The following is a 136,580-nucleotide window of genomic DNA, read 5'->3' on the forward strand; positions in this document are numbered from 1 at the left end:
AAGGCAGTTTCTATTGGTGTTACATGGCGCCCCATATTGACAAGCACCTTGAGTTTAACTTATCTGAGTCATTTTATAAGAACAAAAAAAGCTGCACATTACATAGTTTTTTCCCAATTATGAGCAAAATCAGGGTCTAAGCATCACAGACTGGCCTCATGCCTACGATTTTGTAAACGATAAATAGATAAATGCAGTTTGTATTCATATTTTTAATATTTATTCACATTGTACATAATTTATGTATTTTATGTATTCATATTGTTGCATAATTTATATTTGAAAATACTTTTACATTGTATTTTTACATGATTTATCATTTGCATGATTTGTTTGAAATTAATTGCTTATGATTTGTACATAACAAATACACATACATCATAAACATACATCATTTATTTATCTTATTATATAATTTATATGACAATTATAATGTAAGTTACATTGTATTTTCAAATTTGTGATCTGCATTTATGAAATTAATTTTGTATGATTTGTACATAACAGCTGCATACATAATACAAAAAACATACGTAATTTATTTTATATAATATTATATTATTTCATTTATTTATATGTACTTTTACATTGTAATTTTCAAATGTATTATTATACAATTTATACTATAGTATACACATACTGTTTTCAATGTAATTCACAATTTATATTGTTTTTAAAATGTATCATTTGTATGAAATGTATTTTTTGCATGATTTGTATGAAATGTATTAATAATGATAGCATAAAAAGAATCTAAGTAAACACGTTATTTTCCCAGTATTTCTGTTTTTATGTTTTCGTAGGCTTGCTGGGGCCTAACAGTAACACACTTATTAAGGCACACAAAATTGCTGCCTAGAAAGAGAAAGCATCATGTAAATAGAAAAAGAAAAACAAGTCACGTAAACAATCCCTTATGAGGTTTTACTTAGCATGCAACCTTAGAAAGGACCGTACTAGGCTATGTTGCCCAAAAGCATCGTAAACGTAAGTTGATCGTATCTCCATTGGTGACAATGGTTCTATGATCAACTTTGGTTTACAATGCTTTTTGGAAACACAGCCCTAGGCAGTAGACGCTGATGCAAAGCTTATATTTACATTTGTTTAGGTCTCTAAACATCTAAGCACATCACTAAAGTCAGAAGATCTGTCAATGTTCCTCTAGGAGACAGAAAGTCGTTGTTACCCACAATGATCTGTATCTCTTTTTGTGTGCTGTAATAGCATTTAATTGGGAATTTAATGAGGATGAGAGCTTGAATACTGATCCTATCAAAGAGCAAGCATCTCTCTATGGCCTTCTTTTAGAAATACGCAGACAAACTGGTCATTCATATTAATCTTGACAGCGGAAATATCCCATGACAAGGTTTGTGGCACTGCACAAATATAAGCCTAGTGTTCAAAAACAAAAGTGTTTTGGAGTTACTCATTTTATAGGCATAATTATGAGAATATTTATCATCCTGTTGTGCTCATGAGAGCCCCTGGGATACAAGTGATGATAGTTTACTTCCAAAGCATAAAATCAATCTGATTTATGTCTGATCAGATGAGTTGCGTATGATTACTGGAACTCAACATGGCCTTGAGTTACTGGACTGCTGGCATGAGATCTAATTCTGCATTCAGCTTTCTACCTCTATGCAAAACATTAAAATGTATCAATGAGTCCTTAATTATGTCATCACATCAGGTACCATTCAAGAGTTTGGTAAGATTTTTTTTATTTTGTAATATGTACCCTTTATATACTAATATGTACCATGTAGGGGGTAAATAAGGTTGAATGAATACCGTCCCAGTAACAGCTTTTGTACCTTTTTTCATGAGTCAAGTCAAGTCACGTTTATTTATATTGCGCTTTTAACAATGTAAATTGTGTCAAAGCAACTGCACAATATCAAAAAAGGAAAATAGTGTATCAATAATGTAAAATGAAAAGATTAAAAAAAAGATTTTCAGTTAAAGGCATTTCATTATTGAATTCAGTGATGTCATCATCCAGCTCAGTTCGGTTTAAATAGTGTCTTTGCAATCAGGTCGACGATATCGCTGGAAATGAAGTGTCCCCAACTAAGCAAGACAGAGGCGACAGCGGCAAGGAACTAAAACTCCATCGGTGACAGAATGGAGAAAAAACCTTGGGAGAAACCAGGCTCAGTCGGGGGGGCCAGTTCTCTTCTGGCCAAACGAACCAGCAGTTCGATTCCAACTGCAGCAAAGTCAGATTGTAAGGGCTCAACTGGTTCCAGTGGTCTTTCCCGATGGCTGTCTAAGTGGCGGGGTCCTCGCTGGGGATCTGTCTCTTGCGCTCATCTCGGTGTCCTGGTCTCCGCTGACGTTCAGGGCTGTAGAGGTCGTCTCTGGGTGCTGATCCACCATCTGATCTGGATACGGACTGGATCTGGTGACTGCAGTGACCATCTGGGCTGGATACGGACCGGATCGGGTGGCTACGGTGACTGGGTTATGTCCCCGGGGCTCATCCAGGTGTCCGGCCTCCGCCGACGATCAGGGCCACATACATCATGTGTTATGGGGAGTGTTCCCGATGCCGGTTGATCTAATTAATGCAGCCTAACAATCCTTTAACAGATTTGAATAATAGAAGTGTATTAGTGTGTTATGTGTAAACCAGCTTAAAGAAATGTGTCTTTAATAGATTTAAACTGACAGAGTGTGTCTGCCTCCCGAACAGTATTAGGTAGATTGTTCCAGAGTTTGGGTGGTAAATAGGAAAAGGATCTGCCACCCGCAGTCGATTTTGATATTCTAGGTATTATCAAATGGCCAGAGTTTTGAGAACGCAGCAGACGTGGAGGACTATAATGTGATAAGAGCTCGCTCAAGTACTGAGGAGCTAAGCCATTCAGGGCTTATTAACAAGATTTTAAAATCTAGATGATGTTTGATAGGGAGCCAATGCAGTGTTGACAGAACCGGGCTAATATGGTCGTACTTCCTGGTTCTAGTAAGGACTCTAGCTGCTGCATTTTGCACCAAATGTAGTATGTTGATAAAGCGTGCAAAACAACCACCCAATAAAGCATTACAGTAGTCTAACCTTGAGGTCATAAACGCATGAATTAGTATTTCTGCATTTGACGTTGAGATGGAAAAATGCAGTTTTACAGATGCTAGAAACATGGCTTTCAAATGAAAGATTGCTATCAAACAGCACACCTAGGTTCCTAACTGATGAAGAAGAATTGACAGAGCAGCCGTCAAGTGTTAGATAGTGTTCTAGGTTATTACATGTGGGGTTTTTAGGTCTGATAATTAACACCTCTGTTTTTTCAGAATTTATCAGTAAGAAGTTACTCGTCATCCAGTTTTTTATATCGACTATGCATTCCGTTGGTTTCTCAATTTGGTGTGTTTCACTGGGCCACGAAGAAATATAGAGCTGAGTATCATCAGCATAACAGTGAGGGAGCAGTTTAACACACAACTCTGTCCTCGTGAAAGAACTGTACTGTACTGTCTATTTTCTCATTTATATATTCTGTCACTGTTGATTTCTATTGCAGTAGCTGTTTCAGGCATTACTTTCATAATCATACACAAACGGGATCATCAAAAGTGGGTTTGACACTTTATAATCAGCCCACCTAACAATAATCTGTGTGTCCATGTTTGGACCCTCCTTCGGTGGGTAACTGAGCTGGCATGCTGCAGTCAGAGCTTTGTTTGCTTTGGCCTGTCCAAGTTCTTGCTCATGGGTAGAGGAAATGAAAGATATAGTAATTAGGGAAACGGCATGATTTTATTGGCTGTGTTTTCTATAGCAGTTACAACCCAGATGTCAGGCAGCTGAACACACCGGGGTTGGTCTGAGCCGTGATTCAAAATAGAAGATGCATCCATTAATCAAACAACACAATAGTTTATGTAGTTTGCAAATGGTATCCAGCTGAATGACCTCTTGCTATTAAGAAAACCTGTACTGCCAGGAGCTCACTATTCTCTCAATGCTGTCAATATACACAGCAGGCCACACACACAATCTTTTTGAATACAGTAAGTGAAATAGCAGGCATTATTGTACTGTGCAGTGCCATCCAGTTATTTGGCCTTATTTTATATCACTTTTGGGCAAATATGTCATCTGGCAGCCTGACCAAATCAAGGAAATCTATAATGCCTGGAGAAAACTATCTGATGATGCTGGTCCTTCCTAGATGTTCATGACTTGAAATATTCCACAACTTTTTGACATGCTGCACAAGCCATGTGACTAATGAGTCTGAAGGTTAGCTTGTTAGCTAGTTAACATGGCTCAGTTAGCCTCTGCTGGTAAATGGTGGAACTACACCACATGACTGCAAAGAGAATCTTTCTCCATTGGCTGCCTGCAATTATTTATCGATTAATACACACTAATATGATGCAATAAAAATGCACAATTAAGAGTGGTTACATATCTACTATAATATAATAAAAAGTTATCACTATAAATATGTTCATATATATATATATATATATAGAGAGAGAGAGAGAGAGAGAGTTTATGTATGCAGCATTTCATTTTTATTTATTGCTATATATTTGAATATTGTTAACTATATATATATATAGCTTTAGTTCTTAATTCTAATCAACTTTAGTCTATTTTTAATATTCATATAGATTTCCAGAAAATATTTACTATATAAGTTCTTATTAGCATAAATGAAATTATGGCAAATATAAAATATCATAAAGAGCTCTCTCTAGCTGTTAGGTCTTGTGTGTTTGAGGGTGGTTTGGTATTTGTTCCATCTGGATTGCAGAACAAGCACATCAGTTCATTAGTGTGGCTTCTGATCTAGAGGCTGCTTTAATCTGAAACTGTAAACTCTGGTTAATTACATCCTCTTAAAGGGAACTTAATTATACATAATCAGACCAGAGGAGCAGCGGAGTTCATGTTAAAGACACATAGCATAATGAACCACTGCAACTTCATTCACCATCTTAGCCTTGAATTAATATATTAATATATATATATATTTCTTTTTTTTTTTTTTTTACTTTTATTGTTATTATTTTAAAAAACTAGTTGTTACGAATGAGCACAAGTAGGCAACCGGCAATGGGTCCAAATGCAGTTTAAGATCCTTTAATGACATCCAAAATACATGACGGAACCAAGAAAGGGTCACAAGAAACACAAGAGGTAACATTTATCAACAACTCACACAGACAATAGCAAACCGGCGCTGCTTCCCAATGTGCCTACTTATACTACACCCTTAAAGTATGTACTCTTTTGGTGTGTAGTAGAAGAGTTTCTTTTTTTTTTTTTATTGAATGCATGAAAAAACAAAACAAAAAGACCCCAATAACAATAGTCATCGTCAAATCACAACAACAGTCCAGGGTCATTCAGTTTTTCAGTCCAGAGGAAGTGTGAAGTCCTTCAACAAAGCCACTGCTCTTATTGCTTTCAAGTTCGTAGAGAATTCAATAGATTTAAAATACATTTTCAATTCAAGTTTGAATCTTACAAAAAGAGGTGTGCATTTAGAAAATTGACATTTATGAATATGATATTTAGCTAACATGAAAATAAGGTTTATGAAATAAGTATCACCTTTTTTTCACATTCATGAAAGCCAAAAATGACATTGCTATAAGTAACTCAAAAATTAGGATTCACATAACATTTGATAAAGTCAAGAGTGTCACACCAATATGATGTTGTGTAAGAGCAATTCCAGAATAAATATAAAGAAGTTTCATTGTTTTCTAAACAGAAAGAACAGTATTACAGTTTTTCTCGATTGCTAAAACACTATAACCAGGCTTTTGAACTAAAATTTCAAAACCATAATGCCGTTTTTCAAAAAGCATACCCATTTTGCTGAACTATAAACGCTATTCCCCTGCTTTGACACATGAGTCAGATTTGGTGAACTACTGCAAAACTCTACACACAAATCCCTACATTTCTCAGTGCTTACACCATGTGGTCATTTAGAAAGCACTAGCATTCAATATTGTTCACTCAACTCAGCACAGTTTGAGCTCAAATAGCACACAATTACCCAAGTGGAAACACTAGGAGTCTATTTCTATCACACACCAATCAGAACCTTCGATGGATAAAGGGCCAACGTCAGCTTACAGTGTTTCTCGAATCAGAAATTAAATTCTCAAAATGCTCAGTACTGATTACTGTATGTACTGTTATATTGACAACATGACTAAGCATTTTGCCTATGTTGTTTGTGAATTATGACACAAGGACATCAGGCATGCGAGAGGATTTTACCCCTTCTGCCTGACCAGCGCCAGCCTGTGATGTTGAAGAGGTTGTTTGGCCTGTCGGGATACTGGGGCAGAATAGTTATTTTTGTTGTTTGCTGTATTGTACTGTACTCTACACTACATTAAATTGAGGAATAAAACACATGGAGAGTACTACAAGCAACGCTTATTACTGTTTTTTGTAGTATTGTTTTGAATTGATCTCATCAGTGTGTACAACTGTGTTGTAGTGTGTGTGTGTTTTTGACTGTTTGTGTGTCATGTCTGAGAGCAAAGTTTGGTTTTTCAGCAAGATTGAGTTGTTTTGAGTGGATAGCTTCATTTTGACCTAAATATAGGACGTTAAGTTATGGATTCATGTTTACTGTTTTGAGAATACGAGGCATAGTTTCAAGAAATGTGTTTAAGCAATCGAGAAAAACTGTAATATCATTCTTAAGTCTTTCAAGAGAGCACTTATCCGGGTAAATTCTATGAATCAACTTAAATGCAATTTCTCTCATTTTGCTAGTAATTAAATATTTGTGTAGTAGAAGAGTAGGCAAGCTGTCGCACCTGTTACACGCACACTGTCACTGTGAACTGGCCTGTCAATCATCTGGTCACAGTTAACATCCTCCACGTTTAATTTAACTTCCTACCATACTGGAGAGAAAAAAAAGTAGCTGGTTGAGCTGCCAGTCTCGGGTCTGAAAACTGCTCATATCTTCTGCATAGTGATGCTTTTAAAACTTAACGACCAAATTGATGTTTATAAAAGATTAAATATAACACGGATAACAATAAATAAATATTTTTTACCCGGTTAAATTTGGATGATTAGTAACTCAAACAAACCCCTTTTTGTAAACCTCACCGTCGATCGCGCGCATCCGCCATGTTTGTAGTTTTTCTAACGCGTTTTATACGTGTTTGTAGTTCTGGACCGAATCGGCGGATTGGATTGGTGGCAATTTTAGCCATTAGAGTGTGCATGGATCCACACTTCAAAAATCGACCTGAAATAGTAGACCATCCGGGGACTTTTGGGACACGCTTATTGTAATCTCACATACTATTTAGGATGGATAGTATGAACATTGGGACACAGGGCGGGGCTTAATATACACAAACACAGGACCAAACAGAAAATGGAACACAGCTGAACCAGGTAGACACTAATGAAAACACAGCATGATGGGAAATGGAGTCCATGACCAGAACAACAGGCAAGAACACAAAACACAAGAATGCCCTCTAATGCCTCACAGTGGTGCAAGCAACCGGGCGAGACACTAGTGCTAATCCAAAATAAAATTAAAATAAAATAAAAGTTTTTGTGTACATAATATATATGTGTGTGTGTTGTGTATATTCATTATGTATATGTAAATACACGCACGTGCATGTATATATTTATGAAAAATGTTATGTCTGTATGTTATATATATATATATATATATATATATATATATATATTACATTCCAGAAATGTTGGGACATTTTTTAAATGTGAATAAAATGAAAACTAAAAGATGTTCAAATCACATGAGCCAATATTTTATTCACAATAGGACATGGCGAACATAACAAATGTTTAAACAGAGAAATGTTACAATTTTATGCACAAAATGAGCTCATTTCAAATTTGATGCCTGCTACAGGTCTCAAAATAGTTGGGACGGGGACATGTTTACCATGGTGTAGCATCTAGTTTGAAGATGTCTGGGCATCTAGGTCATGAGTTTCTGGAGTTTTGGTGTTGGGATTTTGTCCCATTCTTGTCAGATATAGGTTTCCAGCTGCTGAAGCGTTTGTGGTCGTCTTTGACATATTTTTAATTTAATGGTGCACCAAATGTTCTCTATAGGTGAAATATCTGGACTGCAGGCAGGCCAATTCAGCACCCGGACTCTACTACTACAAAGCCATGCTGTTGTAATAGCTGCAGTATGTGGTTTTGCATTGTCCTGCAGAAATACACAAGGCATTCCCTGAAATACACATCGTCTGGAGGGGAGCATATCTTGCTCTAAAACCTTTATATACCTTTCAGCATTCATAGTGCCTTCCAAAACATGCAAGCTGCCCATACCGTATGCACTTATGCACCCCATACCATCAGAGATGCTGGCTTTTGAACTGAATGCTGATAACACGCTGGAAGATCTCCCTCCTCTTTAGCCCGGAGGACACGGCGTCCGTGATTTCCAACAAGAATGTCAAATTTGGACTCGTTTGATCATAGAACACTTTTCCATTTTAAATGAGCCTTGGCCCACAGGACACAACGGCGCTTCTGGACCATGTTCACATATAGCTTCCTTTTTTCATGACAGAGCTTTATTTGGCATCTGCCGATGGCACGGCAGATTGTGTTTACCGACAGTGGTTTCTGGAAGTATTCCTGGGCCCATTTAGTAATGTCAATGACAGAATCATGCCGATGAGTGATGCAGTGTCGTCTGAGGGCCCGAAGACCACAGGCATCCAACAAATGTCTTCGGCTTTGTCCCTTACGCACAGAGATTTCTCCAGTTTCTCTGAATCTTTTGATGATGTTATGCACTGTAGATGATGAGATTTGCAAAGCCTTTGCAATTTGATGTTGAGGAACGTTGTTTTTAAAGTATTCCACATCTTTTTACACACTCTTTCACGGATTGGAGAGCCTCTGCCCAGGGGCGAACTGGCCATCTGGACGTTCTGGAGAAGTCCCTTCGACAGTTGTCAGCCCGGCTGGTTCATCAACAAAGAAAAAGTGTCAACTTAAGTGACATTGAAGGCCGACAAAAGGGGCGCTAATGCAATCTATTTTTGTTTATAAGAAACCGAAACTAACTCGAAATGGCCTCGTGATGACAAGCAAAATACGTGAGGATAAAGGCGGTTGGAAGAAGCTAAAAGAAAAAAAAAAGCGAACAATTAGGTTACCTTTGCCCTCCTCTCTCATGTAACATGTAGCCTATGAGCACTATAGTAAAATCCTAGGACACCCCTAGTCCGAACGTTCATTGTTATTTATCACTCTACATTGTCTGGCAATTCATTCATAAAGAGACAGCAGCGATTCAAGATTCAAGAGTTTTTATTTGTCACATACACAATTATAGAGAGTATAACCAGCAGTGAAATGTAGGTCAGGTCCGCTCCAAGGACAGTGCAATTATAAAGTATACAAATATTAAGAAGAAGAAAAGTAGAAAAAATAAAATAAAAGAATAAAATAAAATAAAAGATAAGATAAAAAATATAAATATAAATGTGCAGGTCAGTATGTTGTTGACTTAAATAGTAATAAGAGGAATGTTCAAAAATAATGTGCAAAAAAGTTGTACAGGGTATTTAAATAGCAGCAATATGAGGTAGAGAAAAATTATGAATAGCTTATTGATATATGATATTTACATGGAGAAAAATTATGAATTGCTTATTGATATGGTGATATTTACATGGAGTCAAGTGAGTTATGACACAGAGTTAGAGTTTAGGAGCCTGATGGCCTGGGGGAAGAAGCTCCTCCTAAGTCTCTCAGTTTTTGCCATCAGGCTACGGAAGCGCTTACCAGATGGAAGCAAAGTGAAAAGCTGGTTACCAGGGTGATTTGAGTCCTTGATAATTTTAACAGCTCTATTTTTGCAGCGTTTGAGGTAGATGTCCTGCAGAGAGGGGAGAGCAGACCCTGAGATGCGCTCAGCTAAGCGCACAACTCTCTGTAGTGCTTTGCAGTCCTGATTGGAGCTGTTTCCATACCACACTGAGATGCACTGAGTCAATACACTTTCTATGGTCCCTGAATAGAAAGTTTTCTAGGTTTATGTTTAACATTGTCATATTATACATTTTGTGTTATGCTTTTTTTTTTTATGTAGATTTCAATTTTTTTAGTTCATACGATAGACTAATACATTTATTTCAATCCCCTGCTGAAAAAAAAAATATAAAAATAGAACCCATGGTGTAATGGTGCCTGTTGTTCTCTGCTGGTAATTGGTCGCCTTCTATTGGTGGCTTTAAAAACACAACAACAAAAATCCAGGGCCGTTTTTTACTCCCAGTCCGTCCCTGACTCTGCCCATCTTTACTTCTGAGAGACTCTACTTCTCTAAGACATCCCTTTTATGTTTCAGACCTGATGTCATCTAACTTAATTAGTTGCTAGATGTTCCCCCAGCTGAATCTTTTCAAAATGTATTGCTTTTTCAGCTCTTTGTTGCCCCCTTGCCAACTTTTTTGAGACCAGTAGCAGGCATCAAATTTGAAATGAGCTCATTTAGTGGATAAAAGTGTAAAATTTCTCAGTTTAAACATTTGTTATGTTCTCTATGTTCTATTGTGAATAAAATATTGGCTCATGTGATTTTAAAGTCTTTTAGTTTTCATTTTATTCAAATTTAAAAAACGTCCCAACATTTCCATAATTCGGGTTGTATATGAATAAAAATATATGTATGCTAATGCATGTAAATATTTTCAAATTATATACTGTACATATGTGTCTTTATATATACATAATAAATATACACGGTACACACACCTATATTATATAAACAAAAACTATTATTTTGGATGCGATTAATCATTGCCCAGCACTAAAAAAACAAACAAAAACAACAGAAAAAGGAAATTATACTACAATATACAAACATTTTCAGTATCTACAGAACATTTCACGTTACAAATAAGCGAAATAAACTAATAAATACAATTATGCATGTAATTTTATTAATATATATATATATATATATATATATCAATTGTGTGTGTGTGTGTGTGTGTGTGTGTGTGTATAATTAAAAAAAAGTTTATAATAAAATTAAACAGAAATATTGATTAGCTGATGGAAGCAAACTAAAACTCATCAACGGAGTAAAAAATACCGTTTCAAAAATCTATCATATTTTTATTATAGCTATTTATTATTATTTACTGTCTTACTAATATGGTTTTGAAACTTATAAGAAAGCGGAAATACATATTAGGTCATTAGATCTCAGTCGAGCGGAAATGCGTGACGTACTTCCTCTTTGAAAGAAGCAATGGCGTCTAGCGCAGAGGTAAACAAAACAAAACTGTTCAAAATTCTTTAAGAGTTAACCTCACATGTGTTTTTATTGTTTATATATTATTTTTGATTAGCAAACATTAACTTACTCGTGAAATTATCGTTTTAGCGTGTCGGTTTTCATGACGCTGTTCTTATAGTCATAGCTAAACATGCTAACATCAGTCTCTGTGTGATTTAATGTTGTTGGTTTCGGTTGTTAAACGTGGTTTTTGAGATTTCAGTGTACTGATTGTGTTTTAGCTATCATTATTAAGCCTTGTATGCGGTACATTGACTGCAGGTTGTTGCTCCCAGCAATGAAGAGGAAAGCACAGACACTCCAGGAGCATACAAGAGAGAAGAGAGACTCAGAAAGTTCAGAGAGCTTCATTTCAAGAGGGTAACTACTACACAGTTTACCTCACATCAGTGGAATCCATAAGCAAAGACTATTTATTGAAACTAATAGCCAGTTTATTAATGCCCTGGTATTAACATCTATCCTGAGTGACGTGATATGTCCAATATGGACATGCTCTCTACAGTCCTTATACATTATATGCATGTGTATTTGCATTGCTTTCACTCTACTCTCTAGATCACACTCTCTCACAATCACCACGATTGGTTGGTTATATACAATAAAGCATGCTATCGGTCAGATTGCTCTTTCCTTCAGCAAGAATGAAAACAATAAAGCAAAAAACCCAGACATTTCAGGGGATTTAGAAAGCCTGGCCAGGAAAAAAAGAGGATGCGTCACAAATGAGATCAGATTTTCCACCAGGTAGTAACTTTCTTCTCCTGTGGCCACTTTTACTGTCTTGTCTTATAATCCAAACGCAAGCAAACCATTGTTTTTTTATTTTAATTTATTAAAGGATCCTTGAGATGATCCATCTAATTTTCGAGGGGTCCCTCAAAGACATTGAGACATTTATTTTTTTTTATTATTCATACGCTGCTCAAATTTGTGATTTTGGGATATGTTGCTTTACCCTATTCTCCTGTGGTATCTTGCCTTAAGAAGAAGACATAACACTAGTGGTGAGCCGTGTTGAATCCTTGATATACGTCATGTGAAAGGAGCTTTAGTGTAGTCGGTATAGACTTAAAGCAAACTCTGTGCTGAGCCGTTGACACACAGCGCAATAGAATCTGCTCTATTAACATGCATGTGTATGAAATGTGATTGCATTCTGTTGATAGAATGAGGCTCGTAAGATGAATCATCAGGAGGTGGTGGAGGAGGACAAGAGGCTGAAGCTGCCGTCAAACTGGGAGGCCAAGAAAGCCCGTCTGGAGTATGAACTCATAGTGGACCAAAAGAAGAAGGTACAGTATTAGATTTTAAGCCGGTCGTTTCTACTTCAACAAACAGAGTTGCAAAAATAATGATAACACAAACACTACATGCTGTCTGTGAATGGTCACACATAGTGAGCAAACTCACAAAGCTGGTTAAGCCAAAGCTGACACACTGTTTTAAAAGTCATGTTTTGGATTAGATTTACATGTTTTCTGATGTTTTAAGATGAACAAGTTGATAAATGATGTGCTCTATCTGAGCAAAAAATTAATAAATTTGCAACAAACATGCAAACCAGTTAAAAAAAGTTTTTTAATTTTGATTCTGAATAAGTGAATTTTAAATACATTTTGTGTAAAATTAGTGTTATTATGTTTACATTAGTTTTTTTTATGTACATACACAACTGTTCAAATGTTCAGAAGAAGTAGCTAGAATAACTGTTTTATATTTGAATTTATTTTACAATGTAATTTATTCCTGTGATGCAAAGCTGAGTTTTCAGCATCATTACTCCAGTCTTTGTTGTTAAAAAAAAGTTGTGCTGCTTCATATTTTTAGAAACTATTTTTTCAGCATTCTTTGATGAATAGAAATCTCAAAAGAACAGCATTTAATTGAAATGGTTATTATTTGTAACATTATAAATGTCTGTCACTTTTGATCAATTTAATGCATCTTTGCTGAATAAAAGTATTAAAGGAACACTCCACTTTTTTGAAAATAGGCTCATTTTCCAAGTCCCCAAGAGTTAAACATTTGAGTTTTACCGTTTTTGAATCCATTCAGCCGATCTCGGGGTCTGGCGGTAGTACTTTTAGCTTAGCATAGATCATTGAATCGGAGTAGACCATTAGCATCGACAGAAAATGAAAAGTTGCGATTTTGTAGGCCGATATACGGCAGCAAATTTCCTTGATTATTATGCCGGAATGAGAGTATAGTTCTTGGCCATATCGGCCTACAAAATCGCAACTTTTCATTTTCCGTCGATCTTAGTACACGATGTAACTACAGAAGAGTCAAGCTTTGAATAGGAAAAATATCAAAACTCTTTGGTCATTTTTGGTGCGAGATTCTAACGGTCTAATCCGATTCAATGATCTATGCTAAGCTACGCTAAAAGTACTACCGCCAGACCCGGAGATCGGCTGAATGGATTCAAAAATGGTAAAACTCAACTGTTTAACAGTTGTAAAACTTTTTATGAGCCTATTTCCAAAAAAAAGTGGAGTGTTCCTTTCATTTTAAAGCTCAACCCTTTAAACTGTAGTGTATTTGCTGTCATTTGATTTGGCCTCTGTGCTCTCTATGTGCCAGTATCGACCATTAAAAGCCCCATATCAGTCAAGCGCTAATTCTGATTATGCGGCATGTGAGGAGGAGTGTGTAAAGCTGTGAATTGTGTTTGTTTGTCAGGAGTGTGCGGAGCAAGGTGAGGACTACAACCGTGTAAAGCTCCTGGATATCAGCGCTGAAGATGCAGAGAGATGGGAGAGGAAGAAGAAGAAGAAAAACCCAGACCCAGGATTCTCAGGTATGAAACGCTCGTCAGGTTAATGAGGGGCCTCACTGATTGGCTGAGAGTGAGAGGGAATGTGTCTGCCATGTGTGATGCTAAACATGTGAAAATGAAAACATGCAGAGCTTGTGTTTCACGCCTGGTTATCATTGGTTCTGGTAATTATCATTTTCCTTCTGCTTCTCCCTGTAAGAGCCCCTTTCCCCTCTCAGACCCCCCACAGCTGCATGTGTGTTTGTATTCATCTCTGTGTGTGTGTAGGCTACGCTGAGGCCCAGCTGAGACAGTACCAGAGACTGACGAAGCAGATCAAGCCAGATATGGAGAACTATGAGAGACAGAGAGAGGAATGGTGAGACTTTATTTATTTAGCCACTATCAATAGTTCCTGTATGTGAGCAATGCTGCTTGAGCAATGACGTTTTATTTTGTCTCACGAAGATTTTCTGTCTAATAGTATAAAGAGCGATTATAACATTCCTAGTGAAGATCTTAAATGTATTAAAATCTTACTGACCTCAAATTTTTGAACAATAGTGTACCTAAAATAAACACAAAATGTAACAATTTATTCATCTATCTGTAAGGCATATAAAGCTTCACACTCCCAAAAAAACTAAACAAAAATGTTTTTCAAAACTCTTGAACAAGTTCTTGTCAAGTCAACATTGTTTCACATAAACTTCATGCTTTAAAGGTTTAAAATGACAGTCGAAGTTCCTTCAAAATTCACATTAGAACTGGAAATCTGCATCCTGTTTGCTGTCTTAATTCAAATTCATTCAGAAACATTTCTTATCAATTTGCAAAATATTTGTGGAAACCTTTTTAGGATTCTTTGGTAAATAGAAAGTTCAAAAGAACAGCGTTCATTTGAAATAGTAACAAATATTAACAACAAATGAGCTTTTAAGATATTTTCTGTGATTGTGTGAAATTGCTGTTGTAAATAACTAGAAAAATAACACAGTGCTGTAAGCAGGAAAAACTATTTGCTTCAAAAATCAGTTTTTATGATTATCATAAGAAATAAAGCCTAAATGAAGCGCAAAAGTCGAACCTGATTGCTGTTCTACGTGTGTAATGATAAATAAATGAAACGCTGTATATAAAAAAGCTGATGATTTGCACGCGTCTCTCTTGCTCCTAGTGGAGAAGATTTCCACCCCACCTCCAACAGTCTGATTCACGGCACTCACGTCCCGTCTAAAGAGAGCATCGACCGCATGGTGGACGACGTGGAGAAACAGTAAGAATCTGTGTTTGTGTTCATGGCACGCAGGGATTCTGTTCGATTTCTGATCTTACACACTGCAGAATCACCTGGTGAGCAGATCTAATCGCACACCTCAGAGTTAGTGCAGATAGCGGCTCTTCTGAATGTGATGTTGCTGCCAATTTTAGAGAGCGCTCTGAGAGCACGGCCTGCTGTGTTTGTTCCTCGCTCCAGATGTGTTTGTGCCGTTGCGTGCCTGTCGCACATGGATGTGTGCGCCGGCGAGGGTTTGTTTATGCGCGAGACGGCATTCTTCTATTTTGGAGGAGCTGCTTTTAGCTTCTGAGAGACATTAGACAGGGCTACGGCTGCCAGATCGTGACGCACAAACGCGCTTTGAAGATTTTTGAAGAACCGTCTGTGTGTATGTGGGGGGCATGTGAGTCTCTTTGATGGACTGTGAAAACTGAGATTGTCTGTTGAAGCATCAAACTGGGAAATGAATGGCGGAGGAGTACAGCTGGGTAATATAGCTGGTGTGTGGTGCTTGCCTTATGATTTTGCTGGCAATATTCTGAGGGATGTGATGATTTTAATGTGCTGTTTTTTGACCATTATGTTTCCTAAAGTCAGTGCCATTTTAGTATCATTTATCACATTTATGAATTATTTAAAAAAAAAAAAAATTTTTTTTTTTTTTTTTTTAGTTTGTCATTTTATTATTATTTGAAAAATTAAATAAATTATATAAATAATAAATATAGCCTTAATCTACTTTCGGTTGATACATTATTTTTTTTTTTTCTTGTTCATTTAGTGAAAAACTGTTTCCAGGATTATCTTTAACTAGGTTTTACTACGTTTCATTTCTTGTATCTCCATAAATGTCTCCTTGTGTGTTTAGGATTGAAAAGCGCTCCAAATACAGTCGCCGCAGGGCCTACAACGACGACGCTGACATCGATTATATCAACGAGAGAAATGCTAAATTCAACAAGAAGGCTGAACGTTTCTACGGCAAATACACCGCAGAGATCAAACAGAACCTGGAGAGAGGAACAGCCGTGTAACTATGGAGACTGTTACTATGGATTCCACCCCTCCATCTGCCAAGCAACCAGATATCATGTACAAAATATTTTTAAGAATGCTCCTTTAAGATTCTTGTTCCCTGTAGTGGTCTTGTGAATTATTATAATTTTTTTCTTTACAAATTTAATCTTTTTATTTCAGGCAGTGTCAATGTTTTTCCGTGTAAATTCATTCATTTCCTCAGCAGTTGACATCTACTTCAATAAAAAAAAAAATTGATATGAAAAACAGTTGACTTCACGGTGCCTTATGATGTAGTCCAAGTGAGTTTATGCCACAGCATTGGTGAATTGTTGATTCTGGTTGGTTAACAGATGTGACTGGAAAGTGTTTTGTTGTTTTAACGCAAAATCGAATTTAAAATGATAAACATTTTTAGTTCCAAGATGGTATCTGGACAGCACTCTCATGCAAAGTGATGGTCATGTGAAAACATACTGTTTGGAAAGGAAAGGACATGACATGGTGACCCATACTTGTAATTTGTGCTCTGCATTTAACTCATCCAAGTGAACACACACACAGCCCAGGGAGCAGTTGGGGGTTCGGTGCCTTGCTCAAGGGTCTGACCTCATTCATGGTATTGAGGGTGGAGAGAGTGCTGGAAATTCACGTTCTATGGTGGCTAATTCTACTGTGCATTTTAGAGGTGAAAAGTTGTGTTAAAAATGAGCACATTCATGTGTCAGCTATGTATGAATTGAAAGTAATTAACTCCGAACAGTTATTTATCATTACTGGAATATAATTGAACGCCTGAGGTGTAATGGCCACATTTACCGCATTTATTATAGCATATATTGAGAAGAAAGATCAGTGAGTGTGAGAACTCAACGTGATTGTTTATCTTTTGCATGAAGACTCCTGCGACATCAAAGTGTCAAAAGACTCAATTATTGCGTTATCTCCATCATCTGCTGTCAGGCCTTGTTGCCCTCAAGCATCGGGAGATAAGAGAAGAGGCTTGTGACCTGAACCGACTTCAAAGTGAATCAGAAATCTTCCCAGATGCCACAATTCGTCTTTTCCTGTAAAAATTTGCAGCACTTTCTAGTATGATTTATTCTGCTGTTTGAACATTCCTGTGGCTACGCCCACATCATGGATTCGATTTCCAGGGAAATGTATAACTTGAGTGTAAGTTGCTTTGGTTAAAAGCGTCTGCCAAATGCATACATGCAAATAATTTAAACAAAATGGTTCATCAGATGTGCAAAATGTTTCATATTCATCAAGACCGAATGGGTTGGAATTTTGGAATTTTTTCTCTGAATTCTGTTGCCACCACAAAATTAAAAAAGCAACTGCCATGTTTTCTCACAATTCTTTCTTTATATTTTTTAGTTTATATCTCACAGTTCTGCATTTGTTTATTGGAATTCTGAGTATATCTCTCACACTTCTGACTTTTTTCTCAGAATTGCAAGAATCTAAATTGTGTGATAAGTTGCAAGTTATCTTTTCAATTTTTTTTTTATCTCAATTCCAGAAATAAGCTTCTATAGAGGCCTGTATAGGACTGAACGTGTATCAGAGATCTCTGGCATCTGCATAAATGAATATGTTATGAATTATCCTGGTGGGGGGAGCAGGGGTAATTGGCTTTGGGCGGCTGCTTTCAAAGCTCGGTGTGCTGAGAATTAGAGCCATGCCGTGTTTATGATTTCCTGCTTTTGTTCTCGGTGGCAGTATTGGCTGCAGGTGATTAGACAGAGGGGGCCACACAAATCAAACCCTTTGATATCTGAGCTGCTCATTGGGAAACTTTGACTTCATATTGAGGCCTTTTTGTCAAGTATGGAGAAATAAGGCTTCCATTGAGAGCTGAAGAATGCCATTCAACAGTTCCTCCTCAAATCCACGTGCCACCATCCACTAGAGCCACAGTCGTGAATGAAACACTGCTGGAGGTGTTTTTACTGGTTACCTCAGACTCAGAATGACAAACATCTGTCATGTCTGACTGGTGCCTGCTATATCCCATTGGCCATTTAAATCACTGGAAGGACGTCTTGATCTGTTTACTTGCAGATGAGGATTCATGGAGAATTGTGTTGCTTAACTTTAGGCGTTGCTGTCCCTCTGTTTTTGCTTATCTTGGATATGAAGCCAAATATAATTTCTTGGTTCAAGAAACGCATGTATATTTATAGCATACTACTTATACATTATTTGTGATATGCAATATGTATGAAGATGCAATACTGTTTAAATTATGGAATCGGTAAAATTTTTTATGTTTTTGAAAGAAGTGTCTTCTGCTCACCAAGGCTGCACTTGTTCGATCAAAAACAGTAATATTGTGAAATATGATTACAATTAAAATAACTGTTTTAATTTTGCTAAAAACTGTTTTTAAAATATAATCCTGATTATCTTTCAGAAATCATTCTAATATTCTGATTTGCTGCTCAATATACATTTATTATTCTTATCAGTGTTGAAAACATTTTCGTTCGCTTGCAAAAGTATTGTGTTCTCATTAGAAACTTTGCTTCCTCTTGCGAAAGTATTGCGTGCCCCCAAGTAGCCTATTGTTCTTCTAAGAAACGCTGCATACTCTCATGAAAGTATTGTTTTCCAGAGAAACTTTGCGTTCTCTTGCAAAAGTACTGTATTCTCGCCAAGAAACATTGCATTCTCTAGCAAAAGTATTGCATTCTCCTGAGAAACTTTGCATTCTCTCGCAAAATTATTGCATTCTCCTGAGGAACTTTGCATTCTCTCGCAAAAGTATTGCATTCTCCTGAGAAACTTTGCATTCTCTCGCAAAAGTATTGCATTCTCCTGAGAAACTTTGCATTCTCTGGCAAAAGTATTGCATTCTCCTGGGAAACTTTGCATTCTCTAGCAAAAGTATTGCATTCTCCTGAGAAACTTTGCATTCTCTTGCAAAAGTATTGCATTCTCCTGAGAAACTTTGCATTCTCTAGCAAAAGTATTGCATTCTCCTGGGAAACTTTGCATTCTCTAGCAAAAGTATTGCATTCTCCTGGGAAACTTTGCATTCTCTAGCAAAAGTATTGCATTCTCCTGGGAAACTTTGCATTCTCTAGCAAAAGTATTGCATTCTCCTGGGAAACTTTGCATTCTCTAGCAAAAGTATTGCATTCTCCTGGGAAACTTTGCATTCTCTAGCAAAAGTATTGCATTCTCCTGAGAAACTTTGCATTCTCTAGCAAAAGTATTGCATTCTCCTGAGAAACTTTGCATTCTCTTGCAAAAGTATTGCATTCTCCTGAGAAACTTTGCATTCTCTGGAAAAAGTATTGCATTCTCCTGAGAAACTTTGCATTCTCTCGCAAAATTATTGCATTCTCCTGAGAAACTTTGCATTCTCTGGAAAAAGTATTGCATTCTCCTGAGAAACTTTGCATTTTCTGGCAAAAGTATTGCATTTTCCTGAGAAACTTTGATCTTGTGCAAAAGTATTTTGTTATACCTAAGAAATATTGTGTTCTCTCAGGAAAGTTTTTGTTCTCTCGCAAAAGTATTGCGAGCTCCTGGGAAACTTTGCATTCATTTGCAAAAGTATTGCATTCTCCCGAAAAACTTTGCATTCTCTCACAAAAGTATTGCATTCTCCCGAAAAACTTTGCATTCTCTTACAAAAGTATTGCAATCTCCCAGGAAACTTTACACTGTCTGGCAAAAGTATTGCATTCTCTTGCAAAACTTTGCATTCTTTTGCAAAAGTATTGCATTCTCCTGAGAAACTTTGCATTCTCTCACAAAAATATTGTGATCTCCTGGGAAACTTTGCATTCTCTTGTGAAAGCATTGCTTTCTCCTGAAAAGCTTTGTGTTCTCTCGCAAAAGTGTTACGATCTCCTGAGAAATTTTGCATTGTCTGGCAAAAGTATTGCGATCTCCTGAGAAACTTTCCATTCTCTTGCAAAAGTATTGCATTCTCCCAAGAAACTTTGCATTGTCTGGTATTATAAGTATTATAAGTATTGCGGGGTCTGTAGGTTTGAGACTGTGTGCTGATTAGTCCTATTGCCTTCACAGCTCACATGATTGGTTAAAAAAAATTGCACTCTGTAATTCTCCAGTTATTATATACTGCATAGTCCTTCTTGGTTGCACTTCTTTATAGTGCCATTCCAGTTTCATAAAAGCATAAATCAAATGATTTAAGTGAAACGCAGATGAGATGCAATTTTTTTCAGGATTTTTCAGACCTGTCTGTGTGCTGAAGATCGATGGATATTGAATGAGTTTCATTTGCAGACTTCTGTGATAGTGATAGATGTTTTGAGAGAGAATCCAGGCATATGCGCCGCGAGATTACACTCATGTGATGAGCGCAAATAACCGCCTGGCATCCGTGGCATCACAGAAAGCGAATTAAACATCAAATACAGTTTGCTTGCGAGGGCTTACATGTAACATTTTCTCAAACTCAAATGAAAAGGCGTCTTGTGTGTGGCAAACAATGGCTTTCTTTATCTGCATCTTTATACACTTTTTTTCCCCCAACTGTATTTCTCTGTGTTCGTCAGGATTCCTCTGTGGCTTTGCCAGGGCTTTCCAGATTCGAGGCCTGTGGTGTTTCCCTTTGGCAAACTGCAAGTGCACAGCAGTATGGAGTGAGGAATAGCAGAACATGTGTGAATAGAAAAGAGTTACAGACCTTGATCTGAACGTGTGTGTGTGTGTGTGTGTGTGTGTGCGCGTACCATTGATATTAGTGCATCTCTTATCAAGTGATCCATATCCAAAATGAGCGTGTTCAATCCCTGAGGCCGGGACATCTGATCTGTGATCAGGAACAGCTGAGAGTACTGAGGTGAATAAATCTTATGCTAGATTACATCATCTGGCAAATGCCAATTCTGCTTTGAAAATCTGATTAAGTTTGATGTTAAAGTGTGTAATTGTTTTGATGTTAAAATATTTTCTTCTATAACAGTTTAATATACAGTGACAGCTATAAATAAGCCATTTGTAGATTGTAGAAGTGATTTCCACAAAACACTGTGGTGCTATCAACACACTGATCAGTCTGTTTGATCATAAGGTACTACAGACCTCATTGACAGAGATGCTTTGCACAAGCCAATCAGTTCCTGATTCCATCAGTTCTCACACTCTGTACCTTATCACTCAGAAATACATCATACTGGGGATTGTAACACATAGAAGAAATACATCACACTATAAAATGCCTTAAAGGTCTTTCTATAATGTCTTCAAATGTTTAATAAGTTAGCACTAACTAAAAAGTTGACAACCTAGCAATACCGATATCCAGCAACACTTAATTTAAAGTTATGGCTAATAACCAATAAATGGCTGATATTGAAATTGTATTATGTTACAATAAATTAAAAATTAAATTAATCATTATAGACAAAAACATTATGGATATGGCAATATCACTTTAAGAGTGTTTTTAAATTCACTATTAGCCTATACATGGATTTATGACACACTATCGTTCAGATGTTCGGGGACTGTTTTCAGTCACAGACATTTATAATGTTAAAAAAGATTTAGATTTTAAATTAATGTTTTTTTTTTTTTATTTCTGTTCATCAAAGAATCCTAAAAATGTTTCCACAGAAATATTTTAGCAACTGTTTTCAATATCAATAATAATATCCAATGCTTATTGAGCAGCTGATCAGCACATTAGATTTTATGGGATCATATGATTCTGAACACTGGAGTAATGATGCTGAAAATTCAGCTTTGCGTCACATAAATAAATGACATTTTAAAATAAATTAAAATAGAAAATAGTTATTTTAAATTGTAATACTATTTCATAATATTACTGTTGTTACTGTATTATTGAACAAATAAATACAGCCCTTGGTGAGCATATCTGATCTAAAAATAATAATAAAATCTTACCGACCCCAAACTGTGTTAGATGATGGCAAAGATAATCTAATCTAAATGTTAAAATAATGCATGTTCAGTTATATATCCAGTGTAAACCAGTACAATGAATTCAAAACAATTTCTAATATTGGCCAAAGAAAAAAAGATATATTATGTGCATCTCTAAATATTAGGCCTATTTTAGTTTAAAACTGTAATGTATTCAGTCTGAAATGAGTTCACAAACCACTTTACATCTGTGTTACATTGTGTTTTCCAGCGAAAGAGGGCATTTGAAGAAAAAAATATATAATTTGGGACTTGATTATATCCATCAGGCATTGATAGGATTGAGAAAAGTGGCCATTATATCAGAATGAATTCAGGTGGTTGGATGAAAGGGACTGAAATTAAGAGGCATTTCTGCAAGTAACATTTGGATAAAAATAAATGAAGACAAACATTTTTTTAGCTGAGAATACTGTGCACTGATGAATTTTGCACAATAAAATGCACTTTTATGTTGACTCTAAATGGCTCCCACATGGCCCTAAATCTTCTTGCAAAGATTCAACTATTCCCAAGCAGTCTGTTTTCTGGCATTTGCATATATATTGGCTAGACACCTGTGGAACGCCGTGTAATAGTGAATGTCTGAGAGATGCTTCATTCCGATCTTATCAACAAGCAGCAAAAACAAAAGACACAGATCCTTCAGAACGATAATGTCTCTTCCTGTGCTCCAAAACAAGCTTCATCAGATTCTGCGGTGAGTTGCACAACACTGATTTCGCTTTATTCGTGCAAAAACAAATGTCACATAATCACCGCCAGTGAGGTTATGAAATGTTTTAGATTCTCTTCATTAAGGGTGGAGAGTAAACAGTCGTGCTCATATAAACTGGTCACAGCTAGATTCCAGAAGAGACTTGAAGGTGGGCTAATGTGTAAACTCTATCAACACATTGTTGATGCATCTGTTAGGCACTAGATAAGGAGTGTGATATTTCCAATTCGCCATTTTTCTTCCAAGCTAGGACAATTGCACAAAAATCATCAGGTCTTCTGTGCCAGGTGGAGTCAAGAGCAAACATGTTGAAAAGAGCAGCACAACATAGGTGTTTTGGCACAAGCTCTTAGAATACATGCTTAAAACACACATAGACAGACGGCGGGGGAAAAACAAAGACTTTGACTTGCGCCTGTGCCAAACCAGCATTCATGCTGAATACAACTAGTGGATCATGTACAGAAGTCTTATAACCCAATAACTTATCAGACTAAAATCATTCATTAAAACCACCAATCACCTGAGGGAATCGTGCGGATGGGAATGAGAGAGAAAACATTCCAGCTCATTAACTGTGTTGAGAAGGATATTGCTCAGTCTCAAGACAACATGTCGGCGCACATCAAATGCTGCTCCATTCGTGCCAGTGAATGACAGTTTGATTGAATGACTTGATTTGTCAGTTTAAGAATAAAAACAACAGGCCACTGTTTTCTGTGCTACTAGTGTCACCAAGCGGTGACTGTTGTGTTCATTTTGTCAAAAGTTACTGTTGTGTTGGGATGTACAACTCTATAGGACTGTTCACTCCAGGTTATCATCATTATAAACTCTGCTTTAACCCCGGGTAAAGGAGCATTTTCACACTTGTAATTTAAATGCAGTATTAGCACCATCGTTACGGTGTTGACCCTGCGGTGCCAAAAGTGCACAGTGTGAAATGATGCTTTGTAATAGAACTTTATCAGGTTAGACGCCATATTGAATTTAACACTGATGAAAATGAGGCTGTGAGGAATTAGCACTGTGGCACTATATAAAGGTGCTATATTGTGTATTTCAACTCACGACTTTCAAAACTGTTTATGAAGTTTTTGTCTAATTAAGGTTTTTTTTCTTCAGAAAAATGTTTAGTCAACAGAACTGTAGCCTACAACCCATCAAACAGTTGTTTCGGCGTTTGAAATGTAAAATGTTGTCTTGAATTCTAGAAGAGAATATATATATATATATATACACTGATTCTGCAATTAAGCCAATAAGAACCCAGGGTTTTGGAATGTAAGAAGTGAATCATCAGTTTATAAATACACAAGATTAACGGTTAACCCAGGGTAAATTATGAGCAGTGTGAAACGTAAAACAAGCTAACCCATGATTCCATTTACCCGGGTTTAGAATGACCCAGGGTTAACTATTTTGAGTGAGAAAAGTCCTTTTGTTATGTAGCCATCATTGGCAACTGATTAGCTTGTCTGATATCTACAGCGATTATAAAAGGTTAATCTGGTTTGTAATAACTACTGTAAAATAGTTTCTTTGGAAAGCTTACGATGTTTCGATGTGTGCCAGACTCATCAATAACTACTGTGCAGTGCAACAGCGCCACCTAGAGTCCTAAACATGACGATCAGGGTGTTCTCGTGATTTCTCGTCCAGCAAAAAAACTGCCAACATGATGTTTTGATTTAAAATAAATATTTTCTTTTAATTCGGAGAAATAGCTGAATATCTTTAGATTTAACCGCACTAAAAATGTACACAGGTCACATTTCATCCCAGAATCAAATTTCTATACATCCTCCAAGTCTTTATAAATTGCGTGTATGTATATACGGCTCCGACATGTTCTTGGCAGCTTTTATTACCGTAAAAAAAAACCTTTTAACTCAAATAACATCGTGCAAAAGACAAAAAGCAATTCTGCAAATTCTGTAGCAGGTGATATTAATCTAGTGGTTTCTCTCATAGTGAAATGGAATATTAATGTCAGATCATCTCCATCACTGTACACCTCAGGAGCGTTCTGTTGTTTTTGAAGTTTCAACCAAATTGGAAATATTCATCACCTTAAGAATTTAAAATGTTACAATTTCTGAAAAAAGAAAAAAAGAAAAAGAAAAAAAAAGTACACAAGGATTTTTTTTGCATTTTTATTTATAAATATCTACTATACAACACAAAAACACCAATGTACACTATTTCCCACCTGTCTGACATCCTCTTGCCTTCTTCCACAAAACCCACTTTAAATCTGAAAGAAAACATTTATGATGAATTCAGGTGTTCCCTAACAACCCACCCCACCCCAAGTGACCACTACACAAACTATTTACACTATATACAGTCTTTTTACATCACTGTTGAATCTCAGCATTTATTTTTTAGAAGAGGATCTGCTGATGGGGACCCACTGTCCATATGGCTTCCTGTCTGCTACGCTGTCAGCTCTTGATGTTACCTTAATGTCATGGACTGTTGGGCTGTTTGATGGCCTGGCGATGGTATTCTGTCAATATAAAAAAGGTAAGATTAACTTATATTTCAAAATAGTCTTAGTCATTATATGTGAATAAGCTGTAATGAACTTACATTGATACTGAAGTTAATTGGCTTTCTGTTGGGAGATGTCTGAGAAGCCTCTGCCTCGCCATCATCATTGGCAACGTTTACCTAAAGACAGAGAAAAGGGGAATAGGATAATGAAATCACTGCGTGTTTGATGTAAACCAAGAAACTTCAGTACCACAGGATTTTCATTTCTAAGTGAGGACGCCCTCAGTTTGGTGTTTAAGTCATGCAAAGAAGGGAATCTGACCTGTGTAATGCCAGTGCTGCTCTTTGAATCAGTCTGACATCAAAAACACCATTTGGGTTATACACTTACTATTGATAGTACAAAAAAAAGCAGTTCTTTTACAAGTAAAATTGAAAATTTATATAGAAAGGCTTTGTTCACACTGTACCCATTTCCAATTTGTTTTTCAAATGTCGTCATATTAAACATAACAGGAACTCCTGAAGTGTCACGATTTACAAATTCATGCATACAGCGTCTGAACAGGTTCACACTTTATACGAATGAATCCAAATAAGGCAAGAAAAAAAAAAAAAAAAAGCTATATCTAAATCATTTTAATTATATTTCAAATGAATGTGATTTTTGCTAGATATAAATTTTGCATGTTTGTATCTTGTAATTGAGAGGAAAGTCTGAATTATCAGGTATAAACAATTGTGAAAGTCAAAACTGTGAAATAAAAATTGTCAAAGTTACCTTTATTTATTTACTTTTAATTCTGTGTTAGAAACAGGCTACCATACTAAACGGCTCTGAAATGGCCCAAAATAATAATAATAAAAAAAAATAAAAAAGCTGCTTGTATGAACAAAGCCCAATAAAGCAAACAAAAAAAATTAATTGATGAGACTATATTTTTCCAAACCCCATCCGTCACCGTAGAGCTCTCTCTCTCTGGTCTTCACACACGATGAATAGAGGAAGACTCTGGTAAAATGACAACGCAACCCAGTTCAACCATCAGCAAACACAAGTCATTTCCTGTAGTTCTAATAACTGTAAAGAGACACTACCGCTTAAACGTTTGGGGTCACTATGATTTTTTTTTTTTTATAGTTTTTTGGAAAATAAAATTTGCTGCAAGAAACATTTCTTACCACTTAATATTTGTGTGTAAACCATGATGCATTTTTTTCAGGATTATTTAAATACAGTTCAAAAGAACAGCATTTATTTTCAACATTATAAGTGTCTTAACTGTCACTTCTGATCAATTCAATGCAAAACCTGAAATTCTACTGACCCCAAACTTTTCCGCATATATGCTGTTGTGTGGTGGCTTAAAGTGTTGAGTGTGAGATGAAATCACACAAATGCATGTGGTCTGTTTTTGTTCGACAAGGCTACCGCTGACATCGTACACAATTACTTAACCTTTGCTGTTGTGCACATAAGACTTAAAGCTGGTGTCATTCAAGTCATGTGACCTCCCCCTCTCTCCCTCTTTGTCCAAAGGGTGGAGGAGTTTCAGCTCTACAGGAACAGAAATGATACAAAAAAAAAAAACAAAGCAATTGAAGCTAAATGCCACTCCTCAATACAATGAGGGGAATAATAGCCATGTGCTCACACACACTAACTACACAGTAGTACATACTCTTTAACGTGTACCATTACCTAATCCGGACAAGTGCTGTTCATCATTCCATTAAATCCACCAGGTAAAATCACTCACGTCTGAGGAGACAGATTACATGGTGACCCAGGTTGGGTAAACACAGCGCGCAATCACATTTTAAATAGACGTGTTTTAACGGGTTAGTCAACGTCCCAAGATCACAGATATAATTTGAAGTACAAATCAGTATACTGTCAAACACTCAGGACGTTCATGCTACATTACAGAAGTCAAACAAACATTGGGTGTGTGTTAATGACACATCTGTGTACATGTGTGAGGCTCACCTGTGCTGGTGTCTTCTGTGGCACCCTGTCAGCGCTCACCCTTTCCTCTTTATCTGATGAAGATCTCCTCTTCTCCTCCTCCTCCAGCTCCTTCAGGCTAGCTGGCAGCTCCAAGTTCTGCACTCCAAGAATCCTGGTGGCATTTGCTTTGGCCACATTTAACAGATGCTTCTTCTCTGTGGAAGATTTCAAGGTATAGATTAAAATGTTATCATTTACCTCCATAGTCAGCCTTATAAACTAGTCACCCAACAACTCACTACACTGCAAAATAAATTGTGCATTTTTTCAGAATATTTACTTGCTTACATTTACTTTAGAAGCAGAATTTATATACACTAACTTAATTACATAAAAAAAAATTAAAAAATTCTCATTTTTTGGAATTTTACATTTTGTAATTATAAGCATAAAACCTAGAGGGGATGAAAAATGTATTGCTGTTATTTTATGCATGGATCACAAAAAATGCAAAGATGACAAATAAAGCATCATCCATACTACTCATGCAGTGTCTTCTAAAGCTAAATGATACCTTGAAATGTGAGCAACAGACTGAAATTTAGGTTATTAACAGCTGTGGTCACCATGAACTGCTTTGTATGAAAAAGATAACTTTTTTAATCTCCTTTCATGTAGCATATACTTTTTTTTTTTTTTAAGTGAAACTGCTCTTACCCTCAAGGCTGAGGCGGACCGAAGAGCGTTCACGGCTGCGAGAGCGGCTTCTGTAGTCTCTGGAGCTCCTGGGTGAGCGGGAGAAACGGCACCGGTACCTCCCCACGAACCTGCTTCCCCTCCAGTAGACCGGGGAGCGACTGCGAGAGCGGGATCGGGACGGAGAACGCCTGTAACGTCTGGAGTAGCCGTAGGGGGATGGAGAGCGACTGCGGCGATAGTAGCGTCTGCGGTGGGAGGAACGCTCAGGAGAAGGGCTGAAAGAGCGGGAGCGAGCCCGGTAACGGCGAGGAGGAGAATGGTGTCTGTGACGGCAGCGTGAACGGCCTGAGCAGCGTGGATGGGAGCGGGAACGTGAGCGAGAGCGTGAGGGTGAGGAAGAGCCACTGTCAGAGGATGAGCTCCGTGATGAGCTCCGTGACCTGCGGGAGGAGCGGCTCCCCCTGCTGCTGGAGTACGAGCTGCCACTGCTGCTGCTGCTGGAGCGAGAGGAGCTGCGACCGGATGGAGCCTTCTGATCAAAGATGAGCTTCACACCCTCACCGAGACGTCCAGTGCTGGCCTCCTTATTCATGATCAAACCTACAAACACAATGCATCAGACGTTACTCAACACGTTAATCAAGAAATTTGATCATTTAAGGGTTTTATGCATGCATGCCATTTTTATTCCTAAAAGCACAGTGATTTTTTTTCTCTCGGATGTTGACAATTCTTAAAATAAAAACAATTCTAAACATGTTAGATTTCTGATACTGGCTTTAGCCAAAGTTCAGATATCCGTTTAGGTAATTTTTTCAACTTTGTACATTTTCATATCAATATTTGTGCATTTAATCAACATTTCAGAGAACTTGTATTAGAAAATTCTTAATGTACTGTGATGATTAATACACAGAGTACGTCGATACACATGTTAAATGTAACGAATATTTGTGAACGTTGGTTTATTTTTAAAAAAATAGGGGCATTCATTTATTGGTTAAAGATTTTTTGTTTTTAAAATAATAATATGAGCCATATTTGCTAATGAAACATTACAACAACAAGATGGCGATGATAATGGAGAACATGCTGGAACTAAAAGTAGGTCATGTGACGTTGTGTAACAGTCGCCGCCCCTCCTGTCAATCAAATTACACAACAGCCTCGGCTCTAGAACATTCCGCAGGAAACACTATAATGATTAACCAACGTTATCATAAATCTATAACAAAATCCAAATGTCACCATCCATATAGTAATAAATCTATTCTGATATGTTCTTCGCCCTCCTGTATTTATTGCTAGTATCGCTAATTAACGTTAGTATTATTTTTTATGTTATGTTGCTAATTCAGCGAGTATATAACAACGTTTAAGTGCTTATTTAAACAACATTCAATATATAAACAACATTTAACTGTAACTTACCGTCAAAATAGACCTGATCCAACGGTAATATAACCGACTCGATACTCCTCGAGCGAGTTCAAAACAGAAACTATTTGAAATTCAACAACTGTCAAATAAATGTATGTTTATTCCAAAATAACGTCCAAAAATTGAGGACAAATTCTTGACATAAAACGTGTTTATGAGTAATCAGCGCCTATCTGTAGCAAACCGTAGCCGTCGTCTTCTCGCGAGCGCTTGGTTGATTCAGCGTGAAGTGGCTCGTGCGCAGCGCGCTTCTCTACTTAACCGACACACAATGACGTCATCGAGGGGGAGGGGGGGAATCTAGAAAATTCGTCAACGCAACAGTTTGTTTTTTTACATAATAGTGTTTGATAGACATTTTTTTCTTTTTCTGTTTTTAATTTAAACCATTATATTTTATAACCGAATTATTTTATGTAAACTGAGTTGTTTTGAATAAAAAACAAAAAAAACAATAATAAAAATCGATAGTATTTTACATGCTGAAAACTTGAGTAGGTTAATAACTGAAAATACTGTCATATATTTACTTCATGTTTGCATATTGTTTACGTTATTTATATATGTATAGTTATTTCATCGGGTTGTCTAACACCGTAAGTACCGATCTCGAGAGATCTCGTGATATCGCGAGGTTTGATCTGTGTTTGGGGAGTTTGGGAACTCGCCTTTTACACAAATAACGCCCCGTGCTTGAGTTGCATGATTGTGCGTTTCTTTCCTTCAAATAAAAGAACAGCTCGTGCTTGAGACAGAAAACAGGTCCTGAACTTTTCGTCTGAAAAAATGGCGATCGAAAGCCTGCTTCCAGCCAACTTTGGCTATGCAATTTTTACGTATTTGTACAGTTTTGTCATGTTGATGTATCTCGGGGTCCAAGTTGGGAGTGCACGGAAGAAGTATGGAGTAAAGGTACGATAAGGCTTCATATGCAATGCATGTTGCATTGCCTGAATTATACTGATGCATATTTAACTTTGATTTCTGATTTGGAACCAATGCAGATGCTTTGATTTGATGTATTTTTTCTGTAGTATCCCACCATGTACAGTGATAAGGAGCTAGTGTTCAACTGTATCCAGAGAGCCCATCAGAACACACTGGAGGTGTATCCACAGTGGCTGGTGTTCCAGACTATTGCTGCATTAGAGTATCCTGTGAGTATCACAGTTGTGTGCAATTCAGAAATGAACGACAGTTCAGAGAAACTCATGTAACTTTGTCAAGACCAGGGTTGCGTTTCCAAAAAGCATCGTAAACTTAAGTTGATCGTAGCTCCACTGGTTTCAATGGGTCTACGATGTACTTAAGCTTACGATGCTTTTGGGAAACGCAGCCCTGGTTAGTTAACTAGTTACCTAACTGAGGACTACTTTCAGGCACTGCGTAATATCACTGCGCCTGCTGCACCCACAGTACAGTAGTGAATTTCCTTGATTATTACGCCGGAATGAGAATATAGTTCCTAGCCATATCAGCCTAGAAAATCGCAGCTTTTCATTTTCAGTCGATCTTAGTACACGATGTAACTACAGGAGAGTCAAGCTTTAAATAGGGAAATTATCGAAACTCTTTGGTCATTTTTGATGACCAAATGCTAATGGTCCAATCCGATTCAGTGATCTATGCTAAGCTAAGATAAAAGTGCTTCCGCCAGACCCAGAGATCTGCTGTAAAATGTTGTAAAATGAGCCTATTTCCAAAAAAAGTGGAGTGTTCCTTTAAATGAAATCATTATGCCTTTGATCAAAATGGTTGACCTTGATCATTTAACAGTGGGACATTTCCTTGTAATGTGTGTTCTGTAAATCTCTGTTAATTCAATCTCTTTTCGTGTGCTCTCCTCCTCTCATATGTACACCCTTTCACCCAGTTCACCTTTGTTTATCTTGCATTTTTATCTCCCATATCAGATTGCTGCCTCTGTGTTAGGAGTCATCTGGGTAACGAGCAGGTTCTCTTATGCCTGGGGTTACTACACCGGTGGTATGTCTTAAAAATGCACATAGAGCAACCTGTAGCAATTTTTAGATTGTTCTCTGATGCAAAAGCACTTTCACATCTGTTTCTGAATCAGAGTGCAAATGCAAAAAGGATTGCATTTATTTTGCATTTAATTATAGATTTAAATGACGCATGCATGTTTGTGGTTTATATTGTGTCCTTTCAAAACAAAGTATATTTATGCATTTTTTTTAAATTGCCATACACATTTTCAAGGTACTGTTAACACAAAATAAAACTAACTGCTAGAGCATAAATAAATATAATTTTTTTTTGTGTGAAACTGTTACACAAAACCAACAATTCTGTGATTGCAGTGTGTTTCAATGTGTTCAAGTTCTTTTAAACATTCATCTGAGTTTTAGCCTCCTCACCAGAGTTGTTTGTCTGTTTTAGATCCTGCTAAGAGGATGCGTGGTGCATACGGATACATTGGGCTGTTTGGAGTCATTCTGCTTTCCATCTCGGTTGCTCTCAAACTGCTTGGAGTGCTTTAAGGGAAACACCACTGAGAAAATAGCACATGAAACCAATACTTGGCACTTAATGTAGTCGTCAGTGATTCTTTTTTTACTCTCTTTTTAATTACATTGCTCCATCCTGTAGCTTTTACATAGTATGAAAAATATTTAATCAAATTCAATAAATTTGTTAGGCTCTTATACACGTTCTTTACGCAGCTGTGAATTAGGGTGACCAGATAATCATTGCATGGTAGTGTTTATGTTTAGAGGACCATCTTCTGTACAGAGCATTTCAGGTGCAAACAACATTTCAGATACTGCACTGATTTGATTAGAATGTATATTAGTCACCCTATGTTATTTCATTAAATTCAGACAACTGGAAAATAAAATGTCTGTGTAAGATTTAAACAAACCATGTGTGAGTGCTGGGTGCTTCAAACTGCAAGAATATATGGTAGTCATGCATACTTAGTTTATACTCATTTTAGTCATTTCTGAAAACACTGTCATGCCTTCAAAGGAGATTAAAGGTCTTGTGTTTGTGAAAGTTACATTGATTACATGATTCTGATCTCTCAGATAATATTTAAAATGGCATATGGCAGTGCTTTAGGACAACTGGAGCGTTAAATTATTTATAAACAGACCTTAGGGCGTTACTGTGATGCTATGGTGTTGTGGGTGGTTACACTGAAATTTTTATCTCCCCATATGGCTCTTTCATTAATGAGATAGTTTACCCAAAAATTATTCCAAACCTGTATCGATTTCTTTCTGTTGTTGAACACAAAATAAGTTTTTTTTGAACAATGTAAGTAACCAAACATTTGCTGGTAGACACTGACCTCCATAGAATGGAAAAATATACAAGGGAAGTCAATGCCTACCAGCAACTGTGAGTAAATAATCACTATTTTTTTTTTTTTTTTTTTTTGGGGTTAAAATCCCAATTTTCGAAGCTGTTTTGTTTTAGATAAACATTTGAGAAGGTCTGGTTGAATAGAAAAGCATTAGGATTTCATACATCAAGCTATATGGCCAAGTTAAGTATGTAGGGGTTTTATCAATACACCAAGTATAGTAATGCAAACACCACTAATAAACTGAAACTATTATAAAGCATTTAATTTAGTTTGAAATGCCAATGAGTCTTTATAGTCTTGGCAGTTTTAGGAGTTCAGGTTTGAACATGGTTTCTTTATAGCTATTACAAAATACTGAAGCTGTTATATTGTTGCATACAAGAGATTGCATGATATTTGTGCCTATGTGCTAGTAGACATCCTTACTAAAAATGACCATGGTTTTATTATGTATTATAATAACATATTTATTATTATTATTATAGTAAAAGTGTAATGACCATGTTTTTTGGTGTTTTTATTACCATTTGTATACTTAAACTATATGTGAAACTATGGCTGGTGTAGCAAAACTGTTTAATTTGTAGTTGCCATGTTTTAACTATAGTTTGGTTTCATTTGTAGTAAAAGCATGGTTAATATTCACCAGGGGTATCGAGGTCTACTGTTATATATTTTTGGCTTGCTTGCTTTTTTTAGATATACTTTTATGTATATGCTGTGTAAACCACCTTAATAAGAGTAATTACTGTCGTAAATAGTAATTTTACCATACAGCTGATGATGTGCTCTGCGCATGCGCGGCTCAGAGCCACTGTTTGAGACGGAAGACTGCGGAGTATAGCTCCACGTACTGCGAAGCACAAGACAAACTCAAGAAAAGTGCAGGTAAGAATTCACTGTGCTGTAAAGATCGACTCCTAGTGATCATTCATTAGATATTCTCCCTTACTGTGCTTTTATTTATCCGTAATGCTTTATAGAAACAGTGATGTAGCAAATTTGGGTTAGAAATCAGCCGGACATGAGAGATCAAACATGTTTACAGCATTAACACTCGACGTTTTGCGCGGAAACGTAATTTTGAACTGTCATGTAAAAGATTGCTTATGTTAATATTAAGATATTGGTCGCAAACAAGACCGATGGAAATCCTTTGTGTGTTATTTGTGTTTGGTTCAGGAGGATCATCTGTGCTCTGCGTTTGCGCAGTCAGTGATGATGCGTCGCTCCTGCGCAGGAACAGTTGAATTTATTATTAGTTGATGAGCACTAATTTTCCCCATCACTTTTCAAGATTCTTTAATGACAAAAATGAAAAAGAACAGCATTTTTTTTTTAAATGATAATATTCTGTATCATAAGTGACTGAGACTGATCAATTAAATGCATTCATAGATAGATAAATAGATGCATAGATAGGGGAAGGTGTTTTAAAATGAAATATATGAAATTAAAAATCCATTTGTCACTGTATGACAAATTCACTTCATCACACAATGTGAATACGTCTTTTTATTATGACCCCCAGCAGAACATCTCAAAAGTAACTCAAGGATCAGGTCAGATCAGAAGTATGTCTGGGTTTCTGGACGGGATCAGATGCGGCGATTGTGAGTGTAATGTGGACTGGGGTGAGAAGAGAAACACCATCGCCTCCATCGCAGCCGGAGTCCTGGTATGTCAATAAATCTTGTGTTTTTTCAAATATCCAGTGATTCCCTAACTAACAGTGTTTCTTCTCACACTGTGCACATGTGCAGTTTTTCACAGGCTGGTGGATCATCATCGATGCAGCGATAATGTACCCTAAAGAGGAACAGTTCCACCATGCATATCATACCTGTGGGGTTATAGCGACTATAGCCTTCCTCATGTGAGTTACACCTGGACAGATTCTCACTGGCGCTCCCTCTAATGAAGAGAACGAAGTCTTTGTTCTCATTGTGTCCGGTTAGACCAATGCTGTGACATAATTTGATCTGTCCCAGATCTTACTTCCTGTTGTTAAGCACTGATTTAACTACAAGGTTGCGCCGTGACTACTGTACAATGACTGCATTGATAAACTGCCTGTGGAGTTTCACTATCTTTGGATTAGAATCAAGGTTATTATAGTTAAGTAAAACTAAAGCATAACTTTATATTACAAAATATTTGTAAAAATGATTTCCGCTACATTTATAATTTAGTTTAATTTGACATACAGAAATAAAAATTAATAAAAACGGTATAGACATTTAAAACAAAAAAACTAATAAAAGTTACAAAAACAACAAACAGTGCAAAAGTTTAAATTAGAAATGACAACGGAATCTAAAACAACATCAAACTATCAGTAAAAACAACAAAAAAACAGTTTTAAAAAAACTAATTTACTTAATTTACATCAAAATGTTGAAGTTAGGAAATCAAAGTTTAAGCAAGTAGAATAGGCTAATTTTATTTTGTATGAAATGCTCCTAATTTGAAATATTTGAGTAAGCTAATTTAAAATTATCATGTAATCTCAATTTTTTTCATTGGACACTTAACTAATTCAGACTAACTTGCTAACAGAAACTCTCCTAAATTAGCATAGCAAAACAATACTAATTCTCCCAGTTAACATTAATCTAGCAAAAAACTGTATGTAACACTTAACTTTAGTACTTACTCCACTTTTCGAGTGCCATGGCAAAGCATTCTGGGAAATAGAAATTGCAACCAGGTTCAGTTAAATCTAAGTTCATCTGATTTAAAAGAAACAAGTTCATTAAGCTCAAAACAATTCAGATGAGTCCGTTTCAGAAATCAAAAGAATACTCATAAAAGTTAATTGGATTGAAAAAATGAGTTAATGACTAAAATAAGGCTGATTTGAACGCAGGATCAATGCGGTGTCAAATGGCCAGGTGAGGGGCGACAGCTACAGCGAGGGCTGCTTGGGACAGACAGGTACGTCATGCATGAGACGGCATTAACTTTATGCATTTCTTGTAAATATTGAAATACTACACGACTGAAGTGTGCTTTGTTTGTGTGTAGGTGCCAGAATCTGGCTCTTCATCGGGTTCATGTTGGCGTTCGGGTCTCTCATCGCCTCTATGTGGATTCTGTTTGGTGGTTTTGTTGTGACTGGTGAGAGAATGAGACTTATTTTGCCCTTCTAGAATAAAATGATTCAGGTTTGTCTATTTGTATGCAGTTGCTGATTGTTTTTTCTTTTTTTCTTTATGATTGAACAGAAAAAAAGGATTTGTCAGTGTATCCTGGTATTGCGGTTTTCTTCCAAAATGCATTCATCTTCTTTGGGTAAGTTTGGAAATGCAGTAAAAACAGTGAAATATTGTTACATTTTAAAAGAAGTGTTTTGTACTTTAATAGAAATAAAAATGTGATTTATTCCTGTGATCAAAGATGTATTCTCAGCATCATTACTCCAGGCTTCAGTGTCACGTGATCCTTCAGAAATCATTCTAAGATGCTGATTTGCTGCTCAAGACACATTTCTCATTATCCATGTTGACTTTTTTTTTTTTTAGAACAGAATTGAACTTATCCTTGCTGAACAAATGTTTTTTTTTTTCTTTAAAAGTCTTTGAAATTAACAGTTTGAAGTAATTCAAATTGAAATGTATGGAGAAATGAAAAAGAGACCATTTTTGCTACTGATGCTATTAAGCCACTTCCAGTGACGATACGTTGAATAATCATCCCAATAATGGGAATTAAAATAATTTTGAATGGATCATGAATATATAACTACTGTCCAGTCTGTAATTACCTGCAAACCTGAGTATTCATGTAATTTATAATAAATAACTTGGCAAATTCAGATTTTAGTTTTAGTTTTATCCCAAGTGAAACTATGATATTTGGATTGAGTTCTAATTTTGATTCTCCTTCGCTCTTGCAGTGGTCTGGTGTTCAAGTTTGGCCGAACTGAGGACCTCTGGCAGTAAAGATCCATTTCCTTCAATCAAATCCCACAGTCCATCAACACACAATTCCTCTGTACTTATTGCTGCTTATTTGCACTCTCTTATTTCTTTCTCTCCCCTTTTCAACTACTCGGATGACTCCCGTACTTCAATATGTTTCTCTTGCCTTTCTTTGTTTCATTTCCTGTGTGGCCACAGTGGGCGCCCACAGCGAGAGAAATGAAAATCAAAAATCAAATCCAGTCTCTGCAGTCAAAATGGACACGTTTAGACCTCACCCTGCGTGTATAATGGAAATGACTTGTATACAATGGAATTAAGCGTACCATCAAGCTGATATCTTCAGACAAAAACATTATTGATTCGCAAAATATAGTTATGTGATATTGTGCAGTGGCAGCAGGAAGTTTCTGAGCATAATCTTCAATAACCAAAATGAGTGTGACTGACTTTCAGTCTTTCAGCTTCACTGTGTTTCTGTTTTCAATGTGTCGTCATTTGAATAAAAGTCTTTTCTTTTTTGCATAAGCCACAGAAATTGTATCTTTCGGAAAACTTTCATTTATAATCTTTTGAAATTTTGCGTAATGTGCAGATTCGAGAGCATACTCCTGTCATATTTGCGGCTCAACCTTCAGTCAGCTGATATCACAACAAGCGCTTTTATTCTACGTCTTGCTTTTGGAAGATTTTTTATATTGCATTATATGGGTCATTCAGTTGATTTTTAAAATTTCACACAGATTGCACTGAGCACAAGCAGTTTCTTATAGCTGTGCATAACTAGAAACATGTATATTCACTGTCAATATTTTTCATTTCTGTGCAACTAGCAAAACCAAACATCTTATTTCTCTGAGTTTTTCTTGACTGCGGGAAGCCTGGTTATATATTTTGGAGCTTTAAGTTCACTCTCTGTGTATGTTTGGGCATGTGGGAGCTGTATAAAATGTTAATGTTTTTAAAAAGCACAATTTCTTATTATTTCAGTGGATATGGGAGAATAAGATGAGATGCGAGTCAGAGAATTCGACTCGTCTGTCAACTAACAAATTAGAGATTCTGTGATTTCTACATACTAAAAGAATGTAACATTTTAATGTAATCCATGTCTCTCTTTCTGACAAGTAGCTGAACTTCATTCGACTGTGGGTTTAAATTAATAAAATGATTGTAAATATGTACAGAGCCAGTGTTTTTTCTTTTAGGAAGTGCAGTCTTTTATTACATTCAAAGGCAGATGGGTAACATGGGACTAGATTAAAGTCACCATAAGGTTATTTTTAGATATTGCATTAGGTGGTGGTGTGTATCAGTTTGTCATTGTCAACTCTTCTCTGTTTTCTTGCTTCCACTAAAGTAATTTAATCCAGCCTTAATTTCCAGGGGCATGGGAATATCTTTGGTGATGTTTTGTATGATTTGGCTCTTAGAAAGCACAATGCTTTCCATTCAAGGACATTTTATCTTGTAAATAGTTTACTTAAGCAATGTCTAACCTCTCAAACACACACATTCATGCATAACTGGAGTCCTCTTATTAATGTGTCCACAAGTTCTTCATTTCTGTACCACCAAATTTGGAAACTACAAGACAAAGAAAATACATAATTAGCTATCGTACACGCGTTTAATTTTTAATTAGGTTTAATGCAATTCTACTTTTAAAAGATACTTTTTAAAACTCTAAAAAAAGTCTAATGCGGACTAATTTCCTCCTCTTCCACCCTCTTTGTCACACACACACACATGCATATGTACATAAGTTACACACAGTTACGTAAAATGGTAGATTTGTCTAATTTGAACCTAAAAAGTAAGACTCGTTACCATATGGTTTACTGCTAGTTAGTCAAACTAGTTAAGACACGGTCTTAATATAGTGCTATGTTTATGCAGCTGGCCCCAGTTCAATAAACTTTAACAGAAGTAGGCTATAATTAAGTTTAAGTGTCTTGATTTTGATTCAATTAATATTTTGTAGTTCAAAAGTATTGTAATCAAAACATGGTTGTTAAGCTATCCATTTACTAGCCTATTCTTTGTTTTTACACAGCCAGTTTAACTTATTGAAGACCCTATCTGTGCACAAATAAAATAAAGAAATCATATTTAAGAGTGATTTGAATTACATTTTAATGAATGTTGCAACTGCCCCCATGTGGACTGTTGCAACCATCCCCTGTTATGGGGTCAATTGTAACATTTGACTTTGTCTATTCAAGTATAAATTGGAGGTGTATTATCATATGCTGTACAGTGTGGGTGAGTAGCTGACAGATGTGACTTTATTGTATTAAAATTTTCACTCTCCAATACAAAACTTAAACACATAGACTGAAATGGTATTTTCATGTAAAATGTACTCCAGTGACCTTTTTAATTTACGATCTTGAAAAATATATATATATTTTTTTTTTTACAGTATGAGATGCTGATCTTTTTATGGTTAATTCAAAACAAGAAGCACGAGCAAATGGTCTGTTCTAATGATCTTTAGTGTGAATGCATTGGTGGTACCTGTAGCGGTGCCCATCACCAGACTCATGCACCCCGTTATGAGGAGAACACAGATGTGATGCACAGCGAACGTCACCGCTCTGAGAACACAGATACAACACCGTCAACATAAAAGGAGTGGACCGTATGCTTTTAGTGCCATTTTATGGATACACGTCACACGACTGAATAAAAGTGAAAAATGTTTTACATTGTGCTCTCATTACTGGCCAGCCGTAGAAATAAATGAGCAAACATCCCAGAATTCCTGGTATGGCATGCACACTGAGGACGCCGCAGGTGTCATGACACTCAAAAGCAAACAGCATGTGATTCTGAATGAAAGAAAAAAAACTGAAAATATTTCCTGACAATTTATGTAATATAAAGTATACACATCTCACAAGTGTGAAAACCAATTAAAAATTGATAATTCATATCAACATGTGAAGTGAACATAGCAGATTTACGAAAGATGATGTGATTTGATGCTGTTCATTAATAACCACAACTTTAACAAGGAATGCAAGTTTGCAAAATTCATAACACAGCCTTAAAGTAGATCAGACTTACTAACCTGCATATGAACTGATGAAAAGCTTTCTGTCAGACTCTCTGCCAGTCTGCTGCTCTATTTTCACAAAAAAGACAAACAGTAGGAGAAAGAGGGTTTCCAGCAGGAAGGCCACCAGAGGAAGTCTTGAGTGGAGACTGGGGGCATACCGAGGAGCCATTATTAAATGTCCCTCCAGAGATGAGAAATATGTAAGATCACGTGCATGTAAGAGGCATGGAGGTGTTTGCCAAAAATGCCACCTAAGTGTGCAATTAATCAATATGGCCTTTGTGTAATATCTTGGACGTAGTTTTTTTTTTATATTAGGACCATTATCAAAAGAAAATGATGCAAGACGTATTGTGTTAATTGTGGTTAAGTTTGTGTTATTCCTGTCCTGTCAACTCTCTGCCCCCTCCTTGTTTTAAATTAATTTATGTTCACTTAATAGAAATCAAATAAAGCCAATTAAATGGTTAGACTGTCCCAACTTCCGTTTCATGGCAACTTTAACATTTTATCTGGAATATTACAAATATGTGGGGGGAATTAAAATTTAGCTAATAGTACAATTAGGTGAACACTAATCAAGCTATTTATCATTAAATTAAATTAAATAAATAATGCATTATACGTAGCTTATTTGGTGGGCCTTGCTTATTCCATTGCAGCGTTTGACAATCAGTATTGTGTTTAGCAATGAGCAACGAAAATTACGTTTATGTGGAATATGCCTCTCTCATACATCATACGCAAAAAACGTATAGGGAGTCCCGCCCAAATCAACCCTATTGGTCAGAGACCAGCACCTGATTTGTCCACAAAGACAGCGATTGGTAGGACGAATAAAACCTGTCAGCCGCCCCATTTCACTTTCTTTGGTACCGCGACAAAACAGGCCGCTGCTTATTGGTTGTTTGCCCTGTCATTCAAAATGACAGCTGACCAGCGCGATTCCTATTGGCTTAGCGGCCTGTCAGTCACACCTGTCTAGGCCTGTGTCTGCGCCGAGAGAAGGAGGAGGGTCTTCCACTCAGTCTTTTTATTTATTTCTTTGTTTCCAGGAGAAAAAACAACAACCACAGCGGTATATTCCTTTGCGGGACCGCCAATGTTTCCCGTCCGAATAAGAGAGAACCCTGGACTATACTGCTGTACGTATTAAAAAGCCCGATTTAAGGGGGCGAGGATGAAGCGGCGCAATGCGGACTGCAGCAAGCTCCGACGGCCCTTAAAACGGAACCGAATCACCGAGGGGATCTACGGCAGGTACGATCCAGACCTTCCGAACGAACCGTTATCATTCCCGAGCTTTAGGAAAGACGTTTTTATTATGATCCAAGATCTCATAGAGAGACTGTAAATCATCTAGACGAGCTGAGCTACCGTCAACAAAGCTGGCTGAAGGTAGACAGCCGTCTCCGCAGAAATGAATAAGCTGCCGTAGGCCTCATTACAGCGATGCGCTTTAAAAGAAAGAAACCCGCGAAACCCACCGGTGTGTCTCGAGACCCGACGGTTAGAGTCGGTAGCTGTCAATCATGCGAGTGACGGGACCGTTAGTCTGTCAGAAACCGCACCGAAGAGATCGAGGGGTTCATCTTACAACACCGCAAGGAGAATAACCGTAATTTAATTAGCAAATCGCATATGTAAATGTGTGAAGTTTATTCAAATACGGATTTCTAAGAGACAGCTGCCGGAGACGCCAAAATAACTGAAGTTGGTTGTGTTTTTCCTCAGAAGTTGGGGAGACTGAGGGCAGTTGTGTATATTTTTACGATTTCCTTGTAAGTTTTTATTTATATGTGCCAGAATTGACAGTGTATCTATGGTAGGAGTATTTATTTATTTGTTTGCTGTCAGGAATAATGTTTAGGTTAAAATTATCATTATTTGAAATATTGTTAAAAGCTGTTCTAAACCCATCTGACTTTTTTTGTATGTGAAACACAAAAGATTTTAACAACAGTCACTTTCGATGCTTTTATTTTGCATTACATGGAAGTAAATGACTGAAACTGTCATTCTGAGTGACTAACATCTCCTTTTGTGTTTCACGGAAGAAAGAAGATGATTCTTTTGTAAGGGTAATAAGCTTAATTACACCTACGTACATATTTCATGTGTGGGATCTTTTTTGCACAATTCATTCTTTCATTGAGAGCTGTAACGTTAGTTTGTTAGTCTCAGTGTTTTTGTTTTGTAAGCTAGCTTTGTCATGGAGCATCTAACCCATCAATTAAAAGTGATGTTGTGAAGGGGTTTGATGCAGCAGTATTGCATATTTCATATCTTAGCAGTTGGTATAACCTCTCATATAATAGCATTAATCTCTATACTTGGGATGCCAGTCATATTGCTGACCCCTTGTCTCTAAATGCCAGTGTTTGGGTCTGTACATTGTTTGGTATATAGTATGTTTACTGGTGGTCATATAAGGACTTAATTTCAAGTGTAAGCAAGATGTCAGTGAAGTGCATTCTACCAAATTTACATTGAACAGAAGTGCTTCTGAAATGGCTTTTTGGCATTTACACAACAATGATAACCATATGCTTTGATACACAGGTTAGTCAAGCTTTTATGCTGCATTACGTCTTTACACAGAACTTGAAGCAGGCACATAGTGAGAAATCATAATTTCTACTGAGCAATCATTAAGGCCAAGCTAATTCATAATGCCAGCTGTAAAATACAGTAACAAGCTAGATAGAAATAATCAAAATATGTTTTCCAAACAAGGACCTAATTATAAATAATGCCTTGTGTAAACAAGCACAAATCATTATTATATTTTATATAATGCACTATGTACAGTACACAAAAATGCATTAATAAACAGCAATATTTGCCTACATTTAACATAGCATTTTTATACTTGCAAGACATTGTTGAATTGAGTTTTTCATTAATAGCTTGAACTGATTAGCAAAAATGAATCGAAACTGTATGCGCATCTTCATCTGCAAATTACTGGCCAATAACTGCAGATATATCATAATGAATATTCTATATTTTGCACACCGCTGCTTGCTTTTGTTAGTAATTCTGCTGTAAAAGTGTTATTATCATCGTAGATGGATGACGCAGATAAACACTACGATTTGCTCACGGTGGGTAAATAACTGGCAACTGGTTTCTGCCATTAAAGATGGTTGCCAGACTTCACCCATTATCAGTCATTTGCTATTCTGCTTGATGTTCAGCATGTTTTGACTCTTTAATGTAGTGGCTCTAGAGCTTATATTCAGTCATGTCAGATGTTGACATAATGTTGCATGTGATTTCAAGTCTGCATCTGGGAAATAACTCTGTGTGGTTTCATTTGGAATAATTTTTTACACCAAACTGTAAAACCAGATTTTATTTAGAGGTCTTAAGTAATAGATTTGGTCCTAACTGTGTGATACTAAAATATGAAGTAAATGTTTTTTTGGTGTTTATCATTTGGTGCTATATTTAAAATCAGATTTTTTTCTTTTGGTTTTGTTCCAAAAACATTTCTCAAATCTTTCAGAGTATTTTAACCTCTGTTTTCATGTGTAGTATGTCTTGCATATGGAGTTTTTGTTTTAGATGCATCCGTCCATTTACTGTCAACTTTGATGATATAATCTGTGAAGATGCATCTGTAACACCTGTTATCTGATTTATGTTGCTTTCCTCAGTGAGGTGGAATTGAGCAAGTATGTCATCAGCCCAGACCTACCGGTTCAGTGACTGTTTGTTTTTTTTTTTAACCTTAACACAGCCATTTCTGTCATCGAACACTATTAATAGTGTCTTCAACACCTGAATGAGCAGCGGAGAAATATGTAGAAGATACTATTAGATGAATCATAATCATTAAAGACGAGCAGCAATATTGTACTTTTTTTTTTTCAACAAAATAGGAAGTAGTATGCTTTTACACCTCTCTTCCTAATGACGTTTTCTTTTATGACAAAATTAATGGAAAGTAATTGATCTTACCAACACAACCACTTTTTTTGGCTCTGTTAAAATATCTACATTTCTTTTTCTTGTTTTTATTATTATTATTATCGCCTCTGTTATCTGGTGGACATTTTCTTTTTGCTTTGTTCCGTTTTTAGCCGTTTATGCACGTTTCAACACTTTAAGCTGAGTTTCATGTATGTAAATAATTAAAAAAATTATTTATTGTTAGCTGCCTTAAAGCTCTTATTTTTGTGAAACAAAGAATGATCACAAAATCGGTCTGGTGACACAGTCTTTAGGGCCATTTAATGGTCAAAAAACTCATTAAAATCGTGATATTCAAAATGTTGCTTAATTTCACATAGACAGCATAATATTTGGAAAATATTCTATATCTCACTGAGGCTTAATTATAGTCTAATTAAAGAATATTTCTGTTATCTGGTGGATTTAGTACACCTTATCTGCATTGCTACATCTGGAAATACATCTTACTCATGTGCTCTTGGCCTCTTCTCATCCCTACATAAAACATAATCCACTTCATTCACTACACACTGCATTGGAGAAAGCCAAACGGTGATTAGTCCTCCCCCACCTACCCATGCTTCATTGGGTTGGATTTAATGCTGGAGCTCATGATGGAATTGCTTGTACTTGTCGATAAATGTTCATTGGCTCAAGGCCACATGTGGGGTCTTATTCAAAGAGATGAAATCTTGAATGGATGATTGAATGGTTGGGTGAGAATAACATCTCTTTCTCTTTGTCCCAGTACGTTCCTGTACCTGAAGTTTCTGGTGGTCTGGGCTCTGGTGCTGCTGGCAGACTTTGTGCTGGAGTTCCGCTTTGAGTACCTCTGGCCTTTCTGGCTCTTCATTCGCAGTGTTTACGACTCCTTCAGATACCAGGGCCTGGTGAGTGTGTGTGAGACCAGCTTTTCATCCAGATAATGGACCTAAATAATTAAAGAAATCGATTTCTCACGCTCATGTCATCCCAACACATAATCAAATGTTTATCAGAATGTCTGAGCTTCTGTTTTCCATACAACAAAAGTGCATGGTGATTTATACTGCTTATAAGCTCTAAAGCTGATAAAAAAACACTAGAAATCAGAATCAAAATTTTCTTAAAATCAGCTGCTACAAATATTTAAACGCATTACCTTTTATGTTGTGTGTGTGTGTGCATGTTTATGTGGTTTATGAGGACACAAATTTGTATAATGACATGGGTATGACAGAGGTATTACAATATGAAGGTGGTTTATGAGGACACTGCCTATGTCCCCGTAATTCAAAAGGCTTAAAAAACATACTAAATGGTGTTTTTTTGAAAATCTAAAAATGCACAAAGTCTCCTGTGAGGGCTAAGTTTAGGTGTAGGGTTGGTGTAGGGCAATAGCACACACAGTTTGTTCAGTATAAAAACCATTACGCCTATGGAGAGTCCCCATAAACCACAAAAACCAACATGTGTGTGTGTGTGTGTGTTTGTGTATATATATATATATATATACACACACACATATCTGATGGAAGTGCAGCTTTGCCATCACAGGAAAAAAATTAAATATTTTCAAGTAGAAAACAGTTATTCTGATTTGTAATAATATTTCAGAACATTACAATTTTTACTATATTTTCTATCAAATAAATCCAGCCTTGGCAAGCATAAGAGGCTTCTTGCAAAAGCATTAAATTGTCTTAGCTGTTATATTGTATGATGAATGTATGCATCTGTTTATGGGCTTGATGTTATCAATAATCCTGTGAGGGACATAAACTGCAGTTTATACTCTTATCTAGTCTTATCTGAGATTAAGAGATTTCCTCATGGTCAGTCGTCAGTATTGAAGTATTTTTTGCACTTTATATGAACCCACTACTTTAAAACACTTGTTATTGTTCCTGTTATATCTCTTAACTATAATCATGAATATGGCATGACATTTCAAAAGTGCTGTTTAGGGTTGTTTTATATGATGTTTCACAGCAGGACGCTGAAGTTATATTTCACTGAGGCGTGTGAAATGACAGTCGTGCCATTTGCACATGTGATGATCTGATGTGTCTCTCTGTGTGTTGCAGGCTTTCTCAGTGTTTTTTGTGTGTGTGGCATTCACATCAGATATTATATGTCTGCTGTTCATCCCAGTGCAGTGGCTGTTCTTTGCAGCCAGCACATATGTGTGGGTGCAGTACGTCTGGCACACAGGTAAGAGCCGCATATTGTTCATAGTGTATCACGTGTTCTCCATCATTGATCTAGTTTTCTTTGTTTTACCATTACTGAAGTCTAACCTCAAGCTTACAGCTGATTGGTCAACAGATTGTGACCATTTATGACTTACAGCTTTTGACATTATCTATGACGGTATAGATAACCTCAAACTGACAAGTTTGTCAGTCACAGTGTTAGTCTGGTTTGATGTAGACACACTTGTGACTCCATCTCTGGTTTCTCGAATTCGCTGTATAAAGATGATGGATTAAAAATATATTTTACAAATGTGTGTACAACTGACACCTTGGAACTCCAGCATGAGAGGATCATTCCCATGCTGCTGTGAGCTTTTGTTGTCATATTATTCTCTCTTTATAACATGCACACACACACATTGTGACCTTGCAGCTGTAAGCTTGGTTATTTCTGCCGGTGTGACTGAGCAGCTCTGGATCTTGATGTCAACAATAGGATTTGCTTCAAATGACTCACTCGCTTTGTTTAGCGCTGATGCTTGATTCAGATTCACCCACAGAGTGTGTGCTTGAATTGTTGTGGCTTTGTTTAGGTTGATTTGGGCTGTTACTGATGTCAGATGAAGTATTTTGAGCACTTGTTGAATTGACCATTCTCTTCTCACGTCTCTCCACAGAACGAGGGGTCTGCCTCCCCACTGTGTCGCTATGGATACTTTTTGTTTATATTGAGGCAGCTATCAGATTTAAAGATTTGAAACACTTCCACGTGGACTTGTGTCGTCCGTTTGCAGCGCACTGGTATGTCATTTTTCACAATCCTCGCTTACATCGATGAGTCAAACACTGGCACTGATTTGAGCAAGTTTCAGCTTGATCTGTCTGCTTTCCTCTAAACCATTTCAGAGAGTGTTAGTCATGCTTTTAATACTGTAAGTGATGATATGTGACCTGTTTCAGTACTGCTGTGAGCAGATCGTCTCGGAGCTGAGGTTACATTAGTAATTGTCCATGGACTGTGTGTTTGTTATGATCCACAGTAGTGATGCACTGAAAATGAAAATATTAGGCTAAAATATTAGTTGGTGCTTCTCTCATAGTGTGTTTTTACTGTGTCAGTGTGTATTTCTTGCACACATTGCGGATAAACTACAACAGCTAAACACGTCAACAGTGTGGACACACTTTCTTTGTGACCAAAAATTATTAAAAGCAGCGGTGGCTTATCACCTTTGAACATGACACCACCACAACATGATACAGAGTTCAGTTTTAACCAATTACTCAAATATAATTACCAAAAACTTTCATTTTTGGGCTAAATGAAATGAATATTTTGATTAAATCTAAATTTTGGTGCATCACTAATCAGAAGACTAAATGCCATCAAACCCAAACCTTTCACGTTTACTAGTCAATGTTCAATCATATAGCAGCACACAATAATAATCCACAACATTTGAAGTGGTGCAGAAAACAATGGTTTTAAGTTTTTCCCTTGAAAGTGTAGAACAGGTTCCTTGGACCAAAATATGAAGTTACAGTTCTTACTTGCGTCTTAAGTGTTTTTTGTGATGCTTTTTCCCCCCTACAATGCTAATCATATGATATCCAATTTCTTTTTATGTTCACAGTATCGGGTACCCGGTGGTGACGCTGGGCTTTGGTTTTAAGAGTTATGTAAGTTATAAGATGCGTCTGCGGAAACAGAAGGAAGTACAGAAAGAGAACGAATTTTACATGCAGCTGCTGCAGCAGGCACTACCTCCAGAACAGCAGCTCATACAGAGACAAGAGAGAGAAGCTGAGGAGGGTAAGGACTTTGCACAATGCCTCAGAATAGAATAGTTCACTCAACCATATGCTGGTATTTGGAGACACGTTGCACAGTTTCTACACAGCTCTTTATTGACCACGGCTGTCAAGCTCCAAAAAGGAGTGAAAAACAACCTACATTTAAGTCTGTTCCGGATGACTTGGAACATGGTGCACGAGTTAGATGGACTGCATCAAATGCATTTTTTAAACTCTTTTTGTCCTTTTTGGGGCATGACAGCTTTGAACTGACATTGTATATACAAAGCTGTGTGAAGATGCTTTAAAAATTGTTCATAGCAGTTGTGACACGACGCTGAGTCAATATTTTCTGTTTTGTATAAATTATTTTCTATTCTTTTTAAGTCTCTCTTTTTCTTTCATAAGCAGCAGCAGCATCTAAAGGCATTCATGATGTAGACTCTCCAGTTGTGGCACAGAACGGCTCGGCGGGTGGTAAAAAACCTTCATCCAACACATTACCAGAGCTGGAATACAGAGAGAGAGAACGAGGCAAGAGCGAGTCCAAAAAGCAACACAACCACAACCAGAACCATCACAGCAGCACCAGCAGCAGCATCTTACCGTCAGTGGACAGTAAAGCTCAGGAGATGGAGTACATGGAGAACCACGTGAACAGTAAGAGACTGAGCAGCTCAGACCTGCTGGGCAGCACTGAGAACCTGCTGAAAGAGGAACACTCTTCATCCTCCTCCTCCTCTTCCTCCTCCAACTCCAACAAAAATTACAAAAATGCCAGCGGAGGAGGAGGGGGAGGGAGCTCCTCGCCCCGGGGGCATGGAACGGCCAACGGCAGCGTGCCGTCTTCCTCCGGGCCTTCGTCGTCTGCCTCTTCCTCGGGTAAGGGGGACCGGAAACAGAAGTGTGGAGGAGGGAAGAACTCAGCGTCAAACAGAGACCCTGTGGAAAACTGCATTCCCAACAATCAGCTGAGCAAACCTGAAGCGCTCGTAAGGTTAGAATCGCACGCATCCCCAAAGGGAACTGAGAACTGAGGGAATCTGTTCTTGTTGAATTCACATTGACTTGGAACTTTAAACTAATGGTAATAAGCTGAAATGGTCTGAAATTCCTTTAAAATAGCCAGAATAGGGACTACATTTGTGAAGAACTTAAACCGGTACGTGTGTATGTGCGTAGTATGAATGCAATCTGGACGTACCAGATCTGCATGGTCATAACCTACAATGTCAGTTGAGGCACTTTCCCAGCATTCACAACTCCTCTCCCATGGCCTCATGGGATAGCAAAGTGTCCATCAGATGCGCACCTTGAAATCCTACTGTTTTTTAAAAACTGTGTTTTTGGACATACTATATTGTTGGGAAGTAGGCATATTCATATATAGGGTCAGTCCTTTCTTGGACACCTGTGCACTAAATTATATTATTAAAATACGATGGTTCCAAAAACATTCTTGGTTGCGGACAAGTTCAATAGTAAAACAGAAGTTGCAGACCACCAAATCCACCAACCACCTCAAAACAGTTATATACTTTTATATCATCTACTTTTCAGCTTCAACAGTATTTCTGTGCATCATTGGTGTTTATATTATGCCTTGAGCAAGTTTGAATACCCAGAAAGTCTGTCTAGACAGGTTTTAAAACACAGTTTCTGATTCACGTTTATCATAATGACCTGAAGTGTATGTTTTATGTGTGTTTTAGGCTGGAGCAGGATGTTAAGAAGCTGAAGGCAGACCTGCAGGCTAGCAGACAGACCGAACAGGATCTGCGCAGTCAGCTGGGCTCTCTAGGCAGCTCTGAACGCAGCATACGCTCTGAGCTCGGACAGCTGCGGCAGGAGAACGAACTACTGCAAAACAAGTGAGACATACCACCTTCAGTTTGATCCATAAGAAAGTGCAGAGCAGGCTGTACCTGTGTTAACGCTGTACCTGTATTAATGCAAACTCTTGTTTGTGTGTTCAGACTTCATAACGCCGTGCAGGTGAAGCAGAAGGACAAGCAGACAGTGGGGCAGCTGGAGAAGCGTCTGAAGGCAGAACAGGAGGCTCGTGCTGCGGCAGAGAAACTGTTAGCAGAGGAAAAGAAACGCAAGAAGCTGGAAGAGGCCACAGCAGCCCGTGCAGTCGCTCTCGCTGCAGCAACCAGGTGCTCGTGACACACCTTCCCATCATTCCATTGTATTTCATTTCCTAACATCCATTTCATTATATGTTCTGCATTCCATTCTATTCCTTGCCATTTCATTATGCCATTCATAAAAATGTATACTTTTCAAAGTCAGCATGGACGCATTAAATTGATCTAAAGTGACAGTGTAGACTTTCATTATTACAAAAAATATATATATTTCAAATAAATGCTGTTCTTCAAAAATGTCTATCTAAATGTCTTTTAAAGAATCCTGGTAGAATGGAATGCATAATGTACGCTACCGTTCACAAGTATGAGAGTAGTAAGATTTTTTAAATGTTTTTGAAAAAGTCTTTCATGCTCACCAAGGCTGAATTTATTTGATAAAAAATGCAGTAAAAACAGTAATATTGTGAAATATGATTACAATTTGAAATAATGGTTTTCTTTCGTTTCTTTTTTTATATTTTAAAATGTAATTTATTCCTGTGATGCAAAGCTGAATTTTCAGCAGCCAATACTTTAGTCTTTGATTACAAAGTTCGAAAGAACAGCATTTATTTGAAATGGAAACCTTTTATAACATTATAAATGTCTTTGTTGTCACTTTAAATTAATTTAATGTGTCCTTGCTAAATAAAAGTAATTGCTTGTGGAAAAAAAATCTTACTGACCCCAAATGCATGCATGCCATACTATTTTGTAATATTTTCTGCCACTCCATCCTTTTCTGACTGCTTTTTTGTTAATCGCTTTGCCTTCATCATCCATTCTGTCTGTTTCTCACATGATTCTTTTTTCCCCTTGTCAGTTATATCTTCCCTTTCATGAGATCTGTTTCAGTCTATTTTCTTTCCATACAACTGCAGGATATTTAACACTTTTTGTATGTGAACTAACGCGTGTCATTTGTGTGTGTCAGAGGGGAGTGCACAGAGTCTCTGAGGAGGAGGATTTCTGAGCTGGAGACGGAGTGTAAGAAACTCACGCTTGACATCAAGATGAAAGAAGATCAAATCAGAGAGCTGGAACTCAAAGTTCAAGTGAGGAGATGTTCATATGCCATATAGCTGAGAATCTCTTTCAAAATCTTCTGATTATTCTGTAAATGGAGAAAAAATCTAAAAATAGACTGCTCCTTCTGTCATGTCTTTCTAGGAGCTACATAAATATAAGGAAAATGAGAAGGACACAGAGGTTCTGATGTCAGCGCTGTCAGCGATGCAGGATAAAACCCAGCACCTGGAAAACAGCCTCAGTGCTGAGACCCGAATCAAGCTGGACCTCTTCTCTGCCCTCGGAGATGCTAAAAGACAGCTGGAGATCGCACAAGGTCTTCCATCACACTCTTTTGTCCAGATTACCCACACTTCTTGAGTATCTGAAAAACATAGTTAAAAATAAAAATGCTGTCATTTACTCAGTCATTTAGACTTTTTTTCTGGAATTGCTTGAAAGAATTAACATTTTTAAGGGAACTACATTACAGAAGATCAAACTCAAAAAATTTTTTTTTTTAGTTTTTTACTTAATATTAAAATAAAATTAATACTCTTATTCAGCAGACATATTAAATTTATCAAAAGTGACAATAACAACATTTATTTGAACATTCTACTCATCAAAGAATCCTCAAAATTTTCAGCTTTGCATCACAGGAATAAATTACATTTTAAAATATATTCAAATAGAAAATAGTTATTTTAAATACTAAGAAAATTCTATAATATTAAAGTTTTTAGAGCAGAGGAGACTTTTAAACTGTTAAAAACTCGACCACAAACTTTTAAATATGCTTTTAAAAAACACATTTATGTTTTTATTTTTTTTTAAGGTCAAATTCTGCAGAAAGACCAGGAGATTAAAGACCTGAAGCAGAAGATAGCAGAGGTCATGGCTGTCATGCCCAGCGTGGTGTATTCCGCAGATACGGGCAGCATGACCCCAGTCACGCCCCATTACTCCTCCAAGTTCATGGACACCAGTCCGTCAGGACTGGACCCCAATGCATCTGTTTACCAGCCCCTGAAGAAATGAATGCTTGTTTCCCACCACAACAGACCTACACTCATTCTCGCATACACAGACACACACGCATATACACACACACACACACACACACGGTCTTCTCTGGTTGTTTTTTTTTCCTCCATTGGCCCAGATTCAGATTCATCTTTGGCATGTCTGTGGCTCAGATTGCTTTTTTGTTTTCGTTTTTTCGTCTTCTATTACTACAGCTTCTTGCCTGGTCAGAAGGATGTTGTATTGTGTGACTGTATTTGTTGTAGTAAAAAAACAAAAGACAAAAAAAGAGGACTTTTAAGGGATGTCACACGTCGAGTAGGAAACTGCTGTTTCTTTTCTCTTGTAAATGTCTAGAAACCTCACAGAAGTTGGTGAGTATCTTCCCTCAGTCCATTCAGAGACCGCTCGCATCCATTTTCGTTCCTCTTCTTTGGATTTCGGCCTTGATTTTAATGTTGTTTTTTTTCGGGGGGGATGCAAAGCAGGGCAAGTGTGAGATCCGTTGTCCCAGGTGCTCTACCCCATATCAGAAGAAGATTTTTACTCAAGAATGTCACCATCTAATACGACAAGAATGTAACGCATAAAAAAAAAAAACGTCCCAGAAACAATGTGACAAAATTATCTCCCTTGGATCAGTATGTAAGAATCGGACAACTCCCGATCTTTAAGGACTCGTTTGACGGACCGAAGCTTCATCTGTGGATTGCTGTTCTTCCTCCTGGTACAAAAAAAACCGAACTGTGCGCCACAAACACAGTCCAGCAGCGTAATTCACCAGTTACAGATAATCAGTGCCTTCATATGGGACCTCATTGGTTGAACCGAAAGATCTCTTCCCTCCCTTCGCCACGTCATGCCTCAACCACATCCTTTTTGGTCACATACGGCAAACGGATCACCAGCCCATTGGCGTGATGACTCTGCTCCTGTTTTGGTCCTCGCTTGTGAATTCGGTCATTTGTTTACATTATTATTTATTTATCCGGTGTTGCACTATTGCACTGTTGACGAGCTCGCAAGGGAATATCTTAAGTATGAAAACACAGGATACTTTCCTCTCCTTGTTTTCTTTATTGTATTGACCATCTTTCAGTATCAGACAGAAGCTAGTGTAGTCCAGTGCCAACTAAAACTGTCAAAGTGTTTCAGATCCATCCGGTTACTGGCTGGTCCAATGATCAGAAGCTAGAGGAGAGTATTATTGCTATTATTATATAGTTTGTCTTGTTTTCGGAGAAATACTTGGTTGTGCCACTTGATGGCGCCGTTGTGCTCAGAAAGTGTTGCTACTTTAAACCCGTTAGACTCTTGGAAAGGTTTTCATCTGACCATCATCACACTTGCTGTGTAAATGAATACAGATCCAGACGTCTGCTAAGCATGAAGTATTACCGGGCTAAAGGGAGAACGTCCCGAGCCGACCCACTTTTTGGAAAAACCCTCAGATTTGTGTTAAAGCGAATAGATTTTGCCAACCCGAGGAAGTCAGTTCCTTCAAACGAGTTCCGGTGCGGTTAGTTTTCAGGGGAGATGGTTACTGTGTTAGTATTCCATTGGTGGGAGGGGGGCGGGGTTTAGCCAGAGTCAGTCCTATGTGGTATTGTAGTACTCTGAGATGGTTGTTGTTTTTGGTGTCTGTGTTTTCTAAAACTATGATGTGATGGAGGGAGTGGGGAAGTTTGCAAAGTCCAAGTGGTTTAAATGAAGGGGGGGGGGGGGGGGGGCAGTTGTTTTGTTTTCTTCGCCCGCTGTCACTTCTAGCTTTCCATCTGTTTTTCGGCCAGACCTCGGCTGCACTCTCTGTGAGGTCTCTGTGAGGTTTCAAGTAATAAAACGTTTCTTTTTTCTGGCATTTCAAATTCTTTTGTGGTTTGTCCGTTGATTGTTGTGCTTTCTAAATGTTTGCGTGCAAAATTATTGGTGGGTCACAATACATAAAGTGTTTTGACAGCAAGGAAAAACATGGTCAAACCTTATTATTATGGTTCATTTTGGGCTGAGCGAAGGGGTAATTTATGATGAAGAATAACAATGAAACCAGTACAGTGTTCTGTTAATACATTTCCCCTAAGAGTAGGTAAACAGTATTTGTTTATATGATTTCTCTGGACAGATTTTCATTGACCGAAACGGCAGGAGTGCATACCAACACGTCAGTTATATAGACAAAAAATAAATATGCTTTTAGATCTCATTTTTGCTTTTATATGTAATTTCCAAATGTTAATTTAAGAGGGTTCAAACAGGCATTTTTCATCCAATTGGACTTTATGAATATAACTGGCAATTAAGATAGATTTTGATCATGATCCAATCAGAAACACCTTGACATCACACCAGCTTCTAGAAAATTAACAAAAACCTAGCCTCTTTTTCAAATATATATATATATATATACAGTACTATGCAAAAGTCAAAGGCCTTTAGTATTTAAAAAAAAAAAAAAAAAAAGCCAGTTATTTCTATCTTTCAGTTGGAAATAACAGTTTGCAAACATTCATTTAGCCATTAATTGTTATAATCCAGTGAGATATTTGTATGCAAAAGGAGTCTGATATATATACTCACTCAGTGGCTTTTAAAAAAAATATATATATTTTTAAAAAAAATATTGTTTCATACGTCTTTGCAGATAACCGTTGCTAGTTTGTTAGCTATTGCAGCATCTCGTGCTGACAGATTCTCTGAGCGCTAAGTGTGATGCCTTCATCTCTCATTCATAAGAGGTTATTACGTGCATGAATAAATAACCAGAGCATTCATATTAAACACATCTCTTTTTATAACCATGCAGACAGGCTCACGGTTCCACACTCAATCTTTCTTCAGTGCATCACTGGCATGATGTGCATGTAAAAACTCTTGACACAAGGACACACTTTCTACAATGCACATTATTCTGCAATGCTGAAATAAGATATTTTGTGTGCATGTGCATTACAGAAGAATAACAAACTATGCAGTGAACTGTAAAGCTTTGTGTATGATTATGATAACTTAAAAATTGTGATGGCATTTACCAGTTTGCGATATCACGGGCTGTTTTTGTACAGGTAAAATAACTGGATGCGAATAACACCAGAAGCCTCACACATTCAAGTTAAAATAGCCATGCCCAATCTTACGTTAAAAATAAGGTGGATAGTAAAAGCTCACTCTTACGCCATTCCAGACCTGTGTGTATAGCCTATATCTATCTATTCACCAGTTATAGCTGTTATATTCTCATATGAGCTGCAGACTGTTGCTCTAATCAGCATATGGACGCATTAATAATGTACAGGAGCCGTTTAGTATGTCAACTACGTTTCTCAAGCTTCCAGTATATAGGATTAACTGGGAGAGTGAACGACTCCCATGGGATGCATTGTTTCACATTCAGCCTCCATAAAGAACCTCATCTGACTGCCTGCTTTAACCTTCTTATAACCTTAGTTTCCTGTTCACACTCACTGCATTTGGGGTATATATGACCCCAAAATTTAAAGAATGATTGTGAAAAAAATGTACATTTTTAATAATACATATAATATATTATTTTTTTTGTTTACTTCTCATCTGTACAGTAATGCTGTGTTTTTGGATATACAAAGTACTTTTGTACCTATTTACCACACAATTCCTCAACTATACCATTAGCTTGCATGTAAAATATTATTTTTTTATGAAAAAAATACTTAAACAATGATCTAAATTAAATATAAGTTGTTTCTGGATATTGATCTAGGTGTTAGCTGTACAATTCTGCCATCTGTTGGTCAAAGACAAACCTTTAGGAATTAAAATTTAAGAAAGAAATTGTATTGTCCATAGATACCCAGAAGAGGGCAATAGAGATCCATTCATTTTACTGGATGTAGCCAACTGCTCATATTATAACTTTTGTGATAGATTTTGTGAATTTATACATGTATAAACATTATTAAAGACATTAAAAATAAATATTCTTTCAAATAGTTGAATTTTGGTCGTTTTTGAAGCGATTTGAAATGTCTGTTTTTACAAAATACCACAGAAATTGCCACATAAGAAACACCTAAAGGACAAGACTTAGAATCAGATTGTAGTTGAATATTATTTATTTTAATGAACCAAATGTCTCAAATGGCTCAGAGTCATCGCCCTCAGTGTCTTCCAGGCATGATTCAGTTTCACTTGAATCAAGCAGGCAATCTAAAGTCTCCAGGAGAGTGTAACGCTTTGCCATACTGACACAGAATGAACTGTGTGACACCAAAGACCCTCTTTTATACCTTTGGTGTGGGAACTATTTCTTTGTTTTCAAAATAAAGTTGCAGCTCTTAGATCTCAGAGTAAACTTTCTCAAAGTTGAACAGGTCAGTTGCCTTTCATCTCTCCCTTGCTCTCTCTGTCTGTCTGTCTGTGTGTGTGTGTGTGTGTGTGTGTGTGTGTGTGTGCGCGCGTGCGCATGTGTGTCTGTGTGTGTGTGTGTGTGTGTGTGTGTGTGTGTGTGTGTGCGCGTGCGCATGTGTGTGTGCATTAGGTCTCACCCCTTTTATCTTTGTTCTGCATTTGTGGCTGATTTTATTTGGCTGTGGCAGTCATACCTGTCTGTGTGTGTGTGTGTGTGTGTGTGTGTGTGTGTTGAGTGAGCATGTCTTTTCTACATTGCATTTTTGCTCTAGTACCAGGCCTTCATTTCTGTGTGGAAATTTTCAGATTTATGCTGGAATTATTGATTTTATTTGTCAATTTCTAAAAAAAATGCTTTCAATTGGAGTCACACCTGTGTGTGTGTTTGTGTGCGTGAGCATGTGTGTGTGCAAGTGATCATGTTCGTTCCACATTACATTTGTGCTCTAGTACCAGGACTTCATTGTGGTATGGAAATTTTCAGGTTTATTCTGGATTTATAGATTTTTTTTGACAAATGAAAAATAAAAAACATTTTTTTTTGATTTTCCCATTCATTTCAATGTGGGGTCATATTGACCCCAAAGGTCATGAGTGTGACTTTTTTTTTTACATACCTTTAGAACAACCAAATCAAGCCCAGTTTTTTTGTGTGTGTATGGATAGATAATTTAGAAAAAGTCACAAGATTTTATTCCACTGAGATAAAGGGAACCATTATTTTTAACTAAAGAAAAGTCGCTTGGGGTCATATTGACCCCAGAGGATAACTTAAGGTTAACAGATACACTCGTTTCTGCAATAATCTGAATAGATCTGTCATAGCCACTCAGGAATGCTGAAGATCTGGATTCTTCTTTGTCTTAATCACCTGAACTGATGACACATGTTGTTCTGCTGGGATATTTATTGTTCATCTTCACATGAAACTAAACAGGTTTTGGTGGGTCGTGGTAGGGGTCATAAGAACCTGATGCCCCGGTCTCTGTTTGCTCTTTGAGTCGTACATTGAGGTTGTAAGATGCGACCCTGAACTGGCAAAAGGCCCAATGACAAGCAAAATGGCCTCTTCCTCAGAGAAGCACTCTTGAATGTGTTTTTCTTTCACCTTTCAGTTTCTTTATTTCCATTTTTCCATCTCTTTCCCCATGTGGTGATGGGCTGTCAGTGTAGAAGCACTCATGCGGATGAGTTTAGACAGGGATGAGCGGACAGAAACGCTCTCAAAGAGAAGATTCACTGTTTCTATTTCTCATCTGTTCTGTATTTCTTCATTGTCACTATATATATATATACAGTATATTAGTGCTGTCAAACGATTAATCGTGATTAATCGAATCCAAAATAAAAGTTTTTGTTTACATAATATGTCTTGTGTGTACTGTGTATGTTTATTAGGTATATGTAAATAAACACACATGCATGTATATATTTAAGAAAAATAAGTTATGTTTATAAAATTGAAATATATTTCTATATTACATAAATATTAATATATACATGTAAATATTTTTGAAATATATACTGTATGTGTGTGTATTTATATATACATAAAAAATATACATGGTTCACACATATATTATGTAAACAAAAACTTATTTTTGGATGCGATTAATCGTGATTAATCGTTTGACAGCACTAATATATATATATATATATATATATATATATATATATACAAACACCTTAAGCTGACATCTGTTGTTAGATCCACTTTTCTTGCATAAAATAAACCACATGCCTCATGGAGGCAACACTGTGTGACAACAGAAAGAAATTAAGTTATTTATAAATTAATTTTGAGAAATTTAGTGACAGTGTTCTGAAGTATTATCTGAAATATTGTGTAATATTACTAATTCTTTGTTTTTTTGTAAATACATTTTCGGTAGTGCTAGTATCAGAATACTAATGTTTTTTAAAACAAAACTTTTTTTTTGTAAACATTAGTGTAAAATTCCTTTGCTTACTGTTACATGACAGAATCTGGCTACTAGAATTTTGCTATGCTAGTTATGCAAATAATAATAATAAGGTTTATACATTAATACTAGATCTAAATAAAAAAATAACATCTCTTATCTGCAATATTCTCTGTTAGTATTTGTATTTTTCTCTATTCTCTTGTTTTATTGTTTTATTCAATCATGTCTTTATTATTAACAATTTTTGCCATCATCCATATTATTGTTAATGCGTGGTTTAAAGCGTCCGAATACTATAAAATAAATGTTTATCCAATAATATTAAGTATTGTTTGTTTTAATCACACGGCATTCTGTTTATATTCTCACGCGAAGCCCCGCCCACTGAATATTATATGAATAATTTACATAATCGAACCCCGCCCACTCACGGCAGCGTCACGACGGAACATTATCCGGTTAATTTACATACTAAGCCCCGCCCGCCGTGGCGAGCATGTTCTTGCATCCACCCGGGATCATCCGCGGAAAAGGAAGAAAACCACAGGCTGTCAGAAAAGTTTTCCTGCGGGGAGAGGATTGGGCTCGATCAGGCAGAGGAGGATCGCTCTCAGGATTATTAATTGTCACAATAAACTGTATTCATCATGGACGCGCTCAAATCCGCCGGGCGCGCGATCATTCGCAGTCCCAGTCTGGCCAAACAGTCGTGGACCTCTGGAAAACATAAAAGTGAGTTTTACAGCTGTCAGTCTGCATTAATTTGCTTGGAACCGGTCGTTATAGGTCTTGTTTATATCTGTTGATCTGTTATGAAGTTCAGAGTCAAAGTTGCTTGCAACTTGTGTGTTAAAGCAGGAATTTACTCGCATTTACCATTAAACTGTTCAAGTTCTCCGCTGTTTGTTAGTCAACTATATGTTAGTGCAATTTAAAAGCAGTTTTCAGGAAATTGCGCGTATTGTCGTGGCTGCTTTGTGTAGCCATTGTATTGATTTGTTTCCAAAAAAGGGTTGAGAACCGAGAACCCTTCTCTGATTCTGGTTTTAAATAACAAAAGCGAATGATTTCCTGGGGTTCGGGTTTTGACAGCCTGTCCTGCACTGAATCTACAGCGCGATCAGTGCTAGTTCGATTCCCGAACGAACGATTCTTCTGAACCGGTTCCTTAGAGTGAATCAAAAGCGGTTCTTTTTTGGGGGGCAGTCGAACACATTCTGCGAGATCAATGTCGTGCGAAACCCAAATGATTCTTATGAGTCGATTATTTTCTGGGATGTTGTAAACATACATCGAGATCACTGTCGCACGATTTCCGAACAAATGATTCTTATGAACCGACTCTTTTAAGCGAATCAAAAACACACAGCTCGACCGGTTCAATATGAATCAGATGTATATGAACCGCTTCTGGTGTTTTGTCTTGCTGTGGAGAGCATGGCTGTAGAATAGGGCTGATCCTGGCAACCCAGTGTTGCTAGGCAGTGCTTTTTAGGTGTACATGGTCCTGCTTTATTTGGGGAAAAAAGCAAGAAAGACTGTGAAGAAAAGATGCCAGTCTCTGGTATTCTCTATTTTTCTGTGGTTCCTTTGACCATTTCATTGCAATGTTGTCACGGCTTCAATAAAACACACCCTCAAAGGAATTATTCCAAACCTGTATGACTCACTTTTTTCCTGAGGAACCTAAAAGGTGAAGAATGTTAGCCGCTGTTTTTGATAGTTAATGAAAGTTGAATGGGGGCTGGAGCTGTCAAGCTCCAAAATGAAAAAAACTCAATATAAACGTAGTCCATACTAATTACACACTATATTGCAAGTCTCCTGAAACCGTCTAAAGATATTTTTCGAGAAGCAAAGAAATTTAAGTCAAGATCCTTTGAAAAAATCATGTTTGGACAGGAGAGTGGCATCAAAATCCGGTTTTATAAAGTGAATAAAGACTCAAATTTGGGCCTGTTCCTCACAGACAGATTTTCTATGGCTTGAAGATGTGATATGATATTATAAATTATGTATGCACATTTTATAATGCTTCTTTTTGAAGCCTGAAAGCCCTAGTCCCAATTCACTTTCATTATATCAATGAGGCCAGCCAATATGTTTAAAGACATTTTAAGATATTCTGCGGTTCAGAACAATACAAGGATGAGTCAATGCAGAGCTTTTTGTCTTTTGGGTGAAGTATTTCTTTAAATCTCTGAGTACGTGCACTGCTGGTCTCAGCTGCTCGTGTTCCCCTGGATCCAGTGGCGTCTTTGATCTCAGATGATCCACAGACAGCAGAGTTCAGTCCATCTGCTGCACGGTGGCGCTTCACAAAAACAAGCTTAACTGCCTGGTGACCCTTTTGTTAGCTTTTATGGGGAACCCCTCCACAAACACGCTTAGCTGTCAGACTGATGTCACCACACTGTCATGTTTGGGTTTTAGCATGCATGATATATTGGTGATATATAATACATGATATATATTTACAAATATTAGTTATAAAATATGCTGAATAATAATGTAGTATATATAATATAAATATTAAATTATACAATATTTAAAATATTTAATAATAAATGATTACAGCATGAACATATATGTATGTGTGTGTGTGTTATAATTTATTTCTAATTAGTCAATAATAAATATGTATAATATATAGTATAAATTATGAATAATAGTATAAATTAAATAAAATATTTAATATGAACCATTTTTATATATAACACTAATACTATATTTATTTATGATTAATCAATTAAAATAATAATAATTTACAATAATTTTATAATTTATCTATACTTAATTAATATGTGTGTGTGTGTGTGTGTGTGTATATATATATATATATATATATATATATATATATAAATATGAAATTATAAATTATTTAAAATACTTAAAAATAAATTATTAAGGCATATGTATTTATAATTAAGCAATTAAAATAATAATAATTTACAGTAATTGTATAATGAATCATTTATCTATACCTCATTAACACACACACACACACACACACACACACACACACACACGTTGTACAAAATCTAAAAATGATTGTAAAATACATTTAATATCAACATTTAATATAAAGTAAATATAAAAGCAAGATATAGAAGTAATATAATCATATAGTCATATAAAATATGTCCAGTCCTAGAAAAAAAAACATTATTTTCATCATTGTGGTGTTTTTTTGTGTGCTTATCTCGTGATCGTTCCAACATGAACTGAACGCAGCATCATACCTGAGACTGATTTTATTTTGGTATCCATGGTGACTTTGGTGGACTGGGTCAGGGTTTGTTACTAATGGTCCGTGTCCTCATCCTGCACAAGACTGACACATTTTTCTGTACACATAATTACAGCTCACCTGCTCTGAGGACATTTAGTCGTATCAGCTGTGAGAGTCTCTGCAGTAATAGTGCAGCAGACAGTAGCTGTTATTTGTGAGCTTGTTTTAACAGGAAATGTGTCTCACCACAGCAGATTCACAGCATGACACCTGAAAGCCACAGTCAGTCTTACCCCAAACGCACACAATCATGATGCATTTCTAGATAGCAGCAGTGGACTGTAGATTAGTACTCTATCATGAGATTATATGGCACCTGGAGCTTGAATTTAGGATTTCTAATCAAAAGTTCTAGAATATATCTTTTTTGAAACTAAATGTTCTGATTCTGAGTTTTTATTAGATGAGTCCTATTCAAACCCAATGTAAAAAAAACAGCCTACAGCTAAGCTAATTAACTATATATACATTTGTTCTGATTATGAGTCTAATAAATGTAGTATTTTTTGAACATCAATATTTTTGTGATATCACTTTGATACAGGACTACTTTAGTGATGATTTTTATGGAGCTTGATAGACATTTTGTCACATACACATAATATTTATGGGTATCGAATATCAACAGCTTTTTTGCAATATGATCATAGAAAATATTTTTTTTTAGGTTTAAGTGTGGGTGTAGAATTTATTTATTTTAAGGCTTAAAAAAAATTAAAACATAATATGAGTTGTTATATACACTAAGTAATTTAATTAATTTCGGATCTTGATAATTAATATGAATATTTATGGGTTTGGAGTATCAATTGTTTTTATTGGTCACCAAAAATATACAATATTGTTGATTGTTGACAATTATTTTATGCTTAAGTGTGGATTAAGTGATATGTAGAACTAAAAATAAAAAATGATATGCACTGTTCTATTATACATTAAGTTATTAAATAATTTAATTTTGAAATTTGGAGCTTAATAGACATTAATGTAAATGGTTATGGAATAATATTTTTTTTTTAAATGATTAAAATGATTATTAAATGATATTATGCAGAACTGATTTGATTAAAGCTTTTAAAATCATAATTTATAATTAATTTTGGCACTTGATAGTCATTAATATTTATGGGTATGCAAGTTTTGAATGTGGATTACGTGATATGCAGAATTGATTTATTTTATTAAAATGTTTTTTTTATTAAACCATTAAAACGTAACATGCATTATCATATCAAGTGTCACTTAAGTGATACTGATTTATTTTATTAAGAGTTTCAATCAATTTAACAATTTTATGCATTCATTTATTGTTTCAATGTCAATAGTTTATGCAAAGTAGTTTTGCGACCTTTGTTTTGGGCTGTGTGTGTCTGTTTGTTAAACTACACATTTCTCATTTTGCAATGACAAGCTGTTTATTAAAAAGTTAAGTAACAGATGAAACAAGTTTCTTTTATCTGTGAATGTCGGTGTTTCTGTTATTTTTTTTGTTTGAAATGGCATGAGGTTGAGTAAATGACAGAATTTCATTTGTGGCTGAACTATCGCTTTAATGAAAGCTGCTTATTTTGACAAGTGGAATAAATCCAGTGACGCTTTTAGAAATCAGAGACAATAGTGAGTCAAAACAATTATTTACGTTGCATTATTATAGTCATTTGAGCAGAGCTTCTGACTTTGCCTGCTGGAAGTGTCACGTCAAATAAAGCATGATGCTAGGAAGGCCAGATTTAGTAGTTCTTGATGGCTGTGATGCATTCTTGTCTGTGGACAGGGTCTCAGCAGGCTAGTGGCAGTTGGCTTCAGTAATCTTGTGCAAGCTTATCGTTGGGTGAATGAAAAGCTCTGTCATTTCCGGTGCTGTTAACCATCTTCCCACAGAGCTGTCTGTGCGCCTGATCCCCTTCAGTCTGATCATCTCAAGACAGCAGATTTGAATGGAAGAATGTCCTCTTGTGAACGTCAGCACATGAACTCGAAAGGGCCATATGAAACCCAGTCATTATGCTCTCGTGACAAGCCAGACTGAGTTCAGTGGAAGTTCCAGTACAGCTAACTTGCAGTATCTTTGAGTAAATAAGGTGCATTAATTCCCATCCACTTTTTCAGCTGTGAAAGGCTGGTTGTAAGCAGGAATGAAAATGGCAAGGAATTGAATGATTATTTTGATTCTAGTTCATTCATGATACTTTTTATATTTCTGAAGAAGCCCATAAGTTGTCAATTCACTTTAAAATGGTCATAATAAAAGTAATTACTTAGATTGATTCTAATATGGCTCATATTTCACCCCAAAATCAACAGAATCATTTAAGACATTGGAAAGTAAGCAAGGCCTATTTGAAGGACCATTTAACATTTTTTGTATTAGTTTATGTATTAATGTTGACAACCAAGCAGCACATTTTCATTCACATTCTGATTGCATATTAATTGCTCTTTACTGTAGAACAGCACTTGTGTAAATACTAAATATTTTTACATAATGATGTTAATGTTTTGGAGTATTTAAAATGAGTACTATACTATGAGTAGTTTATATTGGCTGCAAAATTTTTGGATGTCTAATATTAAAACTGTGGAATATTAAATGAAACAGACAACCGGAAATCTCTTCCTGATACATATCTGAATATTACAACATTTTGGTTTGATGTTAACCGGAAACTCAACGGCTTTTAAACACCTGAACTCCCTTCCTGAGTAATTCTGATTATGTTGACTCAGAGCGAAAATATTGGCTCTGTAATTCCCATCTTTCCAAGCGGTGAGGGTTTGGAGCTCCCGCTGGGATGTGCAACAGTGAAATGTGTCTAAAGTCATGCAGAAGATCTGAGCGCCGCTGTCAGTGTGTAATGGAGACTGCGTCCATCAGAGCTCTTTTTTACAAGATTTACCATCTCAGACATCCTCAGTATCTCAACACACACACACACACACACATACACTCACTCACTCATATTCACGCTTGTGTGGCCGGAGATTGGAAGCAGATCGGGGTCAGTAAGAGATTAAGAAAGTGATTTTGTAAGGAAGCAGTTTGAAATTGATGGACATTTAAACTTCTTGTGATTAAGTGATGTTATGAGAGGACTGTGTTTATGTCTGGGTGATGTATTGAGCATTGATTATGTATTTGTGATTATTTTGGTGGCGATGTTGTGAATATCCTGATTTTAATGTGCTTTTAATTGGGTCGTTAAGTTGGGTCATTAGACCAGTTTCATGACCATTTCTTTGTCTCGTGACTCATATAGCCTAAGTTTTGATCATTTCCGTGAATCTGTTCAAATTGTCCGTTTCAGTGAATTAATTCTGATTCAGTGATTCATTTGCAGCAACACACAAAGTCTTTAATAGCACTTGTTGCATTTTTCTGAGGATTTAGTTAAAATATATAAAGAATAGGCTACCGTTTGGGCTCAGTAAGCTTTATATATTTTTTGAGAAATTAATACTTTTATTCAGCAAGGATGCATTAATAAATTGATCAAAAGTGACAGTAAAGATATTTATAATGTTAAAAAGATTTTTTTCTAATTAATCCTATTCTTTTGAATCCTGAAAAAATTATATATCCCGATTTCCACAATATATATACACAGTGCCCTCCTAAAGTATTGGAACAGTAATTGCATTGGATGATGACACACACAAACCAGGATGAAGATGAGGGAGCCGACTTTGAGAGAAAAGCAAGCAATTTGGATGCTAAAAGAAAAGAGGAAGTCAGTTAGAGCTCTAGCAAAAACAAAGGGCATGGAGAAATCAAGAGTTTGGAAACCACCAGCGACACCAGCAACCAACAACGACCTGATCGGCTGAGAAAACAACAGTAGTTGATGACAGACAAATCATAAAAGCTGTGAAAATGAACCCTAAAAAACATGTCTGTAAAATCCCCAACAGCTTCCAGAAAGCTGGGGTGATGCTCTGACAATCTACTGTCCTCAGGAGACTTTGACACAGAATTACAGATGCTACACAGCAAGATGCAAACCTCTGACCAGCACCAAAAATAGAAAGGCAAGAGTAGAGTTTGCAAAAAAGCACAAAGGTGAGCCAGAAGAGTTTTTGAACTGTGTTTATGGGCCGATGAGACAAAGATGAACCTTTATCTAAGTGATGGCAAAGCAAAAATGTGGAGAAAAAAGGGAACTGCAATGATCCCAAGCATACAGCCTCATCTGTAAAGCATGGTGGAGGTGGTGTCATGGCATGGGCATGCATGGCTGTCTCTGGAACAGGCCCTCTCAACTTTACTGATGACTTAATATATGATGACAGTAGCAGAATGAATTTGGAAGGGTACAAAACCATCTTGCCAATCTACCAATATTCAAGAAAATGCCACCAGATTCATTGGGAAGTGCTTCATATTGCATCAGGACAATGACCCAAAACACCCTGCCAGTTCAGTCAATTAATTTATAAGGGCAAAGAAATGGAAAGTTTTAGATTTCCCAAGTCAATCTCCAGATTTAAATCCGATTGAACATGAATTTCACCAGCTGGAGAGGAGAGTAAAGGCAGAAACTCCACAAAACAAGCAACGATTGGCTTCATTAAAGGCTGGGAAAAGTATTTCAAAGGATGAGAGCAAGAGTCTGGTGATGTCTATGGGTCACAGACTCACTGCTGTGAACTAAATAATAGCTTTTAATCTTTTATATCTGCCTTATGTTCAACTGTCCCAATACTTAGGCTCACATCAATGAGTGGGATGAACTCTAAAAGTGCTGTTCTTTTTATTTGGTAAAACATGTATGTGTTGATATGGCTAATAATAAAATGTGACATTCTGTAGTTTTGTATCATATTCATCTTTTAATCATGTTTGCAAATGTCTTGACTCTATATCATTTATTTATTTATTTATTAATTTTTTTAATCAAATAAATGCAGCCTTGGTGAGCATATAGAGACTTCTTTCAGGTACATGAAAAATCTCACAGACCCCAAACGTCTAAACAGTATATACAATTTTGCAAAAATATTACCGTTTAATGTATCAATATGTTGTGTGCATATGAATGAAAATTATTTAAATATAATTCTTCATAGTGTTCATACTAATAAAACAGTGTAGACAACATGCATTTCATTATATGTATTTTGTATTTGGTCAAAATGATAGAAAATAATTACCTTTTCAGAGCAACACTGTAAAAAAAAATAGTTGTTTCAACTTAAAATAATTTGTTACCCCGCTGCCTTAAAATGTTTGGTTTAGTCAACTAAAATATTCCAGTTGTCCTTTAAATTAACATTGAGTAACTTAAAATTTCAAGTTGACTAAACTAAAAATTTTAAGTCAGCGAGGTAACAAATTATTTTAAATTGAAAACTTTTTGAAACAATTTTTTTTTTACAGTGAAATAAATACTGAAAATATTGTCAAAAGGCTGAAAAATACTGTGATAGAATTGTTTTATATATATTGTTCAGTTCTCTGCATGACTAAGGATTTTTCAGCATCTCTTAATGTGTAGTTCATAAAATGAAGACGCAGCTGGTCTTTCACAATCCTGTAGATATGTGTGTGTAACCTGAGGCTAAAAACAGCAATGCCAAGCCCTTCAAATCTTTTTAAAGCTTGATGGTATTTATGGGGTCTCACGACACACACACACCTCGTCTCCGCTGATCCTCTTGGCTTCATCCACATCACAATTACCTTTTAAAATATAATTTGCATATACATACTCAAAGTCATTATTAATATGGACGCAAAGAAAGTTCTTTAACATAAACACACATTTGGGTGTGTGTGTGTGTCAGGCTGAGGTCTCTCTTCTCCTCCTCCTCCAGCTCTGTCATCTCTTGTTTTATCTCCTGGCTGAACAACGCCTCCTATTGTGCCATTCCCATCTCTCTCCCGTCCCAGACGGCATGATCTGTGCTACTTGAGTTCACACAGATCTGTCTCAGTAGCCTCTGTGTTTCTTAGAGCGTAACGCTACAGTCTCATTCATTTTCTATACAGAGAAATGTATTTTAACAATAACAACCTTGCATGAGGTCATGTGATGATACTGTAGAATCCACAAGTCTGTGTGTTTTTTGTTAACATGTTTAGTTGTGGATTACCACAGAAATCTCTCATTGCTGTTTCTGCTGATAAATGCAGTGGTCATGTCATGTGATGGGTTCTGTGGTCGTGTGATGTTGACTGGTCTGGACTGAGTCAGCAGTGATCAGCACTAATGTGAGCACCTACACATCAGTCTGTGAGAGACGGTGGCACTCGTCGAGAAAATGTCCAGCCTCAAATCAAAAGAATAAATAAATTAAGTGAGGCTTTTTCATTGGACACTTACTTTTTTTTTTTGACAATTAAGCATGTTTCCTCATTTTTATTGCCATAATGTATCTAAATATTTGTACTTTGTAAAAAAAAAAAAAAAAAGTAATTCTGGATAGTGATTCTATTTACTGTAAAACAATAAAGTTTATTATTTATGATGTGTAATTAGAAGAATCAGGATCAGAATGAGCTTTATTGGCCAAGTATGTTTACACATACAAGGAATTTGTTGTAGTGACAGAAGCTCCACAGTGTAACAGAAAGACAGCAACAGGACAGGACACAGGTAATAAACGAATAATAACAAATATCCAAAAGGCAATGTACGAAGCAGCAAAAACACAATATATAATATAGACAACTATATATGTACAGGTCAAGTATGTGCAAATTAGAAATGAGAAAATAAAAATAAAATAAGTGAGTGTGATGAATGGATAGTGTGATATAGTTGTGTGTTCCACGTTTATTGTTGAGTGTTCATGATATGGATTGCCTGAGGGAAGAAACTGTTCCTGTGTCTGGTCGTTCTGGTGCTCAGAGCTCTGTAGAGTCGACCAGACGGTAACAGTTCAAAGAGGGAGTGTGCTGGATGTGAGGGGTCCAGAGTGATTTTACCAGCCCTTTTGCTCACTCTGGATGAGTACAGTTCTTGGAGAGTGGGGAGGGTTGTACCAATGATTCGCTCAGCAGTCCGGACTACCCTCTGTTGTCTTCTGAGGTCAGATTTGGTAGCTGAGCTGAACCAGACAGTTATTGAAGTGCAGAGGATGGATTCAATGATGGCGGAGTAGAACTGTTTCAGCAGCTCCTGTGGCAGGTTGAACTTCCTCAGCTGGCGAAGAAAGTACAACCTCTGCTGGGCCTTTCTGACAATGGAGTCTATGTGAATATCCCACTTCAGAGAGCTGGGTTAGTCTATTCTGAAGGGTGTCCGTGATGATGGCGTTAAAAGAGGAGCTGAAGTCCACGAACAGGATCCTCAGGTCTGTCCCTGGTCTGTCCAGATGCTGCAGGATGAAGTGCAGTCCCATGTTGACTGCATCATCCACAGACCTATTTGCTCTGTAGGCAAACTGCAAGGGGTCCAGTAAGGGTCCAGTGATGTCCTTCAGATGAGCCAAAACCAGTCTTTCAAATGATTTCATGGCTACAGACGTTAGGGCCACAGGTCTGTAGTCATTAAGTCCAGTAATTTTGTGTTTCTTTTTTTTTTTTTTTTTTTTTTTTTTTTGTTTTTTTTTTTTTTTTTTTTTGGCCTGTCAGTAACACAGATAACACATGACAGTACGTATGTGTAGTTATGCTATCATCATTCACAGCCTTTTTTTTTTTTTTTTTTCCAACATAATTCTTTTTTTATTAATTAATTAATTAAATTTTATATACCCTTTTATTTAACCATACTATGACCGACAAGACCAGGGGACAGAGAAAACAAGAGAGAGAAAAAAAAAAAAAAAAAAAAAATAATAATAATAATAATAATAATAATAATAATAAAAAAATAATAATTATAATTATAATGATAATAATAAAAATAATAATAATAAAAAAAAAAAAAAAAAAAAAAAAAATTGTGGATAAAGTCAACAGAGAAGGGGGAGAGAGAGAGAGGAAAAAAAAAGAGAATGGGGGATAGAGAGAGAGAGGAAAAAAACAAAACAAAAAAAAAAACAGACAATTTGCTTCGATACCTGCTGACAAAAAGAGAAAACAACAGAAGACACAACAGAAGACACAACATCAGAGAAACTGCAGCAACAACCAACATCTGTATGAATCACAATAAATTCTAAATGTTAAATGTTATTGAGCAACACGCATAACTAATATTACAAAATAAGTTTTGAAGCAACAGCAGATCAGAACAATGTGTGTCTGTGAGCACCCGTTTTTACACCAATGTGAATGCTTGAGTGTACACCTGTGTGTGTGAGCGCGCTTGTGTTCATAAGGTTCCTCCATGTAAATGTTTAATAGTGTGTGTGTGGGGAACAACAGCCCCATCCCGCAAGGCATGAAGCAGGCATGGAAGAGACCCAGGCCCCAAACATCCGGAGGCCCCCCAGGGCACGGGACCCCCAGGGGAACCACCGCAGGGACAACTGCGGCCCCCACCCAGAAAAGGGCAGAGGAGAGCCCGAAGGTGGGACATCCGACAGCCACAGTGTAGACACCCCAGGGTGCCGTGGCGGCAAGCCCGCAGGCTCCGCCGGCAGCCGACCACACCAGGGCAGACCGAGCCCTGGGCCCGGAGATCCAAGGGATCCAAGAATTTTGTGTTTCTTTGGGACGGGGATGATGGTGGAGCGTTTGAAGCATGAGGGGACTTCACACAGCTCCAGTGATCTGTTGAAGATCTGTGTGAAGATGGGGGCCAGCTGGTCAGCACAGGATTTCAGACAGGCTGGTGTCACACCGTCTGGGCCAGGTGCCTTCCTTCTCTTGTTCTTTCTGAAGACCTGGCACACATCATCTTCGCTTATTTGAATTGTAGGTGTGGGGGAGAGGAGGGTTGCTGGAGGTGTTAATGGTTGTGTGGAGAGGTGTTCTGGGCGGGTGTGGGGTGATGGTTCAAAACGACAAAAGAACTCATTTAAGTCGTCTGCCAGGTGTTGATTCTCCAGAGTGCTGGGGGATGGTGACTTGTAACTGGTGATATCCTTCATGCCTTTCCACACCGAAGCAGGATCATTGGAAGATAATTTGTTCCTGAGCTTGTCAGAATAATTCCTCTTTGCCACTCTGATCTCCTTTTCCAGTGTGTATTTGGCCTGTTTATACAAGACTTTATCCCCCTTTCTGTAAGCATCTTCTTTGGCCTGACGGAGCTGTCTGAGTTTGGCAGTGAACCATGGTTTGTCATTGTTGTAGATTAGATGAGTCCTGGTAGGTATGCACATGTCCTCACAGAAACTGATATAAGATGTTACAGTCTCTGTGAGCTCGTCCAGATCGATGGCAGCGGCTTCAAAAACAGACCAATCAGTGAGAGAGAAACAGACTTGTAAGTCCCGCTCTGTTTCATTAGTCCATCTTTTAACAGATCTTAATACAGGCTTTGCAGGCTTATGATTTGTAAAAAAATAAAATAAAATCAGCATTTCAATAAAATAATTTACTTAATTTTCGTGAAAATAATTTAATAATAATAATAATCTTAATACTTAATAAATAAATAAATAATTAATACATATCTTAAAATATGTAATTTGCACTAATATTTTATTCATTTCTTTTGATGTATAAATATTATTTAAATAATATTATTATTTTATATTATTAATGTTTTATATATAGTTAATATGGTTAAAAATAAATTTGCATTTGAATAGAGAAATAATGTCACAATAATAAGAAATATATTAATGGTTCTAAAAAATACTTAATCTGCACTAAATCAGATTTTATCATTTTTGATTTATAAATATTATATTATTATATATTATTTACAATAATAATAATAAAAAATATTAAAGGCCCTAAAATATACTTGGTTTTAACTAAATGGAATGTAATTTTTTATAATAATAATAATAATATTAATATTTGTATGCATTTAATATGCTTTTAAATAAATCTGCATTTGAATAGGAAATGTGCTTATTTGTCACAATAAATGTCACATTAAAAATCTAAATGGTCCATGCTCATTTTCTTTCTTTCTGTCTTTCTTTCTTTGAAATATGACCTGGACATTTTCTTGACAGGTTTTGTGAAAGCAGGACACTCTAACTGCTGTTGGTGATTTGAAGGGTTAATCTTCTGATTCTGCTGGGTTAAGATTGTAGCTTTTTGGTTGTATTGTTTGTCAGCTGTTTCGATGAACAGCAGCATTGTGTTTGACATGGTATGGTGAGTGAGGGAGTGTGTGTGTGTGTGTGTGTGTTGAGTTGAACATCCTTTGTGTTGGTGTACAGTGAATGGGAGATTGTTTTAGGTGGACTCATAGACAATAACTCTATTCTCTAGCAGTTGCCATAGTACCACACATCATTTGTTCTCAAAATCATCACAAAATTCTAATTACATTTTAGGAACTCTTTGATGCTTACTTGCCTAATAAGTGGATGATGCTGACCGAGAACTATAATGTTATATGAGCAATGAATCAAAATAATTGACCATGGTAATGAACATTATGCTGCAGATTGAGCATATTGACTTTATATTGAACCCCAAAATATTCCTTTACTTGCTTAAAGCATGCCTAAACTAAAAAAAAAAAAAAAAAAAAAGACTGAAATAGTATTATGTACTCCAGTAATCTTAGTTTTATTTCCAACTTTGAAAAATCATCTTTAGTATTTTAGTAGTCAGATTTGTGTAGAAGCGTGTAATTTTTGCACTGTGTCACATTGTAAATATAATAACTGTTGAATTTTCAATCCTTGAGGGCGTATAACTCTTTTTTTACAGTCTGGAGTGTGTCTCCATCTAAGTGCTAGTTTCAGCTGTTGTTCAGGAGACGGCGGATCTGCATTTGGAAAACCAGAGCTCACGCAGCGAGAGCTGTAATCAGAGCGAACCTCAGACAGTCAGGATGTTGATTCAGCAGCTCTGTGACTGACATTGAGGCCGTATCCTCAAGAAGCTGCTGGTGGCGCTTTATGGCCGTAGGGAACATGATTACAGTGTCATCTGAGACCCTCACAGGAAACTGACTCAGAGCTTTATGTAAACATCTGCCTTGAATGAAATGACTCGTCTGTGCATTCGAGAAACAACCTGACCCTGGAAATGAGATCCAGGAAATTGGATCGGAATTGAATGTATGGAGTGTGGAAGCGGAGAACATAATGGCTTTATTTCAAAACCTAGTGAGCTGCCTATGTAGGGTGCATTTTAAGGCATTGTAGATAAAGGCTTTTCCTTCTAATATGCCTTCTTCTGACCAAAATAATACAGAAAAACAAAGGTCTTCACAACAACCCGTCAAAATAAAGTTTGAATTTTGACAGAAATATATTACTATTGTACAGTAGAATGTATTTCTCAAAGTAATAATAATGATAATAAATGCATAAAATATAATGACAAACAATTAAAAATAATAAAGTGTTATTTTTTAATTCAAATTTAATTAAACTCTTAAAATTATCCATAAAAAAAGGATCCATAAAAATTCTAAATTTAAAACACAGAATTGAGGATACCGTAAAAGTGTGAGGAATGGACTGAAATTAACCAAAATTATTAAAAATTATTTTTGTTTAATTAAAATAAAGCTGAAAGATAATATAAATATTAGATTTTTTTATTGAATGTATCTGAAATACAATAAGGTTTAGCCTGAAGTACTAATATACTAATGCAGACATGGTCAGAATTATTGGCACCCTTGGTAAATGTGATCATAGAAGGCTCTGAAAATAAACCTGCATTATTAATCCTTTTGGTCTTTTATTTAAAAAAATCACAAAAATCTAACCTTTCATTGAACTAAAACAATTGAAAATGGGGGAAAATCTCATTATGAAATAAATTTCTCAAATACACGTTGGACACAATTATTGGTACCTCTAGAAATTCTTATGAGTAAAATATCTCTGAAGTATATTCATTTAGTCATTTGGCAGACGCTTTTATATTTATATTCCCATTCATATTCACAATTTTGAGCACTCCAGGGGAATTATGAACATGAAATTATCCCAAAAATGAGCCCAAATTCCCTTAATCATCCATCACAATGAGCAAAACCAAAGACTATATTTCTGATGTGCAGCAAAAGATAATTGAGCTTCACAAATTAGTGAAGTGGCTTTAAGAAAAGAGCTAGAGCGGTGAAAATTCCCATTGCCACCATCAGGGCAATAATTAAGAATTTCCAATCAACAGAAAATGTTAGGAAACTGCCTGGAAGAGGATGTGTGTCTATATCGTCCTAATGCACGGTGAGAGAAGGAGAGTTTGAGTGGCTAAAGACTCTCCAAGGACCACAGCTGGAGAATTGCAGAAAATAGTTGAGTCTCGGGGTCAGAAAAGCTTAAAAAAAATTGTCAAACAGCATCTACATCACCACATGTTGCTTGGGAAGGTTTCAAGAAAAATTCTCCAAGTTCATCCAAAAACAGACTCCAGCATATTGAGTTATCAGACACAACTGGAACTTCAAATGGGACTGGCTTCTATGGTCAGATGAAACTACAAAATGAGCTTTTTAGCAGCAAACACTCAAGATGGGTTTGGTGAACACAGGGATAAAAAGTACCCCATGTGTCCAATGAAATATACTGCTGTATTTGTGATGTTGTGGGCCTATATTTCTGCAGGAGGTCCTGGACATCTTGTTTAGACACATGGCATCATGGATTCTATCAAATACCAACAGATAAAAAATCAATAAGTGACTGACTCTGTTAGAAATCTTATAATGGGCCATGTTTGGATCCTTCAACCGTACAATAATCCAAACACAAACCTCAAAAACAACACAAAAATGGGTCACTGAGCACAAAACCAAGCTTCTGCTGGCCATTCCAGTCCTCTGACCTGAACCCTGTAGAAAATGAGTGAGGTGAACTGAAGAGAAGAAGCTGTGAATCTAAAGGGTCTGGAGAGATTCTGGATGAAGGAATGGTCTCTGATCTCTTGTCAGGTGTTCTCTAACCTCATCAGGCATTATAGGAGAAAATTTAGAGCTGATAAACTGGCAAATGGAGGTTTCAAAAAGTATTGAATAAAAGGGTGCTTTTAATTGTGGCCAATGAGTATTAGAGAAAAACATTTATTTCATAATGATATTTCCCCCCATTTTAAATTCTTATTATCCAATGAAAGGTTAGATTTTTGTGAATTTTTTAAATAAAAGAGCAAAAGGATTAACAATGCAGATTAATTTTCAGAGCCTTCTTTGATCATATTTACCAAGGGTGCCAACAATTCTGACCACGTCTGTATAGTACTAAAATAATATAGTACTAAATAGAAATAAAGCTAAATTAAAATGTAATAAAACCCCCAAAAATGACCAAAACTTGAATAATCAATACTATAAAATAATACTATATAATAAATAATAAATACTATATAAAATAATACTAAACTTACGCTGCTAAAATCTAGTCTTAAAATGCTTTTGGGAAATGCAGCCCTGAACAATTTGTTCACGAATCAGACATTGCGTTCTCTGTGCAACTTGATTTGAATTGTCTATTGGGTGTCCCGACTGAGCCTAGACGCTCCGGCTAACAACATCTCCAGCAAACCCCTCATTTAGAGGCCCGAATCCAATCTAGTAAACGGGACACGAGGAGTTTTCCTAGAGAGATGTGGAATAGCTCCAGGGTTTCTCCAGGGTCTCTGTGACTGACACCTGGGGGAAAAGCCTCTGATCGCTGGGCTTTCTGCTGGTTTCATCAGCTAGTTCCTGCTGAACGTGGACTCGCTCGTGATTCACCTGCACATGCTGACGAGTGGCTTCATTCTGCCAGCTATAAAACAAACCGAAACGGACTAGTACAGACATATTTCAGATGGGATTTTTTTTAAACCTTCTGTATTTGGTTTTGGCACATAATGATATAACTGACAGATTCAGACGAAGCAGAAAAAGTGGGTGTTTTCTTCTTCTCTTGACTTCCAGTTAAGCAACAGCACTCTTCGTGCCAAGAGTGTAAGAGATGCAGTCATATCGTATTGATTATTTGGTAGCACTACATTAACACCAGAGATAGCTGCCAACTGGATCGGAGTTTAATGGCCTTCCTGAGATCCCTGACAATGACTGATAAATTGGGAGGCAGTAATTAGAAATGTTAGGACACTTCCGGAAGGTGTGCCAACCAGGCAGCCGTTCGTCCACATCGATCGCATCCTGGCTTTCATTTGGATGGTGAAGACTATGTAGCATCTCAAATTCTAAAGTTTGCGTCTCATCCTACCGAAATCTGAGATATCTGTTCCTAAATCTTCCTGCTAAGGGCTAGATTTACTAAACTGGGCAAATTAGTGTTAGAGCGCAATTCCATAAAAGTGCTGATGGGAGGGGACTTTCTGAGGGTGATTTACTAACAATGCACACATTAAAGAACACAGATGCAGCCAGGTCATTTCCATAAAGACTAGCGCAATATATCAAGAGCTTTAAGACTTTGAGATGTGCTTTTTTGGGGGCGTTAAATAATGGCGCAAATACCAGTATTTTGAGGAGCGCAAACGTTAGTAAATTGTGTTGCGTGATTCATTTTAATATTCTTCTCCCATAAATTTTGCGTCTGAAAGGGAAACTCTTACAAAAGCATATTCAGTAAGGTCAGGCGCAAAAATAACTGCCCACGCCGTTTCAGCGCTAATTCGTCACTATGCATCTTTAGTAAATCCTGATAGTACTAATGGCAAAAAATAGAAAAAAATCTTTCTCAGGTTTTCTAGAATTGAATTATATTCCAACATATTGGGAATATTTTAACTAGTATATCCAGTGTTTTTCCTTTTTAAAGATAATTATGATGATGTTTGCTCAAGTCCTTTGAAGCAGGGTTATTATTAACAAAAATAAACCATAAAAAACACAATCATTAGTTGAAATAAAATAAACCTTAACTAAGATAAAATAAAATAAAAACTACTAAACAAAAAAATTATAATTTAATAAAAACTATGCTGGTGGCCAAAATGTTAAAATAATATGAAATAATAATTATTAATAAAAATAATTCTTTAATTTTTTTTTAATAATACAGATTCTTTCGAGATTTCCATAAAAATATCAACTGTTAATAATCAACTCGAAACTGATAATAATCAGAAATATTTCTTGAGCAGCAAATCAGCTTTGATCACAGGAATAAATGACATTTTAAAATATATTCAAATAGAAAACTGTTCAATTTGATATTATATATTTTAAATGGCAATTCTATTCATAATATTACTGTATATTTGTCTTCTTTCAGAAACATTAAAAATAGTATTTATTTCAAACTTTTATATGTACTTACAGAAAATACTTGTTTTAGAAATTAAATGTAATATAATTCAAAACTAATAGTATATAATTAATTCTAGAATAAAGGGACCTGTTTTGTGCAGAGGTCTTGGTTTATTTTGTGATGATGAGCGGCTGATAACGTAACAGGTTTCAGTGTCTAACCTCAGCTGCTGGTTTGAGGATGGGAGTGAAATTCTTGTGTAGATGTTATCTAGTACTGACCCACATTTCCAGCGGTATTTACACCCTGCACAGATACAGTAACTGCATCTGACATGCTTGCTCTTCAGCTGTTTCAGAGCTCTTCTTCGAAACCGTAGCATTGCAGGCTACAAACTGCGTAATTTACAGTAAACTACAGTCAAGCTACTCGTTTGAAAGTAGTAGTTCACTAAACTGAAGAAATAGCTAATTACACCAAAACGAGGGGCAATATATTTTTATTTATAAAAATAAAAAAAAATGTAAAAATTACAAAGTATATTTTAATTTATTTTTAAAAAGTACATAGTATTTTTTTTAAATATTAAAAACACTTATTTATTTAATATTACAATTAAATAGTATCTGTTTATTTATTTAAGTTCTATAATTATACGTTTATAAAAAAATTATTTCACTGAACGGTTTTAGCCAAATCCAAAAAATTAAATGGTTTCTGAAAAATATATGACATCTAATAATGTTTTTGCTATTGGTGGAATGCGAAACCCGACTAATAACACACTCTTTAGGAAACTTAAAAGGCCAAATGAAAAGTGCTGTTTAAATCATTATAAATATTACCCAAGATACCCCTGCTGTAGTGTTCATGTGATGCATTTCTCTCTCATTCCTGTGATGTGTTTGCGGTTCATCCGACCACTGTGCATTAATGATTGTGTTGGGTATGAGGGAATATTTGAGATGATGCTTTATGAAATATTAGTCAGTTACTAGCACAGATGCATCCAAACACAAATGTACAGTGGATCTTGATATTCCCTTTGAAGGGTGTTCATGAGTGGAGCCGTAAACATGGCAGCTTTGATTCCTTTATTCTTACTTCTGTTTCCTCTCTACTCCACCCGTCAAGATTCTCTCTCTCTCTCTCTCTATATATATATATATATATATAGGTGCATCTCAATAAATTAGAATGTCGTGGAAAAGTTCATTTATTTCAGTAATTCAACTCAAATTGTGAAACTCGTGTATTAAATAAATTCAATGCACACAGACTGAAGTAGTTTAAGTCTTTGGTTCTTTTAATTGTGATGATTTAGTATATATATTATATTAACGTAATGCAATGAAAATATATTAAAATCTTATCTTTTCAGTGCAAAAACGCTTGCATCTGGTTCAGTAAGGTCAGTTCATTCACCTTTGCCATCTGTTTTGTATGCAAAGTAATGCCATATTTCACTTCTACTGTTCTCTTATTAATTTCAGGCGTGTTGATAGTGTTTCAACTGTTTGATCCATTGCGTTGTTCTGTTGTCATATTTACCAGTTGCGCAGCAATTTGGGAAGCACTGCAACCTATAGGTGCATTTCGCAAACAGCAGCGTATGAAATGCCGAACTGAGCAAATTTATGATATCATAACGTTTGAAAAATAATATATACTGGTATTTTTACAGCACCGGTATACCACGCATCCCTAATTGATATGAATTTTTCCAACAGGCTGCGGCATGTGTGTGGATCCAGTCAGTGGGATTGGTGTATGTTTGTGTCTCTGGTCTGTGTTAATGACCCCCAGCAGCTCTGTGACTTTCTCACACACACACACACGCGCGGTTTGTCGTCTCTGGCATTGCTGGGTGTGTCTGTGTTTCTGTGTGAGATATGCTCTGTTTCCTCCCACTCTTTGAAGTTCAGTGGAGCAGGACAACCCTCACCAATCACAACACGCCTATGTCCTCCAGCAGGCATCCCAGCATGCTACAAGGCACAATTCTTACACACAGGGCTGATGGATCACTATTCACTGTGTGTGTGACTCTGCACTGTGTGAGATTCAGCTATCCAGTTAGACTTAAAATCTGTCTTAAATGTGTGCTTTCATAAGTTTCTGGCTGTTGTGCCATCGGTCTCCACTTGCTTATGCCAACAAGTCGACACAGAGGAGTACCGCAAGGGTTGAGTGGGCAGCATTTGAGACAGGAGCAAATTAGGTCTCGCTTAGTCCAGTCAAGCCAAGTCACTTTTACTTATCTGTAAAAACAGCTTTGTTTGGAGGCGGACTGATTTTAAAAACTATATCAGATATTATATGTCAGCCAGTCAGATTGTTACTGGTAATTTCAGCCATCTCATGCCATTTTTGTGTACAGAATACTTCAGTGTCAGTGAACAGACTGAAATTAACCCATTCAGTTTTCAGCGAGGCATGCAATACCATCAACAGAATGAATGTCCTTCAATTATTTTAAATAATGAAGGTTAATTGAGGGTTAAAGTAAGCGTCTGTCACACAATGAGCGTGTCAGTCTGTGTCTGTGATGGAGACGGATACTTACACAAACACTCTTAATGAGCTTCATCAGGGGCGTCGTTTTCATTTGCTCCATTACAAACCCCAGTTAAGCCCATGAACACCAGCGCTCTGATGAGACCTTCTAACTGTGCTGTTTTGATGTGAATATATTTCACATCACTGATCTGCCACAGTGGGGAAGAGCGATTATGAAGGTCTTGGGGAGTAAAATGAACTCTGGTAGGCAGGTGATGCTGTCATTTGATCTCTGACGGGGGTTTCAGAGACCACCTGTCAGCTAAAGACACATGAATCATTCATGAAATCAGCAGTAATCAATATCCATTGTCATTTCATGCACACTTAAACCCTTGACTAACATGGTCACAATGCAATCATTTACATCGATGGACTCTGAATTATGAAGTTGATTTAGTTCACAAGCATTTTTACACAGAATTGAATTAACACATCACAGTCACATTATTGCTTTCTTTTCTGTTTGTTTACTGTTTTAGTTCATTTGTTTGTTTCTTTTGTTCTTCCTTTTGTTTGTTTCATTTACTCTGTTTCTTTCTCCTTTGTTCTGATTGTTCATTTTGTTTTTATTTCATTGTTTTATTGTTCTTTCATTGTTCATTGTTTTATTGTTTCAGTTTCTTTCTGTCTTTGTTTTTTCACAGAAATCTTTTCATGCAGACTGAGGTCATGACTTTCTTTGATTTGCTTGATTTGTTTATTTTTTGTCCTACCTTTTGTTTGTTTTTGTTGGTTTGGTTTATTGTTTTATTTATTTTTTTATTTGCTCTTTGTTTCATGACTTTGTTAGTCTGTTTGCCATTTTTTTTCTTTTGTTTTAAATTTTTGTTTTAGTTAGATTTTTTTTTTTTAATTCTTTCATTATTCTTCATTGATTTTGTTTTTGTTTCTTGCTTTTACAAAAACAGAAAGTTTTCATGCAAACTGTTATATTTTGTTTTTTCTTTATTTGTTTGCTTATTTCTTTAATTTATTGTTTTTCTTCTGTTCTACTTTTGGTTTGATTTTGTTGGTTGTTAAATTTTTTCTTAGCTTTTTTCTTCATTTTAAGTTCTTTCATTGATTTTATTTGATCAGTTTCCTGCTATCTTTCTTTCTTTCTTGATTTTCTCCTTTCTTTTGTTTTGGCTGGCTCTCTGTCATGCTGAGATGGAGTAAGCAAGGTTGTAATACTGTATAATGGAGTTGCTACAGAGAGAAGCAGATACCTGTCTATTAGATGTGCGTCCTTGACCCCTGCCCTTGACCTCGGTCACAGGTCAGCGCTGATGTGGGGTTAAACACACATTTATTCATTGCTGTATCTGAGATCAGGCCAGTGTGGGGGTTTATGTGTGTGTTCAGTCACATATACACCAGTAGTCTGATTATTGTGAATAACAGTATTGAGCTAAATCTTACAATATGTTCTCTTCTGCCCCGTTTACTTGCCATTTGACATTATTTTGATTATTTGCTTGGAAATTTGATTCTTTTACTGTCGTTTTTGCATAAGGGATCTGCAACTAAATAATAGCTTTTAATCTTTTATATCTGCCTTATGTTCAACTGTCCCAATACTTATGCTCACATCAATGAGTGGGATGAACTCTAAAAGTGCTGTTCTTTTTATTTGGTAAAACATGTATGTGTTGATATGGCTAATAATAAAATGTGACATTCTGTAGTTTTGTCTCATATTCAACTTTTAATCATATTTGCAAATGTCTTGACTCCACAGCCAACAGAGCAATTTTGTCTTTACTGTTCCAATACTTATGGAGGGCACTGTATATATACATATATACACTCCTGATCACTACAAAACAGCACAGAAACACACCAAGCGTACACACAGTCATTATTTGAACAAATAAACCTGCCTGATTATTTTTCATTTAGGAGTGAAATGTGACACGAACATGTTTTCATGAGATTCACCTATTTGCATGAGCAGCATGTATTGCCATGGTTTTGGCAATGTTTGCATCATGCCTACATAGTAATCCCGTGTGTGTCTTTGTGCAGAGCTGCCAGAGAACTGGACAGACACACGGGAGACGCTGGTGGAGGGGATGGTCTTTCAGCTGAAGTATCTGGGCATGACGCTGGTGGAGGAACCCAAAGGAGAAGAGCTCTCAGCCGCCGCTGTCAAGAGAATCGTTGCTACAGTAAGACAAACATACATCACCAGCCAATGAAAGACTGAAATGAATGACAGGGCAAAGGTCATGTGCACTTTTTAAGTGTAGTCATTCTGCTTTCTTCTGAGGCTTAAAATATGCGTTATTGTCCTCAAGTAGGATAATCCTGGAGTTTCTGTTTGTCATCTTAACCAGACAAAGAGCCATAGAAGAGCCATTTGAGTTTCCTTTCAATGAACAGTTTTTCCTTTAAAAGAACTGTTTTTCTTAGTGTGAAGAACTTTTTAATCCTCTAAAGAACCTTTTTCCACTGTTAAAACCCTTTTGTGCAATTGAAAGGTTCCATTGATTTTATGGGTTCTTCATGGAACCATCAATGCCAATAAAACAAACCTTTATTGTAAAGAGTGTAAGGGAAAAACGCAAGAAAAGTGTAGCATTTGATGCCTTTTAAGTAACATACACAGCTCTATTGTGTCTCTTATGCTTTGTAAGTGGTACTAATGGGAGTGTGTGTGTGTGTGTGTCTCAGGGGATTTTTGGGTGTGGTTTTGTGTGTTTCAACAGGCTAGATCCTGTTATGCCATAATGTTGTTTGGAGGTTATTAAACACTTCACATTGTTGCGATTCAGCAGTAAAAATCAGTTGCATACTGAATGGACTGCGCAAGCCTGTGTGTGAGTCAGTGCACTCAGATGTGGAATCTTCCTACTTGATCACTTTTGACTATAAATGTGATTGATTGTTTGACTTGCTGAAGATGATGTATAAAAAAAACAAATGACAGTGCTACCTTTAGCTTAGCAGCTGTTTGATTGTCAACAGCGAAGCTTTCTAGCAGCCAAATTGTGAAGGATTAATGATGCCGTGTTCTTCAGTAATTATCAGGGTATGACCTTCTGAATTCACTTAAAATATTAGGTGAAAATAAAGCATAGCTTTAGGGACTCTCCATAGGCGTAATGGTTTTTATACTGAACAAACTGTGTGTGCTATTGCCCTACACCAACCCTACACCTAAACTTAGCCCTCACAGGAGACTTTGTGCATTTTTTGATAAAAAAAAAAAAAAAAAACACCATTTAGTATGTTTTTTTTTTAAGCCTTTTGAATTACGGGGACATAGGCAGTGTCCTCATAAACCACCTTCATATTGTAATACCTCTGTCATACCCATGTCATTATATAAATTTGTGTCCTCATAAACCACATAAACACACACACACACACACACACACACTCACACACACGTACGTATGTATAATATATGAATGAAGAGTTAATTTGTTAATTAACTTATCTTATTTATAGATCTTAATTATTTTAGTATTACTTGTATATTATTATAGTATTTATATATTTTTTTATATAAATTTTATTTACACATTTTCAGTTTTCATTTTAATTAAAGTTTTAGTAATTTTTTAATGCTGTCTTTTTATTATTATTATTATTTCTATTTTGCTTTTATTATTATTATTATTATTATTATTTTATTCATTTTAGTAATTTTATTACTTAAGCATATTTTATTTCAGGCAACAACTAATTTTTCTTTACAATCAGATTTTTATATTTTATATAGCCTTATTTTAAAGAAAGCTTTTAAAATATATTTAGTAAACAATAACAATAATATGCTCATTGTCCAAGATGCTGAAAAAACTAAAATCTCATTTCTAAAGGCCTCCAAAATCTGATGGAAAATGGAAAATCATTTGAAGCTGTTTGATAAAGCTGTGTTTTCTGTCTCTCTCTCGCAGGCTAAAGCTGGTGGGAAGAAGCTTCAGAAGGTGACGCTGAAGGTTTCTCCTCGAGGGATTATTCTCTACGACAGTGTATCAAACCAGCTAATAGAGAATGTGTCCATATACAGGTGAGTCACCTGCGGCCGTTTGTTATGTTGCCGTGTCTATATATATATATATATATATATATATATATATATATATATATAAGTATATACGTGTGTGTGTATGTATACGGTATATCGATCTCTATCTATCTCTCTGTCACGAATACGGTCTGTGGCTTTCCGACCGATAGCCACCAGAGGTCGCCTCTCCATCATATTGACTCTCACACCACACCACAGTTGCACTTCACCCACAAACTACCATTCCCATCATCCATTGCACTGACGACACATATACAGCTGATTGCACTAATCACGCTCACACTTGAGAACTATCACACAATCACACACTCGACTTCCTCTTCCTCTCTGCTGAGTATTGTCCTGCGTTTTCTGTTAACCTTTCTGTGTGCATGTCTAGCTCTGAGTCTGGTGCTGCGTATAACACTCTCCTAGTGTTAGCTGCCCTACCGAGCCATTCTGTGTTTTGTAAGTTTAATTTGTTTTGTTTATAGTCTCGCTTCCTGTTTTCTGCTCGTGTACCTGGATTATCTCTCTGCCTTGCCCTATTGGATATCGATCGTCGACCCACGCTTGCTCTAGGATTACTCTTGTCTTGCCCGTACCATACCTGTTTGCCGTTGTTTGACGCTGCCTGTTTATTAATAAAAGCTTGCACATGGATCCGCACGTCTCACGTCTTGTTCACCACATTACAGAATACTCGGCCACACAAGGATCCAGCAGCTGTTCAGAAGAACATTGGCCAGAGTGCGCTCACAAAATGGCGGCAACAGTGGAACCTGATCGCAAAAGGGCGAGCAATATCCAATAGGGCAAGGCAGAGAGATAATCCAGGTACACGAGCAGTAGTCCAAGAGAGGTACAAACAGAGTCCAAAGGGCAAGGCAAAGGGTTAATCCAGGAAACATGGGCAGAAAACGAGACTATAAACAAAACAAATTAAACTTACAAAACACAGAATGGCTCGGTAGGGCAGCTAACACTAGGAGAGTGTTATACGCAGCACCAGACTCAGAGCTAGACATGCACACAGAAAGGTTAACAGAAAACGCAGGACAATACTCAGCAGAGAGGAAGAGGAAGTCCATGGTTTAAGTAGAGTGTGTGATTGTGTGATAGTTCTCAGGTGTGAGCGTGATTAGTGCAATCAGCTGTATGTGTCATCAGTGCAATGGATGATGGGAATTGTAGTTCGTGGGTGAAGTGCAACTGTGGTGTGGTGTGAGAGTCAATATGATGGAGAGGCGACCTCTGGTGGCTATCGGTCGGAAGGCCACAGACCGGATTCGTCTCTCTCTCTCTCTCTCTCTCTCTATCTCTCTCTCTCTATCTGTATATAAAAGGTTTTTAAATTATCAAAATCATTGTGATATTTATGATGTTCAAAGAATTGCATATATTATATTATATGGTTCACCCCATTTCTCTTGAAATAAAAAAGAAAGGATTTGTTGTTGCTCGCTGAAATCCTGCCATCCATCATTTAGGGCGGTGCGACCTCAAGATTGCTGTGTTTTCATACAGACAGAGAGAGAGAGAGATGTTTGTGTCAGGATCTCTATCGATCTGTTTTAGTGTCTCTGAGGCTCAGACAGACACTCTCTGACCCTCACCTGGGACCACAGCTATTATTGGAAGCTCGCACGTGCTCAGTGCGCTCAGATGGCGACTGTGGTGTGTGTGATGAATAAACATGAGAGAGGTGTCGCCCAGCTGGTCTCTCCACTCCAATTACACCAGCGATACTCCAATCATGTGGCTAATTTTCATGAAAATTATTTAACATAAGTGTGTGTGTGTGTATATATATACTGTATATACAGCTGGGCAAAACAGTATTTAGTCAGCCACCAATTGTGCAAGTTCTCCCACTTAAAAAGATGAGAGAGGCCTGTAATGTTCATCATAGGTACACTTCAACTATGAGAGACAGAATGGGGGGAAAGAATCCAGGAAATCACATTGTAGGATTTTTAATGAATTAATTGGTAAATTCCTCTGTAAAATAAGTACTTGGTCACCTACAAACAAGCAAGATTTCTGGCTCTCACAGACCTGTAACTTCTTCTTTAAGAGGCTCCTCTATATATAGATATAGATATAGATATATATTAGTGCTGTCAAACGATTAATCGCATCCAAAATAAAAGTTTTTGTTTACATAATATGTGTGTGTTCTGTGTATATATATTATGTATATATAAATACACACACACATTCATGCATATTTTTAAGAAAAAGATATTATGTTTATATATGAAATATATTTATATATGATATAATTTATATGAATATAAATATATACACGAAAATACATGTACAAATTTTCAAAATATATGCTGTATGTGTGTATCTTTATATGTGCATAATAAATATACACAGTACACACGTGTATATATATATTGGTGCTGTCAATCGATAAAAAAATGGATTTAATAATCGCAAATTTAAAATACTAGGATTTACCTGTAAATGTGTTGAAATAAAGGAATGCATAACAAACTAGTTTAAGAAAACAGAACCTTTCACATCTCCGCAAAGTATGAGACATAATCCTTATTATTCTTATTTATTTTATTTTTTTCAGCCATTAACAGCCTTTATACTGGCAATAAAACGTTTACCAAGCCACATCGCTTCAATCCCTCGCTTTTATCCAACAACTATCAAAAGTATTTCTAAATAAATACAACAAAACATTTTCTTGTGATCTTACATGAAGTATTATGATAAAATGCAATATGAAGAAGAATTGGACCTGTTCTGGTGCATTAGAGCTAACATTAGCATCATGCTACATAAGACAATTCATGAGATTAATAGTACACTAGTAGTAATAGTTTTACTCAGAACTCACTTCAAACCACCATTAAGTGTTTGTAATAACTTCCTTTTGCAATCACATGTGTACACATACACTTTGGGCGGCCGCGGTATTATAAAAGTAGCCCAAAAAAATTCAACCCGCAGCTCTGTAATTTTTCCCGCGACTGTATTTTCAAAATAGCCCAATTGTGCAGTTTTATATACAGTATATATATATATATATATATATATATATATATATATATATATATATATATATATATATATATATATATATATATATATATATGTGTGTGTGTGTGTGTCCCTGTTACACTTAACGTTGTCACATTTTTCTGGGTAAATAAATATTACATAAAAAAGAGAATAAATATAATTATTTTGTATTTTATTAATATTATTTTTATTTGATTTAAACATTTTAATACTAATTATACATTTCATAGTGTTTTTATGCATTTTTAGATTTATTCCAGAATAATAACTAAAGGCTGTAACAATTTTGAACAATATTCTGGAAACAATAAGGTTTCATTAGTTAACATTAGTTAACTACTTTAGTTAACATAAACTAAGAATAAACAATAGCCTACTTCTACAGCATTTATTAATCTTAATTAATATGAATTTCAACATTTACTAATGCATTATTAAAATCAAAAGTTGTGTTTGTTATCATTAGTTTATGCATTGTGAACTAACATGAACTAATAATGAACTGTATTTGTTTTAACTAATGTAAACAAAGATTAATAGGCTAAATACTGTCATAAATGTTCATTGTTCATGTTATATTAAATGACACCTTATTGTAAAATGTTACCAATATTTTTATTTGTGAACTGATGTTCAGCTGTTCTTTTTAATAGTCAACTTATTTTTGGGTCATCGTCATAAAAGCAACGTAAACACTGCCACAGACACGTAGATATATCTTTCATTTCATCACACTGAATGCTCACTCAAAACTGAGTCATCACGTTTTCAGACCATTTCAAGTTTTATTTTGACGTGACAAAGCAGTGGTATCTAAGCTGGAGAGTTGTTTACTTACTTTATAATTAGTCAAAAACGCCATAATTTTCTTCATTCAGGCGAGAGCTCGCACGAAAACAAGAGGCGGGGTTTATCGCAGGAACCAATCATATCCAATTATAGCGTGACTGAGGCATTGCCTCCTCTCACGTGACTTTCCCCCATTCATTTCAATGAGCCTCCAGAAAAGTCACCGCACGCTTTAGGGTCTCTATTTTAAGTCTATGGACCGAAGGGAGGCAAGCCTCCGCTGTAACTTTACCTGCGGCTGTCGCGTTACTTTATAAAAAAAACGAGTGACTTTCATAATTTTAATTCCATATTTAGTAATATTTGCAATTTATGTTTGTAATATTGATTATTTTCTCATCCAATTTTTTGAGGAGACACTGAGGAAACGCCCCTGATATATATATATATATATATATATATATATATATATATATATATATATATATATATATATATATATATATATATATATATTAGTATATTTAATTATTGTTATATATATATACACACATGTTCAGTTTTCTACATTGATAACATTGTAGAACATTGTAGAATAAATGTTTCTTGCACACCAAATAAGTATACTAAAATTCAGTTTTGCATCTCAGAAATAAATTACATTTTAAAAAGTTATTTTAAATTGCAGCAATATCTCACAGTATTACAGTTTTACTGTATTTCATTCAATTAAGTGTATTCTTAATTATTCCAAACTTTTCACCAGTAATGCACTTACGTGCACACACACGCACGCACACACACACACACACACACTCACTCACTCTCACACACACACACACACACACACACACACACACAAACACACACACACACACACGTTTGTTTTTGTGAAAAGTGGGGACATCCCATAGGTGTAATGGTTTTTATACTGTACAAACTGTATGTGCTATTGCCCTACACCTACCCTACACCTAAACTTAGCCCTCACAGGAAACTGTGCATTTCAACTTTGCCCAAAAAACTCACTCTGTATGATTTATAAGCGTTTTGAAAAGTGGGGACATGGGTTAATGTCCTGAAAAGTCACCTTCACCTTGTAATACCTGTGTCATTATACAAATTTATGTCCTCATTTGTCACAAAAACGCACACACACACATATTTATGTGTGTGTGTTTATGTATGTGTTTGTTTGTTTGTGTATTTCTTTATTTATTTAAAGGATAAACTGCTCTGGTCCTAGTCAGGCAGAAGTGTATGTGAGACAGAGAAAGGTTTTGTAAGTGTCTGTAAGTATAGTATTTTTAAATGTGAAACAGGGCAGATGGCGGTCGTCCATCATTAGTCCCGCCCCCGCTGCTGTGGGGCCACCCTCTGACAGGCTGAGCCAGCTGTCACTCAGGGCCGAGGGGAGAAATCAGCACTGGGGGAGTTCATGAGTTTACTGCACATTACAAAGAGATGTCAACAGGAAACCAGAGACGATGCAGTCACAGACCAACTATCCCGTGGGTGTGTGTTATGGTTTGGTGGGCCAGCTTTCTGTCAAAGCGCTGATGGAGAATTGAACATGGAGAGCTCAGCACTGCTCGTACACGTTTTTAAATCTCAGAGGAGGTGACGTGATGGTCTGCTATATACAAGTGTCTGTGCAAGTGATTTAGTGGTGGATAATGGGCAGTGGGTGTGTTTTGCTGGATAGAGACCAATCTGAGACCATCTGGAATGATTTCCCCCTAGCTTCATTTAAACTGGAGGAGAAACAGAACGTTTTAGGATTTAGATCACTGACCAAATGAAAGGTAATATGTGACCCTGGAGCACAAAACCAGTCTTAAGTCGCTGGGGTATATTTGTAGCAATAACCAAAAATACATTGTATGGGTCAAAATTATTGATTTTTATTTTATGCCAAAAATCATTAAGTAAAGGTCATGTTCCATGAAGATATTTAGTAAATTTCCTACTATAAATATATCAAAACTTAATTTTTAATTAGTAATATGCATTGCTAAGAACTTTATTTGAACAACTTTAAAGGTGATTTCCTCAATATTTAGATTTTTTTGCACCCTCAGATTCCAGATTTTCAAATAGTTGTATCTCAGCCAAATATTATACTATCATAACAAACCATACATCAATGGAAAGCCTATTTATCCAGCTTTCAGGTGCTGTATAAATCTCAATTTCGGAAAATTGACCCTGGACCACCCGTTTTGTGGTCCAGGGTCACATATGAGTTATTGATCATGTGAACTATTTGACTTGCAGCTCATGCTTCTGATGAAGCTCAAGCTGCTCTTTGAAACATCTCAGATCATGGTGGAGAACATAATCAGCAGGTTTTGATCATGTGCTGCTGTTGGAAAACAATGAAAGCTTTGAACTCATTATGCTAATAACATTTGTAATGAAAAATTGCATCTTCACTGGTGGTCTCAAATATTTGAAACAACTTATGTATCCTAAAAAGGTTCAAAAGTTCAGAAAGTTTTGGGATGGCATTTTTTTAAATTTTGTAAAGATTTTTTAAATGTTTTGATTGCTCACCAAGGCTGCATTTATTTGAAATATGGTAAAGAAATATTGTGAAATACTATTACAATTTAATCTTTTCTATTTTAATATTCTGTTTTTTTTATATATTCTTTTCTATATTTAAAATTAATATTTTGAAATGTAATTTATTCCTGTGATCAAAGCTACATTTTCAGCATCATTACTCCAGTCTTCAGTGTCACATGATCCTTCAGAAATCATTTACTGTTCAAGAAACATTTCTGATTATTAGTAATGTTGAAAACAGTTGTGGTGCTTCATATTGGTATATTTTTTTCTCCAAGATACTTGGATGAATATAAAGTCCCAAAAAGCAGCATTTATGTGAAATATAGCCTTTTGTAGCACTATCAATGGTTTTTATCAGTTAAATGCATCTTTTATTCCACAAAGTATTAATTTCTGACTCCAAAACGTTTGAATGGTAGTCTAAGAAAGTATATTATACAGGAACTATTTCCTGTACTTTTACATGGGTTGTCTTTATATTGACTTTGCTCATATGTTGTTTGTAGGATATCATACTGCACGGCTGATAAGATGCATGATAAAGTGTTTGCCTACATCGCTCAGAGTCAGCGCAACGAAACGCTGGAGTGTCACGCGTACCTCTGCACCAAGAGGAAAGTGGTGAGTGTGTGTTCATGTGAGACACTCCCTGTCTTTCCTTCAGTCTATTAATAGCGTTATACGTTAAGACCACACTTCCTCTGAGAGAGACAGAAACCAATGCACTCTTTCTATCCATGACAAGAAATGTGGCGTTGACACCTCTCTTCCCTTTTCCCCATCTGTCTCAGGCTCAGGCGGTGACATTAACGGTGGCTCAGGCTTTCCGTGTGGCGTTTGAGTTTTGGCAGGCTGCTAAAGAAGGTATCTCTTATTTATCTTTCTTTCTGATTCTTGCTGTCTTTGTTATAGACTGTGAAGCACAAATTCACATGTGTCCTACTTAAAGCGGGAGTATATAATTTCCACATCACAAACAACACCAAACACAAGTCCAGAAATAATGACTGTTTTCAAACAGGTTTCTCCTAAATGCTTCTTCCATCTGCTATTGGTTGTATAAACTAGTAGCTCCGCCTCAAACTTACTCTATTGATTTTTTATTTTTTTTTATTAGTTCTGTATGTGTGTATGTGTACTGTATGTGTATGTGTATATATATATATATATATATATAAAAAAATATATATTTTTCCCCAACCCTGTCACCGTGTGTATTATGTGTATTATTTATGAGTTAAAAAAGGCATTGTCTTGTAACCAGTGAGTTTTAAGGGACTGCATATTTTCTTTATTTCATGCAGGGATGGAGGACAAGAAAGAGATTTTAGTGCAGGGAAAGTAGAGCAGCTCCAGTCGTTCAGATCAGCAGAATATATATGTACATTTATATTTACAGTCATTTGGCAGACTATTTACTGCATGTTTGAACATGCCTGTGTGTGAGTGTGTCCTGAGGCCTGTAGAGATTTACTCGTTTCATCTCTCTGCACCTGGCAGTTTGCTGCAGGAACCGATCATCTGGCAGAATCAGCCTTTTCGAGGTCAAAGATATAAACAAATGACATATAGTTATATTTCCATTGTGAAATAAAGAAATAGTTCACCCAAGAATGAACACTTGCTGAAAATATACTCAGCCTCAGCCTCAGTCAAGCCAAAATGAGTTCTTCTTCATGGGAACGGATTTGGAGAAATTTAGAATTACATCACTTGCTCACAAACAGATCCTCTGCAGTGAATGGGTGCCGTCAGAATGAGACGGCTGATAAAAACATCACAGTAATCCACACAATTCCAGTGCATCAATTAATGTTTTGTGAAGTGAAAAGCTACATGTTTGTAAGAAACAAATTCATCATAAAGGCGTTTTAACTTCAAATCAAGTCCTTTATCCATCATAATGCTTCTTCCATTGACAAAACCCATCTCGCCTTAATCAGGAGGAGAGAAATATGCACAGATCAAACTCAGTTCACAAGTGAAAACCATCCAAAAACAGCTCTAAACCAGTATGTTTTCAAATATGGAGACAATGGGATGGACTTTTCATTGGAGGAAGCGTTATTATGGATTATGGACTTGTATTTTATTCAGAAGTGACAGTTTTAAATTAAATGTCTTGATGCATCTGTTTCTTACAAACACATATTTTCACTTGACTAGACATTAACTGATGCACTGGAGTCATGTGGGAATTACTTGTGGATTATTGTGATGTTTTTATCAGCAGTGTGGACTCGCATTCTGACGGCACCCATTCACTGCAGAGGATCCATTGGTGAGACAGTGATGTAATGCTCAATATTTCCAAATCTGTTCCCATGAAGAAGCAAATATTTATCAAATTATAATTTTTGGGAGAACTTTTCTTTAAACGCATGGTTTATCACTGAGGTAACCACAAAGAGAAGAACCAGAAACACCATTATGATCCTGCAGAAACCAGATCTGAGCACTTCACCACCCTCCTGAGTTCCTTTTTTAGTCATAGAGCGCTAGGCAGTACATATACACTTCCTCATGAAGGAGGCTGTTTGAGAGTCCAGGGCTTTGATAATGTTTTAGGGTGTTTCATTTCCTTTTTAATGAATTCAGGCAGAGATCAAGGCCACGCCACAGTTTTATGCTGCATGTGTTAAATATTCAAATGTACATTTAAGGCTAGTTTCTCCTCGCCCTGGTGCACATTTATACTCACTGACCTCATTCTTTATAATAACTTTCATGAATGCATATTTATAAATGTGACCCTGGACCACTAAACCAGTCATAAGTGTACATTTTAGAAATTGAGATTTATCTGAATAAATAAGCTTTCCATTGATGTATGGTTTGTTAGGATCGGACAATATTTGTCTGAGATGCACCTATTTGAAAATCTGGAATCTGAGGGTGCAAAAAAATCTAAATATTGAGAAAATTGCCTTTAAAATTGTCTTAGCAATGCATATTACTAATCAAAAATTAAGTTTTAATATATTTATGGTAGGAAATGTACAAAATATCTTCATGGAACTTGATCTTTACTTAATATCCTAATGATTTTTGGCATAAAATAAAAATCAATACTTTTGACCCATACAATGCATTTTTGGTTATTGCTACAACTATACCCCAGCGACTTGACACTGGTTTTGTGGTCCAGGGTCACAAATATGAATATATATAAAAGTATATTAATTAAAGTTTCAAGATGAAAATGATGTGATGTGAAAAAATTATATTTAAGGATGTCAAAAAGATGATGAAAATGACTTTTTTTTCTCTATTTTTATTCTTCTTGGTTTAATATATGTGTAACTGTCAAGTAAAAAGTAATAGAACAATTTGTAATAAATTTATTTATTTACTTCCATATATACTTTAACCTAAAATGTTAAAAAAGTACATTAAAAACAAATATATAATTAATTTGATTTGTGAGTTTTTATAATTAAAGTGGCAATCATGATTATTTTGCTCATTCACAGCTCAAATAAAGAAGTGTTTTTAGTGACTGTAGAGTGTAAGCATTCTAACAACAATAGAAGCGTTTTATTTCTGCTTTTAAACCTTTGTTTTCAGAGAAAGAGAAGCCGGTGAAGTGTGGATCAGATGGCGAGGCGGCCAGCAGCTCTCAGTCTGAGAGTTCAGCCAGTCTGGGCAGCACCAAAGGAGGAGGTGAGCACAAGTTTTCATGCTTTGTCAGGACTTTCTGTAGACATAATGATTTTTATACTGTACAATATGTTCGATCCTAAATCTAACCCTCACAGAAGACTTTCTGCACTTTTACATTTTCAGGAAAAAAAAATATATATATTTATGAGCTGCTTTCCTCACGGGGGCCTAAAATCTTTACACAAGGTCAAAAATGTCAGCTATTACAATCCTTGTGTGGACATTTGGTTCCCTCAAAGTAGGTTTTACCTGGACCACACACACACACACACACACACACACACACACACACACACGCACACTTGACACAAGTGTATATTAAATATCAAGCATGTTCTTATTGGATGTGGTTGTGTTATGTCACAGTATTTTTGGTTTCAGTGTGGATAGACAAATTACTAGTTGCTGGAGACATGATAATACTAGGGTATTCTTGATAGGTTTGGGACAGTAAGATTTATTAGTTTTTTTAAAAGAAAGTAATACTTTTATTCAGCAAAGATGCATTAAATTGATCAAAAGTGACAGTGAAAGCATTTATAATGTTACAAAAGATTCCGATTTAAATAAATACTGTTCTTTTGAACATTCTATTAATCCTAAAATATGTATTATGGTTTTCACAAAAATATGAAGGAGCACAACAGTTTTAAACATTGATAATAATCATACATGTTTCTTGAGCAGCTGATCAGCATATTAGAATGATTTCTGAAGGATCATGTGATGCTGAAGACTGGAGTAATGATGCTGAAAATTCAGCTTTGCATCACAGGAATAAATTACATTTTTAAAATATTCAAATAGAAGACAGTTATTTTAAACTGTAATAATATATCACAATTTTTACTGCATTTTTAATTAATAAATGCAGCCTTGGTGCACATAAGAGAGAAAAAAAGTCTTGCTGACCCAAACTTTTAACTGATAGTGGTATTGATGAATACGAAAAACACAAATTATGTCCGTTTTAAGATTCTTTGTTGCTTCCAGGCACTAATCAAGTTTGCACAGGGTCACAGCATCCCTAATCTTCTTTGACCCATCCAGCAATGGTAATGATAATACCGTGGTATGCTTCAAAGTACCTTACAGTACCACTTAAAAACCCCGGTATTATCATCTGATACCATCACTGGACCATGCTACTTTTGTATAAGTGTGCCAAAGGACCCTGAAAGGATCTCAGGTTACAGAAATAATCCTGGACGGCAGAGTTTAGTGAACGAATGAACCCTTAAGGACCAGTGATCCGTGTGCCATGAGACAGACGTGTGAGTGCATGAATAAAGCTCTGTGTATTCCTAAATCCCATCAGAAACATGAGTCTTGTTAGCGGCTGATCTCCGCTCGTGAAATATGAGTCCAGGACAGAGATGGAAAGGTTTAACGGCTCACGATCAGAGAAAGATGTGATGGTGCTTTTGTTTGAAGTCTGTGAGCATGTCGCGGCTTGATGTTGAGAAGAGCGTTGATTCATTTCCTACATGCTCAGATCTGTATGATCACTGCAGGTGTGGAGATATTCTGTTTAAAGGTTGATTTATGAATTATAACCATTGTGTCTGTGATCGCCTCATGTTGATCCAGGAGGCTTGAACCTGTAATAAGTGCAAAGTAAATGTATAAATAAATCTGCTATGTTATATAGTTCATTAGCCTAACTGCTGGTTATGGTTTCCAAGAAACAGAGTAATTTGTCAACAGCTTAAAACTTGGCACATCCGATCAGAATTGGGAATCTGCTAGCTAGCATAAAACTAGCTGTTTTATGGATTTTCAAATAAAATCACACCTTTTTTCCACTTAACATCAAAAGACGGAAAATATAATTTGGATAAAGAAAATGATGCCTGCTTTTGATCATATAGTTAGTGGATGGATTTATTCATTTGTTTGTGTTTGTTTATTTTTTATGTATTCTTATTTTTGCATTTGTTTTTTACATATTCATTTTATTTATTTTTTATTTATTTATTTATTTTCTTTGCATTTATTTACTTGTTTCATTTATTTATTTTTATTATTATTATTACTTATTTATTTTTACGTATTTACTTGATTTGCATTTATTTAAAAATATTCTAATTTTTGCATGATTTACTTATTTTCTTACATATTTCTTATGTATTTAATTACTTTATTTATTAATGTATTTTAATTATTTATATATTTAATTGAATTCGTTTTGTTTTTAGTTTTTTTCACTTATTTTACTTTTTTATTTGTTTATTTCATTCATTATATATTTTTAATTAATTTATTAATTTATTTGAATTTGTAGAGGTGGCCACTGGGGATCTACTGGACCTTGAATGTGGAGTAAAAGATCACTCAGGAAAAGACACCACACACCCGGCACAGAACCTCAGCACAGAGAACAACAACACTGTCTGGGTAAGAACACACACACACACACACACACACACACACACACAGACAGACACATGACACGACACAGACACGGACAGAGACAGAGACACGGACAGAGATAGAGACACGGACAGAGATAGAGACACGGACAGAGATAGAGACACGGACAGAGATAGAGACACGGACAGAGACACGGACAGAGACACGGACAGAGACACGGACAGAGACAGAGACAGAGACACGGACAGAGACAGAGACACGGACAGAGACAGAGACACGGACACAGACAGAGACACGGACAGAGACAGAGACACGGACAGAGACAGAGACACGGACAGAGACAGAGACACGGACAGAGACACGGACAGAGACAGGGACACGGACACAGACACGGACACGGACAGAGACACGGACAGAGACAGAGACACGGACAGAGACACGGACAGAGACACGGACAGAGACACGGACAGAGACACGGACAGAGACACAGACACGGACAGAGACAGAGACACGGACAGAGACACGGACAGAGACACGGACAGAGACACGGACAGAGACACGGACACGGACACGGACAGAGACACGGACAGAGACACGGACAGAGACACGGACAGAGACAGAGACACGGACAGAGACACGGACAGAGACACGGACAGAGACACGGACAGAGACACAGACACGGACAGAGACACGGACAGAGACACGGACAGAGACACGGACAGAGACAGAGACACGGACACGGACAGAGACACGGACAGAGACACGGACACGGACAGAGACACGGACAGAGACACGGACAGAGAACCGGACAGAGACAGAGACACGGACAGAGACACGGACAGAGACACGGACAGAGACACGGACAGAGACACGGACAGAGACACGGACAGAGACACGGACAGAGACAGAGACACGGACAGAGACACGGACAGAGACACAGACACAGACACGGACACGGACAGAGACACGGACAGAGACAGAGACACGGACAGAGACAGGGACACAGACACGGACAGAGACACGGACAGAGACACAGACACGGACAGAGACACGGACAGAGACACGGACAGAGACAGAGACACGGACAGAGACACAGACACGGACAGAGACACGGACAGAGACACGGACAGAGAACCGGACAGAGACAGAGACACGGACAGAGACACGGACAGAGACACGGACAGAGACACGGACAGAGACACGGACAGAGACACGGACAGAGACACGGACAGAGACACGGACAGAGACAGAGACACGGACAGAGACACGGACAGAGACACGGACAGAGACACGGACAGAGACACGGACAGAGACACGGACAGAGACAGAGACACGGACAGAGACACGGACAGAGACACGGACAGAGACAGAGACACGGACAGAGACAGAGACACGGACAGAGACAGAGACACGGACAGAGACAGAGACACGGACAGAGACACGGACAGAGACAGAGACACGGACAGAGACAGAGACACGGACAGAGACAGAGACACGGACAGAGACACGGACAGAGACAGAGACACGGACAGACACTGGGACAGACACAGGGACAGACACACGGACAGACACACGGACAGACACAGGGACAGACACACGGACAAGCTTTAGACATGTACCAAAATATCTAAAGTCAACGTACTCCACCAGTTCATCTGAATAATTACTTAATACTACTCAGAGTTCATTAAAATTTAATTTCAGTAATGCTGTTTGTGTCAGAAATTCGGAGAAAACCAAGTCTTATTTTTATTTTAATGATTAAAATGACAGCAATGTTTATTTAACTCAGTCTACATGCAATGCTTTACATTTTTTATTTTTAAATTATTTTATATGAATATTTAACTTTCAAATAAGAGTTTAAAAGCACATTGGTTAATGCTGAGAACCCTATGGACTTCAAATGAAGATGCTTATTTGAATTTACTGTAATCTCTGCGGTGTCTTTTGCAGGAGCTTGTGGATGGTCTAGATGAGGCTTTCTCGAGGTTAGTGAAATTATATTTGGAGTTATATCTGGCACTTTTACACTATAACACCCTGCACACTGAACTTCAGCACAGATGTCGAGTATAGGGCACAACTATTCCTGGCGCTCCATTATGTGACCACAGCGGTATTTGTGATAGACATATTCAGCTCTGAGAATAAACTCTTTGGTTGGTCTATTTTTGCACCCCACTCAGTTTCACTTTCATAGAAAAGAAAAAGACATCTGCACATTTCTCAGCCATCTTCAATGTTGCATGGAATTTGACAGTTATTAGTGATAAACAGGCTCAGATGGTTAAGAAATCCCAATTATTACTTTTTTTTTAATGCATCGATCTTATGAGACAGTACAGAATGAGCCATCATATTGCACCTTCTGCCAGATTTGTAGCTGTGTTTCACTGCTGCTTTCAAGGCTGCATTAGATCTGATAATGAGACTTTATAAATAGTGTAATGCACTAACAATATCCAAACTTAAAACATTTGTTTTTACTTTACCAACCTTTTTTATGGACTATTGAATTTTACATATGGCACAATATAGAATGAGACGTCCCATTGCACCTTCTGCCTAGTTCATGGGGTGCTTTCTCAGCCATGTTTAAGGATGCATTAAATATGAAAATTTCAAATGATATACAGTCTAGGCCTCTAACAACACCCAAAGTTTGAACAATTTTCAATACATCAAGAATATTTTATGGACCTTTGAAATTGACATATGCTTTGATAACACCATAGAACGTCTACACATTAAGACAGACAAGAGAATATCTTTTAACATTTGAAAATTACACACTTTAGCATTAATTTACAAATATTAAGAAAAATTGGACCTCTCATAATATGGGATTTTTAAGGGAATATTTTATAGGGATAATATGCATGTTCCTGCTTGCCAATACACTCAAGAAATCAAACAATTGTGATGCCAAACGATTAGGTCATGTTTCAAATGACTATTATTTGCATACTATGGCATCGTAATGGCACTAATTAACAGCCGTTTTATTCTTCAAACCAAACAACAGATGTTTAACGATTTGTAATGGTGGTCATTATTCATCCAGACACATGGAGTGCCGTTCCCGAGAGATTAGCAGACATGAGATGAGCTGTTTTACAGCAGCGGGGGGTTCAGTCCATCTCCGCTTCACGCTGATTATTTGTCGTGTGCAGTAATTAAAAGCGTTGGCTTTTAATCAAACGCAGTACTTCGTTAATCTCCATTTAACATGCTTTCACCCTGTATGTGTGAGGAGAGACGCTCTAGATCTCTAACATGCAAGAACTTTTCCAATCAAGAATGAATTGGGATTGACTAAATCTCTGATTAAAGACTATTGAAGTGCTTTCCATCACCAGCTGAAGCTGTTCAGCATTTGAGATGGTTTAGCCTCAAAAACACAGTGGGTTGAGAGATATTATGGTCATAATTGACCATTTCTGTACATTATTGTAAGACAGATGAACAAATGAAATGAAATGACTGGTTGCACCGAACTTCAAGTTTATCCAGTATTAGATCTAAATGTCAGATTGACCTCTTGACTCAGTATATAAAAACAGATCATTTACATTGTACATTATTTTCAGATTATATAGTGCTTATGCTATTATCTAGTTACTATATGTATTCAAAAAAAGAAATCCTACTGTATCCTGCTGCTCTTACTGTTTTTTTTTTTTTTTTGCATTGTAAGTATGTGTCATTTACGGTATGTTCATAGCCCAAGTGGTTAAGTTATATGCAGTGTTATTTTAGTATTATTTTTTGTACTATTTATAGTATTTATTAATATTTTGAATTTGCTTTAAATCTTATATTTTCAGTTATTTTTATTTTAGCTTGTTTTGTAATTTTGCACTTTGGTCAGTTTTTAAAAATAATGTCTATTTGGCAAATATAATAATAATAATACAAAATAAAATAAAAAATAATGTCTATTTCTTAGTTTTTTGTTGTTGTTTTTTTTATAATTATTTTTTATTTAGTCATTTTTATACTTCAACACTGCAAAAATGACTTTTCTATGAAAATACAATACTAGTATTTCTACTCAAAATATCATGTTTAATTTGTGTCAGTTTTTAAAAAGTAATTTCTATTTGACTTTCTTTTTTTTCTTTTTGTAAAATGTTATTTATTCATTTTATTTAGTAATTTTAGCACTGCAAAAAGTAATTTTACAAGAAAATACCATACAAGTATTTCTACTCAAAATGTCACGTTTAATTTAACGTGTTTCTTTGTTTTTACTTGTCAAATTTACTAGCAATTTCTGATTTGAAAATTTTTCCTGTAAATCTTACACCATTTTTAAAATAAACAAAAATTTATTTAATTAGTTGCCAAGCCAACATTTGTCGTTTTCATTTAACTTTAGGTTTTTCATCTAATATTTATTTTTATTTTATTTCTGATATTTTTAATAGTTGCAATTTAAGCTTGTCAAAGTTGAATTAAGTTTAATACTTGGGAATTTGTTCAAATCTTTAAAGTGTGTAGTAGTCATGCTTACCTCAGCAAACAATAATAATAATTCTAATAATTCTTAATGCCTTTAGTCTTACAAAGAAATGGATCTTAGAGTGATTTTGTCTTTACGGTCAAGAGGTCATCTTTAGTTCGCTGTACCTCTGACCTCATTTCCTCACATTAGCCCAGCGGTAACCTTTGACACCAATGGCTGCTCAATAAACCCCATCAGGACATTTTAAAAAAATGCTGATAAAAAGATCACAATGTGGAAGTTCTATTATAGCAACAGCGAACCAAGACACGCTGACTAAACATGCAGCTTACGCTGAGTCACTGCTTCTGTTTTCTCATGCTGATGTTGTTTACTTCCTTCAGCCGCAGTCTGGATAGTTTTGAGTCCAACACAGGTAAAAATGTCGTTCACCTGAGCTGTAGTGACATGTGCCAGTACCGTAGTCCTCATCCGTCATAATTCACTCCGTCACAACACCATGATCATCTACCGCTGTAGTCCAGTTCTCCATCTGTAGCAGGTCATGCATGTTCCTCCTCACGGCTCAAAACCCTGTCCGGTTCTCACACCTCTTCCATAGGATTTTGAGAACTTCATGGCAGGGTTCTTTGCCAAGAGTTATAGAAACATCACTTGGATTCATCTTCATATTTTCCTAGTTCATCTTGTGATCAGTCGTCGGTTTCCAACAATGTTTGTTACTGTGAACCTTATTCTGTCATCATACTCGCCCTCAAGTTGTTCCAAACCTGAGTTGCTTTCTTAAGTTTAGCACAAAAGAAGATATTTTGAAGAATGTTGGTAAACAAACACTTAAAGGGGTCATCGGATGGAAAATTCACTTTACATGTTGTTTGAACATAAATGTGTGTACACATCCATCCTATTATGAAATTTAAATCCCTATTTTAAAATCGCTCTTTCTCAAATCAGGCTGTTCTGAGATTCCTGTCAGAATGACGTAGTTCTGCACAGATCGCTCCCATGATAGTTGAATGACAAGACCATGTTACCTTAGACCCGCCCTGAGTGAGCTGAGTGAGCTGAGTGAGCTGTCTGCCTCCGGTGCAGGGGAAGACAAGATGTCTCAGATTAAGCGATTGAAGTGCTTTGTTGTTGGATGTAATAATGAATATAGCAGTCATCATTTACTCCCAACATCTGAGCTGCTGAAGATGCAGAGGATTAACGTTACTTTCGCTTTGAAGTGAATGCGCTGATTCTCGATCTACATAAATGTGTCTATGTTCGTGCAAATCATTTGTGATCCAGCCTCAGCTACAGAAGAAGTGAGTATAAGGGTGTTTATGAATCTTTGCAAAACGCCTTTCCTAATAATGTGCTAACTAGCCAGTTTCGCAGCTGAAGTAAACAGTACTGCTGGTCACCCCACGGAAGAGAGGGGCGGAGTCAGCAGAGCTCATTAGCATTTAAAGCAACATGCACTAGAATGGCTTGCTAAAAACAGAGCTGAATTTGACAGGTTTAAAAAGGTGTTTTATCAATTATTTATCTTCATGTTGTTATTTTATCAGTGGAACACAACTTAACGCTACCTTTTAAAAGTTTGAGGTTTTTGTTAAAGTAATTAATACTTTAGTTTAGAAAGGATGCATTAAATTGATCAGAATATATATAATGTATACTAAAGATTTATGTCAAATAAATGCTGTTATTTTGAACTTTTTATTCATGAAGGATCCTGTAAAAATGGTTTACACAAAAATGTAAAGCTGCACAACTGTTTTCAAGGTTTATGATAAATGTTTCTTGAGCAGCAAATCTTCTGAATTTCTGAAGGATCATGTGATGCTGAGGACTGGAGTAATGATGATAAATTCAGCTTTGATCACAGGAATAAATTACATTTATATTCAAATAGAAAACAGTTCAAACTATATTTCAAAATATTAGTTTTTACTATACTGTTGATCAAATAAATGCTGCCTTTGAGAGACCGTTTTTCAGAAACATATGGCATCTAGCGTGACTGAAGTGCATTGAGGCTGTGTTGCAGTGTTACTGTAGTAATATTCCCAGAGATGTTCCTGTTTTGTTATTTTCCACAGCACAGTTTTCATTCCAGCTCCTCAGCGGTTTGATTTCACATCATGTGACATTCAACCACAGAGTACTGTCTCTATATTTAGGGTAGTAAAGAATAAAACACTACATTTTGTGCAGTTTTTCTGTCTAGGAATGGGAGTCATAAAGCATGTAACAACTCCACTGTAGGATTCAGTTAATGATTCTCTTGGTACATTCAGAGGAAGCTGCTGTTCTAAAATAATAATTATTGTATAAAAATTGAAGAAGTAACAAAACTCTGTTGTGAACGTGGGAATCATTTACCACAAGTTGTCAGCATTAGACTAATTTAAACTGATGACTCAAAACATCAATGATGTTTGGTTCTTTTTGAAAGATTCATTAAAAAGACATCAGTTCACAAATCAGACTGATCACTATATATGTGCAATGCAATAGAAAGACATACTGTCTTTGTTTTCTTTGTATTATTTCACAGTGTCCAGCCTTTATTTCTCATCATATTAAAACTTAATTATAATTAAAAATGACAAAAACAACCTCTTTGTGATTCCCATTATGCACACACCACACCATTTGTATGTTCTTTTACTATTATTCCTATGATATTACAGTATTTCAAAATGTTCTTAATTATTAAGCTATTAATTTTAGATTTTCTCATCATTTTTATAGTATAATTTTTTTTTATTATTCTTAAAATTATTTTAAGTGTGTATATAAACATTAAATGAAATATAGTTTAATATAGGCCTATTTTATTATTTTAAATATATATATATATATATATGTGTGTGTGTATGTGTGTATGTATATGTATGTGTATATAATATATATATAATTTAGAATTTCTTTTTACATTTGAACCTTTTTATGTCTAATGTTTATACAATCGTGTTCATTATGCCATGCGGGATTACAAATCTTATTTTATCATGTCTTTAAAATGTAACGAAGAGCTCCAGATCAGAAATATACCATGCATCTTTAAAGTGTTGTTTCTGGTGTTTTGCATGTATTCCCTGCTCTCTCTATGATCTGAACCGCTACTGATGTTGTGAAGATGTTTGCTGCCCGTGTTTAACTCATTCTCTCTGTGTGTGTTTCTCTCAAGACTCGCTGAGTCTCGCACTAACCCCCAGATGCTGGACATTGGGGTAAACCCTCAGGACTACAACCCTGAAGAGTGCTTGTCGCCTAGCAACTGGGACAAAGCCGAAGCCGAGGACGCGTTCGGGTTCTGATCGGCAGTTCTCGGAGGAACGAGCTCGCTGCGCGTCTCACCGGCGCCCTCTGGCGGCTGCAGCTGATTCCGCGGCCGTCCTTGAGTTGACATGCGCTTCGGCAAACCCAATGAGATGACTTCAACAAAAGCACAGACCAAAGCAATACTTTTCTTTTCTTTCTTTTTTTTTATTTTATTTCCCCCCCCCCCCGAATTATGTCTAAGTATATTGACATTTAAAGTTTTCTGTTACTTCCCATATCTTGCTTTTCTTTTTTTGTATGTATATGAATATAAAATGTGTGTGTATGACAATAACTGTATAATATTTGCTCAATTATTATAATTTTTTTTGCTGAGGTGAGCTTTGCAATTCTATGCACTCGAATGTCTGAACTCGAAGGCCTACTGCGAGATCAGGTGGTAATACATACTAAATAACATGATGTTTGAGGTTTGTGTGGAGCTGGATATACTAAATAACATGATGTTTGAGCTGGATTGTGTTTTTTGAAGTGGTGAAGGTGTTGTATATGTGAGTTGTCTGCCCTCCGATGTATGAAAACGAATGGATAAGTACACATAAAGCATACAATAATGGACAAAAAAGAGAAGGCAGGGTATTTAAACGAGACAATCTTATTTTTTTCTATTAAAATGTATTTTTGCATTTCTCTCGGTGTCTCTTTCTAAAGCTTCTGGTTTGAGGATCGTTCTGCTTATGCTATGGTTATTGTTCATTCTTCATCAGGTTACTATAAAGCACTATGGATGTCACAGTATCTGACGGTATTATTCGTGGTATCATGGTACTATATTGTGTTTAAAAAGCAAAAACATTGTATTACCATGAATATCCGTGGTATGCTTTTATGGAAATGCCAATCTGTTTTGTAATATTACATTTATTCCTTTGCTCTAAAATATACCTGAATTAATTTCAGGTTGAATTTAAGTGTAGCATATATATATATATGTGTGTATATGATCATCATAATGGATTGAAAATAATGCTGGCAGTTATTTTGTGGTTTAAGTTTTCATTAGTAGAATAACACCTCAGTGTTAGTTTCTGTTTGCATTATTAATTTCATGCTTTGTGTTGATTACTGTTTTGAGTTGACATGACTCTAGTGGTGAAACCAATGCAGTGCCATTATGATTATACTCATTTTGCTCTGGGACGAAAATAAGGTTAGCACTGGAATTTGAGTCTAAATAATATTTTTTTTATATTTTAATTTTCTTTGTGTGATTTAATTTTAGTGGCTAATACAAGTCATTATTCAGGTGTTAATGAATAAGCGGCACTGTCACGTGGTTTTCACGAGTCATTTATTAATATTCATAATAACACGTGTTGTAAATCGTAGTCGTCTCTGCACATGGGATAGACAGCATTTTAACGTCAAAAAAATTACACAAAACACCTTTAATTCTTGTTAAGCCACTAGTTAACGAACGTCTTCCTTCGAGCCAATCAGGCAGGAGAACTGACAGACCCCTAATTAATATTCATGAGGCCCACGTTTTCACTAGCAGGATTCAAAAATACCTATATTTTTATATTATAAGGTCAGTTATCTTCACTTGCCTATTTTTAAACTATTTTAAATAATATGAATATATATATATATATTTTTTTTAAATCACATGTTCTGGTTTCCAGCCAATCAGAAGACGATGTGTGGTTGAGAAGTGATAAATATCAGGTGTAATCCGCTCTCTGTCAAACTCGAGCAATGATGTGAAAAACTGAAGTTTATGGCCGATTGAGTAGCACTTCGAAGCGGGACCTCTTATTGTATCCGACAGGTACATTTTCAAAGTAGTAATGCACACTAAATTCTTCCATTACCATAATTGTCAATTTAGAAAATGGTGTATTTGACGGTTTTTAAAAACTCCTAGCACGCGCATGTCAGACATTTCACCAAAACCCACTTTTATGTTGTTTTAAACGACGATCCGATCGATTGTTTGCAAGTCAATCGTGCAAGTATTTACTTGAACCAATTAGTTTTAGGTTATCGTAACGTTAAATAACATGAGCATCGGTTTGACCTGATGCATTTCTTTGTTTGCATCAAAAGGAGACATTAAATATGCATCAATTTGGTTTTAGGGCGGTGAATTTGTATTAATGACCCCCATGCAATCAAAATCGGCATTTGTCTAAACTACTGAATAACATTATTCTTTCTCAGGTTCATGCACTTTGGCCAAGACCTCAATCTCCTGCTGGGATAAAACTGACCAGACACTCCTTTTTCCTCTTCCAGTCCGGATTGACTTCAGTTTGAATAACAATGTCTGATGATTCATCTTTTCATTTAAAACCACTATCAGTGTACTCACACATGGTGAGCTCCAAGCAGCAGTACAATGCCAACAGAGCGGTTTACAACATTCAAGTACACATTTCCAATAAAGAAGCCAGAGCATATAAAAGACGGCTGGAAGATTCATGTTTCGATGAGACCTATGAGACCCCTCCTAAAAGACGATGCATCACAAGAACATTTTCCCCGGATCAGGGATACTTTTCTGTGAACTCTCTAACCAGAGTCCAGGGACTGACACCTCTGCAGCCACTAATAATATCAAAAGACGTCACACCGCCTCGGTCAAAGGTCAATCAGCCTGTGACCCCTGTCGTGTCCACCCCTCTGTCCAACTGCAAACAGAACTGGATAGATCAAGACCGGGAGAGCCTTCCCTCCCCGATATCGGTTCTGAAATGGGACAGAGAGGATCCTGTGGCTGAAATATCACTGCGCACGTCTCTAAACTTTAATATTTGCAGTTCTGTTTCTTTAGTTGGCTCTCAGGGGCCTGTGAAAGGTGAGATCTCACATCATTTTATCCCAATCCATGAATCAAAATCCCACATCACACCCCCAGAAACAGTTGTCCCAGTGAAAGAGGAAAAAGGAGAGTCTGTCAGTCAACAGGCAGAGCCTGAGGTGTCTCTGAGAAAAGAAGAAACCACCACAGAGAGCTTTGAGAGCACACTACCCCTTCAGGTCCAGGTTTGAGCTCCATCCTTTATGCACTTGTGACATTTTTATTATTCTCTCCATGTTTTCTGCATCTGGCCCTAATGTTGTCTATTCAGCTTGTGCATTTGGTCACTCATCAGCCATGTGTGCTCCCACTGTATCAAATTGTCACTTTACCCACTGAGCAGGTGAAGTCCAAGGTGGTTGTTCCAGACAACACCACGACCACCAGCAAACCTGTGGTGATTTATGAAGCGGAGTGGGAGAGACGGAAGAAGACATATGTCGAGTCCGTAAAAAGACATATGAAAGAGAAAGGAGCGGCAAACGGTAAACGGTTCTGTTTCGTTCAAGGTGTGTAATTGTGTGCCAAACCTGTAAAAAAGATCTCCCATTATTGGCTGAATCCAAGTTGCTGTGTTGAACTGGCCATGATGCTCCTATAAACAAGTTCTGGTAGGCATACTGTTCACATTTTGACAAGTCAAACTTACCAATGATCACTTATAGTTATAGTAGTAATAATTCACCTAAAAATGAGAATTTGCTGAGCATTTACTCATCCTCAGGCCATCCAAGATGTAGATGAGTTTGTTTCTTCATCAGAATAGATTTGGAGAAATGTAGCATTGCATCACTTGCTCACCAATGCATCCTCTGCAGTGAATGGGTGCCGTCAGAATGAGAGCTGATTAAACCATCACAATAATCCACACCACTCCAGTACATCAGTGTCTTGTGAAGTGAAAAGCTGCATATTTATTAGAAACAAATCCATCAAGACATTTTAACGTCAAACCGTTGTTTACAGCTAAAATACACTTAGTCACCTAAACATAGTATTGCTTTATGTAGTGAACAAGTAGTCTTGTCCGAATCAGGAGAGAAATATGCATAAATCAAGCACCGCTTGCAAGCAAAACAGATTTTGATGTGAGAGACAAGTTTTATTATGGATTATGGACTGGTATTGATATGGTTTATAGTTTCTTATAAACGCTCTGCTTTTTGCTTTACAAGATATTAATCGATGGACTGGAGTGGTGTGGATTATTGTGATGGTTTAATCAGCTCTCATTCTGACGGCACCCATTCACTGCAGAGCATCCATTGGTGAGCAAGTGATGCAATGCTACATTTCTCCAAATCTGATGAAGAAACAAACTCTATCTTGGATGCCCTAAATTTTCATTTTTGGTGGAACTGTTTCTGTGTACTAAGATATGAGAAAGTGTTTTGACAAACATTATAGCAACATGTCTATGTTGGCAGGTGTCATCACTGAGCTCCATTCTTTGATGAACACTGTGGCCAGTCATCAAACTGGAAAGACCGGGCCACACTGGCAACACCCCTCAGACCTCACACGGAGGTAAATGTCATGAAACTTGTCAAGAACACGTTTTACCCCAAATTAAAAGAAACCTTGCTTAGAAAATGAAGCCTGTTTTTAGACTCAATAAGAATCTTTTGCACTGGGGCATTATTTGTATGACAGTTTAGCACGTTTTTCACCCAGTTATCACTATCATAATGCATTTGGATGTTTTTTATGCGTGGGTAAATAATATAAGCCGGTAGTGCCCAAATATAAATCGAAAGTCACATGAAAATATAAATTTGAATAAATAGTATTTTATCATGCAATACGATTTTATTTATACTTTTCATGTTTGCCTTCTTGATTTAGTCTTATATGTAGCCAGATTGTTGATCATCGTTTCTAAAATCTGGCTCACTTACATCATACCTGCAAATTGATTGCCGTTCATTGTACCATTTATGTAATACATGCAAAAACGGTTTTTAACATGCATAATAAAAATAAATGTTTCTTCAGCAGCAAATCAACATATTAGAAAGATTTCTGAAGTTTTTTAGCATGCATAATAAAAATAAATGTTTCTTCAGCAGCAAATCAACATGTTAGAATGATTTCTGAAGGATAATGTGATGCTGAATACTATTTTTTTGTATTTTGGTCAAATGAGGCCTTTGTAAGAATAAGAGACTTATTTCAAAAACATAAAATCCTTATGATTCCAGACTTTTGACCAGTACTGTACGTGTAAAAGTAATCTTTTTGTATGTCTATTAACAGAGCCCCTCCACTAGAGGGAGCTTTCAGACTAAAAATGTGTAACACCGTAAGATCCCATCGAGGAGACCAGATGCTCTTAACTTTAAATACCTGTTGAACACAATTTACTACATACTTTCTGTCGTCTAATTGATAGTTTAATTGATAGCTTTTTTTTTTAGCAACTTGTAGTATAATTTGAGGTTCTGGTTCATGTGTCTTTTTGCTGTGAAATCTTTATTTTTAGAAACAGTTTAGTTGCATTATGTAGCTTTCCTGTAGCTCGAATAGTAGAGTATGGCGCTAGCAACGCCAAGGTCATGGGTTCGATTCCCAGGGTAAGCAAGAGCTGGTAAAATGTAAAAACTGTAACTTGAATTCAATGTAAGTCGCTTTGGATAAAAGCGTCTGCTAAATGCATAAATGAAAAACTTTTATATTGTAATATTTCAAGATGAACACTTGATGGACTGACCAATCTTAGGTTTACTTGATTACCCAAGAACCTTTTTTTTTTTTTTTTGAAAAATCATGTTCAAATGTATGTATCAAATATGATATCATTATGCTTTTGATGAATGTTTATTCATCTCTCAGTCATAATTGTGTTGCTTTGTATGTTTTTGAAACTACAGAACTTTGATCATAACACTAAGCATTTAAATCTTACTCAGACACATTATTTGGAGCAGAGGTCTTCAACCCTTTTCCTTGGGACCCACTATCCTGAAGAGTTTAGCTACAACCCTAATTAAACACACCGGAAGCAGCCAATCAAGCTCCTCAAGACTGCTTGAAAATTGCAGGCAGGTGTGCTGAAGCCGGTTGGAGAAAAACTCTTCAGGACAGTGGGTCCCCAGGAACCTCTGATTTAGAGAAATAAAGTCCATTTTGCAATTTTGTAAGTAGCCTGTTATACTGTTAAAGATCCCAATGATTTACAAGCTATCGGAATTTCATATTACTTTTTTGGCCAAATAAATAACATCTGATATAATTCTGATGTATCATATTACAGAGAAGCGTGTCAACTTCTTGAAAGCAGGAGTTGCAGTTCTGTTCATGAATATCTAGTTAGTTCTCAGAGGAGTAAAACCTGTGGTTTTCCCAGTTCTACAGTCTTCCTTCATTCATTATGGGTTCTTTTTTTCCTCTTCTCTCTTGTTTGTAGGAATTATCTTCAGTCCCATCCCAGATGTCAGTTCATCTCCCTTGACGAGTGGCAAAAAAGAAGCCATCTTTCCTATCGACGCTTTGCTAAAGTGCCAGATTTCTTCCACAGGAGCCCAGTGCTCTGATTTACTTTTTACTTTCATTGTTCTATATATTTGTTGTCGTTTCATAACTTCTCTCTCTGTCATCGGTATAAAGGTGAGGATCATTGATTCGTGCTGCTGGTTAGTTGCTCGCTGAGAATCTGTTTTTGTGTGATTTCACAGTGTGTGGTGTGTGTTTGTACTGCATGTTTCATCCTAGAGGTGTTGATGTCATGTAAAAAGAGATCTATGTATAAATAGATGATGTATATTTGTATTTTGATGCTTGTAGGATTCAACGATGTATGGTTTGATATTTATGTGTGCAATTATGCAGGATTAATATTCTCAGTTGAGTTTAGTTCTTTAACCAGCACTTATTCACCTTTGCAGCTGCTGTACAGTTTTTCAATCGCCAGACAAATTTGTCTAATTTGCTGTATATTTGATTTGTTAGCCATTTTCTTTTTTTGTTGTATATTGTTACATGGTAGTTTGCTTTGTTGAGGGCAAACGTTGCAGTGTTTCTTTAGCTATTTTGTAAACTAATTAATTTTTAAGCATTAAATGCATATAAAGGGACAGATTTTATATTTGTGAGCAGAAAAATATTGTTGACGAGCATGTATGTTGTGTCCTTTTGATTGGTTTTGTTCATTTGTTACATTTGCTTAAAACAGTTTTATAAACTTTATACATTTAAATTAAACAATTTACTGTATTTGTCTGACTCTGATCATGTTATTTATTTTTTCCATAGCTGCTGGTTATTTTATAAAACAGTAAGTGTTGGGAAATAGTACATTTTCATCTGGTTACAATAATATACACAGTAATTTCATGATATCAGTTATACTTATTTTGGATTTTCTTGATGATTTGAAATATATGTAATTTAATTGTGAATTAATCAAGCAGTTTTTGAGATTTCAGGATTCCCTATTAGATAGTACTTGGTCTTGGATGCCCGAAATAGCGGTCAATGTTGATTCACTTCAATGTAGATCTGTTTAGTTCATTTATTAGGGGTTCGTGCACGTAGTGCAGAAACCCTATTGTATTTGTTAGGATTTTTATTATTATTAGGGGTTCGTGCACGTAGTGCAGAAACCCTATTGTATTTGTTAAGATTTTTATTATTATTATTATTATTAGGGGTTCGTGCACGTAGTGCAGAAACCCTATTGTATTTGTTAGGATTTTTATTATTATTATTAGGGGTTCGTGCACGTAGTGCAGAAACCCTATTGTATTTGTTAAGATTTTTATTATTATTATTATTATTATTCTGCCTTAAAACGAATCGTGCAGCCCAAACCGTAAGGGCTAGAGAGCTGAAACTTGGTCAGAAGGTAGTAGTCTTGCTCGCTACTCAGATACAAAGAATCGGCCAAATCGGCCAAACGGGGGCGCTACAGCGCAAAAACCTAAAATTTCAGACATTTTTGGCCCACAGTCGTAAACCGTGTGTCGTAGACTCAAAAACTTTACATCGTTGCAATCCTTGGGTTAGCCCGAACAAAAGTGGAGTCCGAAATTTTTGAGCTGCGACGCTTCCTTCTTGCCCTAAAATTGACCTATATCCCAGACCTACTTTTGCGAACTAGTCCTAGGTTTTTCGCCTGATCGGAACCAAACCAGTGCAGAAATATTCTGTGGACACTGAATATCAATAATTATCAAAAAAAAGTTGCAATTTTGATTTTCGGCCGATACAGTACTCCAATTAGCGTCTATGCTAACGTTAGCCAAATGTTGTTGGAAGTATAGCTCTGGAACGGAATGAGCTATATTCACCAAACTCGGTACAAGTATGTACGAGCTCAATCTTTGGTCAAATAAAAAAAATTGCGAAGCTCTGCCACTTAGGGGCGCTATAAGACAGAAAAAACATATAAATGGTTATAACTAGGCAACCGTTGGTCCGATCGGCTTCAAAATTGGTATGCAGCATCTTGGTCCAAAGGGGCACAAGTGTATATGAGGACATTCACGTATCTCAAAAAACATGGCCGCCATTGGCCAAAACATTTCAAGCACCAATTAGACAAGGTTAACGGAGGTCGATCGGAACAAAACTCGGTGGGCATGTTCGACTCATGGCCCTAAAGGTCTGTAAGAATTTTGAAAGAAATCGGCCACAAGTTGGCGCTAACGAGATTTTTGGCTCTGTAATCACGTGGTGTTTTACATATCCACACATAATGCATATCATCTGATAGATCTCCTCATAATGAACAACTTTTCCTCTTGGACCAAAGCTGTCAATCAAATCGTTCATTAATTATTCAGAAATATGTCTAAAACCTACTTTTGCGAACTAGTCTCTGGTTTTTCACTCAATTTCGATCAAACCACTGCAGTAATAATCTCTGGACTCTCTAGATCAATAGTTATCGAAAAAATGTTGAATTTTGTCCTTTGGTTAGCCATAATTGGCTAATTTCAAAAAAGAGGTGTGGCCACACATACCCAACAGCCTATAAAACCTAAACGAAAACTTGAAACTTTACGAAAGTTGGTGAAAACATGTGTCACATGACTGTGAACAAGCAAGAAAAGTTTCATCAAGATCGGACCATAGGTGGCGCTATAACAGTCAGAAAAGCCATCAAAAACACAATATTTCAACTGTACATGAAATTAACTGTAAAAAAAACATCTTAGATATTCACAAATACATAAGTCATTCATATCACATGATAGATGTCATCATTCTGAACAACTTTGTCTCTAGGATCATTTCTGTCAATCAAACCGTTATTTAACTATTCGCAATTAGGTTTAAAACCTACTTTGGTGAACTAGTCGTAGGTTTTTCACCCAATCGCAACCAATCTACTGCCGAAATGTTCTCTGTCTAGGGCTTATTAATAATTATCAAAAAAATCTTTGAAACATCCACTCACTTTTGTAATGGGGCCCAAAAACGTTTAAAAGTCGAGGGCCTATTTTACGAAAAATCCTATAACTCGTGAACGAAATGAGATATCTTCACCAAATTTGGTACATATATATAGCAGTAGGAACTTTGGTCAAACAACAAAAAATACCACTGATCTGCCACTTGGTGGCGCTATAAGATCGAAAAAACTGTAACTGGGTAACCGTTAGTCCGATCGACTTGAAACTTGGTATGCTGTGTCTTTGTCCGACGTGGCTGAAAAATCTATGACGACATTCGCGTATCTAAAAAAACATGGCCGCCATCGGCCATTAAAATTTGAGCACTTATTAGACAAGGTTAACGGAGGTCGATCGGAATGAAACTCGGTGGCCATGTTTGACTCATGACCCCAAAGGTCTGTAAGAATTTTGAAAGAAATCGGCCACAAGTTGGCGCTAACGACATTTTTGGCCTAGTGATCACGTGGTGTTTTACATATCCACAAATAATGCATATCATATGATAGATCTCCTCATTCTGAACAACTTTGCCTCTTGGACCAAAGATGTCAATCAAATCGTTCATTAATTATTCAGAAATATGTCTAAAACCTACTTTTGCGAACTAGTCTCTGGTTTTTTGGTCAATCTCGATCAAACCACTGCTGTAATAATCTCTGGACTCTCTAGATCAATAGTTATCGAAAACATGTTGAATTTTGTCCTTTGGTTAGCTATAATTGGCTCATTTAAAAAAGGACACGTGGCCACAAAAACCCAACAGCCTATAAAATGTAAACAAAAACTTGAAACTTTACGAATGTTGGTGAAAACATGTGACACATGACCGTTAATAAGCATGAAAAGTTTCATGGAGATCGGACCATAGGTGGTGCTTTAACAGTGAAGAAGGGCTTCTGAAACAGTATTTCTAAGGGAAATGACCTCAAATTGCAATAAAATATTAATAACATTCACTTATACACTACATCTTCATATCATCTGATAGATCCCCTCATTCTGAACAACTTTGCCTCTTGGACTAATGCTGTCAATCAAATCGTTCATTAATTATTTACAAATGTGTTAAAAACATACTTTTGCTAACTTGTCTCTGTTTTTTTGCTCAATCTCGATCAAACCACAGCAGTGATGTTCTCTGGAGTCTCTGGATCAATAATTATCAAAAAATGTTTATAATTTAAGAGAGACTGGGCCAAAAATAACACTATAATAGTTATAAAGCTTAAAAACACAGTGTTGTATGAGAAATTGGCATTTATAACCACTAGATGGCAGCGGAAGACCACTAATGGCCTTATTAAGCTGTAAAACAGCACTGTTCAATGGCTACTGAAGGATTCAAGTTAAAACATTATAAAATCACTGTTATAACATTTTAAACCTCATTGAGTCAAAGTTTACCATTTTGTTCATACAGACATATCAGCTTTTATAATTTTGCCAGATTATGATTACAGTGAAACCTAAAAATGACATCTAAACTCTTAAAAACTGAATAAGTGCAATAGGCTTTGTTACCTATCACTTATTTGAAATATCTGCATCTGCAACAAAATGTGTGTGCATGTATGTCTGTGTATGACTGTTTCTGTGTGTGTGTGTGTGTGTGTGTGTGTGTGTGTGTGTATACAAGTGTTTTTCTGTGTGTGTGTGTGTGTGTGTGTGTGTATACAAGTGTGTTTGTGTGTGTGTGTGTGTGTGTGTGTATACAAGTGTTTTTCTGTGTGTGTGTGTGAATACAAGTGTGTTTGTGTGTGTGTGTGTGTGTGTGTGTATGTGTGTAAGCAGGCTTTATGATTGTTATTGTGATGGTTTGACCATTTCATTTCTATGTGTGTGTGCATGTGTGTTTTTGTGTGTATGTAAATATGCTTATAGAGTATTAATAGGCTAGTTTAATAATTTTGAGATTGATATTATTTTGAAAAACATGCTTTTGTCAACTAGCTTTCAGTTTTTAACTCAAAATCAATCAAATCATTGCAGTGCTGTTCTTTAGACTCTCTAGGTCAATAATTATCAAAAAAATGTGATAATTTAACAGAGACTGGGCAAAAAATAACACTATTACAGTTAAAAAGCTCAAAAACACAGTGTTGTATGAGAAATAGGCATTTATAACCACTAGATGGCAGCGTAAAACCACTAATGGGCTTATTAAACTCTTAAACAGTACTGTTCATAAGTTGCTTATGGAGATGCTATAAAATCACTGTTATAACATTTTAAACCTCATTGAGTCAAAGTTTACCATTTTGTTCATACAGACATATCAGCTTTTATAATTTTGCCAGATTATGATTACAGTGAAACCTAAAAATGACATCTAAACTCTTAAAAACTGAATAAGTGCAATAGGCTTTGTTACCTATCACTTATTTGAAATATCTGCATCTGCAACAAAATGTGTGTGCATGTATGTCTGTGTATGACTGTTTCTGTGTGTGTGTGTGTGTGTGTGTGTGTGTGTGTGTATACAAGTGTTTTTCTGTGTGTGTGTGTGTGTGTGTGTATACAAGTGTGTTTGTGTGTGTGTGTGTGTGTGTATGTGTGTAAGCAGGCTTTATGATTGTTATTGTGATGGTTTGACCATTTCATTTCTATGTGTGTGTGCATGTGTGTTTTTGTGTGTATGTAAATATGCTTATAGAGTATTAATAGGCTAGTTTAATAATTTTGAGATTGATATTATTTTGAAAAACATGCTTTTGTCAACTAGCTTTCAGTTTTTAACTCAAAATCAATCAAATCATTGCAGTGCTGTTCTTTAGACTCTCTAGGTCAATAATTATCAAAAAAATGTGATAATTTAACAGAGACTGGGCAAAAAATAACACTATTACAGTTAAAAAGCTCAAAAACACAGTGTTGTATGAGAAATAGGCATTTATAACCACTAGATGGCAGCGTAAAACCACTAATGGGCTTATTAAACTCTTAAACAGTACTGTTCATAAGTTGCTTATGGAGATGCTATAAAATCACTGTTATAACATTTTAAACCTCATTGAGTCAAAGTTTACCATTTTGTTCATACAGACATATCAGCTTTTATAATTTTGCCAGATTATGATTACAGTGAAACCTAAAAATGACATCTAAACTCTTAAAAACTGAATAAGTGCAATAGGCTTTGTTACCTATCACTTATTTGAAATATCTGCATCTGCAACAAAATGTGTGTGCATGTATGTCTGTGTATGACTGTTTCTGTGTGTGTGTGTGTGTGTGTGTGTGTGTGTGTGTGTGTGTATACAAGTGTTTTTCTGTGTGTGTGTGTGTGTGTATACAAGTGTGTTTGTGTGTGTGTGTGTGTGTGTGTGTATGTGTGTAAGCAGGCTTTATGATTGTTATTGTGATGGTTTGACCATTTCATTTCTATGTGTGTGTGCATGTGTGTTTTTGTGTGTATGTAAATATGCTTATAGAGTATTAATAGGCTAGTTTAATAATTTTGAGATTGATATTATTTTGAAAAACATGCTTTTGTCAACTAGCTTTCAGTTTTTAACTCAAAATCAATCAAATCATTGCAGTGCTGTTCTTTAGACTCTCTAGGTCAATAATTATCAAAACAAATGTGATAATTTAACAGAGACTGGGCAAAAAATAACACTATTACAGTTAAAAAGCTCAAAAACACAGTGTTGTATGAGAAATAGGCATTTATAACCACTAGATGGCAGCGTAAAACCACTAATGGGCTTATTAAACTCTTAAACAGTACTGTTCATAAGTTGCTTATGGAGATGCTATAAAATCACTGTTATAACATTTTAAACCTCATTGAGTCAAAGTTTACCATTTTGTTCATACAGACATATCAGTTTTTATAATTTTGCCAGATTATGATTACAGTGGAACCTGAAAATGACATCTAAACTCTTAAAAAGCGAATAGGTGCAATAGGCTTTGTTACCTATCACTTATTTCAAATATCTGCAACAAAATGTGTGTGCATGTATGTCCGTGTATGAGTGTTTCTGTGTGTGTGTGTTTGTAAGCAGGCTTAATAATTATTACTGTGACCGTTTGACCATTTCATTTAAATGTGTGTGTGTGTGTGTGTGTGTGTGAATATGTTCATAGAGTATTAATAGGCCAGTTTAATCATTTAATTTCACTGTGTGTGCATGAGTGTTGTGTGTCTGTGAGCCTGCTCTCCATTCTGGATGTTTTTAACTGTCAGCCATACATCCAGGTTGGCCAACCTTAAAGGGTGTCAATTTCACGAACCCCGGTTAATCGCTGCTTGCAGCTATATTTATTATTATTATTATTATTATTATTATTATTCTGCCTTAAAACGAATCGTGCAGCCCAAACCGTAAGGGCTAGAGAGCTGAAACTTGGTCAGAAGGTAGTAGTCTTGCTCGCTACTCAGATACAAAGAATCGGCCAAATCGGCCAAACGGGGGCGCTACAGCGCAAAAACCTAAAATTTCAGACATTTTTGGCCCACAGTCGTAAACCGTGTGTCGTAGACTCAAAAACTTTACATCGTTGCAATCCTTGGGTTAGCCCGAACAAAAGTGGAGCCCGAAATTTTTGAGCTACGACGCTTCCTTCTTGCCCTAAAATTGACCTATATCCCAGACCTACTTTTGCGAACTAGTCCTAGGTTTTTCGCCCGATCGGAACCAAACCAGTGCAGAAATATTCTGTGGACACTGAATATCAATAATTATCAAAAAAAAGTTGAAATTTTGATTTTCGGGCGATACAGTACTCCAATTAGCGTCTATGCTAACGTTAGCCAAATGTTGTTGGAAGTATAGCTCTGGAACGGAATGAGCTATATTCACCAAACTCGGTACACATATGTACGAGCTCAATCTTTGGTCAAATAAAAAAAATTGCGAAGCTCTGCCACTTAGGGGCGCTATAAGACAGAAAAAACATATAAATGGTTATAACTAGGCAACCGTTGGTCCGATCGGCTTCAAAATTGGTATGCAGCATCTTGGTCCAAAGGGGCACAAGTGTATATGAGGACATTCACGTATCTCAAAAAACATGGCCGCCATTGGCCAAAACATTTCAAGCACCAATTAGACAAGGTTAACGGAGGTCGATCGGAACAAAACTCGGTGGGCATGTTCGACTCATGGCCCTAAAGGTCTGTAAGAATTTAGAAAGAAATCGGCCACAAGTTGGCGCTAACGAGATTTTTGGCTCTGTAATCACGTGGTGTTTTACATATCCACACATAATGCATATCATCTGATAGAGCTCCTCATAATGAACAACATTTCCTCTTGGACCAAAGCTGTCAATCAAATCGTTCATTAAGTATTCAGAAATATGTCTAAAACCTACTTTTGCGAACTAGTCTCTGGTTTTTCACTCAATTTCGATCAAACCACTGCAGTAATAATCTCTGGACTCTCTAGATCAATAGTTATCGAAAAAATGTTGAATTTTGTCCTTTGGTTAGCCATAATTGGCTCATTTCAAAAAGGAGGCGTGGCCACACATACCCAACAGCCTATAAAACCTAAACGAAAACTTGAAACTTTACGAAAGTTGGTGAAAACATGTGTCACATGACTGTGAACAAGCAAGAAAAGTTTCATCAAGATCGGACCATAGGTGGCGCTATAACAGTCAGAAAAGCTATCAAAAACACAATATTTCAACTGTACATGAAATTAACTGTAAAAAAAACATCTTAGATATTCACAAATACATAAGTCATTCATATCACATGATAGATCTCATCATTCTGAACAACTTTGTCTCTAGGAGCATTTCTGTCAATCAAACCGTTATTTAACTATTCGCAATTAGGTTTAAAACCTACTTTGGTGAACTAGTCGTAGGTTTTTCACCCAATCGCAACCAATCTACTGCCGAAATTTTCTCTGTCTAGGGCTTATTAATAATTATCAAAAAAATCTTTGAAACATCCACTCACTTTTGTAATGGGGCCCAAAAACGTTTAAAAGTCGAGGACCTATTTTACGAAAAATGCTATAACTCGTGCACGAAATGAGATATCTTCACCAAACTTGGTACATATATATAGCAGTAGGAACTTTGGTCAAACAACAAAAAATACCACTGATCTGCCACTTGGTGGCGCTATAAGATCGAAAAAACTGTAACTGGGTAACCGTTAGTCCGATCGACTTGAAACTTGGTATGCTGTGTCTTTGTCCGACGTGGCTGAAAAATCTATGAGGACATTCGCGTATCTAAAAAAACATGGCCGCCATCGGCCATTAAAATTTGAGCACTTATTAGACAAGGTTAACGGAGGTCGATCGGAACGAAACTCAGTGGCCATGTTTGACTCAAGGCCCCAAAGGTCTGTAAGAATTTTGAAAGAAATCGGCCACAAGTTGGCGCTAACGAGATTTTTGGCCTAGTGATCACGTGGTGTTTTACATATCCACAAATAATGCATATCATATGATAGATCTCCTCATTCTGAACAACTTTGCCTCTTGGACCAAAGATGTCAATCAAATCGTTCATTAATTATTCAGAAATATGTCTAAAACCTACTTTTGCGAACTAGTCTCTGGTTTTTTGGTCAATCTCAAACAAACAACTGCAGTAATAATCTCTGGACTCTCTAGATCAATAGTTATCGAAAAAATGTTGAATTTTGTCCTTTGGTTAGCTATAATTGGCTCATTTAAAAAAGGACACGTGGCCACAAAAACCCAACAGCCTATAAAATGTAAACAAAAACTTGAAACTTTACGAATGTTGGTGAAAACATGTGACACATGACCGTTAACAAGCATGAAAAGTTTCATGGAGATCGGACCATAGGTGGTGCTTTAACAGTGAAAAAGGGCTTCTGAAACAGTATTTCTAAGGGAAATGACCTCAAATTGCAATAAAATATTAATAACATTCACTTATACACTACATCTTCATATCATCTGATAGATCCCCTCATTCTGAACAACTTTGCCTCTTGGACTAATGCTGTCAATCAAATCGTTCATTAATTATTTACAAATGTGTTAGAAACCTACTTTTGCTAACTTGTCTCTGTTTTTTTGCTCAATCTCGATCAAACCACAGCAGTGATGTTCTCTGGAGTCTCTGGATCAATAATTATCAAAAAAATTTTATAATTTAAGAGAGACTGGGCCAAAAATAACACTATAATAGTTATAAAGCTTAAAAACACAGTGTTGTATGAGAAATTGGCATTTATAACCACTAGATGGCAGCGGAAGACCACTAATGGCCTTATTAAGCTGTAAAACAGCACTGTTCAATGGCTACTGAAGGATTCAAGTTAAAACATTATAAAATCACTGTTATAACATTTTAAACCTCATTGAGTCAAAGTTTACCATTTTGTTCATACAGACATATCAGCTTTTATAATTTTGCCAGATTATGATTACAGTGAAACCTAAAAATGACATCTAAACTCTTAAAAACTTAATAAGTGCAATAGGCTTTGTTACCTATCACTTATTTGAAATATCTGCATCTGCAACAAAATGTGTGTGCATGTATGTCTGTGTATGAGTGTTTCTGTGTGTGTGTGTGTGTGTGTATACAAGTGTTTTTCTGTGTGTGTGTGTGTATACAAGTGTGTTTGTGTGTGTGTGTGTGTGTGTGTGTGTATGTGTGTAAGCAGGCTTTATGATTGTTATTGTGATGGTTTGACCATTTCATTTCTATGTGTGTGTGCATGTGTGTTTTTGTGTGTATGTAAATATGCTTATAGAGTATTAATAGGCTAGTTTAATAATTTTGAGATTGATATTATTTTGAAAAACATGCTTTTGTCAACTAGCTTTCAGTTTTTAACTCAAAATCAATCAAATCATTGCAGTGCTGTTCTTTAGACTCTCTAGGTCAATAATTATCAAAAAAATGTGATAATTTAACAGAGACTGGGCAAAAAATAACACTATTACAGTTAAAAAGCTCAAAAACACAGTGTTGTATGAGAAATAGGCATTTATAACCACTAGATGGCAGCGTAAGACCACTAATGGGCTTATTAAAGTCTTAAACAGTACTGTTCATAAGTTGCTTATGGAGATGCTATAAAATCACAGTTATAACATTTTAAACCTCATTGAGTCAAAGTTTACCATTTTGTTCATACAGACATATCAGTTTTTATAATTTTGCCAGATTATGATTACAGTGGAACCTGAAAATGACATCTAAACTTTTAAAAAGTGAATAGGTGCAATAAGGTTTGTTACCTATCAATTATTTTAATTCTCATTCTGATCAACTTTGCCTCTAGGATCACTGCTGTCAATCAAACTGTTAAGTATTTAAGATTACTTAAAAAACATATTTTTGTCAACTAGGCTTCAGTTTTTAACTCAAAATCAATCAAATCATTGCAGAACTGTTCTCTATATTCTCTAGATCAATAATTATCAAACAATGTTGCTAATTTAAGAGAGATTGGGCAAGAAATAAATAACACTATAATAGTTATAAAGCTCAAAAACACAGTATTGTATGAGAAATTGTCATTTATAACCACTAGATGGCAGCGGAAGACCACTAATGGGCTTATTAAACTCTTAAACAGTACTGTTTATATCTTGCTTATGGAGATGCTATAAAATCACAGTTATAACATTTTAAACCTCATTGAGCCAAAGTTTACCATTTTGTTCATACAGATATATTAGTTTTTATAATTTTGCCACATTTGGAAAACATTTAATTCGCGACGTGTCTGCATGTCATACACTTCAGGCATATTTCGTATCATAGCAACCGCAGTGTCTCAAAGCAAGAAAATGCTGCTTTCTCAAGCGCTCGCAGCTGAGCGTTTTCAGCGGACAAAAGAACGTTTTAATTGACACGCGGCCTTTTAGTTAGCAAAGTATATATAGCAAAGATTTTTATTTAATTAATGAAATAAATGGGGGGAAAAATTAATAGGTAAGTGCTAGTGTTAATTGGTCAAACGCAGGTTTTCATAGTATCTTCACTGATATTTTTAAACAGCTGTAAAGAAGTAAACAAGTGTTCTTATTACAATACAATATCTCAATTTATTTAAAACAATATTTGTGTACAGTTCATAGCATGTTTTTTTTTTAGAAAAACAAACAAGTTATATCAAAGAAATAAACATTATTATCTTGACATTGACAATAAATCATTTCTATATTAATTATAGATGTGACAAAAAAATCACAACTCATAGAAAGTATTATAAAATAAAGGGTTTAAATGATATAGTAATACGTTAATTTAACACAGAAATCATATAAAATATTAAAGTAAAATATACCTAGTAGTTACAAACAAATATTAATTTGTTCATTCATTTATTCAATTCAACTTAATTGAATTCAAAACACTTTTCTTAATAGACATGCTAGAAAACTATGACCCATTCACACAGTGACATGAAAAATGATACATAACACACAAAATACTATAATAATTAATAGTAAATAACAGTTGTGAAGTATGGAGTGGAAAGTTTACAGAATATTTTGAAATTACAGAATTTGAAATAAAATCAAATAAAACATTGTTAAAAATAAATAAATAAATAAATAAGATCGTTCATTCATTCATTCATTGAATTTGAGTTGTTTGTAGAGCCTACTTTAGATTCTGAAATATTGTGAATGTAATTCAAAAACCGCAAAGTCATACAAATACAATACAGATTTTTTTTTTTTCCCAAACACACAAAGACAAAAAGGAGTAATATATTGATAAATTAATTTGTAGTATCATTCATTCATTCATTCATTACATTTCAGGTTTATGAATACATTACAGTCAGATATTTTGTAAATGAAAAAAAATCACTAACTCATATACATCCAAAAAATACTTGAAAACAAATAAATGACATAATATGTAAATATTTATAAAGATGAAAGTTGACAATGTAAAAAATACACTAAATGTAAACAAAATATGAGTTGATTAATGGCTGAACATGTGGCTCAAAGGGGTAAGAGCAGTCTGATTTGTAAGCTGTGAAATGAAGCAGCCTAAAAACACATAATTGTCAAAGCCATTATGGACAGTGTTGTAGACTTTGGGACAAGCTCTGAGGCTGACATCAATTGCAGTCAAGTCACCATTATCTATATAGCACTTTTTACTATGCAGATTGTGTTAAAGCAGCTTCACAGTATTAAACTGTGTGTCAAAACACTGTGTTGTTGTCCTCTGGCCAGATGAAACCATCAGTTTAATTCCAGGTTTTAATAAATTCAGATTATGAGGAGTCATCTGGTTCTAATGGTCATGTTCCAATAACCATCAGGTGATAAGGGCTTGATCAGGGATCTGTCTCTGGGGTTCATGTAGTTGACATAGACTCTTAAAATAGCCTCTGATGTTGGAGTGCACTCTGTACTGCAGAGAATGGATGAGGCATTCTGAGGGCAGATCGACTGATCATAAGGATATATTGCTGCACTGACTAGTTGTTACTGTCTCAAGACATTGTTTGATATAATGGTTAATCCACATCTCCATGTAACATCATAATTCAGAAATCATTCTCCAAAGAGATGACAGAACCCAGCTTCAAGAATTTCTCTGCAGATTTGATGAGGAAATAGCTATTTTGTCAGAGCAAGTATAGCAGTTCAAGAGGAATGCTCATTTTGCTGTTATCATTCTTCTTCTTTCTTGGCGTTTTCCTGTGCTCACACAGGGTCCACAGTTCGGCTCTGTCTCCTCCATTTAGTTCGGTTTATGACGTCCTCCAGCACTAGGCAAACTGCCGTCATGTCCTCCGTAATGAAGTCCATCTACTGTTTCTTGGGTCTTTTTCGCGGCCGGTGGTCTTCAGGGTAAAGGCAGAATGCTGTTTTTGCCACAGAGTCTTTGTCACTACTGATAATGTGGCCATACCATCTCTAGCAGGCCTTCCTCATATTTTCCGTTATTGCAGCAACACAGACTCATCGCCTGATGTCCTCATTCATTGCGTAGTTGTGGAGGGTCAGCTCCAGCATCCACTGGAGCATCTGCATTTGCATCGCATGGAGGGCTGACTCATGTTTCTTGGTCATAGGCCAGCACTCAGTGCCATTAAGGGCCACAAATAACAGTCTAATAAAGTTTTGTCTTGAGATATTCTGGAATTTTCTTATCACACAGGACTCCAGTGACGTATCTCCACTTGATTCTTGGCCGTACGTCGGGGATGGTGTCGCCATCTGACATGACCAGGAACCTGAGATATTTGAATTGGACTGTTTTCTTCAACTCCTGAACATCAATGTGGATGGTGCCATTGGTTTGGGGGCCGCGTTTTAGAGACTCTGTTTTGCCGTTGTTGATTTTAAGCCCATTTTTATTGAGCTGACTGTACCATTGTTGTAGTTGCTCCTCTAGGTCTGTACACATTGGGTCTGCGAGGGCAACGTCTGGAGAAACGTTGCAGATATGAAGGAGATAGGAAGTCTAGAGAAAACATACTTAAGTCCAAATGAGAGTAGATAATTAGAGTATCTGTCCTGTGTGTTTCAGTAGGGTGACTTAATGAGGTGAATGATCTCAGATGTACTTCAAAGTCTATGGAGTGCAGATATGGACCAATGAACAATAGTTGTATCCAGTTTGAACTGAGTTTTAAGTAGGATAATCAAAAAGATTACCATTTTACAATGTTCAGGACAACAAAGTTTGACATTAATACCAGTATAAGAGCTCAATATGTTGTTGCTTTGCACTGATGACATCAAAGAACAGAAATATAAATCTCTAGCCAATGGAAAGTCAATCAAATTTGACAAAGATGAAAAATGTAGTGTCATCCCATGAATGTCAGTTGTTGTTGAAGTGAGGCATACAGAAGATAGTCTATATTTTGTATTTACAGCTTGACTCCATGAAACCAATTTGCCTTTAGTCACTTGTCCAAGATGTTCATGGTGGTGCAATGGTGTATACAAAGTTCTTACATTGTTTTTTGCATAGTGATCCATGGAGTTATGTTGAATGGAATGTTGTCATCATGATGAACATGCTATAGTATACCTGTAGATGAGGAAATTCTCATTAGGAAAATACTTTTTTCACAAATTATTTATTTTTACAAGGCTTCATATTAAATTAGTAATATTCTTTGTAAATAGTCAATTTAAGTACAATATCTAATCATTTAAGAAATTATGTTTCTAATATAAACATTACAAAGTGATAAATGTTTTATGTTATAATAAAATTTGTCAATAGGTTAAAAGATAGAAATGGTCTTACCTCTTTCTCAACATTTCAAGTGTTGATGAGGATGAAGCACGGAAAATAGTCCAATACTTCATGTTTTTATCATTCCTTTTTCTGTACATAATTTTTTTAAGAAATTTCATTAGTGGTAACAGTATACTGAAGTCTGCATATACATTTATGGTACATTAATAGGACATAGACATTTTGTACAACAAAAATACATCAGAAAAACAAAACATGAATGAATGAATGAATGAATTAATTAATTAATTAATTAATTAAAAGTACCGATAATATAATAAAATAGTTTCAAAAAATTGGAAGGGTGTTAAGGCCATTGTATTAATATGTTTCTATTAATTGTATATAATGACTTATATTAACATTGCTGAATATTATTATTGCAATTTCAGTATGAAAACATTCATGGCCATAACACCCAGTAAATGTACACTGCTACATGCTGCCTTCACATGCTATCGGAAATGTCCTTCTTTTACTTTTGAAGACAAAAGTATGACTTTGTAATGTTTACGTATTTTGATGTGTAAAATATTCTGAATTTCGTTGGTAGTCAACTTGATTTTTGATAATTTATTATTCAGAAAATCTTATTGATTGATATTTCATTGTGCAAGGTATTTACTAAATATAATATTGGTTTTAAATTTTGAAGTAGGAAATTCATATTTATCATAATTCTCATTAGTGGCATGCACAGGCCTTCTTAGGGATGAGGACAAAATCAGGTATCTCACAGTTAAAAGCATATTTAGATTAGAGGGGCACCTCAATACTATCGAAACAGTAACTCATCATCAGAAATTAAAGCGGACAAAGATAGAGGTCAAACAAGTACCACTCAGTTGGCATCACATGTTAATAAAAAAGGCATATTATGATTAGTAATTAGGCAGATGGGCTCAGGTAGAGCTAGTAGTAAAACTGGCTACTGAGTTTGAGGCCAGTGCTTTAAAGCAGCGGTTTTTAATCCTGTTTGTCATAACCCCTGCTGTGCAGAATATAAAACTTCACACTTTTGTGGTGAGATTTGTGTGTGTAAACACACTGAAGATACCTTAAATTTGGTGTTCTTAAGTTAAATAAACTTGACCTGTTTTGCTGTGTGCTGGCAGTAGAGAGCAAGGAAGCATGTCAGTTGAAACACAGTTCATACATGCAGCTCTTTTCTAACAACCTTGGGATTTGAATGAGGTCTCTTAAACAAGAGAGACATGGAAAATATGTATAGTGGGGTTCACAAGCAGCTGAGACATCATTTATAAAGATTGTGTCTGCTCTGTGAATTTGTGGTTCATAAATTTGACATCTGCAAGAGACGTGTATGTGTGTTTTCTGTATGTATGTTTAATGTATGCATGACATGCAAGCATATTTGAAAGGTGATCATAAGATCAACTTTACGAAAATTTCTGTACAATGTTTTATAAATTAGGCGTAACATTTAAGAACCGCTGATTTAAAGGGAGTTTGCTGCATGTCACTGATTCCGATAGCATGTGAAGGCAGCATGTTTTCCCACAGAGGCCGTCCACCTTTACGATCCACCTCTGTATCCCCCTCCCCCCGTCTTGTTGGACGATTTGATTATACTAACCATTTTAGCACAACACAATCATGATAACTGAAGTAAGTGGGCATAATATCAATCTTTATTTTATCCAAGTCAATGTCTTTCACGTATACATGATCGATTAGTGTATTATTTTCAGTTGTTGGTTTGTCAACAATTTGTGTGAAACCAAAATGTTGCATTAGATCATGAATACTTGAGTAATTAAAAAGATTTTCATTGAAATCTCCTAGAATTATTTTCCCACCTGGTAAGCAGTTCATTTCATTAACTAAAGTAGTTAACTTCTCTTTAAACAAGGGCATGTTATATGATGATGGTCTATATACAACTGCCACAGTTGTATTCAAATGTTCAATATTGCACCGTACACATTCAATGTTAATGCATGGCAAATCCATGGAAACGTTTTCTTTGTGATATATACCAACACCACCGTGATTTTCCTCTTTTAGTTTAGCAAAAACATCCTCACTTCTGTCATATGCAGCACTACGAGTTTTTCCATGGAAATGGTACCCAGCAAGACTAACATCATTCTGCACATCATCTGGTTTCAACCATGTCTCTGTTACACATATCATATCAGCTTCAAAATATCTGTTATCTTGGCGAATGTCTAATATATGTGGAATTAATCCTTCAACATTGTGTAAAATAATTTTGTATGTGAAAGTTTCTGTTGTTTCACATGGAAGAATAAATGGCGGCATATTCTGTAGTGCTTGCTCAACGTTATCTTTTGCAAAAATAGCTTTTTCTTTGAAATCTTCTATGATGAGTCCATCAAGAGAAGTCACTCGACTTAATGCTACATATGCTTGTCCTGCAGCAAATATCTTTTTCATTGAAACAACAGCTTTGTTCACTGTTAGGCCTTGTACTTTATGAACTGTGCAAGCCCAAGCTAATCTGATAGGAAACTGCCTTCTGACACCACCATCGCTTGATACTTTGTCTTCCTCAGGTTCGATTGGTGTTGCTTTCTCCAGTCCAGGTTTTAAACATGGATGTTTGGCTCTCACTTCTTTACCAACTTGCTCATTGTCAAATTCAATATATATTTTCGAGGGAAATGTTTCATCGTCATTATAACAGAATTCTTTAATTGTCCCAAAAATTCCATTTACAAGACCATCTGAAACATTAATATTTTTTAGAAGCATTACTCGAGCATCAACACCTACTTCAAGGGATTTTTCTAAACAGCTGTTATGAACTTTAAAATGATGCCCATCTTTTTTTTGCATTCGGCCAGTTTTAGCATTTCTCTCAAAGTCTTGTGCTTTCACAATAACTGTGTCAGAACATACTTTGTGTAGCATATGTATGTTGTGCACATCAACTTCACTATTTGTTGCATAAATGTGGATATCAGTAGTATCATCACCATCACCTGTTTCACATTTTTTAAGAACAGCAACATCATCTTGTAACAGTGGTTCATCCTTTTTACGTAACCTTAAACGATTTAGTAATTCAGCAAACTCTTTATCCTTCTGCCTCATGATTTCTGTAAGTGCAACAAAGCTAAAATTAGTTTCCCAAAGATTCACACTGTTCACCGGTTCAGTATAAAGTGGTTTTCCTTTGACGGGAGAAAGTTGATAAAAATCTCCAACAGCTATTACTGAGACTTTGCCAAATGCTGAATAATCACCTGTTTGTTTGATTTGTCTCAATCTGCCATGAATATATGCCAAAAGTTTATGATCAACCATTGAAATTTCATCAATTATTAATATTTGCAGTTTTCCAAATTTTGCTCTCAAGGAATTAATTTTTTCATCTCCTAGTGGCTGATATGGCAATGTAGCATTCGTTCCAATAGCAAAACTTGAATGTATTGTTTGAGCATTTATCTGAAACGCACTGACTCCAGTCGGAGCTGTTAAGAACACGTGTGTCTGATCTGGATTTTCTGATAATTTTGATAGAATGCGAGATGTTTCATAATGCATTGCTTTAATCAACACTGACTTTCCAACTCCTCCAGGCCCAGATATGAACACATGAAATGGATCTGGGTTTTCACCTTGTACTTTTGCTAGACACCACTTGCGCACTTTATAAAAGATTTGTGACTGTTTGTCATTCAAAGAACGCAGCAAACCCATCGCATCTTTCTTTGTCATAGCACAAGGATTCTTTTCTAATGTGAAACCATTAACATTTGGTAATAGATCGGGAATGACATCATCACCTTCCTCTGTTTCTATTGGTTGTTCTTTTCTAATATCCAGACATTCTAAACGCTCAAGTTCTGCTTCTGGACAGATTTGGGCCCAAGCATCTTCCATTGCTCCATGTTGTTCTAAGTCATCTTGAGCTTTTTGTATGGTGTCTGCTTCTTTTTCAAATTTTGACCTGTTTGTGTCCACAATCATTTTCACTGACTCAAGCTCATCATTATACAATGCTACAAATCCAGTTTCATAAAAATCTTGATATGAAGTGAAATTTGGTGGTTTCAGTTGACTTTGCAAAAAATGAGGCAAAAATAATTCCAAAATACTTTGATAGTAATTTTCAGGATTTTTAGTGGGTGAAAAACGAGCATATCGTACAACTGCAACATCTGTACGAGTTCTTTTTCTCACAAACCCCATGTCATTTTCCAGTTTTACTCTGTCTGAGCAAGACTTTTCAGATGTGGACAGAACTCTGTATTCTGATGCAAAGGACGCTAAAGACATTCCTGTAAATTCTTGCGTTTTTGGACGAGCTCTGTATCTTTCTGTGATACTTTTCATCCATATTTCATCATTGTCATTTTCTTCCTTTTCAGCCTTTTTATTTATGACATTTAAAGGTAAACTCATTCTTACTGTATTAATACCAGTTGGAATAAAAACCACTTTCCTTGATCCTTGTTTTAATTTCATATTAGTCAAACGATAAACGCTCTCTTGGGCAGACACTTCTCTATTGTGAAGAAAAACACTTCCAAGTTTTCTTAAAGCTTGTTTTGCATCCATATTGCCATCCTTGTGTGCTTCTTTCTGCGCATTTGCCAGCAGCAATCCCATTTCTCTCTCTGCTTTGGAAATGTAGGAAACTATATACACTATGCAAGAGTAAGCATCAACAACAAACTGTATGTCCATGTTTGCATTCCAGCATCGCAGAAGATCTTCATTATACTGATTTACCCAAACGTCACTTGGTTTCCTTTTCAGCACAACATTTGTTTTCTTTGTCATTTTGTTATAAGCGCATTCAAATATCTTTTGATTTATACCAATAGATGCAAACATAGAGTCAACAGAGTCAAAGACTGCATCACTGTTTAGCAAACATTCTTTTACTTTTTTCATTATACTTTCAGCTAATTCTTTTGATATCGCTTTAGAATTGTTTACCTTTTGGTTTTTACTTTCACATTGTCCATTATCTGTTGTTTTTTCATTCGTTTCTGTTGGTCTACTTCTTGTAATGAAAGTATTATTGCTAGGTGGACGTGGAAAGTTAAATCTACATGTAGTGCCTTTCTTTCTACACGTTTTGGCATGTCTTTTGCTGTGCTGTTGAACACTGCTCACAATTTCATGCATTTCTGTTTCATCTTCAGGTGGCATTTCACAAGTGACATAACGATCAACAAATGCTACAACTTCATCATCATCCTCTCTGTCCACTTGAGGAGCATTCTCAACCCAAAACAGACAATGTGTGTGAGGTGATCCACGTTGCTGAAATTCAATTCGATAGAAATAATCTATTACTTTTCCAATGGGTTGAGCTGGTGACATAATGACATCTTTCAGAAAACAGTGGAATCGATGATCAAACATTCTGGCAGCAGTTACTGGATTTCTTTTAAGCATTCCACATCTGTCAGACCAGTCTAGTTCATCAACAGGAGCTTGACATCCCTCTTGTTGTACAATAGACTGCATTAACTCTGGCCATCGCAAATCAGCTGATGAAAATGAACAAAACCATGTTGGGATCCCAAGTTGCCTTACCATTGCAAACAAATCTTTTTGAACCGCTTGCCAAAAAACAGGACTGCCTCTCACTGGCCTTAAAAACTTGTAACCCTCATCATAATTTAAAATCCTTTGAAGTGAGTCTTTGTTTGTCAGCATTTTTGAAGTAATTTTTGTTTCCTTGCTTATGTCATAGCCTTTCCTCAAAGCAATAGATACATTAGAGATAACTTGATTGAGCTCAGACAAATATTGTCCATAAAAGATGTAGTCGATATTTTGGGCAAAACGTCCATCTGCATTTAAAATTCTGTTGTTTAAATATCTAGACAGTGTTAATTTCTCAGGCCGTGAATCATGAAATGTATGTGTTCCTTTTGGGAATAAAGTTGGAAAACTTTTAGCTTCATTAGTTTCATCCATTAACATTTTCACTGGGTTATTGCCCTCTGCTGGTGCAAGTGACATAATGCCATCAAAGTGTTGATCTAAGACCTCTTGTGCAATATCCACTGGCTGTAAACATGAATCCATAAACAAACCATGCTGTTGTCGATCATGAAGTGTTTCATCACTCATGTCATTATCATCATTGTCAATGTTTTGGTCTTCATTAATACGCATCTCCTCACAATTGTCCAGATCAATATCATTGTTTCCTGTCTTATCAGTCATTTCCTCATTTATTTTACTCAGAGGATTAATCCAACTTTTGTTAAAGTCTACATCTGTATACCATTTGTTATTATCTTTTAAATATGCCAATGCTGTTTTAATTTTATCACTATTCACAAATTTATACTCATAATGCCCTTTATATGTCAGTTTTCTCTTAAGCTTTATTGGTATCATGTAATCATTTTCTGATCTTGGTAAAACATTGACTACTTCTGTAACATTAGATGGAATGCAGCTTACGGGGCCATGTACACCATTCTGTCCTCCTCGTGGCAAAGCCATCATTTTCATGAATGGAATATTCATTCCTATTAGATGTTGCTCAAGAGAGTTTAAAGAGCTCAGTTCAGCAGGAATAGGATCCAAGCTTAGATTATTTGCTACACTTTCAGCTGGCATTTTACCATTACAGATTTTTGTATCACATGTGTAACAAATCCATAAAGATGCAGCAGGTCTGTTTTTATAAACACACTTTTCAGTACAATCTTTATTACACTCATGCAGATATTTCAGTGTAATACATTTTTCTGCTATACAACCAGCATGGATTGATTTTTGAAGATATTTATTTTTATTGCATTTTTTTACCTGCATTTTAAAGCAGCAACGATGACATACTGAACAAACATATTCTGGACCTGTAGATATTTTTTGTTTAAACTGTTCAAATACATAGTCTATGTCTTTCATTTTTAGCTGTGATTCAGATTGTCTTGCAGCATTTCTCATTTTTATATTATTGACAAAACTAAAATCTGTTTTATATTTTTCTACATTGTAATGTATAACCATCTGTCTGTGTTCTGTGTCTTCATTATACTTCAGAATGCTCATCTTTTTCACCGACTCTCTGTGTTCTGTGTCTTCATTATACTTCAGAATACTCATCTTTTTCACCGACTCTCTGTGTTCTGTGTCTTCATTATACTTCAGAATGCTCATCTTTTTCACCGACTCTCTGTGTTCTGTGTCTTCATTATACTTCAGAATGCTCATCTTTTTCACCGACTCTCTGTGTTCTGTGTCTTCATTATACTTCAGAATACTCATCTTTTTCACCGACTCTCTGTGTTCTGTGTCTTCATTATACTTCAGAATACTCATCTTTTTCACCGACTCTCTGTGTTCTGTGTCTTCATTATACTTCAGAATACTCATCTTTTTCACCGACTCTCTGTGTTCTGTGTCTTCATTATACTTCAGAATACTCATCTTTTTCACCGACTCTCTGTGTTCTGTGTCTTCATTATACTTCAGAATACTCATCTTTTTCACCGACTCTCTGTGTTCTGTGTCTTCATTATACTTCCGAATACTCATCTTTTTCACCGACTCTCTGTGTTCTGTGTCTGTATGGTACTTTTGGATGCTATATTGTTTTACAGCCTCACAGTGCAAATCATTTGATTTGTATTTATCTATGCTGTGTTTCCGTACTTTTTCTTGATGCCACTTGTTTAACTTGTACTTTTTAGTACTGCATTTAATTAATGTCTGTTTATAAGCACCATCCTCGTGGTATCTTTTGTTAATTTCCATTTTTTTCATTTGTTTAAAATTACGATCACAACTATATTGCAGTCTCTGCTTATAAAGTTTACGTGAGTTTGAATTAGCTTTTAAATTATAGGTTAAACCTTCAGAAGATGCTTTACAAAAGCAAGCACAGGTATTGTTGTTGGTTTTTACACATACAACAACTTCATAATGGCAGCTATTGACATGTTTCAAATAAATTCCCTTGTGTTGACAGTTGCGTCTATTAGAGGAGATGTTTGAAGATGTATATTTAAGCCATTTCTCTTGACTGAATGTAAAAATGTCCACACCAATTAAATCACTGGCTGCTTGTATTTCAATCTCTGTTGCCCAAGTTCCAACAAATTTCATTCTTGACGTAGCAATATACTCCGGTACAGAGCTGTATCTTTGTCTAAGAAATTGTATATACATTCCTTCATTTTGGAGAATATGTGAAACGATGGCCCTCCTCAGTTTTCGGTGTTCTTGTTCAGATCCACTCACAGCATATGCTACAGCTCTGAAAAAGCAGTTACCGTCACCAATAATAGCCTTAGTTTCACAAGGCTCAGCCATTTCAATTAGCGTCTCATTTGCATGATTCTGTTCTTTTACAACATGTACGATGTTCAGCTTTAAGCAAATACTCTTTTGTAGCTGTACTGTTAAAGGGCTGAACTGAAAAGAAACAGTGGCAGTTTCTGAAATAAATTCAACATCATCTGATTGACTGCCGGCAACACCAAGATCCATCTGCGATACACCTTCACACTGTAAATCATTTGATTCATATTTGTCTACGGTCTGTAAAGAAATAGTATGAGTTTCTGAAATAAATTCAACATCACATACATTTTCTTTTGCAAGGTGTAAAGAACACATTTCCATTTTTTCTTCAGCACACATTTCATTCAGACATAATTTATCTGTATTTATGAAATCAGTCGAAGATGTACTGCAAGCAACATCTACTTCAATTTCTGACACAGCTTCGCAGTGTAAATCTTTTGATTTGGACACACGTTTGTTTGTTCTTCCTTTAAACTGTTCATTTTTCTTGTTTTTTTTAGTGATAGAATTTATTATTGATATGTAAGTTTCATCCTCATGGAATCTTTTCTTTGCTTTCTTTTCTTTTTCTTCTTTGACCTCAAGTTCTTCTGCATAATGCTCACATGACTTTGAAGACACATTCGATGCTACACAGAACAATGGATCTGTAATTGATTTACAAATCGAGCCACAGTTACCATCCTTGCTTTTTCCACATACAACAACTTCAAAATGACAGCTGTTCACATGTTTCAAGTATATGCCACTTTGTTGACAGTCATTTGTATTAAAATACGCATTTGAAGATGAAAATTTAAACCATTTGTCTTGACTGTATGTAAATATGTCTATACCAATTAAATCGCTGGCTGCTTGCATTTCCATCTCTGTTGCCCAATTTCCAACAAATTTCATTCTCGTTTTGGCAATGTAGTCTGTTACAGAGTCATACCCTGACCTGAGAAATTGTACATACATCCCGTCATTTTGCAAAATGTGTGAAATTACACTGCGCCTCAGTTTACGATGTTCTCGTTCAGTTCCACTGACAACATACGCCAATGCTCTGAAAAAGCAGTTACCATCACCAACAATATCTTTGGTTTCACAAGGCTCAACCATTTCAATGGGCATCACATTTGGATTTTGTTCTTTTACAACATTTGCAATATTCAGCTTTAAGCAAACACTCTTTTGTTGCTCAAGTGTTAATGGACTAAACTTTAAAGAAACACTGGCAGTTTCTGAAATGAATTCAACATCACCTGCATTCCCACAAGCGGTTTCCATTTTCTGTTCTGCACACATTTTATTCACCGCGTTTATGAAGTCACACTGAGATCGGCTGCACCCAACATCAACTTCCGTTTCTGACTTCTCACCTTCACTCTCATTAACCGCCTGAACAGTCTGCTGCATCACCGGACAGAATGGCTTACCCTGCTGATCGTTTCTGTCAATCTTAACTGCGTCGACCCCAGTGACCTCAAACTCATGGTAACGTGCATTCATGGACACAGCAAGTTTCCAGAAATGCCTGAGTACAGAGCCCATGTCACGATGGTAAACCACTACACTCTTACCGTCAGCTACACATCTGCCATCGCTGCGTCTGGAATGTGAATCAATCACTGCATACCAGGAACCTTCTCTGACAACTGCACACATGGTTAGCTTAATATTCACTAAACATGTATCAAACCTCTGGAACGCTTGATTTACTGCTTCATCAAATGACACAGCATACCCTTGAAATCCTCCATCATACTCATTGATACCAAATAATCCAGTCAGTGTTTCACCATAGTTTATTGAAAACAGGCAATTGTTCAGCATGTGTGTGTGTGGCAGCTCATCAACTCGTAGGAAGCCTGACGTACGATCGCTGATTTTCCCTGCGTCTCTCATGGCACTGTACAGGTCATCTCCATGGATCAGAACAGCATCCAGGTCACTTCTAGTCCACTGCAAAACATTTTTCATCTTACACATCACAATTGCACTTAAACTATTTGCACCACATTGCCTCCCACCATTCCAGCCAAAACGGTAATGTCCTTGATGGAAAGAGCCTCTGATGTAGGATTTCTGTGGAGATAAATTAGAAACAACATTCATAGTCATCTTAGTATCTTGTTCAGACTTGTTTTCAGGTTTGTTTTGAGACTTGTTTTCAGACTTTGCCAACTTTTCAGACTTTGCCAACTTTTCAGACTTTTCAGACTTTGCCAACTTTTCAAACTTGTTTCCACACTTGTTTCCACACTTGTTTGCACACTTGTTTGCACACTTGTTTGCACACTTGTTTGCACACTTGTTTGCACACTTGTTTGCACACTCATTGTGATACACACAACGTTCAGGTAATTCTGCCAATTTTTTAAGAGGTGGCAGAGCCTCTACAGGATCAGCAGCCATCTGGTCCGCCATCCTCTTCTTGGCTGCCTGGGAGCGCTGAGACTGCTTCGTCCGAGGCATCTATTAATACACACAAAATATAGAAGGACAAATTAAATGACACATTACTGCATGAATTCACAAACACAATAGAGTAAAGAATTTAAAATATTAGTAAATATTAGTTCACATTACATTACGGTCTATTAATAGTATTGCATGCCACTTTCACAGTTGTAATGGTATTTCTACGATCTGTTACAGTTACAATGTTTATGCACACAAACATGAAATAAATACAAGGATTAAGTTTAACTTTAAAATGTTTAAATAATAGAACTAAAGGTTAATAAAAGTGGCAATTTTAAGATAGAACACATCTGTTGATCACAATACCCAAATAGAACATAATTATTCACAATTGTAACAAAGAAAATATAACCCATTTATAAATTATGTATTTCAGTAAACATCATATTATACAGAAAAAATGGGATTCCACTAAAATCCATAGTCAGCAATACATCTTTAAATCCCTACAAATAACTATACATCTGAAAACTTCTCAAAGCTATTTATTTGCAAAACCTTATTTTAATTAGTTATACTGACATCTAGTGGTAAATCATGCATTTACATCTAATTTTATTTCTTTATTTATACCACTGAAGACTTATCTAAGTCCCCTTCTTTGCATTTCAAATACTTTTACCCTATTTTTAAACTTACAAACTGTGTCAAATAAAATAAGTATAAAATATGAATCTTTTTATTTTCTTCATAAAGAAATAATAATTTAGCGCTTAAATTAATTTGAGGGTATGAATTTACAAATGTCCTATTAAATAATATCATGACTGCACATGTGTGCACGTGGATGTGTACA

The 136,580-nt window shown here is 36.2% G+C and overlaps 7 protein-coding genes across 15 annotated transcripts; 6 read left to right on the forward strand and 1 right to left on the reverse strand.

Annotated features, from left to right (window-relative positions):
* Positions 1–11,225: 11,225 nt before the first annotated feature.
* On the forward strand, positions 11,226–16,672 carry LOC306884132 (pre-mRNA-splicing factor syf2-like). The gene is made up of 7 exons (XM_079439823.1): positions 11,226–11,294; positions 11,586–11,684; positions 12,494–12,619; positions 14,013–14,130; positions 14,377–14,467; positions 15,266–15,364; positions 16,236–16,672. The coding sequence occupies exons 1-7, from the start codon at positions 11,277–11,279 to the stop codon at positions 16,399–16,401; spliced, it is 717 nt and encodes a 238-aa protein (XP_079295949.1). The 5' UTR covers positions 11,226–11,276; the 3' UTR covers positions 16,402–16,672.
* An 8,058-nt stretch (positions 16,673–24,730) lies between these two features.
* Positions 24,731–29,862, reverse strand: LOC306884566 (arginine/serine-rich protein 1-like). The gene is made up of 5 exons (XM_079440530.1): positions 29,623–29,862; positions 28,210–28,791; positions 27,532–27,707; positions 25,638–25,718; positions 24,731–25,554 (listed from the first exon to the last, which is right to left on the reverse strand). The coding sequence occupies exons 2-5, from the start codon at positions 28,781–28,783 to the stop codon at positions 25,423–25,425; spliced, it is 963 nt and encodes a 320-aa protein (XP_079296656.1). The 5' UTR covers positions 28,784–28,791; positions 29,623–29,862; the 3' UTR covers positions 24,731–25,422.
* A 33-nt stretch (positions 29,863–29,895) lies between these two features.
* Positions 29,896–32,514, forward strand: LOC306884567 (glutathione S-transferase 3, mitochondrial-like). The gene is made up of 4 exons (XM_079440531.1): positions 29,896–30,543; positions 30,666–30,788; positions 31,545–31,617; positions 32,032–32,514. Exons 1-4 carry the CDS (start codon positions 30,418–30,420, stop codon positions 32,130–32,132), a joined length of 423 nt encoding a protein of 140 aa, XP_079296657.1. The 5' UTR covers positions 29,896–30,417; the 3' UTR covers positions 32,133–32,514.
* Positions 32,515–33,750: 1,236 nt separating this feature from the next.
* LOC306884036 (transmembrane protein 50A) lies at positions 33,751–38,070 on the forward strand. 2 transcript variants are annotated; one of them, XM_079439653.1, is made up of 7 exons: positions 33,751–33,853; positions 34,497–34,643; positions 34,729–34,841; positions 35,835–35,902; positions 35,993–36,085; positions 36,193–36,259; positions 36,864–38,070. In XM_079439653.1, exons 2-7 carry the CDS (start codon positions 34,542–34,544, stop codon positions 36,907–36,909), a joined length of 489 nt encoding a protein of 162 aa, XP_079295779.1. In that variant the 5' UTR covers positions 33,751–33,853; positions 34,497–34,541; the 3' UTR covers positions 36,910–38,070. The 2 variants fall into 2 exon arrangements, with proteins under 2 accessions (XP_079295779.1, XP_079295780.1); XM_079439654.1 differs by having other exon boundaries at positions 33,779–33,853; positions 34,500–34,643.
* A 2,851-nt stretch (positions 38,071–40,921) lies between these two features.
* LOC306883911 (macoilin-2-like) lies at positions 40,922–53,911 on the forward strand. 2 transcript variants are annotated; one of them, XM_079439434.1, is made up of 11 exons: positions 40,922–41,212; positions 44,661–44,802; positions 45,979–46,105; positions 46,767–46,890; positions 47,724–47,902; positions 48,295–48,880; positions 49,596–49,754; positions 49,860–50,042; positions 50,950–51,070; positions 51,186–51,360; positions 51,862–53,911. In XM_079439434.1, the coding sequence occupies exons 1-11, from the start codon at positions 41,133–41,135 to the stop codon at positions 52,062–52,064; spliced, it is 2,079 nt and encodes a 692-aa protein (XP_079295560.1). In that variant the 5' UTR covers positions 40,922–41,132; the 3' UTR covers positions 52,065–53,911. The 2 variants fall into 2 exon arrangements, with proteins under 2 accessions (XP_079295560.1, XP_079295561.1); XM_079439435.1 differs by having other exon boundaries at positions 41,000–41,212; positions 48,292–48,880.
* Positions 53,912–58,834: 4,923 nt separating this feature from the next.
* On the forward strand, positions 58,835–104,384 carry LOC306884605 (low density lipoprotein receptor adapter protein 1-B-like). The gene is made up of 9 exons (XM_079440605.1): positions 58,835–59,086; positions 81,402–81,544; positions 83,282–83,394; positions 90,309–90,423; positions 90,594–90,666; positions 93,370–93,465; positions 95,750–95,862; positions 97,795–97,829; positions 103,494–104,384. The coding sequence occupies exons 1-9, from the start codon at positions 59,002–59,004 to the stop codon at positions 103,621–103,623; spliced, it is 903 nt and encodes a 300-aa protein (XP_079296731.1). The 5' UTR covers positions 58,835–59,001; the 3' UTR covers positions 103,624–104,384.
* Positions 104,385–105,099: 715 nt separating this feature from the next.
* Positions 105,100–110,662, forward strand: LOC306884176 (uncharacterized protein). Of its 7 annotated transcripts, none has more exons than XR_013785421.1 (6): positions 105,276–105,318; positions 105,812–106,636; positions 106,795–106,936; positions 107,627–107,719; positions 107,879–107,978; positions 109,858–110,662. XR_013785421.1 is itself a non-coding variant. In XM_079439896.1 (5 exons), exons 2-5 carry the CDS (start codon positions 105,914–105,916, stop codon positions 109,982–109,984), a joined length of 1,092 nt encoding a protein of 363 aa, XP_079296022.1. In that variant the 5' UTR covers positions 105,100–105,318; positions 105,812–105,913; the 3' UTR covers positions 109,985–110,662. The 7 variants fall into 7 exon arrangements, 4 of the variants coding, with proteins under 4 accessions (XP_079296022.1, XP_079296023.1, XP_079296021.1 ...); XR_013785422.1 differs by having other exon boundaries at positions 105,283–105,419; positions 109,858–110,661; XM_079439896.1 differs by lacking the exon at positions 107,627–107,719 and having other exon boundaries at positions 105,100–105,318.
* The last annotated feature ends 25,918 nt before the right edge of the window (positions 110,663–136,580 follow it).

Source organism: Barbus barbus (genome assembly GCF_936440315.1).
Source record: "Barbus barbus genome assembly, chromosome: 18".
Classification (NCBI taxonomy): Eukaryota; Metazoa; Chordata; class Actinopteri; order Cypriniformes; family Cyprinidae; genus Barbus; species Barbus barbus.

What these genes read in the sequence shown, in the direction of transcription:
- LOC306883911 (XM_079439435.1), top strand. Translation starts at nt 41,133, where the DNA reads ATGAAGCGGCGCAATGCGGACTGCAGCAAGCTCCGACGGCCCTTAAAA. An exon ending in GCAGTACGTCTGGCACACAG is followed by an intron (nt 46,106 to 46,766) that starts GTAAGAGCCGCA and finishes GTCTCTCCACAG; the next exon opens with AACGAGGGGTCTGCCTCCCC. An exon ending in GCTCTCGCTGCAGCAACCAG is followed by an intron (nt 50,043 to 50,949) that starts GTGCTCGTGACA and finishes TGTGTGTGTCAG; the next exon opens with AGGGGAGTGCACAGAGTCTC.
- LOC306884132 (XM_079439823.1), top strand. An exon ending in GAGAGACAGAGAGAGGAATG is followed by an intron (nt 14,468 to 15,265) that starts GTGAGACTTTAT and finishes TCTTGCTCCTAG; the next exon opens with TGGAGAAGATTTCCACCCCA. An exon ending in GTGGACGACGTGGAGAAACA is followed by an intron (nt 15,365 to 16,235) that starts GTAAGAATCTGT and finishes TTGTGTGTTTAG; the next exon opens with GATTGAAAAGCGCTCCAAAT.
- LOC306884566 (XM_079440530.1), bottom strand. Translation starts at nt 28,783, where the DNA reads ATGAATAAGGAGGCCAGCACTGGACGTCTCGGTGAGGGTGTGAAGCTC. An exon ending in CACAGAAGACACCAGCACAG is followed by an intron (nt 25,719 to 27,531) that starts GTGAGCCTCACA and finishes CTCTGTCTTTAG; the next exon opens with GTAAACGTTGCCAATGATGA. An exon ending in CAATTAACTTCAGTATCAAT is followed by an intron (nt 25,555 to 25,637) that starts GTAAGTTCATTA and finishes TTATATTGACAG; the next exon opens with AATACCATCGCCAGGCCATC.
- LOC306884567 (XM_079440531.1), top strand. Translation starts at nt 30,418, where the DNA reads ATGGCGATCGAAAGCCTGCTTCCAGCCAACTTTGGCTATGCAATTTTT. An exon ending in GGAAGAAGTATGGAGTAAAG is followed by an intron (nt 30,544 to 30,665) that starts GTACGATAAGGC and finishes TTTTTTCTGTAG; the next exon opens with TATCCCACCATGTACAGTGA. An exon ending in TTGCTGCATTAGAGTATCCT is followed by an intron (nt 30,789 to 31,544) that starts GTGAGTATCACA and finishes CTCCCATATCAG; the next exon opens with ATTGCTGCCTCTGTGTTAGG.
- LOC306884036 (XM_079439653.1), top strand. Translation starts at nt 34,542, where the DNA reads ATGTCTGGGTTTCTGGACGGGATCAGATGCGGCGATTGTGAGTGTAAT. An exon ending in GCGACTATAGCCTTCCTCAT is followed by an intron (nt 34,842 to 35,834) that starts GTGAGTTACACC and finishes ATTTGAACGCAG; the next exon opens with GATCAATGCGGTGTCAAATG. An exon ending in GGGCTGCTTGGGACAGACAG is followed by an intron (nt 35,903 to 35,992) that starts GTACGTCATGCA and finishes GTTTGTGTGTAG; the next exon opens with GTGCCAGAATCTGGCTCTTC.
- LOC306884176 (XM_079439896.1), top strand. Translation starts at nt 105,914, where the DNA reads ATGTCTGATGATTCATCTTTTCATTTAAAACCACTATCAGTGTACTCA. An exon ending in AGAGAAAGGAGCGGCAAACG is followed by an intron (nt 106,937 to 107,878) that starts GTAAACGGTTCT and finishes CTATGTTGGCAG; the next exon opens with GTGTCATCACTGAGCTCCAT. An exon ending in CCCTCAGACCTCACACGGAG is followed by an intron (nt 107,979 to 109,857) that starts GTAAATGTCATG and finishes TCTTGTTTGTAG; the next exon opens with GAATTATCTTCAGTCCCATC.
- LOC306884605 (XM_079440605.1), top strand. Translation starts at nt 59,002, where the DNA reads ATGGACGCGCTCAAATCCGCCGGGCGCGCGATCATTCGCAGTCCCAGT. An exon ending in GGGCAGCACCAAAGGAGGAG is followed by an intron (nt 93,466 to 95,749) that starts GTGAGCACAAGT and finishes TTGAATTTGTAG; the next exon opens with AGGTGGCCACTGGGGATCTA. An exon ending in CTAGATGAGGCTTTCTCGAG is followed by an intron (nt 97,830 to 103,493) that starts GTTAGTGAAATT and finishes GTTTCTCTCAAG; the next exon opens with ACTCGCTGAGTCTCGCACTA.